Source organism: Alnus glutinosa, chromosome 1, assembly GCF_958979055.1.
Source record: "Alnus glutinosa chromosome 1, dhAlnGlut1.1, whole genome shotgun sequence".
Taxonomy (NCBI): domain Eukaryota; kingdom Viridiplantae; phylum Streptophyta; class Magnoliopsida; order Fagales; family Betulaceae; genus Alnus; species Alnus glutinosa.
In genome coordinates, this window is record NC_084886.1 from 38,345,670 (window position 1) to 38,489,848 (window position 144,179).

At 35.6% G+C, this 144,179-nt stretch overlaps 7 protein-coding genes across 15 annotated transcripts; 3 read left to right on the plus strand and 4 right to left on the minus strand.

Moving 5' to 3' along the window:
• Positions 1 to 20,534: 20,534 nt before the first annotated feature.
• On the plus strand, positions 20,535 to 31,122 carry LOC133880409 (probable histone-arginine methyltransferase 1.4). 2 transcript variants are annotated; one of them, XM_062319359.1, is made up of 15 exons: positions 20,535 to 20,868; positions 21,242 to 21,304; positions 21,592 to 21,694; positions 22,595 to 22,744; positions 22,942 to 23,045; positions 23,186 to 23,284; positions 23,403 to 23,472; positions 23,574 to 23,670; positions 24,233 to 24,287; positions 27,403 to 27,486; positions 28,087 to 28,164; positions 29,394 to 29,497; positions 29,633 to 29,805; positions 29,884 to 30,035; positions 30,815 to 31,122. In XM_062319359.1, the coding sequence occupies exons 1-15, from the start codon at positions 20,668 to 20,670 to the stop codon at positions 30,914 to 30,916; spliced, it is 1,635 nt and encodes a 544-aa protein (XP_062175343.1). In that variant the 5' UTR covers positions 20,535 to 20,667; the 3' UTR covers positions 30,917 to 31,122. The 2 variants fall into 2 exon arrangements, with proteins under 2 accessions (XP_062175343.1, XP_062175350.1); XM_062319366.1 differs by having other exon boundaries at positions 20,540 to 20,868; positions 21,595 to 21,694.
• Positions 31,123 to 32,471: 1,349 nt separating this feature from the next.
• LOC133880431 (isoleucine--tRNA ligase, chloroplastic/mitochondrial) lies at positions 32,472 to 59,432 on the minus strand. 2 transcript variants are annotated; one of them, XM_062319381.1, is made up of 22 exons: positions 59,189 to 59,432; positions 57,107 to 57,305; positions 56,787 to 56,941; positions 56,611 to 56,712; positions 50,453 to 50,522; positions 49,177 to 49,289; positions 48,887 to 48,955; positions 48,166 to 48,273; positions 46,092 to 46,242; positions 44,625 to 44,856; positions 44,142 to 44,428; positions 43,892 to 44,028; positions 42,179 to 42,326; positions 41,855 to 41,986; positions 40,655 to 40,783; positions 39,444 to 39,571; positions 39,163 to 39,327; positions 38,737 to 38,862; positions 36,148 to 36,221; positions 34,434 to 34,683; positions 33,668 to 33,847; positions 32,472 to 33,014 (listed from the first exon to the last, which is right to left on the minus strand). In XM_062319381.1, the coding sequence occupies exons 1-22, from the start codon at positions 59,279 to 59,281 to the stop codon at positions 32,772 to 32,774; spliced, it is 3,291 nt and encodes a 1,096-aa protein (XP_062175365.1). In that variant the 5' UTR covers positions 59,282 to 59,432; the 3' UTR covers positions 32,472 to 32,771. The 2 variants fall into 2 exon arrangements, with proteins under 2 accessions (XP_062175365.1, XP_062175371.1); XM_062319387.1 differs by lacking the exon at positions 59,189 to 59,432 and having other exon boundaries at positions 56,787 to 56,992; positions 57,107 to 57,245.
• Positions 59,433 to 60,494: 1,062 nt separating this feature from the next.
• LOC133880422 (translocase of chloroplast 159, chloroplastic) lies at positions 60,495 to 64,890 on the minus strand. The gene has a single exon (XM_062319374.1). The coding sequence runs from the start codon at positions 64,734 to 64,736 to the stop codon at positions 60,597 to 60,599; it is 4,140 nt and encodes a 1,379-aa protein (XP_062175358.1). The 5' UTR covers positions 64,737 to 64,890; the 3' UTR covers positions 60,495 to 60,596.
• Positions 64,891 to 93,824: 28,934 nt separating this feature from the next.
• On the plus strand, positions 93,825 to 97,348 carry LOC133880461 (uncharacterized). 2 transcript variants are annotated; one of them, XM_062319412.1, is made up of 4 exons: positions 93,825 to 95,018; positions 95,370 to 95,635; positions 96,656 to 96,865; positions 97,163 to 97,348. In XM_062319412.1, the coding sequence occupies exons 1-4, from the start codon at positions 93,890 to 93,892 to the stop codon at positions 97,292 to 97,294; spliced, it is 1,737 nt and encodes a 578-aa protein (XP_062175396.1). In that variant the 5' UTR covers positions 93,825 to 93,889; the 3' UTR covers positions 97,295 to 97,348. The 2 variants fall into 2 exon arrangements, with proteins under 2 accessions (XP_062175396.1, XP_062175402.1); XM_062319418.1 differs by having other exon boundaries at positions 93,826 to 94,997.
• A 523-nt stretch (positions 97,349 to 97,871) lies between these two features.
• Positions 97,872 to 100,259, minus strand: LOC133880476 (uncharacterized). The gene is made up of 5 exons (XM_062319427.1): positions 99,893 to 100,259; positions 99,614 to 99,720; positions 99,343 to 99,490; positions 98,576 to 98,770; positions 97,872 to 98,325 (listed from the first exon to the last, which is right to left on the minus strand). Exons 1-5 carry the CDS (start codon positions 100,100 to 100,102, stop codon positions 98,092 to 98,094), a joined length of 894 nt encoding a protein of 297 aa, XP_062175411.1. The 5' UTR covers positions 100,103 to 100,259; the 3' UTR covers positions 97,872 to 98,091.
• Positions 100,260 to 101,180: 921 nt separating this feature from the next.
• Positions 101,181 to 106,315, minus strand: LOC133880487 (pentatricopeptide repeat-containing protein At3g06920). Of its 4 annotated transcripts, XR_009902306.1 has the most exons (4): positions 106,255 to 106,315; positions 102,962 to 105,834; positions 102,075 to 102,355; positions 101,181 to 101,700 (listed from the first exon to the last, which is right to left on the minus strand). XR_009902306.1 is itself a non-coding variant. In XM_062319439.1 (2 exons), exons 1-2 carry the CDS (start codon positions 106,286 to 106,288, stop codon positions 103,157 to 103,159), a joined length of 2,712 nt encoding a protein of 903 aa, XP_062175423.1. In that variant the 5' UTR covers positions 106,289 to 106,315; the 3' UTR covers positions 101,738 to 103,156. The 4 variants fall into 4 exon arrangements, 1 of the variants encoding a protein (XP_062175423.1); XR_009902307.1 differs by lacking the exon at positions 102,075 to 102,355; XR_009902305.1 differs by having other exon boundaries at positions 101,184 to 101,700; positions 102,075 to 105,834.
• Positions 106,316 to 131,943: 25,628 nt separating this feature from the next.
• Positions 131,944 to 142,012, plus strand: LOC133880504 (uncharacterized). Of its 3 annotated transcripts, none has more exons than XM_062319461.1 (13): positions 131,946 to 132,348; positions 135,301 to 135,484; positions 135,587 to 135,655; positions 135,751 to 135,849; positions 136,329 to 136,408; positions 136,510 to 137,347; positions 137,783 to 138,474; positions 140,751 to 140,835; positions 140,948 to 140,999; positions 141,111 to 141,160; positions 141,368 to 141,415; positions 141,522 to 141,709; positions 141,805 to 142,012. In XM_062319461.1, exons 1-12 carry the CDS (start codon positions 132,092 to 132,094, stop codon positions 141,696 to 141,698), a joined length of 2,631 nt encoding a protein of 876 aa, XP_062175445.1. In that variant the 5' UTR covers positions 131,946 to 132,091; the 3' UTR covers positions 141,699 to 141,709; positions 141,805 to 142,012. The 3 variants fall into 3 exon arrangements, 2 of the variants coding, with proteins under 2 accessions (XP_062175445.1, XP_062175440.1); XM_062319456.1 differs by having other exon boundaries at positions 141,522 to 141,701; XR_009902317.1 differs by lacking the exons at positions 140,751 to 140,835; positions 141,805 to 142,012 and having other exon boundaries at positions 131,944 to 132,348; positions 141,522 to 141,562.
• Positions 142,013 to 144,179: the final 2,167 nt, after the last annotated feature.

Sequence of the window (144,179 nt, forward strand, 5' to 3'; positions counted from 1 at the left end):
AAAGAATGGTTTATACAAAATAATATGTGACACACACGTCACAAGCCATATACAAAAGTACTCAAAAATCAGGACGCCACAGTCCTATCCCACTACGATTGTCACTACGGGCTTCAATCGTAGTAACTCAAATAGTGTGCTACCGGATCATCATCCGCCTCAGGAGTACCTGCATCACAGGAATATCATCTACACAGTTGTGGTAGTATCCACATCTGCATAGGTGAAATTATGAGTTCACTGCCTTAGTATAAAACATACTAAGACCTCGATGGTATAAGACTAAATGAGTTTTCACAATGAACCAACCTTTATTTTATTTTTAGTCGTGTGAGCATTATATTAGCCACAATTTACCAATAGCTAATGTAGCAAACACCGACTATTCAGAAAACATTCAAAACATACTTTATAGCTGTGAAAATATGTAGAAGTTCCAGTCATCCCTCCTTGGAAGTTTCTACATATAGACCCCTCTATAATAATACTTTTCATCGGTCGCTCAGACATATGTGCACACGATCACTCCATCACAGATATCACATATACACATAAGTCTTAAGCAAGAAACATGGCATCGTACTCTTCCATACTAGGATAACATCCTTCAACAAAACACTCGCAACACCATCTCTAATTGTATTTCAGCTTCGTGCCTTGATCATCAATAGATCATGAGAGCACTAAAGTTAAACTCAATTATGCTAACACGTCTTTCTTGAAGAACAAAAACAGTCAACCTTCTTACTCATAGACATGCCATTACTTGCACCTAGGCAGTCATGTATCCATGTACTTTCAAGTTCAATGTATGATATCTTAATACATGCGACTATCCGATAGAAATATACATAAGCGCTTTCCATTTAAGACACTTGTGCATACTAACACGTCTAGTAAAAGCTACTCATAACATAAAAACATCACTCAAAAAACAATGATATACATGATATGCATGAACTGAGGCTATTAATGCTGTTGATACTGATATGTTGTTGATACTGTTATGCTGCTGATACTGTTATGCTGCTAACATTGTTATGCTACTGATACTGATACTGCTGATACTAATATACAGATATTGTTGTGGTATGTATGCTCTATACTACATGCTCTATGCTCTGTGCTTAACCAATATTTGTTTCACTACTGTATCATGCTAAAAATCATGCTATTACTAAATCATGTTTCCTTAAAACTAAACAAATCCAACCTTTTATCAAATACTTTGAAATCATTCAAAACAGAGTTTCTTTATAAAACCTAAACAGTTTCAACATAACATGTTCTCAAACTCAAAACATAGTTTCATAAAACATAAACAGTTTCAACATGACATGTTCTCAACAATTTGCATAATTTAAATCCCAACCGCAGAACATACTCAAATACTTTAAATCAATTCAACACATTTCACTCTTGCATCATTTCTTAAACATCATTGATATAGTTTAAACATAATCGAAACTAATCAAACTATCTCAATACATACATTTCATCATATGGTTGGTTCAAATTTATAAAACAATATACATTTTACAAATCCATAATATATATAAATATATTTTCCTCAATGAGTAGAATATCCACTTCAGGTCGCTTGTACTCCCAAATATCCAAACGACTCTAAGCTCAACCGTAAAGTGCTGCTAAAAATACAATACATTGCATTAGTTAGCATTCTAACTAATAATCACGTTAGGTAGCTTTTTGAATCGCTCAAAAAGCCACATTGCTAATTTACCCATATAACTCTAAAATTCCTAATTATTTTATTAAACTCAATATTGCTAACCCATAAGCATTACTTAGGGTTAATCACAATCATATAGCATTTTAACAAAATACCCAAAACTATCGTCCATGGAAAACTTACCAAAAATTCACCAAGCAATGACCTAATGCTCGGGAAGCTCCTAGCAACTCCAAACCACACCAAACCTAGAGAAAATACCAAGTTAAACTCATTTCTTTAAGATTTATTAAAAATCTCCAAAAAAAATGTGAGTTTAGCTATTTACCTCAAAACGTTCTGTCAAAACGTAGATCGGGCTTCAAGGATTACGTTATTGAAGTCGGATCTAAGATTGGACGGCTGGATTTCAAGATATTACGGTTTTTAAGTGAAAAATCGTAGAAAATAGGGAGGAAAAATCGAGCTGCCGAAAGGGAAAAAGGGCGTTCTGCCCTCTTTAATTCAGACCCCGTCCGGATGGGCATCACAAACCGTCCGGACGCGCGCCATTTAGGTAGACCGTCCGGACAGGCACTAACCACCGTCTGGACGAGCGCCGTTTAAGAAGGCGTGCGCCGTATAGCAGGCCATCCGGATGGACACCGACTACCGTCCGGACGCACGTCGTTTAAGTAGACGTGCGCCACTTGTTGCAAACCGTCCGGACGCTTTAAAGCAGGCGTCCGGACGGGCAACCATCAGAGGCCGCCCAGACGCACCAATTCACGTCCGGACGCGCCAAATTTAATTCATCATTTTCCACATTTATTTCTTCATTTTCCACATTTATTCGATTTCTAATTAATTTTCTCTTATTCCCTTTTACGTAGCTCATTTCTTTGGCCCAAAAAATATTCTCTGCGCGTCCCATTATATTTTCCAGTCGTCTAGTTAATTTTAGTTGTCAATTCTATTAAATTTTATTCCTAAAACAGCAAATAATATTTGGGACATCACAGGTAGAATAGGAGCTTTGGAACTTTCCTATGAACTCAAAGCAGAATTGTACAGTAATGGACTCTTATCGGCCAAGAAACATGAGCTTCAAGTTAAAATTGCAAAGCTTATTTCCTGCACTAGCACTCCAGGCCAAGTCTAGGCATTTCTGCAGCTTAATAGATGCAATAGTAATTAATGCAAACTTTTGTAACAGGAGCCAAAGACTAACTTCTAGTAAGCTCTCATTTTTGCACATATAGATTAAAGACTACCAATCTACCATGGTGTGTTTGAACTAACCCAGCTCAGATTACTCAGGCTTCAAGAACAATTAGAGGTCATAGTTTCTAAAGCCTGTTAGAATTGTGCAAGTTGGCTGCTAAAAAAACTGCCCAAGTGTTTCCTTAATTTCATGTTAATCTTAAGTAGCACTGAAATAAGTTGTACCTCTCATTTCACGAACCCCATTTGGTGGACTGATGAAATATGTTTAGCAAACTGAAAAATGCTGTAGATTTCTGTGCTAAACTTGTATTAATGTATTATTGCAGTTATTATGGTAAATAACCTGCAAAATTGGAAAGGTTTTCAAGTAAATTATCATTTGAAAAGTGGATATGAGCCCTCAACTTCCCTTTCTGTGACTGGCTATTTATATTGGATAGATGAAAAACCGTTTAAGTTGTTCATTTTGTTCTGCATATCAACAGTGAACTTATATTAACAATAGGCATAGCCATATGTGCAAATCGTCGTAACATATCAGAAAAATAACTCCAAAAATATAGATAAACTAAGCTTGAAAATCTGAAGTACCAAATTTCCTTCATAAACCCATGAGTATCAATAACTTCACCAAAATTTTATCCATAATCGACCAAACATTTTTAAGACAGAGACAAAGAAGTTCTTCCTACTACATTTTCATACAAAAGTAACATAACTCCAATACAAAAATGTTATACACAGAACACCAACTCGCCAAAACAACAAAAAATTACAATTCTTGTCCACTGTTTAACCTCGCGCCACCACACCAACCTGATTAATTTTTCCAAGTGTCGATAGAGAAATCAATATCATGTACATATTTCAAAATCAAAGTTAATTTTTAAAATTAACTCAATAAGAATATGCAAAAGAAAAAATTATCTCCAATCGTAAGTTTGTTACTTACCAAAAAAATTTATGAAGTTCCCATTTGCATTTGTGCTATTAGCAAGGGATGTTGGTGTAAGATTTAACTCATTAGTTCCCTTAAAAAAAATAAAATTATCATTTAATAAGGCTCCTATGAGATGCATTATTATTTTCAAAGCATGAATAAAATGTATATTTTTACCTGACTAATATAGGTAGCATTATTTGATACTTGAAAAGATAAGGACAATGAACTTTTATCAAATGGTCCCTACATAATTATCACAAAAATCACAAAAGAATAGTAAAAATTGTCTCTATATAATCACAACAATCATAGAAAAACATTTTAATTTGTTGGAAGAGTAAAAATGGTGAAGTGACCGGTAGAAATTCATTGAGGCTAATTTCGCATCTATGTTGAAACGATTCTTCAAATGTTGTCCTTAGTACTGAATAAGGCACTTGATCAATTCGCTATATTATAAAACAAAAATAAAATCTCATTAACAAAAGCCACAAATAGAGAGTGGATTTGGACATCTCATAATTTGTAAAATGATTTTAGGCTATTTCTTCTTCTTTATTTTTTTTTTTTTCTAAGTAGGCTATTTCACTATAAACTCAAATAATGCTTACTTGATGAGAATGACTTTCTACATGCAAGTAAGAGTTGCCATCCCAAATGTTAAGGGAGCAATTAAGTTCATGTGAATAAGAAGAAAATGTAATTAATCAAATAATGAAACTCAAATCTAATAGACGAATACAAATTTATAAAGCTATAATGTTACCTAAGATGAATCTTTTCCAATATTACTTTTTGCTGTAATTTTTTTTATTCTTCTTTGGTTGCTTCTCAACCCAACCTTTAAATCGTTTTTAACCCTTTTGACCTTCCTTCTTCTTGATCCCTAGCTTTGACCGTTTCAAGTAATTTCTCAATGGATAAGGTGTGATTTGCATTTTCATTTTCATTGCCATCTAAGTATCTAACAATGACAATTGAGCTCCATTATCAAGAGTGACACTCAAACCCTTCTTAATATCTTGAACTTGCTTTTGCATTTCTTTAACCAACTTCTCTACAAAATCATATGCATCTTCATTGTCAATTGCTTTGATGGCTAATTCCACTAGCATTGGACATAATCTTTTATATCGTTGTGCAACATTAAAATTCATATCATCTTCCATATTATTCGTCATAGTATTTAAGATGTATTCACTTTTCACTTCTCTTGTCCACCTCTTCAAAATGTATGTACTAGGAATTATCTTTATATAAAGCCAGTCAAAAATTTTCAAAGCATAGCAACACAAAATCCCAAATGTTTCGAACTTCCTACAACTACATGAAATTATCTGATTGGCAGGGTCGCAAACTACTTTATACTCTCTACTTTCATCAAAAATCCCAACAATATATTCATGAACTAACTGGCTGTCATTACAATGTTTTATGATTGCTGTTGATGCATAGTCATACTCATCATGAAATTTTTTAAATATCACATGAGTATATGTTTGTGCTACCTGCTTCAACAAAGGGGAATTATTCAATCCTAATGTAAGCAATTTTTCTCGAGCATTAAATTCAGCCTCCAATTCCTTATGTCGCTTTTGCTCTACAAACTGTTCAAAATGTTGAAAAAATTCAACCATACTCAAATATGATTTTAAGTAACCTTTCAAGTCAGCATTCAAGCTTTCATTGAGTTGAGTACTTCTCACTCCCAAAGTAAAGGTATTCTTCGTGTGGCACCTGACCCATTTTGTCTTTAATTTGTATATACCGTCCAACCAACTAACTGAGCCGACATTATAGTTCTGAATCATTTTCTCCTAAGCATTTTTAAATTCAACTGAATCATTATACTCAAACATATAAGATTTAAAGTCTCGTAGAAAATGAGAATCATCTTTCATCAAATTCCCCATATGCTTGATGCCATTTTGCATGATGTGCCAAGTACATAATCCATGCCAGATTTCTGGCATCACCTCACCTAATGCCTTTACCATTGCAACATCTTGATCTGTAAAGATCGATCGAGGCTTTTTACCTGCATGTGCATCTAAAAAACTTCCAAAAAGCCATTTAAATGACTCTACTGTTTCATCATATAGAAGTGCAGCCCCAAAAATCACAACCCCTCTATGGTGATTAAAATCAGTAAAGACAGCTAAGGGCCTCAATTCTTTATTAGTGCCGAATGTAGTATCAAAGGTCATCATGTCACCAAAATAGACATAGTCAGCAATCATTCTTGCATCTGCCCAAAAAATGTTGTTAATTTTTTCTTCATTATCTAATTGGACTGCGTAATGAAATACTGGATTTTTATTAATTTGTTCTTGAAGGTACTTCAATAAGCTTGCTGCTTCACCATACATCAAGTTCCTTTACAGTTTTGTTCGAAGATAGTTTTTTTGATCAAGCTCAGTATATCTAAGATTTTTCCTACCACCAGCCTCTCTAATCATCAGCGCATGGGTTGCCTTAGGAGAGATTCCAAAAGCATAAGCCAAATCAATTTCATATGCTTGAACTTCTGACATTATGCGACCTCATTATATAAATGGTTTCTTCAAGATGCAGAAAATGATTATGTTTGGCTACAAAATCATAAACCTTATACTTTCCAATCTCTCGTACTAATGAAACATGCAACCGTATAACACAATCAGTCCTTACTTCGTCTTGATGACAATTGTAAAGATGATTTCGCTTGTCTACTCTTCGAACACCTTCCTTAGAACAAGTAAATCCCCTTGATGTTATTTTTCCATCTGACTTACTTTTAATTAGAAAACCTTTCTTCACACCAAAACCCATTTGCTTTCCACAATTTTCCCAATGCTTCCATGCATCTTCTATGGTATTAAATTTCATACCAACGTGAGGTATCCAATCTGTTTGGGTATTCAAATTGGGAGAGGAATCATCCACGATGACATCCATCCTTTTTTTTTTTTTTGTTCTTTTTCTTTTTGGTGTAAAAGTAGATTTCTGTCATTTTTTTTAAAAAAAAAAATCAAAAAAAAAAATCAAAAAATGCTAAATAAAAATCAGCTCCTATTTATTCTTTCATTCTTTCTTCACGTATATATTTCTCGCATACTTCAAGTTTTTTTTTTTTTTTTGTAAGTACATTCTAGATATAGATTTTTTTTTTTTACCAGTTTGAGAAAAGAGAGGACTATGTTAAGACTGTAGAAGGAAGCCCGTGGATCATTGCGGACCATTATTTTGTTATACGGAAATGGTCCACAAATTTTAGACCATCAGTGGAGAAAATCTAAAAAAAAAAATGGTTTGGGTTCGTTTCCTTGAGCTACCAAAAATAAAAAGACGAAAAAGAGAAAAAGTCATTTCTGTGAAAATATATATATATAAGAGGAAAAGACATAAGATTTGGAGAGTACTTACAGAGAAATTTTTTTTGCTTGAGGTTTGCTTAAGGAAGAACTGAAGAATTGATTTTTTTTTTTTTGCTTGAGAAGCTGTAAAACTATGGCAAATGTTCATCATTTGGATCTAATGGAGGGTCAGGATTAGAACATTTGAGAATCTCAAATTCTTTTAAAGTTGAGGGGATCCCGGTCCTCTCTTGGGTGCTCCCTTATTAGTACAGTATTATTCTTCCATCCACAAAACATGGTAGACTAATAGGCCTAGTGGTATTTGTCTTGCTAGAGAAATGATAGACAGGGGACGGTCCGTCTGTTTATAATAAAAAAAAAAATATTTTGTTAAAAAAAAGTCTAATCCTTTATTCATTGTTTCTTTTTTTTTTAACAAATATATATTTTTATTATAAAAAGACTGACAGGGGACGGTCAAAGGTCCACTGTCTATCATTTCTCGTCTTGCTATACTCCAATTCGGACACATGCCAATCTCTATTACTAATCTCAAGGATAATCTTGCCTACTATGTCAACAATTTGCTTATGTGTTGTGAATATATTTTCACTTAAGTCCATGTATTGGGAATATATTTCAAAAATACAACGGAGAAACTCAAGAACAAACATCATAAAAGCATAACATAAAATAATAAAAAATTTGCAAGGTAAGAATACTACCTCAATCGGCTACTTGATGTTTTGGGTCTGATTTGTATCCTCTTTCTCCTTCTTTAATCCACACGTGTAGTCTAGGCTGGGTTTTGATACATCTAAACCTTCTTCTTAATTCTGATTATGAGACCAAGATTGTGATCTCTAATGCCTACACAAGATCCATTTAAATAGGATTATATCTCCAAGTGAAAGCATGATTAGGTTTCCTTGTCAAAGTAGGACTTGGAAAACCTAGTTGTCTACTACACTAATACACGACCAATGGGGGTTACTTGTGCAATTAGGTCAAGCCCAGTAAGGGATAATAATCACCTTGAGAAGTGACATAAATGAAAAATAAAACTAGATCCAATAGGCATAGGATACTTGTCATCTGATGACATGTCCTATGTTACTGTCAATCACCATTTATTCCACTAAAAATTGTAATTGTCCAATAGTATTTATTTTGATTAATCAAAACTCCTAGTGACATCTTATAATTGTAATTGATGCCTCCATGAAATATCCATAGGCAAATTAAAGACATAAATATACTGTCACTTTAACTCACTATCTCTTAATCCTTGAGCACCCGATTTAATATATTAATTACTCTTGTACTATTGAAATAATATTTCAATTAGTACATTTTATTTTAGTAACTCCTTACTTAAATACTTCGGCCAAAGATTCAGAAATCAATTCCCAATCTTTTTTTCTAAGCCATAAAGGGAAAAAGGGTCAGGCCAAACATCAATAAGAGTTGAGAATAGAATACATACTTGAAGAACAACGTATTAAACCGAAAGATTGTTGTGAGGCTGCCCATTTAGAAGCCTTCCAAGAAGGAAAAAGACCAAGTTGAATCTGGATGTCTCTAACAATAGGCTATATTTTCCATTGATTTAATGCTAGCTGGATTGTTGATTGCTTGAATAGTCAGTAGAGAGTCTCCTTCTAGGAAAAGAGACAAATTAAAGTTTGCCTTAGGATAACTCTTTGGAGGTGGAGACCAAACATCAAGGCTTAAAGTGGAATTTTTCCAAGCATGTACATGGTTATTGAAAGTGAGATAGCTTGACTTTTTTCAAAAAACTGGCAATATCAATTTTAGACCCTCAGTAAATTCTACATTTGAGGAAAAGGTGTTGACCAGTCTCAGTAAATTTGAGTCACAGACTCAGATTCTGAATTCTCACACTCAGTCTATAGCAAAGTTAGAAGTCCAACTTGGACAACTAGCTAAGTCCTTTAATGAGAGAGAGATATGGAAGTGTTCTAGTCCACCTGTTATTAATCCTAGGAATGGAGGGATAGTCATTAATCCAAAGGTGGGAGAGACGAAGATCGAACCAATAGGGCAATTAGAAAAGATAAAACTTGCCAAGGGTAAGGGAGTGTTTACTGAAGCACCACACTCCACAACAAAATTCCTTGAGGCACATTTTAAACTTGAAGTGCTTTATCCTCTAAGTCTCAAGGATCCGAATGGGCACGAAACGATAAATTTTGCCCAACCACTGCCAGACACAAATCCATTCATTAGCAATGAGTTTTGATGGGTCTGGCTGAAAACGTTAAACTTAGCGCTCTTGGGAGGCACCTCAAGTAACTCTGTTCCATTGTTTATATTTCATTCTGTTGTTATTTTTAATCTTTCACTTTCTTTTTTAGTTTTATTTTTCAGGTTAAGTGTTCCTACCTCTAAGTTTGGGGGGGTATGCTTTTAGCCATACCTCCCCATTCAGGTTTTCTTTATCCCTTAACCATGCTTTCGTTTTGTACACATTGGGGACAATGTGTTATTTTAAGTTTCGGGATATAGAAGTACATTTTTACACTTAGTCTGAATTTTGTACAAAAAATTTTCAATTTTTTTTTTAAATTTCTTTGTGAATATCTATGTTGTTTTGTAGAAATTAGTTGATTTATAATTGTGATTTGCTTTTCATTGACAATTTTATAATTTTGAACACATGATCACATAATTAGAAAGTCTAAGTTTGCTTAATTACTTTTGGCTATGAATTTCACTTGTAGAATTTTGAAAACCATGACATACATTGGCATATTGTTTGTGGGATATGTACTTAAGTTAATACCTTGCATACAGTTTTTAGTGTCTCGGAAAACCAAGATTACTTGTTAGATGGATGATGTGGGCATAAAAAATAATAAATAAATAAATAAATAAAAACTTCATTGAGTAACCGGACCTCTTGCCTCATTAAGCATTAAGTATTCGTGTCAAAAGATGCAAGTTAATAAAAAATGATTAGTTTGACTTCGTAGTTCTTTTTTACTTGAGTTATTAAGCCCTTAGGCATGCTTTACATCTAGTGCCCTAAATCCATCTGGTTTGGGAGTCACTGGCCTAACATAGGTCATTTAGAAGCTTAAAGGAGTTGAGCATTGCACAACCATAATAAGTAATGTAAATAATATTAAAGTATGCATACGCCTTAGTTATTCCATCTAGGGAGAGATATAAGGAATTTTGATACATTGGAGCATGTATGTAGGTTATATTCTTTGAAAGCCTCATAATTGTATGTTAATATCAAACTGTATCATTTCTAACATGTGAGATCTTAGCGGGCCTTTTGTAAATGAGTAGACTATGATTTTCTGAACTGTGTGAAGATGGAGTTTATTAGTTTAAAGTTGTTCATGAATTATGAACCATTGTTTTGATGATACTTATTTCTATTAGGTAACATGTATATTTTGTAAAGATAATATTTGTAGGTAGCATTTCTGCTAAACCTTCACGAGACTTCACTTGTCCACTAGGGTAGCCTAGGAGTTTAAAAGACTTGTTGCATGTGCTAAATGGAATCGTATTTCCCACGAAAGAGGATGTAGATTAGTTGTTTATATTTTAATTTATAGTTGTAATGCTAGAGACTAGCATTATGTAAGTTTTGGGGTGTAATAAGTCTTGAATTATTCGATTCAAGACCCCTTAATTTGCATTTGTTAGGCTTAGTTCTTGTTGTATATATAACGTGCTGTTGTAGTTTTTGTGTTTTGTCTTATTTTCAGGTCTTAATTGAAATCTAATTCAAAACACTTGAATTAGACTTGGAAATACATCAAGGGTATTTTAGTCATTTCTAGAGTTCGAGATTGTTCCTGCAAGTTGAAGAATTGGCTAAGGCATTTAGATCGATCGACTTTAAATGAGATCGATCGAAATTTAGATAGATCGAAATAAAATTCGATCGATCGAAGTTCATCAGTCGAAGAAAAATCGATCCTGCGAAATGCGATTGATCGAACCAGGACAAGCCTGACTGCGATCGAGCGAAATGCGATCGAATTTTCCGTCTTCCAGAAGATCAGATATTTCAAGATCTTTTGAATTCTTTATGCAATTCAAATCATAAGTTGGATTTTGTGGACAGAAATGGACGCCGACCAGCTCTGAATACTTGGCTAGAATTAATTCTTGATGGTCTTTTGTAAATCCAATTCTCTATATATATGAGATGAGGGATTTAGGTTTAGACATGCATCTTTTGGGGATTTCGGATTTGCTCAGGTGTATCAACTTAATTTCTTGTATTTCTAGTTTACTTTGATGCTACTCTCTGGACCGAAATCCAAAGAGCTTGTTTCCTTTGTTGTTTTTCCTTTAAATTTCATGTTCTAGCTTAGGTTTATTTTCTTTCCTTGTAATCCGAATTTCTTAAGTTTTAATCTACTGTTTTAGTTCATTTTTTTCTTGTTTCTTTACTGTTTTTTATAGATTTCATGCTTAGATTAGATTCCATTATGCATAGCTAAATTAGTTCTTAGGATTTGATCAAAATCCTCTCCAAAAACCATGAAGTGTTCTTGAGGTTCTTAGGATTTTCTTGAGATGTTTGATGATTGTTAAGGGCTAGAGGATCTCAAAACCCATGCTAAAAGGTTTTGTTTTCAAGATTCCAATCTAATTATTAATGAAAAAGAGTTAAACTTGTCTATGAATTTTCTTAGGTTTCTTGAGTAAAACCAACGTTCTTGGAAACAAGAACGATGTCTTTTGCAATGGTTCTATTTGACATGATGTGTGTTTACCTATTAGAGCACCTTATAGAGTATACTAGGGAATACCGGTCGTTTCACACCTTTGGTAGTTTAAACCGTTTTTCAATTATAGTGTAACTTTTACGTGATGCGATCGGTATGAAACTAGATACCTTATCCTTGTGGCCTAATTATGGTTTTCATATATCGTGTATGCTTATTAGGATGTGTTATAGAGTAGTAAGCTGGGGAGCATTAATCACTTCACACCTTTTGTAGTATAAACATTTTTTTTTTTAATTGTAGTTTAAATCTTTATGTGGAGTTGTTTAATGTAAAACTAGGTGCTTTATGATTACGCCTTAACTAAAGTATTTTCATGTCGAGGTCATCGTAATGGTTGACGCCCATTACGCGCTCATATCATGCATGTTAGGAAGATCCATATAAACCTTAAGCATTTTATCGGTTGAGGAGTGGATAAGATCAATACCCTAAGTTTTCTTTTAAGTTTGTTTTCATTTTTCGCTTTCCGTTACTTTACTCGTTGTAGCTTCAATTCTACAACCTTTGCTTTTATTTTTACTCTCAAGTTAAGTTAAAACACTCTTTAGATATCCTATTACGCAAAACAACCTTCAATCTCTGTGGTTCGATAACTCTTCATCTTTTCTATTTTCTTCTTCTTCTTCTTGCGCCGCCACCTACCCTTCTTCTTCTTCTTCTTCCTTTTCTTCTTCACGCCCTTCGTCTTCTTCGTTCCATTTCTAAGGAAGACTTGAAGATGCCTTTTCTTCATCTTTCCATAAAAAACCCTAAGTTCTTCATCTTCCATTTTCTTCACCTACGCCGCATAGCGCCACGGCCTCAATCAATCGTTCCTATCTTCGCTGGCTCCGTCGGCCCTGTGGCCTATGGCCTGTGGGGACGTCATGAACATGTGGTTTCAAGACCAGGAAGATCGGCTTCAAGACCTTCGGTTGTGGCTCCGCGATTGCATCCTCGTCCATAGGTTGGTGTTTCTCTAATTTTCTGGCCTTTGTTGCTATCATTTCTTTATAAATATGGCTTGAATCTAGGTAGGGGATGAATTAGGGTATTGAATCTTTGCTAGCATTCTAGGTATTGAATCTGGCTTTGTTTGATTTTTCTCATGTTTTGGCCTGCCCCGGGGATACCCCCAAACCCCGCATTTCCTGGCCCGCGTCACCCACCCCCGCTCCGCACGGATGTCATTGATTTTATGCGGTTTACGGGGGTGAATTTGTGAACCCACACCCATGCGGGGCGGGGTCGAAAAAGTGGCATCCCCGCCCCCCCCCCCCCCCCCATGCTCAGCCCTAGTTAATACTATAAGCTGTCGTGAGTTCAAGTCATTCATATTGACAGTAGTTGTGTAGAATAATAATTCACATGGTCTATTCAGTGCATTGTAACCGCACCAATATATCAATAAGAAGTCATCACTTTCATGATCAAGATATATCATCATGATTGATATGTTATAGTCTTTTAAAATGGAATGCTCAATTTCATTATTGACTACGAACAATAATTTATAAGTTACAAGGTTTATGATTTAGATCTTTTATGGAATAATCTCGTTAGCACACCTTAAACCATATTCAACATAACTTGAGGATTGCATGTATATATACAAAATAATATGCTCATCTACTAAATAATATGACAAATGTTATCATATAATTTAGATAATAAACAACTTTATTTAATAGATCAAAATGTCATACGAAAGGAATTGTTTTTTAGGTCATAAACTCTAACAATTTTCCACTTGCCCTTAAATCTAATTCGACATACATTTGACATCCATTCCCTTTAGGTGAGACTCCAAAATCTTATGGGGCAAGGTTTTAGTGAAAATGTTCGAGAGACGATCTCTCTAATGAGATTGTATTGCACTCAACAAGTTTTCCTCTCAATGATGGAGTATGCAATACAATATTGCTTGACACTCTTTCACCTAATAGTTTCATCACCCATGGTAAATACTTTACCTAAGGTGAATCTCCGAAAATCACAATGTGATTGGAAATCATAATTTGTATAGCCAATGGCTATCAAATCCTTACTATGGTAGATTAGTCACCCTTCATAATTCTCGAGTTCTTAGAGTTTGAAGTTACTTTGTGAGTTCACTCAATTGACTTAAACTTTGAATCTCGAAGGCATCTCCCGCTAGCACACTTAGCAAGCCTTCATGCTGACTCATTTTCATATCATATGTATCATAGGTGTTCTTCGACGTAGCCTCAACAAGGAAGATTTCAGTATTATCATAGATGAATGAAAGGATCGTCAGAGTAAGAACAATGAAGTTTATGTCATAAAAGTGTAAACTGTGATGAGGAGATGGGATATGTATAGATGGGTAAGTCTACAGATAGAGTGATTCGAGTGAAGGGATTTTGATTAGGCCGAATGAGAAATGATAAGAGCGAAATTGAATAATGGTCTGACCAATGTTAAAATGAGTGGTTTCTTGGAATGATGGAAGTAGCTATGCTAGTGATTGGGGTTAAAATTTTCAACAAAGATAATCATTTTCAAATTTTATGAGGAAGAGGTTCTTGATGACTACATAAGTTGTCTTTTTTTTTTTTTTCTTTTTTTTTCCTTCCCTCATTTCCAAGCATGATAAATTTCGTTTTTTTTTTAAAAAAAAGAAGGTACACAAAGAGTGAGGAGCCCAACAAACACCTATGTATAATCAATACAATGCCAAAAAAAATGGCCATAAACAATGGAAATAAGTCAAAAGATTTGCCTTATCCAATAGCTTTTTGACCCATAAGCCAAGCAAAAAAGGTTGCCAAAAGTGACGATTTTTAAGCGGTCCAAATGCTAAAAATAGGAAACTTTGCACTCAAATTGACTTGATTAAAGCCATTGGAGAAGGCGTCAATGATGAGGTTTGTAAGAGAATGTGGTGCTCGACTGTAGACATGCAAGGGACATTGGATCTTGTAGTCTCCATAGTGAAGAGACGGAGCAGGTAAAGACCTCAATTCTAAATTAGAGTAAATTGTAGGCTTGACCAGGTAGATGAGCTTAGAAATATGTATGCTCATTAGTGTGATTGGTTTATCTTAGTTAAATGGATCGATGCACCCTTAAAAGCATAACATAGATATTTATATTTTAAAGTCCAATATCAAAGACATGGTTAATTTAATGGTTAACTAGCAAATAGAGTATTAAGAGGGCATTAGTTCGAATCTCAACAAAACAATTTTTTTTTTTTTTTTTTTTTGCACAAATATGACATGTTTCCTTACAATGAGATTTCTTACAAAAATCATAGTTCTAAAAATCCTAGCCGTCCATGCATCTTAAAGACTCACAGTTTGAATTTTTAAATATTATTTTAAAGCAAGTTAGTAAATTGCATTAATTAACTTTATTTCCCTTGTCATGAATCTAGTCCAAATTACACCATTGTTCAAATGAAATAAAATTGAATAGAATTAATGCATAAAATGATAATATGGAAAATTGCATTGAATGATTTAAGAGAGAAATCATTTGTTCTTTATTAATTCTTACAAGATTTTCCATCATCAATATGCATCGACAAATTTTTTTCAAATTACATTAAGATCCTATGTAATCTTTGCTTAATAATTTTAGCCCATATGTGCATCCCATCACATTTAGAAATTGCATGGATTAAGGCTAGCTCAATATTTTGCACATTTTGTACGTATTAATGGATTGAAATACTTTTTTTTAAGGGAAAAATATATATTAGCCCCCCAAACTACCACCCATTCTCCGGATGGCCCCCCAAACTACCAATGCTTAGATTCTGGCCTCTCAAACTACCACTTTCTGATTTTTTGGCCACATCCGTCTATTTATGCCATTAATTCTAACAGAAATTGGCCAAAAACCCAAAAATACCACTCTCTTAACCGTGAGAATTTCAAAGTGTAGGAGGGGTATTTTCAGAATTATATTTAGAATTAACGGCATAAATGGACGGATAGGGCCAAAAAATCAGAAAGTGGTAGTTTGGGGGGCCAGAATGTAAGCATTGGTAGTTTGGGGGGCCATCCGGAGAATGGGTGGTAGTTTGGGGGGCTAATATATATTTTTCCCTTTTTTTAACCTTTCATTATCACATGCAAATATTTTCTAAATCACATGTGATACCATATTTGAAATTGAAAATTTCAAAATAGTCATAATTTTCTACTCATATACGGTTAAGTATGACAAGATCTTTTTTATATTCGTTCTTGCATTAAAATCGCATGGGATGTTGTCTTTTTTAGACAAAGTAATTAATATCTCTTATCATTGCATACAATCCTCCTCACCACTTTTTGGCATTTATCTAAAAAATAATAATTAATTTGTCAAAATTCCCTTAAATCACTTCATTCTTAAAAACCCTAAAAACAAAATTGAACCCAAAACACAAACCCTAGCCTACATTCTCTACCCTAACCGTATACATTAAACTCTCATCTATTTTCTCTATTCTCATTCTTCTAACAAAATATACATAGATGTCTCTCTCCCTTTATTCCTCTTATTCTACCAGCCATTTTTTTTTTCAAGAACACTAAAACCTTGCACTACCCATTAATCTTCATGAAAATCTCAATGTACTCTCTCTCTCTCTCTCTCTCTCTCTCTCTCTCTCTCTCTCTCTCTCTCTCTCTCTCTCTCTCTCTCTCTCTCAAAATTATATCAAACCACATGGTTGTAAAGGAAAATAAAGGTCATCACCAAGTCATTTCAACCTCTTTTTTGCACGCGGTAAGTTTCTTGACCTTTCGTTTTCTCTTCTCGAGCAAAATATTTTAATGGTTCAATAATCAATATATGTCTATTTGGATAACTTCAAATCTTATATTATCACTATTAATTTTACCAACTTTGTTTTATGCTACCATGTTTAAGATCTTATAAAATAAACTAAATACATGTGCTTACTGGTTTTAATCATTTAATATTCGGTGTACCTGAAATAGTATTACCTTTTGACAAACCATGAGTATACATGGGATTTATTTTATTTAATGAAGGATTTACATAGTAATATTATATTTAAGATGCATGATAGATTCAAATATTTCATATACCCAAATCCATTTATCAAAGTTACTAAAAAGTCATAAGTTATTCTACAAGTCTAAGAATTAACATTAAGATCTCTATATCATAGTTTTAAAACACATATGGATTGGCCAAGGAGTGAGAACACGTAGCTGAACCATGTAGTGTGTTCATATAATTATAGTTTTCAAAATAGTATGCATAAATTGTCATAAATGATTTAAGAAACATATTTTTTTGTAAAAATAATTTAAAGATTTGATTAGGAACATAAAAAATTGAGGTAGGTCAGGACCTTACAAGGCTCAATTTTTCATAAAAACAATTTTAATTAAAAATAGAAACTATATTTTATGTTAACTATGCTGATTTTCATTAAACTAGTTAATCAATTGTGTTGCTTTCACAAAACTGTTTTGAATGATTTATAGTTTGGATTAGTTCCAGAAGGAGTACAAAAAGAAAAACAAAAATAAAAAGTTAAAAGAAAAGGAAAATGTTTAAGAGATACATTTGATCTATTATACTAAAGTTTTGGACCCAAGTAGTTGTTTTAGTTATGTAGATCGGTTGGTCTATCCTAGTTAAGCTAGTAGTTAAATATTAATATAACCGTACATTTGGTTCAAGTAGTTGCTAGACAAGAGTACCTTTTAGTAGCAGTATCAAAGTAAGGGGATCTTTAACTCCTTTTAAATATAATTTCATTGCATGATATCATTATAAAATATCTTTATTTCTTTATGAAAATTTCCTATGCTATGTTATCCTTATATTTACATTAGTAATTGTGCTTATATAAAATAATGTTTATAAGAGAGTTTTAAATCCCTATAATTATTTTATATCACTCAACTTGGTATGAGTACAACCCTTAACTTTTATAAAAGTTTTAAATGTGTTAGTACAGTTTTCAGTACGGCGAAACACTACACGTTCCTTAGGCTTTTCCAAATCTCTGCAAAAGAACAAACACTAAGAGACCCTTTCGATGGTCTCGCATCGATGCTTAAGTTAGCTTCTGCTAGAAAGAGTTTGCTTAATCTCCCAAAATTTAGTCTTAGTTTATACCTGGAGCTTTGGCCTATTTATAGGCTTTCTAATGCGGTTGGAGAGTGCCAAGGATCCGGATTTCTTGGGATCCACGGTCTCTCTCCAAATATCTCGGGATTCCTTCCTTCTTATCCTCCAAACGAGATCTCTTCATGAATATCCAGGGACTTAATCTTCAATCTCGAATTTTTAGGGGTTAGGCACGATCTTTGAACCATAACGTCTACATTAGTTCGTGGGATTCACATCCGAAATTCCTAGGATGTAATTGATGCTTGATTTCCTGGGACTGGCATGTCTCGAGCCTTGGTTGGCTAACTCGAATCTCGGTCTCAGGATGTCTGTATTCTCGGGACCTAATATGATTGTACCTCTTGCCTTGTATTCTCAGGAATATTTGCTCGGTGTCTACCTCTCGGGATAGGACTACCCCGAGAGTCCTGCCATCTTTGTTGCTTTGTATCTGTCTCCAGAGATGGGACTTTCCCGGGAGTCCTGTTGTTTCTCCTTTTTTGAGCCAGTATTGACCCAAAGGTTAGTCTTAATGGAATTATTCCCAACAAAATGAAAGGGCATCTATTTTGCAAATTCTATTTTTGGAAAGTTCTCAATTATTCTATTAAAGGTAAGTTTCCAATTATGGAAAGTTATGAATAATGAAAATTATTATGTTATGAAAACCCTCCCACACATATTCTTAACAAGTTTCATGAGAAGTAAAGGAAAGAAAAATGATTTATTATGTCAAGGACATGTGTGTGGAGGAGGTTATTTTGGCCTTAGCGATATTTACAGAAATATGAGCTCGGTACCGTTGCTCGAGATGGAAGCGCAACTACTGAAAGTAATTGAGAAGGCAGTAATTCATCTCTATATCATGCTAATTGTACTTTGATTAATTAGCTGACGAGTAGGTCCGCAGCCACAGTCGTTGCCATCATCACAAGGATTGCGCAACTCTAGTACACAGGGCATAATAGTGTACATGAGCCCTAAAATTAAGAATTTTTTTATAAGCAAATATTTATATGATTTAAGTGAAATAATAGGTTTATATTTTATATCTTCCCGAGATTTAAAGAGCAAGAGTGTTACAAGTATAGTTTTAAAGAAAATGAATTTAACTATACCGTTTTATGATCGAAAATTTTTTTATTGAGCATTTCTCGCTCACCCTTACTTTGTTTTGTTTTCAGGTTATGGACAAGGTTTAGGACGCTGGAATGTGGGGTTATAAGATCCATAGAGGGGCAATCTTGTGGATTGGGAGTAAAGGTTCAATCCAATTTTTTTATTTTTGTGTTGACGTTGAATGAATGCCAACGTAATTCTCATGAGATTCTTTGTCTTTTCGAATCCTATCAAGCTGCAAATTTTCCTCCCGTAAGCTTTCCTTGAAATAATCTTTGGAGATTTCCTCCCACTTGCATGGTATGTTGGATGACTATTAGCCATGATTAATTTACAGGTCCCATATGAGGTATTAGATGATGCAAACATATATAATGAAATCCTTTGTCTTTTCGAATCCTGTGGTACTGCAAATTTTCAACCCGTATGACTATATATTGTGAACTAAAATCCTTGTCTTTTTCTTTCCTTAAAAGGCTCCACAAGTGACACTTGGTAAGGTTATCTCCGAAATTTTTTTAATATCTTCGGAATTCTCATTAGAGATAGTGCAAAACTTTTTTGAATTTCTGAACTGAAAATAATATCTTCAAAACTTTAACCCTTTTTATTTTATTTTATTATTATTTTTTTAAAAGTCAAACAAGGGCCTGTGAGTGTCTTCTAGACGAAGAGGGAGGAGAAATGATATAAGATATGAGATTGAAAAATTTGTCTCAATGTGACTTCATAGTTTGAAGTTAAAACTAGAGAGAAATATTACAAAAATAGTACAATTACAAACACCTATTTTGATTAATTTGGCCATCAAAACTTTTAAAACTACAATTAAATTATATAAAAATGAAAAAGAAAAGCAAGAAAAATGATTAGGAACCATTTTTCCTTTTTTTTTTTTTTTTTTTTTTAAAAAAAAAAAAAGAGTAATTATGACGTGTCGTCAATTTCTATTAATCAAGCTAACACAATTTACACAAAGATTTAATTTCAATAATTTTCCAATTTTTAAAAACCAAAATGGAAATATTACGAGGTGGGATTGCGGACATGGGGAACAAACCCTACACCTCCAAACCCACGTGTCAAGGAACAGTGAAAATATCCTAACTCCCACTTCAAGCAACGAACCCTCCACCTTTTGGGCCCACCATCCAGAAACCTTCACTCACAACCCTGACCCATCCCCAATCAAACACGTCATCAGACGCACCAAAACTCACGTGTGAGCGTGATACACCTCAATCCAAACAACTCATGGTCTCTTCACCGCTCTATGAACTGAACCTTTAAACCCACACGCAGTATAAAAGCCGAAAGCTGTTGTTACTTTGCTCTCTCTTTGGCGGCTCCCCAGAATTTCGAAGCTTTTGCTCTCGCAGAAACCCTAATTCTCTCACACAGCATAGACGCACGCGTATATTATATATATTATTTATTTATTTATTTTTAATTATTTAAAATTGAAATTTTTTTGGACTGAGCTTGTTGAGAACGATAATGGAGGGTCCGATAGGGCAAAAGGAGAAGCAGCTAGAGTTCGCTTTGGCCTCAGTCTCTGAGCTTTCTTCGGCTTCTTCAGCAGCTCAGTCTAAGCCACTGGTTGCTCGGTTCTCTGCGGATTTTGGAGTCGCGGAGCTTCGATTTCAGCAGGAATCTGAATCAATTGCTGCTATCAATGTTGATCTCCCAACCGCGAAGGTTAGCTTTAGCTTTTTTCTTTTTCTTTTTGAGGGTTTATTTTTTTGATTGTTCGTTTGGTTGCCGAGAAAGCGGAGGAAAAGAAAATAGATTAAATTTGTTGAGCATTATGATTATTATTATATTATTTTCTTTTTGTGGAGACCGACCTAAGTTCAAGCGTTGGGTTAGACAATGTGGTTTTTTATGCGATTTAAGATTCAAAATTCCGTCTTTTTTCCTATTCCTACACTTTCTCAGTGATCAAAATGGAGTCTGTCTGTACATTCTTATTTGTTGTTTTTTAAATCAATAAAGTTGACGTGAAATGTGTGAAACTTACAGCTTCAAAGAGTGTAATGGGGGTGAGTTTCTTTTCTCTTCATGTTTTCAGCTATTCAAATTGGGCCCTGTTCAATCAGTTTGCATATCTGAATGTTCTGATTCCAGTAAGGAGGTATGGAAGATCATTTTAAGGTTGTTATTGTTATATATATACACACACACACGCATGTATTCATTTATAATATATATTATTTGAGTTAGTATGTGGTGCACTAGAAATCCCTGTGTGAATAAGTATCTTAACTTTTTTGGGATTTTACTTGGAAAATTGCAATATAACCAGGACATTCCTGCTGCATGTTTCTATTTAAAATATGCAAATTGATGTTTATGTTCATGTTTGATATACTTGTAATGTAAGATTGTTGAAGCGCTGTGAATGTTAAATTACTTTTAAAGCAGACAGCATATTCAAGGGGAGTCAACGTTCAATTTAGAAACGAGGAGGAGAGCAGGGCCTTCCATTGTACATTTGAGCAAAAGAAAAAGGAAGCTCTTCAAGGTGCTGCTTCAATTTGCTCCCCCCCTCTTTTGGTTTGAAATAAATGAATAAATAATTGACTGGATAAACAATAAGTAAAGCTAAAGGAGTTTAAAAAAACTAAGTTTGGTGTTATAATTATAGTTATTTCTTGTAGTTTTGTTGAAGTTCGCATGCAGAATGCTTATTATATATATATATATATTTATGAAATACGAGAAAACAAAATGCACTATGTAAGAACATAATTTATATGCAATAACTTGATTCCAATATTTTATGTGTTACGATTTGCCTTCCGAGCCACATAAGGAACTCTCTTGTTCCATCTGTATGTTATTCTTTAATAAAAATGGGGGAGAATTCAACCTTCAACATTTAGTGACGGCTAACAACATTTGGAGAAGCATGTTTGAAAAAGGAATTTTTTTTTTTTTTGATAAGTAATCGAAATATCATTAAAAGCGTAAGATGTCCCTATGTACACAAGAAGTATATAAGAGAAGCCACCTAGGTAGAAGGGGCGAAAAGAATAAGAAATTCATGAAAACTAATCACTATAGGAGAAACATAAGCAGCTGTCCAAAGGTATAAGGTGTTTAAGAACCATAAATAGCTATTTGAAAAAGGAATTTAATCATGAAAATTCTTAAATTGCTAATGTCTAGGAGAAATGGGTGTAATCAGGTTGGATATACCGATGTGATTTACTAAATTCTGGTTGTGCATGTGATGCCTTGATCAAGGTAAAGTTGTGACCTTGATGGTTGTGTGAGAGACAGAATTGTGTTATTGATTGTCTGCAAAATTAATACCTATACTTATGCTTTTGTTTGCTATATGCCTATCTCCTAATTGCTTTTTCTTTTTCTTTTCTTTTCTTTTCTTTTTCTTTTTTAATTTTTTTTTTCCTTGTTTCAGGAAAACAATTACAATTACCAAATGGAACAGTTTCAGATACTAGAAGCAAGTTTGATGATAAAATAGAGCCATCTTCTTCTAAAATGTACTTCCATTATTATGGACAACTATTGCATCAGCAAAATATGTTACAGGATTATGTGAGAACAGGTTATATCACCTAGCTATGATCTGGTCTCTGGTTGATCTTATGTTATGTTCGCTTTTGATTTTCTAGCTGAGAAGTTCTTGATGGCTCAAACTCATTATACAGTGAGATAGTTGAGATAATAGGCCTGTACTTGAATGTGCCAGAAAAAGTTTGCGTGTTGGATGTTTCAATGATATATTATTGGTCTTTGTCTCAGGAACCTATTATGCTGCAGTTATTGAGAACCGTTCAGATTTTATTGGTCGTGTAGTAGTTGATGTTGGTGCTGGTAGTGGTATTTTATCATTATTTGCTGCTCAGGTAAACCTCGCTTTTTGGCCAATTAAGTTTATCCTACCATTTATGATCATGTGTGGATCCTTGTCTCTTGTGTGTGGATGCATGTTTGCGGTGTAATTTATTTTCTTTTGGTTGATCTTTCTCTCTTTCACCCCAACAAGGCTGGTGCAAAGCATGTTTATGCCGTGGAAGCATCTGAAATGGCAGAATATGCACAAAAGCTTATTGCTGGGAACCCATCACTGGCTCAACGGATTACAGTAAGATTTTTTATTTTTTATTTTTTATATATATATTGTCACTTCTAACTTTCTGCCAGTGCCATTATTGGTCTATTATCTCTCTGAATTCATGGCTCTGTGTTATTCTAAAATATAGGTGGTCAAAGGTAAAGTAGAGGAAGTTGAGCTGCCTGAGAAAGCTGATATTCTGATCTCGGAGCCAATGGGTAAGCTTATAATAGAACTTTATTTACGACAGAATCAGACTAAAACTTTATTGCTTAGAGTTAGTTTGCCTGATTTAGAATTTTCATTTGTATGCTTACAGGAACGTTATTGGTTAATGAAAGAATGTTGGAGTCCTATGTGATTGCAAGAGACCGGTTTCTTAACCCATATGGGAAAATGTTTCCTTCAGTTGGAAGGTAAATCTGACCCTTGAAATGCCTTCTCTCCGTCTGTTGTCTGGGTGTCTTAATTGCTGAAAGAGTTATCATGACTGCTAAAGTTATCTTTGTTCTCCTCAAGTTAGCAACATGACTTTTTAATTCAGAAATAATAGAGTGAATATGCAGTCTGTGCGTTAAGTTTTATCTTGTTGATATTAATCTGTACATATTTTTTTAATCGCTCTATATTTGTTCAATGATGAAATTGCACTGGCAGCTATTATTGATGGAGTCATTCTGCCATTCTATGATTCCTCTTGGAAGGTTTCTCAATTTAATCATTGATTCTGAAATGTGAACTTTGTAATTATATCAGTGCCATCTAGCGCAACTCTCTAAAACTGGGTCAGATCTCCTTTATATTTCTTGTTTTTGTTATTAAGTTCATCAAATGCCTAGGTTATTTGTAATTATGTTGTTGGTTTATGTGAAGCTAGGATCATGTCCTCGTAGTATTTCATGAATTGGAAGTTGATTTACAATTTGTTACATCTGTTACTTTTTGGATCTCATAATTTTAAGTTGATTACTCATGTAGGATACACATGGCACCTTTCAGTGATGAATATTTGTTTATTGAAATTGCAAATAAGGTGCGTATTTGAAAGTGATTTCTCTAGAGTATTTTTTATAATTATCATTACTATTTCTACTTCAAGCATGCTATATGGTTAAATACTCATAATTGGTAGCCAGAAAATATAAAGGAGATTTAGGTCCCATTTGGATAACTGATATTTGAGAAAAAATTTCAGCATTTGAAAAGCGAAAACAGTTTTCCAAAACTTAGCCAAACGGGTTCACATGTGATCCTCACCGCTAACACACTTTTCTAAATAAACAACAATTTTTTTCACAAAATAAAACACTTTTCAAAAAATAAAACACAAAACACTTCTTAAAAAATAACTAAACACATGGACATTTCTTTCAGTTATAGAGGCTGCCTTATTACACAAAAATATTACAAAAAAATTAGGTAGAGGCTGGTGTGGTGGCTACTTGACCAATATGATGGCAGCGGCCACCACGGTGGCCACCAAGACTGTCTGGCAGCCCCACAAGGGCCGCGGGGACATATTCACTACGGTGACTGGTGCCAGGTGGCCACCACCTTGGAGTCTAACTCCAACATATTTTTTTTTAATAATTTTTTTCTTTTATTTGTGGAAACAGTCAGTTTTTTTTGTTTCTCATTAACACAACTTTTACCAAATCAATTCTTTTGTGGACTACTTATCCGAAAAAAAAAAAATCTTTTGTGGACTCCATATACAACACTTTTTTCAAATGTAGACCCCATGAAATCAATCCTCAATTTTTACCTTTTTCAAAACCCAAATCTCAAAACATTTCTCAAAACTTTACCAAACCAACCGGCTTTCCCTACTAGGGGCTTTTTCTGAAATACAAGTACTTGCCAATTGTGTATTAGGCTTGCACTCCCTTTTTAACGCTTTTTCTAAGCATTGTTACTTATCACCATAATAAAAAAAGGGTTGGCATACTAGTCTAAGGGGATGAAGGTTCGCTTATTCAATGCACCTCAAATTATCCACATTTTGGTGAAACATGCAAAGCTAGCAAATTCTAACCCCTCACCCAAATTGTCAGAATAAAATAGTGATGAACCTGACTTCTTATTGCTGAGAGATATTCGATAGTAGCACCTTGTATGCATGGTATTGCTATTGTAGTCAAGTTTCCAAGCTTACCCCGCATCTCCAATTATTTGTCTTATTGCACCTTTCACTTTTAATGATATTTTAAGTACTTATAAAAGAGAGAGAGAGAGAGAGAGAGAGAGAGAGAGAGAGAGAGAGAGAGAGAGAATGGGTTACCTTTTTTCCTATGAAGTACCAGTCGTCAATATACCCCCATAAACTGACACTCTCACCATCCGACCGCATCAAACTACCATTTACTTACCAAAACCCCCTTTTATCATCAACTTCGTTAAAAAACTTGAAACGACATAAATACCTAATTCTATAAACAAAATTTACATATAATACCCTTAAAAGTAAACAAATAAAAGAAAAAAAAAGAAAACGAAAGGAAAAAGAAAGGGGATAGTTGTCCCCGTCTAAGGTGGCTCGCAGGCCAACCCAGATGGGGCCAGGAGGGCTGCGCGTGAGCCACTCCCCTCCCCCAAGGGGGTGGCTGGTGCTGACGTGACACAAATAAAATTCGTCAAGTTTTGATAGAATTTGACTGTGGGGACTAAATTGTTATTTTTGCCTACCTCGAGGACCTTTGAATTATTATTATTGTTATTTTTTATATTAAAGTAAGCGATTTGTAATTTAGGCCAAACACATAGATTGATTTTGCATTTATCCATCTCTTTTTTAGTTTTAAGTTAGTTTTTTATTTTATTTTATTTATTTATAAAAAAATTTGGTTTTTATTTAAATTTTTTTTTTTTATTTTTAATATTGATATTTTTTATTAAATTTTTTTTGAGGATATTTCTGTTTTTAAACAAAATTTAATGTCTAAAAAGAGAATGTTCCATCCGATTTAACAAAATTCTCTGACAGAATGAGAGTTTTGGTAAGTAAATGGTAGTTTAATGCAGTCAGGTGGGGAGAGTGTCAGTTTTTTTTTTTTTGATAAGTAAGAACTTTATTAAAGAAAGCGTAAGACGTCCTTAAGTACACAGGAAGCATACACAGGGAAAACCAAAGCTAACCCAAAAAAACCCACAACACCAAGGCCCCAGAACACAAATGAACCAAAACAAGCTACAAAAGAACCCAACTAAGAACAATACTACCCACTACCCGTCAAGGCACAACAAATCTACAACATGTGTGCCTTGCCTTTCCTACGCCTAGAAGGGTAGTTTGCGTCACCATAGTTGATGGAACTATGCAAATTTAGAAGCTCCCTTTTCCCTTTAGACTTCTGGCGCGTAAAAAACTGGAACTCCTCTTCCATGGCATCCCGAATAGCCAAAGCAGCCTCCCCAAAATCCCCATCCATCTCCCAACCTAAGGCAAACCATCCCAATAATCATCTTCATCCTCCTCCCACACCACAATCTCCCCATTATGATCAAAACCAACTGGCCAATTCTGAGATTGGGAAACACCATTAAAGCAACCTCTCGAAGGGTACGAAGGACCTACCACCCCGCTATTGTTGACCTCCTGAAGCGCCACGGGAGGGACTGAAATCGGGGGAAGGTTGAGAAACCCCTTCCTAAAAAGGCCCTGATGCACTGGCGTCACTGACTTCTTCATTGCAGGAGGCTTTGCTGCCTTCTCAGCTGGCGGCTCTGCACATGTAACCCTTTTATCAACGTAGCCAATTGACATCTTCACAGCTTCCAAAGAATCAGAAAGTAGCCCATCATTCCACTTCACAGAATGCCCTTCCCTCAATTTTTTCGCCCTCCTGTAGCAACACTGATAAGGCTTAGAAACCACCACAGGGAGGGGAGAACGCAGCTTCTCTCCTAAATTAGCTGCTCCGGCGAGAGACGGAGGGGCAGCAAGGGGTTTAGGAATCAGAAGCTTCCCCAAAGGAGTGAGTTTAAGGGGGTATATTGACAACGGCTGGTAGTTTTTGTGGAAAGAGGTAATTAACCCAAAAAGAATAAATTATCAAATTAGATTGTTGTTTATCTCTTCTGATTCTTACTATCATTCTTCACTTGAGAAAATCTTATGTATTATTCTTTTTTTATTTTTCCTGGCACAGGCCCTCTTCTGGCAGCAACAGAATTATTATGGTGTTGATTTGACATCCTTATATGGATCGGCATTCCAGGGATACTTTTCTCAGGTCCATCAATCTACAAGTTCCATTTCCCATTTTACTTGCCCGTAACAAACTTTGTTTCTTTAAACATGGAACTGCATTCTGATTGATCTTATGTACTATTATACAATATATATACCATCATAAGCATGTCTAGAAGTAGAATTTGGCACCTAAAGGTTTCTTGTATATGTACTTCACTTTTTGGCTCTTAAATCATAGTTTTTTCTTGGTGACTATTTCAGATATTTTTGTATTGAGACCTCATCTCTACTTTCCGAACTGTTCGTTAAACTGCTGGCTTGTTTCTTCATTCTATAATTTCCACGGGATCTTATAAAAATATTGGGGCTCCAAATGAAGTTTCTGTATATGTGCTAGAAAACTCGATAAGTTCAGTGCGATTGAGATTAAGTAGAGGACTGTCTGACCTCCTTATATGCTTTGTGAGTAATAACAATATGTACAAATGCTGGAGGTGTGTGTTTGGGTGTTTATATGCATGTTTCTGGTATTTCATTTTTTGCTGTGATGGTAATATTCCATTATGATGTTGTAATAACTATTTACTGCAATTTGGTGATGTTTTTGAATTTGATGACTTATGTTTTACTCTTCACACAGCCCGTGGTAGATGCTTTTGATCCCAGATTATTGGTGGCTCCTCCAATTTTTCATGTGATAGACTTTATGAAAAGCAAGGTATGAGTTAACTTGTTAGAGAGGATCTTGTGCTTTTTGTTAGCTATACATCTCTCATTTTGCATCTAGAATACCCCTTCAGAGCATCCCCAACATGCTCTCCAAACTTTAACCAAATTTTAGTCAAAAAATCTACTTTTGTTATTTTAACTACTACTTTTAAGAAACTTCCTACATCAAACTCTCTAAATATTTTTCTATTTTAACTAAATATTAATTTTTTATTGGTTTTAAACAAACCCTCCAAACAACTTTAATTGTGATGAAATAAACAACCAAATGGCTTTGCCTTAAAATGCTGCAGATAAAGTGTTGTTTTTGACAAGTGAACACCCAAAAAATATTTTTCGTCCTTCTGTGAGTAGGAGTAGGACTTATCTAGCTTACTACTAGATGATATCCCATGAATTTTGGGATTGAGATCTAGAGATGATATCCCATGATTTGTGGGATTGAGATATGGAAGTGAAGCAGGTGGAGGAAAGGAAAAGTGCGAGAAAAGGAAAAGGAAAAAGAAAAGGAAAGGAAAAGGGGCGCCAAGGAAGAGAGTGAAGAAGTGGGAGAAGGAAAAAAAATGATAAAAAAATAAATGGCGTAAGAGATTTTGGGGTCAAATTTGGAGAGGGTTTCTGACATACCTATTTTGAGGAAAGAAGAGCTTGCTGCATGGAGCAAATTTCAGTTTTTCTCTAAAATTTGGTGAAATTTTCAAAATAAAGAGCTTGATGGGGATGCTCTCATACTCTTTGGAATAAATTTGCACCAAATTTATTTTTGGTCAGACAAGTGTTAGTTGGTGTCCCTTGTTGAGTTTTGTATTTGAAAGAAAGAAGGGTATTTCAAAGAAAGAAGGGTTTGGAAGCGTTTATAAATGTTTCCTATTTTTGACAATGCAATGCATAACATAGAGAGATGATCTTACATTGTACAGTTAGGGCTGTAATTGAGCCGAGCTATGTCGATCTTGACCTGTTCGATCTCGACTCGTTGAAAATGTTTATGGGCTCGAACTTGAGCTCCATGTTCGAACTCGACATTAATTTGTAAAACACGTGAGCGGCTCTGTTCATTTTCAACCCTAATTGTACTACTCAATTTCTATTCATTGTAGTTGTATCTTCTTTGTTTGATTGAATTTCTCAATTCTTCAAAATAGTTGTTTGCTTTTGATGCATATTGTTAAATCGGCATCCAAGTCATTAGACCATTCTCTTAATTTCTTCCTACAGGAAGAGCAGTTATATGAAATTGATGTTCCGTTGAGATTTATCTCCTCAGTGGGTGCTAGAGTGCATGGCTTGGCTTGTTGGTTTGATGTACTGTTCAATGGGAGGTAATCCGTTGATTTTGATCAATAATATATGCATTTGGACTGGCCTGCATCCTTCCAAAATTTTCTTTACCATGCAAATATGTGGGTTCTGTCTGATTAATCTTTTTTTTTTGCTCATACTGCTTTGATCTACAGCACTGTACAAAGGTGGCTTACCACTGCCCCTGGTGCACCAACAACACACTGGTACCAATTACGTTGCGTTCTCTCTCAGCCAATTTATGTCATGGCAGGACAAGAAATTACTGGCCGACTCCACATGATTGCGCACAATGCTCAGAGTTATACGATATATCTAACATTGTCAAGTTGGTTTCTGTCTTCTCTCTTGTTTTTGTGTTGCTGGTTTGTTTCTTTGGTTTTTCTAACTAGTTCAACTTCACCAGCTAAAATGTGGGGGCCTGGTGCTGAACAAGAAGGAATACTTCAGACATCATCATGCAAACTTGATCTCAAGGAGCCCTACTACAGAATGTCTCAACCACAAGCCTATCCGTTAGCCCAAGATCAGCAGCAACATCAGCTAATAAGCACGCAGGTATTGGCTAACCCTGTCATCGCATTTCTATCCTTCAGATATATGATACTAGTCAGGAGTCTAAGCTGAAACTTTCTACCTGGGGCAGGGGTTATAAAAAAAATAAAAAATAAAAAAATCCTTGTCTCTACTTTTACCATCTTATTAGACCAATATGTCTACTCCAATATGAGAAATGAAGCAGTTGGAAAATTGGCAGTTTCCGTTTTTCCTTCTATTTTGTTGCGAGGAAAAGGGAGAGGTGGGCACAACCAGCAAATTCGCCCTCTTTCTGGGGCAAACTATCATGATGCGAAGACAATTTTTTCTTATAGTGGTAAGTTAGACGTGCATTGTGTGGGTCTTGAACCGACAACCTCAAATTCCATCCACCCTGTTCTTACAAATAAAGGAAGTGCCGTTTTAGCTGGAGCTCACTACATTGTTGGTGTCTATTCATTCTGACCCCAGGTCTATTTATAGAGTTTTCCCCATGGTTTCCCTGCACCCATATAGTCACACTACAGATTCTGAGGATATTCCAAGGTCTTTTGTACTGCAGTGTTTTGCATCAAGGAAAATGATACAGAGAAGAGAAGAAGTAAATAGAATTCCTGTTGAGCCCATTTTTGTGTAATAATGTTTCGTTTAAAGTTATCTTATATGTATTTTCATATTGGCATTTAAATTTTAGCAAATTTCTTAGTAAATTTAGCTTATGGAGCAAAATCTGTTAGCACACTTTTTTCTTGCGTTTGTTCAGTGTTAAAAAAGAAGTGACTTCGGTTTATTATTGACAGGATATACCAATTCAATCGCAAGATTTAGAAGAAGCTGAGTTAATGCAGCAACCATCACCAAATTCAGACGCTCAGCTCAATTCAATAATGGGAAATGTTTAAATTTAGAGGTGCCCAAGGAACATTTCTATCATGGGCATCCATCTGTTTGTAACATAAACCTGTTTCCCTAGCAGTGCAAGGGATAGGGGCACGGCCGAGTTTACTTATAAGCCCCTCCTCTCTCCTCTCCTGCATTTATTTAGGTCTGATCCTGTAAATTATGGTGACATGTTTCAACTATTTATTATTTGAGTGGTTGTGCAGCAGATCCTGTACAATTCATCATGATTTAACCTTACAGGTAATAAAAAAACTGCTTGGTTCAAAATCTGAGCTCTGTATATTATTATCATGAGGTCCTGATTTGGTGGGCCTAGTGAAGGTATTCCACTATCTCCTGCATCCTCAAGGACCTTAAATATTTTAGGAAATGTGAGTTAATCTTCAGGAGATTAACACTACTGCAATATTGCAAAATACATGAAGACGGTGGAACTATGTTTCTTTGGCGACATGTCTTAACCGCTTAAGTGTGTTTAAGAACATTAGCTATAGTCACCTAACTATTTTTTTTTAAAAAAAAGATTTAGTGAATAAAATTACGTTTTGTTTCTTTATATATATTTTCTTTAATTTCTTTTTTTTTTTTAAAAAAAATTTATATATCAATTAAATATTCTTTCTTTACTTGTATTTGATTCTTTTTTCTCACTTTCCCCTTTTTGTCATTTTACCGTTCAACCTTTACCAATTGTTACTTTTCAAACTGCTATACACGTTCATACTAGCCTTTGTCCTCTTTTATTTGATTTTTTTTTTCTTTTCTTTTTTTGTTTTTTACTAAAGTTTGAATAGCATTGAAATGGGAGCAAAACCCATTCAATGTCCATTAGAAAATCTGATTGTAATCAACGGCTGTATTCATGTTGCCTTGATTATCTACACTTTTATCAGAAAATTCATCAACGACCATTCAATGCCCATGAGGAAATCTGACAGTAATCAACATCTATTTTGAAGGAGTGAGGGTAGTTGGAGTCGCTTTCTCTTTCTGGCAACTGCAAATGAAAGTGAAATGCGGACGCCTGAAGGAGAGAGGAGAGAGACATCCATTTTTCATGATTATATAAATCACTGGATAGAATTGTAGCTACACAAGGGTTTAGAAAACATATTAGAAAACTGATGCGGGTAAATTTTTGTAGTTTTTTTTTTTTAGATATTTCCTATATATTTATGGAAGGAAATAGGCTATTCAGTATTTGTTGCTAGTGCTCTAACAGAACTTATATATATATATATATATATATATATATATATATATTTTTTTTTTTTTTTTGTGGGCGTCACGATAAGCAGTAAAAATGGCATTCATTTATCGTATTCATTTTACATTGAGGGACATAACGTGGTCGAAGTATCTTTCCTCAACATGAATCGATATGGTGTAATCTCCATCGAGTGTTGATCCAACTCGTCGACAAGGGCTACATGGTCGTGGTTGTAGCAATCTGGGTGCAATTATGCATGTACCAAATGCGCGCGCTTGTTGACAATATATCCGTAGACTACCCACTAAATTCCATGATAGACAAGGAGAAATTATAGAATATATATATATATATTATTCATCTATTGCTCAGTAATTTTATTATCATCAGCTACAAATGATTGTATATGCATGACGGATTTGTACGCATACGAGTCTAGTGTCCATATAGTATCAATTTTTTTAAATTCATTCCTGCCAAAACTGGATCTTTGCTTGCTGTATTGGAAGCCAGAAAAGACCATACTGGTCGAATCAAATAATCGAACGGTAAAGTGAAATTGAAATACTTGCAGCTCCAAGATTTGAATTGGCCAAGTCAAATCTAGTGTCGGCTAGATAAATTTTTTTGCAGCTCTCCAGATCTCAGCTTGTAACTGCTACAGCTGGAAGTGGTTGAACACCAACCACATTATAGCAGCGGCTGCAAAGGGTGGGGTGCGCCGGAAAAGAACCAACTCGGGGTGAAAAATTCCAGCATCTTTCACACTTAGAGCCCTCAGCACGAGACACGCCAATCCAAACCCTGCTGTGTCCTTGAATGAGGCACTCTCCACTGAATGGTATGCCCGAAATCAGTTCATTCTCTAAAGAGGGAAGAACCTCTGCCTGCATATTGCCAGGTAACAGTTGGTGTGTTTGGTAAACATTGTTGAGGTGAGTTTTGTTTTTGAATAGTAATAAGAAGTGATTGATGTGATAAAAAGTAAAAAGAATGTATGAAAAAATGAAAAAGTTTTGTTTTGTAGTGAGTTTTTTTATTTAAATAATAATAAAAAATTATTGATATGATATAAAAAGTGAAAAAAAGTTAGAATATTTTGAAGTTGATTGTTTTTGGAAGAAGTGAAAATAAGGGAAGGCAAGGGTGTGTTGGTTACCAAAGTAAGTTTTTTAAGCGGTAAAGGTACCTAAATACAATTCAATTCAATGGAAAGTCATAGCTTCTTGGTGGTGTCAGTTTCTTTTTTTACCATCAAGGTCCTAAACTACCAAAGTACTTGCTCTCCATAGAGTAAGGAATTTCCTAAACATAGCCAAGACAGATTTACTGAAGCCAATTTGCTCTCCATAGTGTTAACCGTGCTACTAGCTATGTTCTGATAATCTTTTAGTTTGTGGCATAAAAAAGGTGCTCGTTGCACTACATCAGTGTCTTCCCTGACTAAAAGGAGATAACGCCATGAACAGCCTTACCTCTAGATTACTAAATAAAATTGCTCAGGTATAAGTAGATGCAAGTACTACAAAGCTCAACATACCTGAGATGTTATAAATATGCGATGCAATGTGTCTGCATCATTGTTTGCCGCACACATCTCAAACAATCTAGATGCCAGGCTGGCATCGGATGTCTGGAGATAAACCTTTGCGTCTAAACTGGAACCAATCAGTTTCTCACTACGAGCAACCTCTAGGACTTTATTCACCTCATTTCGCAGCTGGTCAAGTAGATTGCAGAAAGATATCACTAGCAGTCTCCAAATCTTTTAGAAATTAACTACCAACATTGCATTTCAAAATAATTTAATAAAAGGAAATTGAGATTTACTCAGCATGACAATAGTGAAATCAGAGACCAAATAAAAATAAAAATTGTATACAGTTGTCAGAGTGCATTACAAGTATCTCTGGTATGTGAAAGTACCAAAACACTTCCCAACTTCGTTTTTCAAGAAAATATCACCAGAAATATTATCAGATGACTCTTTATGAGCAACAAAACTTCCAAATGTCTTTCAAAATGTGCAAGAAGAAAAATATCTTGCATTGCAAGTAATTCTTTCACCTTTTATTAGATTTCCAGTACAGAATTTGGGAGAGAAAAAAGGTATTTGAGAGGTTCATGAGAACAAAAGTTTATAACTCATTTAAGTTTGCTGTCAACAATGCAAGAACTTTAGTTTAAAATCTCATATGAGATTTGTTTTTGGCAAAACAATCCATTATTGAGATGAGAACATACATCCAGAATACACAAACCCTCAATTAAATCAGTTTGTTCTCATTAAATGAAAACAGTATTACCTCGAGAACTTTTTCCCAGAAGTCAATTTCTTTGGTAGGAAAAGCAAGCCATGTTTCATTCTGGGTTGGCCAGCTTGATTCAAAAACAAATTCAGCAATAGAACCATCTTCTGTGGTATAACGAAAGGGAAGGTTTTGCCATACATCCTCAGCCAAATGGGGCAAAAGTGGAGCAATTACTCTCACAATAGAAAGCAGATGTGCTGCGAGAACTGTTTGACAACTTCTCCTTGTAAAATTTGTTGTGCCCCTGAAATTTACCAACTTTGAGAGAGAGAGAGAGAGAGAGAGAGACTTTCACTGCACCTATTTGGGGGATTAACATAAAACATCAAAAGCTTATATTTTGAAACTTAGAACAACATTATGTATTGCACAGACACATTTTGACTAAAAATCTTGGAGATATGTGCCACAAACTGGTGAATGAAGGAGCAGGACTCCTATGCAGGGATGGAAAAAGAAGGTATTCGGTGTGCCTCTTACACTATTGAGGTGTAAGCATGAAGGTGAGCAATGTAAGGCTACATTTCAATCAGTCGTAATTGAAAACATTGAATTTAGATCCCAACACATTCAGTCAACAATTATGCAGCAACTAAAACAGTTATGCAGCAGAATTATAATCAGATGTCAAACCACTATGAAAGCATAAAACCAATCACATATCAACACAATAGATGAAACTTTCCGTTTCTCCATGTTGTCTGGACATGAGCAAACGAGCCAGCAGACGAAATTCTTTGTTACTCAAAGATGTCCGGACATGAGCGAACAGGTTAGCAAACACAACCTTCTGTTTGGGAACCGTCTGGTCATCAGTAGACGAAACTCACTGTCTGAGTATTTCGTCAGAACAGCGGACGAGTCTGCAAACGGAGCTTCTTGTACGTGATTTTCTTGAGCAATTTTAACCCAATTTCTTAAGTACAAATCTACCCAACCACAAATTACAAAGGCACTAGTTTTGAGCACCGAAATAGGCCAATAAAAAACCTAAAAATAATAGTCTAGACAGACTTGTCAGAGCATGTGCATCGGTGTGTGCATGTGCAATGCTTATCCACATAGGGCACATAGCTCCACCAGTGAGTCTGCATGGAACTGCTTGAAAGCAGCTTTCAAGGTTCTGGAGGTTCAATAAATTGTTAGAAGAAAAAGCATCTAACAGAACTCACTCCTACCAAGTTTGGCAAATACTTTGGGACAATCATATCTAGAGTTTAGACAGAGCAGACAAAATCGAAAAGTTTCACTTTATTTCCAATATCTGGATAACTGGTTTTAAGGCTTTTTTTTTTTTTTTTAATAAGAGTAATATCATTAAAAAACACAAAGCCTAGTCAAGTACACAGAGAGTATACAAGAGAAGCGGCTAATGGAAAAACTAGACAAATATAACATAAGCTATTATTCTTCCGGAATTGGAGTCGGAAACAATTTTCTGGGAAATAACACATCGGGTAAAACTATAGAGCAATGGCTCCAAGACTCGGAGAGCTTTCTGGAAATGTTTAATGCCCATATCAGGCAAATCAGCAATAATGGCATCATCTGAGAATAGAATTTCACATGTGCTGACTATCTAGAGTCAATATTTTGCAGAAAACACGAGTTTACATGAATGTGAATGCATGGAAAATCAACATTTTCTTTGTAAAAGCATGTATAACGCAGTGTCTTTCTAGATTATAAAGAGTACTGGAAGAATTACCCAACATAAAGTCGATCTTTCGCAACATCAAAATAGAAATTTGATAGGTCAACAATGACAAATCGTTGTATGATCTGAAAATGAAAACAGAATAACTCCATTCAAAATTCCACAGAATAAGCAAATCAAGGAGTAGATTGAGAAGTGTTTTCTTCTAAAATAAGGCAAGTACACATGAGGAATCAAACTTAAGTATCAACTATTAATGAGAAACCAACAATTTCAAGCCTTACTAGTGGGCCAACGTCTCACAAATTGGGCCAGCCTAGTACGGCTTCTTTTAAGAGGAGATGATCCCTGTAATACCTGTTATGCTCTATTCTTTAACATATTCTGTTATATTTGCTGCTTTTGCACTTGGTTGGGTCACTCCTTTTAAATGACAATGCAAGTTTCGTTTGTTTATTAGAAAAAAAAATGGTTAGATGCAGTTATCCATCCTAAGCTTTAGAGTAATTTGCAATGTTCCCTTTAAACTATGAAATTTTTTCAAATAGATTAATTTGTATTGTCTATTGCATTGTCCAAATTTATGACAAAATCAATAGATTGATGGGAAGAGGCTATATTTGCCATAGGGAGATAGGATGACTTCGATCAAAAGTACTTTGTCCAATTTGCACACATACTATTTGTATTTGTTTTCTATTCCACTGGGTGTGGCTAACAGGATTGAGAAATTTCAAAGAGATTTTTTATGGGGAGGTATCAATGAGGAGTTTAAATTCCATCTAGTTAAATGGTCAAAGATTTGTTCTCCTAAGCAATATGGAGGTTTTGGGGTAAGAAACTTGATGATTAATTTTAACCAAGAATTGTTGGGTAAGTGGTTATGGCGGTATGCTACGAAGAGGGAGGCTTTATGGTTATTAGTGGTGGAAGCAAAATATGATAGTATGAGCGGAGGTTGATGTTCTAAGGTGGTTGAAGGGCCCTTTGGAGTTGGAGTGTGAAAACATATTAGGAGGGGGTGGGGAGTTTTTTTTTTGAAATTTGTCAAATATGAAGTGGGAGATATATATATAATAATAATAATAATAATAATAATAATAATAATAATAATAATAATAATAAGGGGTAATTACCTTTTCCCCCCATGAACTACCAGTCTATGTCATTTTGCCCCCACGAACTACCACTTCGACTAAAAAAGAGCATCAAACTACCATCTTTACTGCTTTGCCCCCTTCCGTCAGGGAATCCCGTTAACTTGAATGAAATATGCCATTTTTTACCGTTAAGTTTGATTTAAAGACCAAAATGCCCCGACAGTAATTGATAAAAAATATTAAAATTAATATATTAAAAAAAAAAAATTGAAGGAAAAGGGGTGGCGGCAGCCACCCCTGAGGTGGCCGGGTGGCTGCCGCCACCCCCTTTTTCTTCAGTTTTTTTTTTTTTTTTTTTTTTTGTTTAAAATGAGGATATTTAGGTCATTTTTAAAATTGAGTTAGGGCATTTAAGTCTTTGCATGAATTAGACTGACGGAAGGGGGCAAAGTATGTAAAGATGGTAGTTTGATGCTTTTTTTTTGTCGAGGTGGTAGTTCGTGGGGGCAAAATGACATAGGCCGGTAGTTCATGGGGGAAAAAAGTAATTACCCCTAATAATAATAATAATTTATTGAAAAAGAAGAAAGGCTCGCATACACGAAAAGTATACATGAGAAGCAATCACCCTAAAGGGGTCGAAAATCTAAAAAGTCAACAAGATCTACAAGACAAGGGAACTCAAGAATGAGGATTTTAGTTGTAGCACGTTATACTCGCGATCTTCAAAAAGACGTTGATTTTCCTCTCTCTAAATGCTCCACATTAGTAAACTAGGGATGACTTTCCGTATAGCCTTTTTGGATTGTCTCCTCCCTTGCATCTTCCAACAATAAATGTAGGACTAGAATATTGTTAGGCATGACCCTCAAGACTCCAAACAAGATGAGAACTAGGTGCCATAGCTCGCTAGTAACCTCACAATGAATGAGAAGGTGGTTAACCGTCTCCTCGCTCTTCTTGCAAAGACAACACCAATTGACAAGGGTAACTGGTAAGACCCCGCCTCCAAAGGTTATCAATCGTAAGAATTTTACCCAAAGCTACCGTCCAAGTGAAGAAAGCAATACGAGGTGGAGCTTTCACCTTCCAAATGCTCTTCTATGGAAAAAGGGAAGACTCATCGGACCGTAAATTGAAGTAATAGCTCTTCACTCCAAACTTATGATTACGAGCTGGGGACCACAACATTTTGTCTACCTCTCTTGGGTGGGTTTTCGATGTGTATAATAGATTGAGGAATGCAACAAGGGACTCAAGCTCCCAATCCTGGAGTGCCCTAATAAAAGTCGGGTTGCAGTGGACATAAGAGCTGGAAGAGTCCATGTAATCCGACACTAAAGCCTCTTTGTCCCAAGCTACATATGTGTGTGTGTACACACATATATCAAATCTTGTACTCCTAAACTGTGACTTTGATAACTACCAACATTGATAAGATAACTCCACTTTTGAATGCTAACCACCTCATAGAGCATGAACTCCAAAATCTGAGCAGTAACTTAAACAAATAAATCAAACAAGATCAGAAAATATTTACCTGAAATATTTTAAAGAATTGATATTTCTCATAGCCCACTTTAATGTTCATTGTAAAATTTTCAAGCTGAAACAGCGCATGCTGATCAATCATTGGAAGATTGTGGTATGGAACAGCATAATCAGCCTGACAATAGACATGGCCCAATATTAAGTAAAAGAAGCAACAAGAGAGATGAAACGACATTAAAAAATAAAAATTAAAAATTAAAAAGAGAGAGAGAGAGAGAGAGAGAGAGAGAGAGAGAGAGAGAATATTGGAAGTTGAATTAAAATTTAAAAGCAAGACAAATTAACTGAAGTGTATATGCATCCACAAGCTTCTTTTAAGAGAGTGAGAGGTAACAAATGATAAATAGTGAAAAACTTTGGGAATGTGGAAACAACTAAAGTTATGCTGAAGCTCTAATTGTCAAGTTGGTCGTACCCTCCAGTCATGCAGATTCCCCAAGAGGTATCTCAATGTTCCACGGAGCTTCCTATAAATGTCAGACATTTGACGGAGGACTTGAGGGCCAATCGTCACATCACCTGTATAATCTACACTAGAAACCCAAAGTCGCAGGACATCAGCTCCATAGCCAGGTGCTTCCTGCAAATAGAAACCACGACATTAAGCATCTATATGCCCTCACACCTTGGCTCAAGTAGATAAGGGATGGTATAGAGTTGGCAAAGGTCTTTGATTCGAATATAGAGAAGATTGACCTTTGAATTTTTTCCTCCTTCGATCACAGCACGTGGATCTACAACATTACCCAAAGATTTGCTCATCTTCAAACCTTTCTCATCCAATACAAATCCATGTGTTATAACACTGTCATATGGAGCCTTTCCTGTGTCAAAGAAAAGTGTGACATCATATAGTGTCTTGTCGTTCAACAAGCAATTATTTCAGTTAAAATCAATGTCTTAAAATATGACAAGAGGAATGTACACTTCATGCAAACAGAAAAACTAGAATTCCAGCGGCCAAAATTACTAGTCCAGGGCATTGCAAGTCTCCCAATGCAAACTAGAATGCAACATATATTGTGTTCCAAAGATCCAAAATCACATCTTGGATAACCTACATTCAGAAGGGTCATTTGAATTCCCAATTTAATAATTGTAATTCAGTAACAGATCGGCAGTAATTTAATGTTTGTCATTGTCCAAAAAAAAATCACATTTATTAACCTTGTGGTTTTTTGAAAGCCTGATACAAGCATCTAACATTATTCTGAAGAGTAGTACTGCTTGGGCATAAGAACCAAAATTATAGAGATGACAAAGTTAAGATCTCACAATTTATCTCCTTTTAGGAAAAGCATATACCATTTTCATCTAAATTTTTTACAATCACATCAGGAAATTGTAACAGTACCAAAATTGATACTGAATTTCTAGGGTTTTGATTTAGGGAATTTGTAATAGAATTGGAATGAAATAGGAAGGAATGATGAATTATGGAAGAATTGGAAGAACAGTAAATTGATTGAGTAAATCTGTGACGAAATTACAAAGAAAATATACAGTTTAAGATGTTCGGTCTCCTAGAGCATTCGACATGCTCAGCCTCCAATTCGCAAATGACTGATCCGATTCAATAAACCCTACCATTAGACTATTGGCCTTTATATACACATAGCCCAGGCCCATTATCACTAAAGGTCTATTACATGATATGGTCTTTATTAAACTAAGCCCAGCCCAGCCCATTATTTACTAAGGGTACTATTACAGAAATGTTGTTCAGATAGGATTGCAATTTTTCAGAAATTGATGACCAAGGGCAAGACACCAATGTGCCTGAAATTTTAACTTTTGAGACTAAGAAGAAAAAGTTCTTATAAGTTGCGAGCTGAATAAAAGAATGCTCCATTCCAAAAAAAAAAAAATCCACTTAACAATATCAAAACTGTTCAGATGCTCATTACCTATTGTAGCGACACTTGTTAACAGAGAACTTTGGAACCACCCGCGATGCTGATCGGTGCCTTCAAGGTACAAGTCTGCAGGAAAACTATGGCCATTTCTTTTGCCCACGACTGCAGCCCAAGAAGAGCCTGAAAAATAAAGTAAGCTAATGAAAACCAGAGTTCTTGTAACAGAACATAGGAGATAAAATGATGGACCCTTTTCAAACAGCAGTTACAGAATTCAGAAGCTAAATGCAGGTATGCTCATACATGCAAAATAAAAATAAATAACATTTAACGTATGTAAGAAAGACGTGACTAATAGACTAATAGAAAGCCAGAAGCAATGCACTTATACAGCAAACCCATCAATAATATACAATATAATTTTTTTTTATAATAAAAGAATAAGATACAATATGGTTGGCATGCAGAAGATTTGACTTCCAGCTATACTAGTTAGAAATTCATGCCACAAGTGATTCACCAAAGAGACTTGCAGTGAAGTAGCGATAATTCAGTGCTTAAACACAGCTTTTCCAGAGTCACCCAAGCTTGCCCCTACTCCATTCCTCACGATTATTTCCAACAAATTATAGAAGTCGCATAAATACCAGTTTACGGCACACTAAAGAATTTACATTATGCAGGATTTCAGTCAACAATGAGATCTACAAAATACTAGGTTTAAACCTGAAGCGACCACGTCCAAACATAAGCATCTGTTTATAATTATATTTTCTGCTAATATGATTCCATAACATGTTACTAGTCAAAAAGTAATGGGCTCTAATTGAGCTATTTAAGAGAAAGTTGTGTGGTGCTTACAAGTTACTATTGTAACTAACGAAAACTCTGACTGGAATAGCACACAACCCAAACATTGACAAATTAAGAAGGAATAACTTCTCAATAATTGAACATTTTACAATACTCTTTCCACTAAACACAAAAACAGCAGAAACTAACCACAAGATAGATGAATGAACTTTGCCTATTCGGTACAATGCCAGATATTACGAACAATGACAACTGAGACATAATTGTGTTATTTGAAAAAAATATACACTTTATGATCGTCCTTATACAAGTGAGAACATAAACTGGCAGTCAAGAAATTACATGATATTGCAGTAGGTCCAAATATCTATTTTTTCCGAGGCCAAAAAGGAGAAAAGAAAAGGTTCGACTATTTTTGACATTTCAGTATTATAATACCTGAATCAAACCATACATCCATAGTATCAGTCCCCTTCTCATAATCTGATGCTTTTTCACGATATTTCTCAGGGAGAAGATCTTCTACCGTCATGTACCACCATGCATCACTACCCTTTTGGGCTATAATAGCTGCCAAACAAATGATAAAAACAGCCAAAAAATTCGTTAGTTGTACAGAAACCTTTAACAGGTCCATCATATGTGGATGCAGAAATTTTATTCCCTGCTGCTTCAACTCAGAAGAGAATATCAATTGCCCTGAGCATGAACATAATATAATAAATAAAGGAGAAAGCAATCAATATTGTAAAGAGCTCTCACTCTTGATATGATTGATTGTCTCTTCATTCATAAGAGGTTCCTTCGATTGCATATGATAAAAGACTGGAATGGGCACGCCCCATGTCCTTTGTCGCGATATACACCAATCAGAGCGGCTAGAAGTCATTGTAGAAATTCTGTTTTCTGACTGAACAATCGTCAATCATATGCAGAAAATACAACGAGTAAGGATGCATCATACCATTACAAAAGACAAATATTGCAAGCATGTCCAAACATATACAACTTCAACTTAAAAGTCTATATGAGCTTCTGTATTCATGAACGGTAGGCATCAATAGCCGCACTGCTTCAGTCAAGAAAAGGAGACAAAGTTGCTAAAACTTCAAAAGAATTGTTCCACTGAATTCTGAAAATGATCCTCATCAAAACAACATGCAACACACAAGGTCAACAAGTGATCCAAATGCCATGGGACAAACCAATACAATGTTTCAAGAGAATTATGTTCTCCATCTAAATCATCTACCCTAAGAAATTCCAGACAGAATTAAACTCTCCTAACCTGAGTTAGCCAGACAGGCCTAACTGACCTCAAATTTTGATTCTCTTATAAATGCTTCTCACTTCTATTTTGTTTTGCCTCCAAATTTTCAGAGTAAAAGACGAATCAGAAAAAGGTGATGATGCCATGCATCGGGGTAGTAACTGATTTTCTGCATTTAAGTCAATTCTGAGGTGGGTTATGTGCCTTCTTTGATACCTCATCATTATAAGTAGAGAAAACTTCACTTATAACTCATACTCTTACATCACTTTTGCAATTAAGTACTCAAACTTTAAAAAGTGTCAATTTAGGGTATCCATCTTTCAATTTTTTTCAATTTCAACCCTCCGTTAGAATTTTCCATAAAATCCTGTCAAAATTTCCAAAATATCCATTTTTTTTAGGAAAAAAAAAATCAAGAATTTATGTGTTGGTCAGAATTTAACGAAATTTGCAAAATACCCATGCCTGAATATTTGAAAAATTTTATAATTTAAAAACAGGAGTATTTCGGAAATTTTGATAGGATTTAACGAAAAAATCTAACGGAGGATTGAAATTGAAAAAAATTGAAAGATGGATACCCTAAATTAACACTTTTTAAAGTTTGAATAGTTAATTGCAAAAGTGATGAAAGATCAGGAGTTATAAGTGAAGTTTCACTTATAAGTAAGAAGGAATAAAGTATAGAACCCCCCCCCCCGGCGCGCGCGCACAATGTCTAGAAAAATAATATTGATTGGGGATAAATTATGGTATTTACTCCCAAAACTAAGCTAAATTTTATTTCTTTCTAGTAAGAAATGAGGAATACATAAAGGTATATGATGCTTTCATAATGCCCACATGATTCCAATGCAATCAATACTCAGAAGTACATTAAAACAAGAATTCAAATACAGTTCTGTGGCAAAGTAATTGCTAAAAGCTAAAACAAACTTACTATCATGCAATGAAATGAAAAGAGCAATATTAATTGGAACCACATAACTTTTTTTTTTTAATAAGTAATCAAAATATCATTAAAAACGTAAAGCGCAACCCAAGTACACGAAACAACATAACTTTATAAAAAATAAGGAAACAAGAATGAATTAGAAAAGAAAGGGCATAAATTAACACTGAAACTTATGAAACATATCCCATACAACCCCTAAAATAAGAGTTTAGAAAAATACATTTTCCTCCTAGTCTAACACCATTACCTGCGGAGGAATCCATTTTACATCACCAATTGCATTCATAGCAGCCTCACGAAACCCTTCCACTGATGCAAACCACTGCTCTGTTGCCCTAAATATTGTAGGCTTTTTGCTTCGCCAATCATATGGATACTTATGTTCTGCACACGAGAATCAATTGTGGTATTTTATTAAGGACAAGAACTATTACATTGTCAGGAGAAAACAGAAAGGGATTTCCTTGATAGTTGATTTGGGGGAAAAGACAACATACCATATGATTCTTCCATGACAATTGACAAATGTTCATCCAGGTATTTCACAACAGCAACATTACCATCCCCAAGTACATCAAGCCCACAAAATTGTCCAGCTTCTTCAGTAAACTTTCCATCATCATCTACAGGAGAAAGTACAGGCAGTCCATACTTAAGGCCAGTCACATAATCCTCCTGACCATGTCCAGGAGCAGTATGGACCAGTCCAGTTCCTGACTCTGTTGTAATATAATCTCCTCCAATGACAACAGGACATTCTCTGTTATCTATTGGATGGATATACCTGAAACCAACATTGACAACGATACCTTAGAGAATACATTTCTTTATATATATATATCAAACAGACAATGCATTTTACTAACACAAGAAGTTACATAAACACGTAAATATGTGCAATGAGCTCTTTCATTTCTAATAAATGTATAATAAGAGAATATAGGTATTCTTCAGTTTTATGTTCCTAATTTCATTCGGACCTGCAGTTTTCAAGATCTGAGCCCAATAGTAGTTTTTTAACGATAAGCTTCACTCCCCATTTTGCTTCTAATGTTGGCACAAGATCTGAAGCTACAATAAGGAAAGGCTTCTTTGATTCCTTAAGAATATTTCCAAGCCTTCGTTTTTTATTTCCAGCAGACAAAGAAACATCTCCTGAGAGTGACTGTACTTCAACGATGGCATATTGAAGCTTGGCACTCACTGCGACAGCTGATCATAAGATAACAGTTAAAAATAAAAAAGGGTTACTGCATACCCTGTTGCAGATGTTCATATAATGAGATGCAAAGATGCATGAGAGAGAGAGAGAGAGAGAGAGAGAGAGAGAGAGAGAGAGAGAGAGAGAGAGAGAGAGCCTCTAAATTTTAACAGTAGATAGATGGGTTTTTTTTTTTCCTATGATGATGTTACTACTTATATGATAGAAGATCCATCTACAGACAAACATTCAAAAGCATTTAAAAGTCAAAGATAGACGGTTTGTATGTGCAAGAGGAATGAGGAATTCATAGATCCTCGTCTTCTTCATTGTAAAGTGGCAAAAGAATTATGGGTGCACTCTTGCTTCTTTTTGATATAGAGTGGGTCATACTTGAAGGTTGATAGAGTTGTTAGCTAGCTGGAAAGGTTAGTTGGAAAGCCATAATATTTTAGAAGTTTGGAGTATGGTTCCTTTGTACTTAATGTGGTGTATTTGAACAGAGCGGAACGCAAGGAGCTTTGAAGATTGCAAGATTTTGGTGGTAGAACTAAAGCTTGTAATGTCCAAATCCCTTTATGCATAGATGGTGGCGTGCAATAGTCCTCACTTTTCTAGTTTTACTCAATTTTTGGACTTTTGTTCTTCGTTTCCTCCCTAATAGGGATCTCTTCTGAATGCTCCATGTGTACTTGGGTTATGCTCCTTTGCCTTTCTAATGAGATTGAATTACTTATTAAAAAAAAAACATGATAAGAAACTTTTTACACCAAGGCATGAGTATTTCTCTTGCTGTCAACTTTCTTAAAACCATGCCATGCATGATCAGAACTTTATGAGAGAAGGAACCATGAAAACATTATTATTTATTCTTGATTTTTAATCTGAAATTCAATAACACAGTCTTCATTCAGATTGCACATCAGTGCTTTCCTTTACTTGTAACTATTCCACAACCTAAGCTTCACAAGAAATATTTTGAGCTATATAGTGTATCGTTTACAGAGAAAAGGGGAAAGAATCCATTTAACCATCAGAAAGGTGAAGTTTCTCAAATCAAGTAAAACTACAAGGTTTGACTTAAAGGCATATGAAGAAAAATTATATATTACAACCAGAAGACACTTAAAATGTTTTTTCATTAAATATATCAGTGTAACTTTAAATAGATCATATCCTAATTTTCACCAGCATTAGTAAAATGTCTACTAGCAATATGCCAAATGCAACATAATGGAAAACTCACCAGCATTGCCTGGAAAAGTCCAGGGAGTTGTAGTCCATATTGCCAAGCATAAATCTGGGAAAAATTCTTCTAATAAGCTACTTGAAGTTGGAGGAGCATTTACTAATCTGAAAATGGCATATATGCTTCTAGAAACATGCCCCTCAGGATACTGCATATAAATTTCTCGTTAATTAACAACTAAGAATCATGTCAATATTGCAAGATAGTATAAGCACGCAACAAGATATCTAGGTTTGAGCATGGGCCTTATTCTAAGTTTCAAGCCATACATAACAAATGGTAACAAAATAGTGGACCAGTTAAGAGAGAAAAAAACTATTCTTTGAATTTACTGAATCATTATCTAGAATGTCAACTGAACAATATGAGAACACATTTGAATTATTACCAAATACTAATCATGCAATTCTGGAAAGGGTTATCAGGAGTACAGCATCACAGTAGGAAAATGACCATATTTGAACACAATCTAAGATTAACCAAATCTACTTAAAAGCTCCTCAATATAATGAGTTGGCGAATGGCGGAGAGGAGGTGAGATTGGCGGTGAATTGTTTTGAGTTTGAGTCTTGGTCCTCTGGGTCGGCGGCGGCAGCTTCCTGCGAAGCAGTGAAGAAGAAGCAGGAGACGATAGTGACGAAGGGCAGTTTTGTCAATTGTTGCTTGAAGAAGCTTCTAGGGCTTTCTCGATTTGGGTTAGACCGGATCAGATGTTAGCTGGGTTGTTTAGTTGGGTTGGGTTTTAAGCCCAAAGTATTATGGGCCAAGGCTGGCAGCAAGAAGCCCATTCTCCAGCTCAAACCAATTTGCAAGTTGTCGGATCAGGGGTTCAAGCTCATTTTAAGGTCTTCTCTTCAGCCCAAAGGTCCTGGGTGTGGTTCTTCAGGTCAGAAAGGAGCCCATGAAGCCACTGATGAGATTTCTTCGCCAAAGGTTTTGACGAAGTAGGGTTTTGGGTCTGACCCGGTGAGCAACGCTTTTTCATCAGGTTCGGAGGATACTTGCGTTTCTTCTCCAGTGGCAGACTTGGTGATGGGGTTGTTGGAGGTTGTGTCTGAGGTTTTTTCGAAGGTTCACTGAGATGGGCTTGACCCGGTGAGCATTGGTCCTATTTTTTGGCACCTCAGCCCAGTTCCGTCGTGTTGCTTACACAAGATTCAGTCAAGTCGGAGTGGTCTTCTCCGGCTACGATAAGTTCCGTGATTGGGTATGTCGCTTTTGGTGCTTTTCATTCGGGGGGGTTTCTTTGGGTGACAAGAAGGATCCTTAGATGGATGTGGTCCCTCCGTTGGATGTGGTGCATAGGCCACAGTCTGTGAAGAACCCCGAAGTTTTGCCGTTATTTAGTCCGCTGGATGAGATTCATAGGTCGCGGTCTGTTAAGAAGTCCCAGACCACAACGAGTGTTGATGTGAGTTTTCTCCGGCAGGGTTTTCTGAAGCCAAGGCCCTCTAGGTCTCGAGGATGTTCTTCTCCAACAGTCCCTCACCCCCAGCAGCTGTCAGAGTTTTCTTCAACGCAAGTCAGTGATCAGGCGGGTTTTGTGGATGGTCCTTACTTACCTATAGTAACGGTTGTTTCTCCCTCATATTTGGGTTGTACCTCCTCAGGCATTCCCGCCGATGACAAGGATGAGGTGTCGAATGGTGAGAAGGTCGAGGATCCCCCTTGGAGTTTCAGGATGCCATTGAAGAGGACCTTCTTCGAATTGTAAAGTTTGCGTATCCAAAGAACTAAGGTAGGAGGGAGGTGTTGAACCTAAATAGCTCTATTAACTACGGTGATGCAAGCGTGTCTTCTTGGCGAGGGAAAAGTAAGGCTCACGGGCTGTAGCGTGTAAGCTCTATGTGGGTTATGGGTTTGAGGGTCTTAGGGTTGAGGGTTTATTTGGGTTTCTTCTTGAGGACAGTTTTGATTGTTCTTGTGTATACTTCATGTGTACGTAGGGGCGTCTTACGCTTATTTTATAAAATTTATTACTTATAAAAAATTAAAAATTAATTAAAAAATTAAAAAAATAATAAATAAAAAAAAAAAAGTAAAGGAAAGAAAAGGAAAAAGCATACTATACCTCCAACTCGGCCTCTGCAAGAGCAGTTCGTGATGAAGGACTCCAGTGAACTGGTTTCCTGCCACGGTAGATATACCCTTGAATGGCCATCTGGCCAAACACTTCAATCTAGCAGATTATACAACATACATGGAACAAATTTTCAGTGACTTAACCACATTTATAGTCAACACACTTACCAAAAAAGGTGCAACAAACATGAAACAGATAGAGACTTTTTTCTTTCTGGGTAAAATTTGTTTTCCAAGTGCCATCAGCAACCCTTGATATCTATCTTGTTGACGTATGGTTAACTGTTGATGTAGGGATGCACCAGTTGCACTTACCTTCTATCTTACACAAATTTATGAACTTATGGCTGTATATCAAGCCATAAATTATCCTCTAAAACTAATATCAATCATGATCTGTATGCAGGGGCAGAATATGTTTAAGCGGCCTCAAAAGCAACACAAAGAACTGCACCAACTAATGAGGCAGCTTCATTTCTGGATCATGATGAGGATTACGTTGTTAACGTATAGATGCAACATCCATACTAGATGTCAACTTTTGCAAATTAGTCAATTTTGAGTCTCCATAAGCTGTCATAGTCTATCCTAAATGGTTTGACTTATTCATAACCTTTTTTTTAATATGAGAGAAAGAACATAAAGAGTGGAAGAGCTACATTCAGTTTAAAGCAATGCAAAATCAACATGAGCAAAGCTGAAGCAATTACCTGGGCAGCTTCATATTCTGGATCAAGAGTTAGATAGGGATTACTCCAGTCTGCCCATACTCCGTACCGCTGCAGACATTAAACAATAATACTTGAAGTTCAAGTGTTTCCCTTTTAATTGAAACTAAAATACTAAATATTAGCATTCCATAAAGACGGATAAAGGCAGCCTATTTTGTAATTAATTAATTCTTAAAGATTACAGACACCCACTAGAAAACAAAACTTTTACGTAACAATATGGACCAAAATACAAGAAATGAATTGAGACAATAAAAGGGGGATGTGACCTTAAATGATGCCATCTGATTTTGAACAGTTTGTTTGGCAAATTTAGCCGCCTTTGCTCTCAACTTTAATGGTGTGAGATCCTTTCTGGCATCTTGATCCAGTGACTGCAGAACTGAAATACTTGAAGGTGACAGTAAAATTCTCAAGCATGCGCCAAACTTCTACTTGAGGTTCCACAAAAACCAGTAGTAAAGTTGTCTTTTACCCAATATAAAAGTTCACCCATGGTGTTCTATTACTAGACATCCACAAACTAAGGCCAACTTTAGCAACCAAGATCATAGTTTACAACTCAAACAGGAATTTTTAAAACTTTTCAGAATTTCAGGGGCTATAACTTTATTATATGGTTTTCTAATAACCTCTAAGTTGCATAATCCAATACAATTTAATAAAATAAGGGAAATTGTGTCACAACCCCCTTGTGCTTTCACAATTTTTGACATTGAGACCCACTCTTTAATTTGATGAAATGAAGACCCGTGCTTTGAATATTCGTAAATCGAGTATTTTCTGTAGAATAGATCACAGAAACAATATGAAAACATAATTATACTCCTCAATTAAAAAATTAAAAAAAAAATGCTAAAAACAAAGAAGAAAAAAAGGTTCTGGGTCGTCACCCAACCACTCGATCGTGGCTAGGAACCCAACCAAGCGGTCGTGGTTGGGTTATGATCCAATCATTACCCAGCCACGGCCATGTGGCTAGGTGATGACCCAGCCACGGACATGGCTGGGTGCTGTCGCCCAACCACACCCGTGGCTGGGACAGGCCCACACATGCCTGGGCTGGGTGACAGAATCTAGCCTCAACCACCTTTTTTTCTTTTTCTTTTTCTTTTTTTTTTGTAAAAAAAAATAAAAATAAAAAATAAATTGAGGGGCAGAATTATATTTTCATATTGTTTCTGTCATCTATTTGACAGAAAATACTAATGGAGCCTCCATTTATAAATTTGTAAAGAACAGGCTTTGATTTCATCAAATTGAAAACTGAGATCCCAATATCAAAAAGTGCGAAAGCACGAGAGGGTTGTAACATAATTTCCCTGAAAATAATGCAACTTAAAAGTGTTTACAAGATGAGAATTCTCAACTGAAACAGCACTCTTAACAGGAAAGGAAAAAAAGTATATATACTAATAAGATTCAAAGAGAGGGATGACATGCTGAAGCCTTATGTCAAACTGAAAAACCAACCATACTAAACTGAAAAAGTCCCAAGCAGATGCCATCAGACCAAAACAAAATAAAAAATCATAACACGCTTACCTTTCAACTCAATAGGTAGCCCATGACAATCCCACCCAGGCACATAATGAACTTTGTAGTTTTGAAGAAGCTGCTCAAAGACGAAGGAACAAAATGACAAGAATGAATTTAATTTGATTTTGCTTAGTTTTGAAGGTTCATCAAAAATAAAATAAACATAGGGGCTAATTTGTCAGATGAAAGTTGTTTTGTTCTATTTCTATTAGTTCATTATAAGAATACACGCTTTAACACTAGCATGAATAAAAAATAAATAAATAAATAAAAGCATCTTATAATCTATGGTTTCTAACACAGAATGAGCACATCTTTTTTTTTTATGAGTAAGAAAAATATCATTAAAAAGCGCAAAGCGCAATCAAGTACACATGAAGTATACAAGAAAGGCATCTAAGAGGAAGAAGAAAACAATACAAGGAAATCATTAAAACTAAACGATAAAGGTGCGAGGAACGCAGCCGACCAAGAGTACAAAGAATGAAAGAAAAAGGAAATGAGTTCCTCAATGGTTCTTTCTTTGTCCTCAAACTGCCTATCATTGTGTTTCCTCCACAAGCAACACAAAATGAGCACATCTAGAACTAAATTGATATATTATAGAACAAAAGTGTTGAACCAACTTCATAAACTACTATTTTCTCAAGCTGGAACAAGGATGCTATGATGGTAAAGAACATTCTTCTATAGATCTTTAATTCGTCTTATAAAACTAAAGATACAGAAGATGAATAACATCACGAAGTAGCACGAAACAACAAAGCCATACTACATTCTACTGGTGCAAAAATATTTTGTATAATTACACACTTAGAAACTGTTGAATTATCAAGAAAAGTGAATACATTGGAAACTATTGACTTTACCCATCCCATTTCCCCTTTTTACCCTTCTTGATTGGGGGTGGGGGGTTTGGAATAGTTTAATTCTCTCTAAACCATTTCAATTAACACCAAAAGTGACCAGAGACAAAAAATGGGGCATCAATGTTAAGGTATTATTTTTTTAATAAGTAATTACAAATTCATTAAAAAGTGCAAAGGCGCAACCCAGGGGTATTATTTTACATGATTAAAAGATTCCATTGATTCTGTTCAATACTTAGATGGCTTTTGGCTACTCAAACAGCCAGGTCGGAGAAATTCAAAATTCAGGCAAATGTGTTAAAGTTGTTAACAGTGTGGCAAAAGGACTCTAAACTCAGATTTTTGAACTCTTTCGTTGCAAGTGACCCAACTATTCTCACTAATAACAGGCCAACACTGTTTAAGATCTTGCATTATACTCAAATCTCCTTTACTAAAAGCTCAGTGGTGGCACTGGATGTTCCAACCTATTTATGGGGCAGCTATACTAAGAGCAGCTTAGCACATAAGCAGTTTCTTTCTTCTTCTTTTTGATAAGTAATCGCAAATTCATTAAAAAGATAACTATACAATTTGTCCTGTTCAAGTTGGCGGAAAATTGATTTCTTCTTTTACTTTTTTACTTTTTTTTTTGGTTTTGGAGGGGGGGGGGGGTTGTCCATAAGATTGTCAGCAGTTTATCCATGTGCATAAATGCACTAACATAGGAAAGTGTAGGCTTTCAAGTTTCTATGCGTTTGTATGTGTCTCAAATTTTTTTTTGATAGGTAAGAAAAGATTTATTAAAAAAGCGTAAAAGCGCCCCTTGGTACACAGGAAGTATACACAAGAAACACCAAAAGCTAACCCACAACAACTGACAGAAAACGGAAAAAGAACCCCAGAACCCAAGAAAGAATGCCCAAAACAACCCACAAAAGAGCCCAACCAAACACGAGAAAAAACCCAAAGACCCGAGAGATAACCCACAACCCACCAAAGCACACAACCCTACAACATGCAGGCCTTTCCTTTACTACGCCAAGAGGAAACTAAAATGTCGCCATAATTTATGGAGCTTTGCAGATTCAGTAGCTCCCTCTTACCTTTTGACTTCTGGCGTGCTATCATCTTCTCTCGCAAAAAATCTTCCTCCATGGGGTCCCGAATAGCCAAGGCCTCCTCCTCAAAAGAACCATGCAAAGCCCAATCCAAGGGTAAACCATCCCAATAATCTTCGTTCTCCTCCCAAACCACAATCTCCCAATTATGATCAAAACCAACAGGCCAATTTCGAGATTGGGAAAATCAATTTCCTTCAACCGAATAAGGAGAAAAAGGAGATAGGCAACCTCTCGAATTAATGCTATGAAATTGAGTATAAAGTCAGCTCCCACCCTTGTTTATGGATCTCATTGCCGGTCATGATAAGAAGGAAGAGGGTTTGGGTTCAAAATCAGGCACCAAAGGCACGAGGGAGCTAAACAGACTTCTCTATTTTGTTAATTATGATGCTCATAGCGGTAAGTCTTCCAGTGGTAGGCGTAAAGGGAGGGTGCATGGTAGTTTGATATGAAGCCTAAAATCCTTTCTTGGAATGTTAGAAGGTTAAACGAGGGTGAGAAATGATTAAGAGTTAGAAATTTATTGAGGCAATGGAAGGCAGATATTATTTGTTTGCAAGAAACTAAACTGGAGTTTATTTCTGACACCTTAGTGAGAAATCTATGGAGCTGTCCCTTTGAGGACTGGTGTTACCTAGCCTCTTGTGGTGCCTCTGGTGGTATTTTGATTATATGGGACAAAAGGATTGTAGAGAAGATTGATGTGTTCGTGGGTGAGTTTGTTCTTGCCTGCTCTTTTAAGAGTGTTGAAGATGACTTTTCTTGGGCTTTTGCTAGGGTCTACGGTCCTAACATGGATACTCTAAGAAGTTCTCTATGGGATGAGTTGGCTGGCCTCCCTACTTGGTGGGTGCTACCTTGGTGTATTGGGGGAGACTTTAACGTCATTCGTTTTCCTACCGAAAGATAGAGTGATGTTCGCCTAAACACCACCATGATGGAGTTTTTCAGACTTTATTTTTGAGCAGGGTCTTATGGATCTCCCTCTTGCTGGAGGGTCGTTTACGTGGTCTAATACTCAGGAGAATCCCACTTGGCCTCGCCTTGATAAATTTCTTGTATCCCCTGATTGGGAAGTCAAGTTTCCAAGTTCTTTACAGAAAAGGCTTCCTAGATTGTGTTCTAATCATTTCCCGATTCTTCTTGATTGTGGAGGCATTCATTGGGGTCCCAGACCGTTCAAGTTTGAGAATATGTGGTTGAAGGCCGAAGGGTTTGTGGATAGGGTGCAACTTTGGTGGATGTCTTACCATTTCCAAGGTTCTCCTAGCTTCATCTTCTCTCAAAAGCTTAAGGCCTTAAAGAATGATCTTAAGAGATGGAACAAACAAGAGTTTGGCAAGTGGAGTTTCGCAAAAAAAAAAAGGCTTTTGGAAGAATTGTGTGCTCTTGATAGGTTGGAGGAACAATGAGGTTTAGCTCCCGAAGAAAAGTTCAAGAAAAGTGAGGTCATCAGAGATATGGAGAATGCTACTCTGCAGGAGGAGATTAGTTGGAGACAGAAGTCTAGGGTTCTTTGGCTTAAAGAGAGTGATAAATGCACTAAATATTTTCATCGGATAGCTAACTTGAACAGGAGATCCAATGCCATAGGGTCTTTCTCAGTTAATGGCTCTATTTCTTCCGATCAACAGGCTATTAGGGATCATGTTGCTCATTTTTGAGTCCCTCTTTAAAGAGCCTTATCCTTGGAGGCCTGGGTTGGATAACCTTGCTTTTGACTCTTTGGATGCGGTTGAGGCTTCTTCCTTGGAATTTCCTTTTGAGGAAAAGGAGGTCTTAGAGGTGGTTAAGGGCATGAACCGTGATAAGGCTCCAAGTCCTGATGGGTTCTCTATAGCGTTCTTCCAAAATTGTTGGAAAGTGATTAAGACAGATCTCATGGGGGTTTTTAAGGACTTTTACACTCATAACAAGTTTGTCAAAAGCATTAATGCCACCTTTCTTGCTCTAATTCCGAAGATGTCTAGGGCTATGGATCTTAAAGATTTTCGGCCTATTAGTCTTGTATGTGGGGTTTACAATATCATTGCAAAAGTTCTTGATAATAGACTTAGAAAGGTTGTGGATAAGATAATCTCGAAGCCCCAAAATGCTTTTGTGAAAGGTAGGCAAATTCTTGATTTAGTTATTATTGCTAATGAGTGCTTGGATAGTCGAATTAAATCAGGTGAATTGGGGTTGATCTGCAAGTTGGATATTGAGAAGGCATACGATCATGTCAATTGGAACTTTTTACTGTATTTGTTGAGAAGATGTGGTTTTGGCGAGAGATGGTGTTCGTGGATAGCGCATTGTATTTCCTTGGTTCGATTCTCTGTCTTGGTGAATGGTACCCCTTTAGGTTTTTTTAGCAGCTCTCGTGGTCTACAACAAGGTGATCCCCTGTCGCCTCTTTTGTTTGTCATTGTGATGGAGGCCCTAAGTAAGTTGTTCATTGTTGTTGTTCACAGGGGTTTTTTATCAAGTTTCTCAGTGGGTTCTAGTAGCAACGGGGTGCTTAATATTTCTCATTTATTGTTTGTAGATGATACTTTAGTCTTTTGCAGGACTAATCTGGATCACCTCCGTTTTCTTCGAGTTGTTTTTTTGTTTTTTGAACCTGTTTCAAAAATTTAAAGATCAATTTGGCCAGGTCAGTATTGGTTCCTGTGGGTGATGTTGTTAATATGGATGATTTGGCTAGCATTTTGGGGTCCGGAGTTTCCTCTCTTCCTTTAAAATATCTCGGTCTTCCGTTGGGGGCCCATTTCAAGGCTAAGTCCATTTGGGATGATGTAGTGGGCAAAATTGAAAGACGGATGGCTAGTTGGCAGAGGATGTATTTGTCAAAGGGTGGTAGAGTTACCTTTATAAAGAGTACTTTATCTAATCTCCCCGCGTATTTCCTTTCTCTCTTCCCCATTCCTTCCAGTGTTGCTAGTTGTATAAAAAAGCTTCGCCGAGATTTTTTGTGGGGAGGTCTAAGTGAAGATTTCAAATATCATCTGGTTAGCTGGTCCACGGTTTGTTCCCCTATTTCAGCAGGTGGTTTGGGTATCCGGAATTTGAGGACCTTTAATAAGGCTTTATTAGGGAAGTGGTTGTGCCGTTATGAGCATGAGAGAAAGGCTTTGTGGAGATCAATTGTGGATGCTAAGAACGGTTCTACTTGGGCTGGTTGGTGTTCCTTAAACCCTCCTGGGTCTCATGGAGTAAGGCTTTGGAAAAACATCAAGAAGGGGTGGAGTTTATTTAGTAGCCATACCTGACTTGTTTTGGGAGATGGATCCAGGATCAGATTCTGGGATAATGTGTGGTGTGGAGAGATGCCCCTTAAGGAAGCTTTCCCAGGTTTGTATGACATTGCTTGCGACAAGAACTCGCTCGTGGCAGCCCATTTGATTCTGGAGAACGGATCTTTTCAATGGGATGTCAAGTTCATTCGAGCGGCCCACGATTGGGAGGTGGACATCTATCGTGATGGGAAAGACAAGCTTTGGTGGTCTCCTTCTCACAAAGGGAAGTTTGATGTTAAATCTTTCTATAAGATTCTTGCTTACAAGGAGACAGCTCATTTCCCCTGAAAAAGTATTTGGCGGATCAAGGTTCCTTTAAAAGTGGCCTTTTTCGTTTGGGTGGTAGCTCTAGGGAAGATCCTTACTTTGGACAATCTCAGAAAGAGGCAAGTCATTGTGATTGATAGGTGTTGTATATGTAAAAAGAATGGGGAGTCTGTGGATCATCTACTCCTTCATTGTGAGGTCGCTTGAGTTTTTTGGAATGTAATTTTTAGTCGCTTCAGTCTGTCTTGGGTTATGCCTCGTCGGGTGGTAGATCTATTCTCTTGTTGGTGGATGGGCGGTCGCTCTCGGAGTGCGGTTGTGTGAAAGATGGTCCCTTGCTGCCTCTTATGGTGCTTGTGGAGGGAACGCAATGATAGACAGTGCGAAGACAAAGAAATAACCATTGAGGAGCTCATTTCTTTTTTCTTTTATTCTTTGTATTCTTGGATGGCTGCATTCCTTGCCCCTATAGTAATTAGTTATTATGATTTTCTTGTATTGTTTTCCTCTTCTTCTTAGTTGTCGTTCTTGTATACTCCATGTGTACTTGATCGCACTTTGCGCTTTTAATGAAATTTCTCTTACTCATCAAAAAAAAAATTGCAAGGGTAACAGATTAGATGCTCAATTAAGAGAGAGAGAAGTACCTTATAACGATTGATTATATCCTTCAAAATCTTATTTAGTGCATGCCCCATGTGAAGATCACCATTGGCATATGGAGGACCATCATGAAGAACAAAACTTCCCTAAAAGAGTAACCAAACGTCAGCTAATACATCCAAAGAACTATACAAGACCCAAAGAAGACTACAAAACTCACCCCATTATTTCTATCCACAACTCTCTTGTACACCTGATTGTCATCCCATATTTTCTGAATTTCAGGCTCCCTGACCAAAGAGTTTGCTCTCATGCTAAATGTCGTCTTTGGCAGATCAACTGTGTGCTTGTACTTTCCATCTTCTTGCTTTGCCCCTAAACTCTCAACCACAGGAAACAATCAGAAACTGGAGTTGCATGTTTGCCCTTCAAAAGAAAACGAAAAAATAGTATATCAAGAAATTCCTTCTCGAAGATTGCATGACACATAGTATATCTTTAAAACCATATTCAGAGTAACAATATCAATGCATTATACACCTTCAGATGCTTTCTTTGCTGCCATGACAGGTCCTCGAGATCTTCGCTTTGAGGAAGAACAGAATTCATCACTGGAATAAGTAGAGTACTGTGTCATGTTTAAGAGAGAGAGGACTTTGACTGAAGGGCTTCTTCTGAAATAACATGAGCTGACAGAAGTGGTTTTCCTAAAAGATGAGCAAGTTCTTTGTGATAAAACCTGAACATATACAACAGAGTTTATCAGTTGCAACTTAGAAATGCTATCATCATATGAGATGGACTCAACCGTAACACAAACCTAATGTTTAGGCATTGAGCAATTAAATCACTTAAACTAATTGATAAATCTTTCTAGCTATTTTATTGCATGCATTTCATTTTATACAAATATAGGTGTTGAAAGCAAAATGCAAAAAATGAACATTGTCAAAGGCCGGTGAGGATTTTGTGCACATTTTTCCATGCAGAGTTGAAAATCCCAAAGTCTAAAGCATATTTCCTAAGCCAAGTTAAGCCAGAAACTTCTAGTTGAAAGGAATATATGCTTAGTTTGTAACTATGTTGCTACAGAGAGCTCACTGAAGGGTCATACCAGATGGTGGGCATATATAAAATTTTGGATAACAAAAAATGAAAGATTGAGATGGCACATTGAAGCAAATAGTTGCTTAATAGCCTGAATATCCTTCCGATTAAGATTAAGTTTTTCAATGCAATATAAATGGTTCATTTTCAACCCCTAGTATTGCATCCAACATCCAGTGAGTGCAAATTGCTGAAACAGCACCCCAGAGAAACTTTAATTTCAATCTGAACTAACCCAAATATGACCAATTGAATTTACAATAACATGTCAAAGGAATGGCTTTGAGTCACACTTGCCATCTACATTCCATCACCTAAAACCTATTTCCTCTGCCAGTATTTTGGAAAGAAGAGTGAAAAAGGAAGGAAGAAAAAAAAAATCCCTAGTATTTAAAACAATTTAATGATATTATTCCTTTCCTTTCTCTCGGAGTTCCAGGATTTAGACAGATCCTTGAGCCACATTTGATATACAATGTAAAAATAAATGATATGCAAACTCTGAACATACCTTAAACAGGTTGTAGTAGGAGTAGTAGCTTTTGCAAGATCGGGGGCAGAACTACATGGTGGCTTGGGGGGCTTCACCATGTCTTCCCCAAATTTTTAAAAAAATACCCCAATAACTCTTTTAGAATCAAATTTTACCCCCCCCCCCCCCCATATTTTTATTTTTATTTTTTAGTTTTACTCCTCCAAACCTAAAATTATAGTTTCACCCGTCTATGACCACTTAGAGTAAAAGATATAGCAACATAGTTCAAAGTTGGTCCTATCTCCATCATGATTTAACTAGATTGTTTGTTTCATTGCCAAAAATTAGGACTTGTTTACTATATCAATTTGAATGACTCTCTTACATTTGCAAGAACAAAAGAATTTGAAAAAAAAAAAAAGGGACAATGACATTGAATATAGTACCAACCACGACCGAAGGTTCTTTCAATGAAATAACTAAGTTGAACTCTGATTATTTGATACACAAAATTGAAATACAAAATAAAAGATAAAGCAATAAAACTCTAACAAAAGCAAATACTATTCAAGTCTCTCTATTACATTTTACATATCAATTGCTGAGCCACAAGGTAGATACTGTTTTAGCCTCCAAAGATCCAGAACAAAAAAGAAAGAAAAAAATTGAATGCCATTTAACTTTCATATAACACTGTAGAAATACCAACTCTGTGGCCCGAACTCACTGCATTGTCAAAAATCCCCGCCCATTTCACAACAAGCACAGCACTCTCACAACACAAAGCAATCAAAAACCTAAAAATTCATCTGAGTGTGTGAAACTCGCAATCATCACTTGCACTTAAAATTAGTTCAAACTCCAAATGCTCCGTTTATTTGCCGAGAAAGGGGTACAGACAACTAAACAGAAAGCACACAGGCACACAGCAACCACTCCAACCTTAACCTTTTACAAGCCTTCTAATTTTTCCTAATGAACTGTTCAAAAGCCTAAGAAAAGCTAAGAACAAAGAGGTGAAAGTGTGAGATTACATATACCATCATATATGGGGAGGTTTGCATCAAAGCCATCTTGGCGTCCCTGTGTTTGAGTGCGGAAGAGTTTGCAGCGAAGGATTTGAACAAAGACATGTTGTCTTCGTTCACTCGAGCAAGAGCTTCTCCTTCTCCTTCTCCATTGGGGTCTTCAAAACATGGATAAAATGATTATCATCGCAGTCACAGCCTTTGGTTTTAGCTTTTGTTCAGAGCGGCAATTCTCGACCCGGCCCGTTCTGCTCCAGCCCGCACGCCACGGTTGTTTTTGGAGGGATGTGAAAATTGGGAAGGATTATATCGCAGCAAAATATTCTGGATAAGACATTAATAATGTTTGGGTAGTATTTTTTTAGTTTTGTTTGAAAAAAAACGATATAAAATTATAAACGATTTTGAGGAGTTGTGTTAATATTTTTATTTTGATAATAAAAAATATAAATTTTAATGAATATAGATGCAGAGCGGAATAAAAGAACATAACAGAGTAGTGGGTTGTTAGTTTTGAAATTAGTAAAAAGTGATGATGTGATATAAAATAAAAATAATTTATATAAAAAAGTGAAAAAAGTTTTGTATTGTAGTGAATTTTTTTTATTTGAATAATAAAAAAAAAATTATTGATGTGATATAAAAAGTGAAAAAGTAAGAATGTTTTGATGTTGATTGGTAGTAGAAAATATAAAAAAGTGATAAAAAAAAAATTACATGAACAGTAACAGCATTATGTTGTTCTGTTCTGTAACCTATCAAACAAGCCCAATATCTTAACCATCAAGTTTGCATGTAATGGACTTTATTATTTTCTGTTGTAATTTTCAGTGTTTTGACTTGTACTGGAAAGAAATTGATGAATTGTAACGGAAAGTATGAAAGAAAGTAGAGTAATGTTATACGCACGGCTCTAGTCTTTGTATCTTTCAAAATGTCATGTGACTTTTAAAATTACTGTTGAATTTGAGATGATCATTATTGAATTTTGATCTAATTGTAATTTTAAAAGCCACGTGACATTTGGAAGGATACAAAAATGACTCTAGTCCTCCTTATAGAATTACAAATTTAAATATTATTTTGAATAAATGTTAGGGGAGAGGAAAATAAAAGACAGCTTTTTTTTAATAAAATAATGGAGAGGGAATCAAAATGGCTATGGTATATTTATTGTAACACTTCGATTTCTTTTTTTTGGGTTTTCTTTATTTTAAATAGCACTAAGAAAGCTTGTAGCATAATTTTTTTCAAAATATTTCCTATACTTAAATAAGATAATAAAATTTATATAGTTCATAAGAGCAACCAAATAAGCTAAAAGAACTGCAGACTGAATGTAATTATAAAAAGAAGTTGGCAACTTGCTTATACTAAGGATTTAGCCTAACGAAAGGAAAACAAACACCTAGTAATACGGTTAGTTTTTCACACTAAAACCGGGACAGATGCTTCTAAAGATGGAGACTGCAATTGGAAGGATGCCAAAGAGTGCAATGTGGAGCTGCTCCGAGCTGGTTGTCCTGACAGTAATCTGCCCACTTCGCTTGTCGTTCATTCCAACACGGATAGCCATTTTAGAACTCTGTCCGATGGAGAACTGAGAATGTAGATTGGCCAAGAGAGACATGTCACCTCTTGCTTTAACCAGAGAAATACCGAACGTGGACTGGTCCTGCCCTAAAGGGAAATCCTCATCCTTGAGGCGTACTTCCAAGTTTGCACCCAATGCTGTTTCATCTTGAGATCCGACAACTCCAGTACTTCCCACCAAAACCAACCGCTTTCCAACAGCAATCTGATTCTCGAATTTGAGTCCAGTGGCCACATTCCCATCTAAAAAAGTGACAGCCACCCCAGCAGTTGTTTTGTTAATATTGAAATATTTTACCTTGGTTTCTCCTCTTAGGATGTAGGCAAGCTGCTCTCCAATGGTCTGAATGCTGAACCTCGCCATAGTTGATTCATTTTCCCCATGCTTTGCTGCAACTGAGGAATCCAAGTACATGCTGAACTCTTTTTTATCCTTCATGATCTGAAACCCAAAACCAGCAGGAAATTTACCGGCAATCACAAGTTTTGTTTCAAGCATAATAGCATCATACCCAAGATCATGGTCCCATCCCTCGGTGCTTGGAATTGGTCTCACAAGAAGCTGATCAGATGCAGGCTCCAAAAGACGATACCTGAATGTAGGATGATCTGCATCAAAGGAAGGCGGGAGAACCGTGTCAGGTAAGGGAGCTGGCACATCCACTGGATTTCCATCCTCCTGGTCCTCGTCTTCCTCCATGGAAACATAATTGTTGCCACCATTTTTGCCTTTCTTCTTTATCTCCCTCAACCTTTTCAGCTGTTTTAACTGCTTCTTTTGAAGGAGCTTCACCCGATAATCATACTCCTCAAAATATGCTTTTCTTTGCTCCTTGCTGAGCTCAGCGATGTGAGATTTCCTCAGAGGCATGAATGGTGGAAGCTGGTCATACTCGTCCTCATCTTCTTCCTCAGAAACCGATAAATTCAACAACTCAGTATCTGAGTCTACATCATCACCTCCCTGATCACCAGAGAGTTTTGGATGCGCATGCGGCTGCAGGAGAGAAGCCAAGAAATAAGTTGGAGGTGGGAAGAGCCCAAATCGAAAAAGCTTTTGGTAATCAACTGTGTTTTGAGGTAGTAATATAGCAGTTGCTTCAGATAAGAACTTGATTGAGTAAAACATAAGTAATAAATGGGGTCTCCAAATAAGTCCATTGGGAAGCACTCTTTCCCCGGAACTGTTCTTTTGACACAATGGATGGTTCTCAACTAGGTACACTGGACACATGCAACTTCGATTCATCAATTGCTGATCACCAACTGCCTCATTGATGGACTTCTGAATAACATTGGATTGTTCACAAACAAATTTGTCGTAGCCAAGGGGTGACCTAGATTGTCCATCTGGGAGATCAGAAGCAGCATGAGTCAGAGTTACAACAGCATTTAACCATATCGATGAACCAAGAGAACTAGTAATTGACTTTAACAATGGAAAATCAATAAGCTCTCTATTCTGAGTGGTATCAAAACGATCTACGTAGAGGACAATGTCTGGAGGGAACTTCCTCAAAAACTTCTTGATCGATGCTAATATTTTCCAATTGATAGATTGTTCCATCGCAGAAGACCTAAAACCTGGTGTGTCAAGGAATCTTATCTTGATACCATGAATTGTTCCAACAATCTCTTTCACAGTTGTTGTGGTAGGTTCGAATGCACCAACCATCGCTTTTTCCTCACCAAAAATGGAATTAATAGTTGCACTCTTTCCCACACCAGTTTTGCCAAGCACCAGAACATTTAATGAGAAGTCTAAATCATCTTTACCCTCTGCTTCAAGTTGCATAGCCAGCCTCTTTGCGGTTGACTCAAGGCTAAATGTCTGACTAGAGTACCTCGTTGCATCCAGGACAAACCTATATAAAACTTTTGAAACTCTGAAATCTTCAGTCGAAATGTGTAGCCTCTGTACAAGCCTCAAGAATTTCACTCTTAGGAGTTGTATCTTCTCAATTTTCTTCTTTTCTTCTTCACTTAGGTTGTCCTCAAATTCACCCCCAGCTATTGGGCTGGGGCAATTTAGTCTAGGAGCAGGTCTCGGAGAATGGAATAAGGAATCTAAGCAAGTGGAATGCTCCTCTGAGTTAGCACCAGTTACTGCTTTCAGGGACGCCTCCAATGGAACAGAATTAAATAATTGCTTTCTTTCACCATCCCTATCTTCATCCACTTCCTCATCTGAGTCAATGACAATCTGTTCACCAACTCTTGAACGATCCTGAAGACCCTGCACTTCCTTATCAGAGGAAATTAGTCTCTGCTCAAATTCGTGCATCAATGTTTTGGCTGTTTCAGAGCTTCCCAAAATCAAACCTTGAGCATCTTCATCAGGCAGTGAACCTCTATTCCCTTCTAATACTCCTTTTATTGTGTCTGGATCAATATTTGCTTCATCTTTTTTCACTTGTTTCAGTTCATATGCCACATTGGAGCTCAGTATCACAGATTCAGAAGAATTAGAATGAGTAAGTTCATTTCCCTCAGGCCCATCGCTAAGGGATTCAACTTGGGTGGAAGCTGTGGCATCATGGAATCCAACTCCCAAGTCAATTCCGGGCTGCAATTTGCTTTCTATTTTCTCACTATGACTCCCGTTGTCAAGATCAAAACTTCCACTAACATCAAGTCTGCTGCTTCCACTGTTTTGGCTAAACATAGGTTCTTTTGCCACATATTTGAAACTTTCCTCCACTTCAGGACTCGATTCCAGGAGGTTAGGTTCCATGGTCGCAGCAAAACCATTTCTTACACTCTGCTTCTCTAGCTGAGTGACAACTCTATTTCCTTTACACAAATTGGAATGAATACAATCTTCAGTATCTGAGCTTAGTACATCACTTTCATTGATTGTAATAGAAGTTTCTTCCATCACTTCATTGGCCTCTTCAGCATCTGCCACTGTTTCCCTCTGGTTTGAGGATTTCATGGTTACCCCACCATCCTCGTTCAGTCCAACAATCTCTCGCTGCCCTCCATCCGCAGCATTCAATTCAATCTCCTCCTTGTCTACTCCTTTTTCTTCACCAGAATGCTTAGCATCCTCATCCAACTTCCCATTTTTCTCCATAACATACTCCCCATTTGCAATCAAAGACTCGACATTAGCCACCTCTGCAGCACCAAGACCCATGTCTTGACTCACTTCAGCCGATGCAGTATCCTCACCAGGCCTCTCCACAATCAATGCCTTCTCCATTCCAACACCCAAAACCCCATTTTGTGCTTCAACAACTTTATCAACCTCCACAACTTTGACCTCCAACGGAGGCTCAGATTGTTTGACAGTTATAGAATCCCTCCAGTCCACCAACTCATTCTTGTCAACGCCCAGTGCCGTAATTCTAGGAGAACCATCAATCTTCTCTAATACCTCAAAACCCGGAACTCTCACTGTGCCCAAAAACCCACTATCTTCATCAACTTCACCCACGATTTCCTCCTCCTCCTCCTCATCATCATCATCCATAGATAACTGAGCTTTGGGCATAATCCGGTTCAAGTTGGGACTATCCACCAAAACAGGCTCAACAACAGGGCCATATTCACCGCTCTCTTCCTCGTCTTCTATAGAACTTTCTAAGCTTCTCCTATCTGGGTATGCCACAAAAGGCCTCAAAGGTTCAAAATTTTCACTCACTTCCAAGGTTTCCTCATCCGGCTCTGCAACCAATGGCCTCTCCGACGCCGACTCAAACTCCTCCCCAGTCAGAAAGCGTTCGTCAGACTCATACCCATTGTAACCACCACCACCACTACTACTACTACTACTGGTACTAAACGTTTTGTGACCAACGGATTCAGAATCAGAATCAGAATCAAGGGTAGGAGGAGCTCGGATAGGAAGAGAACCTGTTGGCGCTGAGGATGAACTGGAAAGCGCGCGCTTATATGGGTAGGCCTGGACTACTAATGGGGTCGGTTGCGAGGCGTAAGAAGGGACATAAACCTTTGACTCCATGCCTCTCTGAGCTTTGATTTTTCCTGTTTCCAAACCCAACGAAAAACACAAGCAGAAGCCAAGGCAATATGTTGAACGGTCGGTAATACTTTTCTTGTCTTATTGGGGTTTTTCTTTTTCGTTTTGTGAGCTTTTTTATGCGCCGTTTTAGAGTTAGCACTGTTGGGAGTGGGGTTGAGTTTGGACCGTTCGTTCGGCTGGGGCTGGGTTTTGGCGTGGAGGTTGTGAGAGAGCCACACACGAGCCTCGTGGACCGTTGTGATTTGTGGGTTAGACTCGGATAATCCCTCTTGGTAGGATTCGGCGGATTTCGCTAAATTTATTATTGGACTACAACCTTACATGTCTCCTTCTCACCTTCTCTCTGCTGAAAACAAAACTCCTATCGAGTATTTCAAGCGAGACAAACCAATTATGACCACAGAAAACATAAAGTTATATTTTGGACAAAAATACATATTTTCACTCAAACTATTATTTAATTAGTCAATATTTTTCCTCCCAGCCCCAAATTATTAATTTGTGTCATTATCCCCCAATACTAACAAAAAGATAAAAATGATCTTAAATTTTTTCATAAGACAAACATGTCCTTATAAATTTTAAAATATATATATATATATATATATATATATATATATGAAAAGCCAGTTTTTTATTTATCTTTTTAACTTTTTTTAATTTTTAATTTTTTGTTTATTTTAGAATTTTTAGTTTTTTTAGTTTTTTTTTTTTTTTTTACATATAATTTTAAGAATTTTTCTAGTTTTATGAAGGGTATTTTTATCATTTTGAGTACATTGACATTTTTTGATAGTGCAAAAAGTGCATTGACAATTGAATGGCAGCTTAAATGGGATATATGTACTTTTTTTTTTATATTTTATATATACTCCCGGACAAATGTTATATTTATATATAAAACCGAAGTTGAGGCCGTATAGAAAGAACAAAGGTGATTTTCAACTAAGAGCATTTTCAATAAATTAGTCAAAACTTTACCTGAATTTTAGTTAGAGAATATTTTTTTTTTCTATTTTAGCTAGTCCCGTCGCAAAAGCACCACATATAAGACTCTTTCGATCTTTCTCTACTCTATTTAAATATTTTTTTTTCTTACTTGGCCTTTAAAACAAAGTATTCCATGAACCCTTTTATGTTTTGTAATGTCTTTCGAATATCAAAACCCTCTTTTACACTAGATCTCTCTTTTTTCTGTCCTAAATTCAACGAGTAACGTTTCTTGCACAGTTAGTTTTTCTTTTATTTTTATTTTTATTTAGGGATAATTGCACCGTTGGTCCCTGTAGTATACCATAATTATTTTTCACTCTCTATGGTTTAAAAAGTTCATGGGAGGTCCTTCTGATATGCAATAATTACAAATCGATCCCTGGCGTCAAATTCTGTTAAAATTTTTAATAGATTCCGTCAAATGTCACGTCAGTGCCACGTGTCGTCATCTTATTGGTGACACGTGGCGCTGACATGTCTAATTTTAATAAAATAATATAAATTTATTAAAAAATAAATAAAAAATACTTATTTTTTTTTAAAAACAAAAAAAAAAAAAAAAAACAAAAATGGGGAAAGGGGGTGGCCAAAGGGGTGGCCGCGCGCCACCCCCTGCAGCCACTGGGGGTGGCGCGCGGCCACCCCCAGTGGCTGGGGGCGGCCAGGCCACCCCTTCAGCTTTTTTTTTTTTTTTTTTTGAATTTTTTGAATTTTTTTTTTTATAAAAAAATAAGTATTTTTATTTATTTTTTAATAAATTTATATTTTTTTATTACGGTAGACACGTGTCGCCATCTTATTGGCGACACGTGGCGCTGACGTGGCATTTGACGGAATCTGTTAAAAATTTTAACAGAATTTGACGCCAGGGATCAATTTGTAATTATTGCATTTCACGAGGACCTCCCATGAACTTTTTAAACCATAGGGAGTGAAAAATAATTATGGTATACCACAGGGACCAACGGTGCAATTATCCCTTTTATTTATAAAAAAAAGTTTGTTGGGCATGCTTTGTGTACGAAGTGTGTACACAAAGTGTGCAAGAACATTACTCAAATTTAATATATTCTTTCTTTGCCTTTGAGCAATTGGTATGTCTATAGTACATTACAAGTCTTTGTTTTCCATTCTTCTGGTCAATAGACTCTATATTGCATAAAAATCTGGGAAGAAATGTGCTTGGTGTCGTTTATAATTTATATCTCTTGTAGTTTTGCTCTAAGTAATTCTACGAGTCATTTTTATGTCCCTTTAATAATAATGTGACTTTTAAAATTACTATTTAATCAAAATTCAATAGTGATCAATCAAGTAATTCTAGAAATCATACACATGTCCATCTAATAATGATGTAACTTTTTTTTTTTAAGAGAAAAACTCATATATTGCTCATCAAAAGAAGCCAGATTCGACTGTTACAATATGTTGGATATAAGAGGGAGGTTCCCCCATCCAAACATTATTAAGACTGAACTGAATGGAAGACTTGGCAAGCACATGAGCAGCTTGGTTTGCATTCCTGTTCGTATAACACACCTCTACATGATGGAAAGACTGCAATTGATCTCTTATAGAACCAATTATATGGCCAAATCTGCTCAAGCACTAGGTCACCTCATTAATCCCCAACACCACTATCTTTGAATCACCTTCCAACACAAAGTTAGAAAATCCCAAATCCCAGCAAAACACCGTTGCTCGCCACGCTCCTAGTGCCTCAGCTGTCGTTGGGTCTATAACATGGGGTATCACCATCGTCATAGCAGCAACACATTGCCCCATTTCATTCTGAATCACCACCATAATCCCCATCTGTTGACACTCTCGAGCTATAGCTATATCCCAATTCACCTTGACCATACCCGGCGAAGGTTTCTGCCAAGGCGTGTCAGTATTGTTCCTCAAGGTAGGCCTTGATGATGGGTTGCGATTAGCCTTACTGTACTCCTCAACATTCTAGGTAGCCTTAACAACCAGAGTTTTTGGAGTAGAGAAACTATCTTGGAAAACCAATTCATTTCGACGAAGACATATAAGTCGGGCTATTGTTAGAGCCTCAATGAACTCCTCATTCTCAAGAGTCAAACTTAGAAGCTTTAGAAGATCCAGCCTGTTAATTGGGGAGATCGCTAATTTCTGGATTCGCCAGCTACATTATTGCCAAACTGCAGTGGAGGAGGGGCACTCCCAAATGATGTGGCTTATAGTCTCAATAGCAGACTTGCATATAGGGCAACATGGATCATCACCAATGCATCTACTGACTAGGTTTGCCTTCGTTGGAAGCAGATTTGCTCCCACTTTCCAAGCAAAATTCTTCAACATTGCAAGCACCTTGAGATTCCAAATGATCTTCCAGATACCCTATTGTTCCCCAGCCCGTGAGCATTCTCCTCCTTCTTGCTCCCTCCTAGCCATCTCCATCTAGTAGGCACTCCTCACACTGAAGCAGCCGTGAGTAGTTCCTTTCCAAAAAAGTCTGTCTGGTTGGCTCATGGAGCTGCTCGGGAGGCCAAAAAATCTGTGCAGCAACAGCCTTAGTGAAAAGTGATTGGATCATATTAGTACCCCACCACCCGGTATTCCTGCTGATTAGTGACTGTACCAAAGCTTCTCTTGGCAATCCACTTTCTTCGGAAAAAACGGGATGAAAGGGTGGTTTTGGCAATCAGTGGTCTTCCCAAATCTCTGCCTTCTCTCCATTACCCACCCTCCATAGCAACCCCCTTTCCAAGACATCCCTTGCCTTAAAGATATTGCACCATGCATAAGAAGGGTTTCTCCCTAATGAAGCCTGCATAAACTCGCAGAAGGAAAAATATTTTTCCTTAAGAACTCTGGCCACCAAGGAGTCTGGTTGCTGGATAAGGCGCCATCCATGTTTCACCAGTAAAGCCAAATTGAATACCTCCACATCTTTGAACCCCATACCTCCTTTAGTTTTCGGATGTCCCATCTTTTTCCAACTTATCCAGTGATACTTCTTCTCCTTTTGCATATGCCCCCACCAGAAATTGCTCATGAGAGTATTAAGTTGTTTACATAAGGAAGTTGGGAGGAGGAACACCCTCATGCAGTAAGTGGGGATAGCCTGAATCACTGCCTTTAACAGAACTTCCTTACCCCCTTGAGATAGGAACTTTTCCTTCCACCCATCCACTTTCTTCTTCACTTTACATAGAATACTAGCCAAAGCCTCGTTCTTTGATCTGCCAATCAAATAGGGTAATCCCAGGTATGTGTCATAGCTATCCGAAGAAGAAATCCCCACTTAGGAGTATATAAAATCTCTGAAAGTTCTCCCTGTATTTCTACTAAAAAAAATGGCAGTTTTAGAACAATTAATTTGCTGACCAGAGGCACGTTCATACCTTTTAATCAATTCCATACTCGAGCACCATTCGTTGAAGTTAGCCCTGCAGAAAATAAGGCTATCATCTGCGAAGAAAATGTGAGTTAATCCTGGTGCCCCCCAACAGCTATTGGAATACCACTAATAGTCCCAATGGTCTCGGCTTTCTGCAAGAGAGAACTGAGACCTTATGCACAAAGGAGAAAGATGTAAGGGGAGAGGGGATCCCCCTGCCTAATCCCCCTAGTCGACCGAAAATTTTCTTGTGGAATCCCATTCACCAACACTGAGTATGACACTGATGACACACACTTCATTATCAAATCTATCCATACTTTCGCAAACCCCAACCTCCTCATTGTTGCTTCCAGATGACCCCACTCCACTCAATCGTATGCCTTGCTCATGTCCAATTTGATTGCCATGAACCCCTTTTTACCCCTCATTCTCGTAGGCATGGTGTGGAGTGCTTCATAAGCCACGATGACATTATCTGAGATCAACCGACCTGGAACGAAAGCACTTTGCTAAGGAGAGATGATTCCTAGCAACACCTTTTTAAGCCTATTTGCTAGCACCTTTGCAATGATCTTGTAAAGAACATTACAAAGGCTAATAGGACGATAATGAGTAACATCACCAGCTTGGGACAGTTTTGGGATTAAAGTAATAAATGTGGAATTCAGAGAGGGATCAAACAAACCTAAGTTCAGGAAATCTAGAACCACTTTCCTTACTGAATCACCTACTATTGCCCAATGTTGTTGGTAAAAGCAAACCCCAAACCCGTCCGGTCCTGGTGCTTTCAGAGGTTGCATCTGTGAGAGAGCATTGTACACTTCCTCAAGGAGAAAACGGCTTGTCAGGACATTGTTCATCTCTTGTGTGACCCGGGGTTACACCACTTCTAAGAGCTCCTGGAGACCCTCTGAACCAGTAGAAGAGAACAGGTTCTGAAAGTAGGATGAGAAGGCTCTTCCTATTTCTTCTTAGGATGTCCAGCAGTTGCCTTCAGTATCCTTAATTTTCTTAATGGTGTTGGACTTTCTTCTTTGATTGGCCCAAGCGTGGAAAAACTTTGTGCTTCGATCTCCATCCTTGTACTAATGTCATTTAGCACGCAGTCTCCACCTTATGTCCTCCATTTCCATGAGCTGGTTGAGCTCCTCCTGAAGCATTTTAATATTCTCCAAGTTCCCTTGGTGCTTATTCCTCTGTAATTGCTCCAAATTCCTAGTTAATCGGCTTATAGAAACATCCAGAGCGCCATACTTTGCCGAGCTCCAGCTGGTAAGGGCCTTACTGCATGAGTTCAGTTTTGACAAAACTCCTCCCATGGTAACCCTATCATCCCCGCCCCTGTCCCAAGCTTCTTTGATGACCTGGGCGCATTCCTCATCTACATTCCAATATGCTTCAAATTTGAACGATTTCGGTCTTCATTGCTTGGGAGGAGTGGAAGAGAACCGCAACCAAAGAGGTTTATGACCTGACGTGCGAGTGGCCAAGACCTCCACTTCAAAGAAAGGAAAATGGTTGGACCATCCAGGGGTTGCCAGAGCTCTGTTAAGACGTTCCTTAATAAACTCCAAAGAGTTCTTTTTATTGCTCCAGGTGTACTTAGAGCCAGAGAATCCCATGTCCCCTAGATTGCACTCCGACAAAGAATTCCTGAAACCTTCCAATTGCTGTTCCGGCCACCATAATCCCCCCACCTTCTCTGGTTGGACCATCCAGGGGTTGCCAGAGCTCTGTTAAGACGTTCCTTAATAAACTCCAAAGAGTTCCTTTTATTGCTCCAGGTGTACTTAGAGCTAGAGAATCCCATGTCCCCCAGATTGCACTCCGACAAAGAATTCCTGAAACCTTCCAATTGCTGTTCCGACCGCCATAATTCCCCCACCTTCTCCGAATTGTCCACAATCTCATTGAAATCACCGATGCAAAGCCATTCCTGGGGAGATAACGAACTCAAGTGTCTCAAGAGGTTCCAAGAATCTGGCCACTTATTTCGATTTGGATCGCCATAGAATCCAGTGAACTTCCAGGAATTATCCGATCCTTCCAAACTGATCTGAGCACAAATATGTCGGGTAGAATAATTCAGGACCTCAACTTCCCTTGAATTCATCCAAAAGAAAGCCAAACCCCCTCCTATACCTACAGGCTCCACCGTAAACAACCCTTCAAACCCAAGAGATACTCGTAAAGTTTGCATCTTCAAATTCCTCAAACGTGTTTCCATAAGAAATAGAAATGTGGGCTTCTTCTCCTTCACCAGTCGGCGAAGATCACGAACTGATCGAGGTCGCCCAAGACCTCGACAGTTCCAGCTCAGAAGACTCATGATGAAAAGGGGGGTTGCTCCGCAGCCACCGCCAAACCAAGATATGGCCCATTTCCATCAGAATCAGACTTTCTCTCTTTACGAGGAAGGGAAACCAACCTGTGATCCCCGCTGAATCTGAGTGCCTGCATTTCTCCTGTAGCACCTTGGTAACTTCCTTTCTTGTGGACTCCGGCTGAGAGCTTCGAGCAACTCTCTTCCAGTGGGTAAGACGGACCCCATCTGAACTCTTATTTGGGCTTCCTCGATTTGCAATAGGCTCAGGGTCCCCTGCCTCTTCACTTTGAGCGTTTGATCCCCCACCCTGCATTTTCCCCTTCTAAAAAGTATTTTGATCACCTTTGGGAGAGCTTCTAGGACCAATGATTTTTTACGTGGAACATACTTTTTGCATGGGGCAGGTTTTTTGGCACGTGGATTGGGCCTGGTGTCCTTCCCTAAAAAAGAAGATCCACCTGAGATGGGCTTTTCCTTTTCGTTGTGGACTTTTTCCACATAGCTTGGGCCCCCCACAAAAGTGGTTGGCCTAGACTTGTTTGAAAAAATATTCGTTTGATCCTCTAGTGGCAACGCACTCCTGCTACTTATGTCGCTCTTTGTCTTTGACGCATCTTCCCAAGATTGTTTTCCTTCTGAAAATCTCCTTTCCTTTCCTGAGGCCGACCAGCTGGACCGTTGAAAATTGGCCTGGATCCTCCTTCCAGATTTTTCGGCTGCGTTGGTGTACCATAATGATCATTTCCTTTTGCATTTTTGCTTTCCTTTCTGGGAACCTCATCCGCCTGAAACTCCCTCTTCTGCGTTTCGTCAGTTGATTACTTCGGTCTCTCTGGACGGATTCCTTCTAAACCCCGCCCAAAATCATCTGCACGCAGCCATGCTCCCCATGCCGGCGATCCTTCATTATATAACTTTTAAAATCACCATTGGACTTGTAATCGATCAATATTGAATTTTTTGATCAAATGATGATATTAAAAATCACATCATTATTAGAAGGACATATGTATGACGTCTAGAATTACTCTGATCAATCACAAGTCCAATAGTAATTTTAAAACTACATCATTATTGAAGAGACACAAAAAAAACTTTTAACATTATTTGTCTCGTCTTGCTATCAGTCCAAGATATATATATATATATATATACAGTGGCAGACCCAAGTAATTGACATTGCAGGGGCCAATAAATATAATTTAAAATAGAAATTGAATAATTCGTAACACAATGTGTATCACAAAAGTAAATTATAAAAATTCATTATAAAAATTCATTATAAATATGTGCCAAAATTAATATATTGGCAACAAAAACATGTTGGCACTAGTACAAAAAGACAGAAATATAAAGTGTTCAAAAACCTAGTTTACGTCCTTTTAGAGAAACAAAATCATCAAGTATCGAATCTAAATTGAAGCTCTCAGCAATTTCCCTTTCAATATACACAACTAAACTATTTGCAAGAAATTCATCTTCCATTTTGTTGCGAAGTCTTGTTTTAACAATTTTCATAGCTGAGAAGGCTCGTTCGATAGTCGCTGTAGACACTGGAAGAGTCAAAACAAGACGAATCAATCTATCAATAAGATAGTATGTCTTTGATTTTCCTGTCTATACCAATCCTTGACATAATTCTGTAACGGAAGACAAATTTTGCAACTTCAAATCATTATGCACATCAAGTTCAAAATACTTCAACTGGAATCCCAAATTAATTTTCTTCTGCTCAGAAAAATCAAAAAGATAATACACCTCTGTAAACTACATATATCATCAATTTTAAATGATTTATAACCATCCTTTGGATCCAAAGCTAAGCTAAGTGTCAAAAGTTTGATTGCCCTTTCACTAAACCTACAATTAAGCTCTTGTAGTTGAAAGTCTATAGCAGCATTGAATATGTCAAAATGATAATGATGCTCCACTGTAATGTGATTTCGTTGATTATGACATCGACCTTCAATATAACGAGTACTTAAGTCTGGGATGTCAATTTCAAATTTCCTGGAGAAAGAGACAACACTCTCAAGCAATTTCTCCCAATCATCATCTCTCAGCTTTTGGATAATTTTGTTTTGCAGTAGAAACTGAATTAATAGCATTCAAAATGTCTTGAGATTTTTGCTGCAAAGCTTGACAAAGAACATCAGTGATACCCATGATTTCCTTCATCAAATGTAAAATAAAAATGAATTCGAAGGATGTAACAATTTTATAAGCAGCATTAGCATCTCCCCGTTGAGAGTAATTAGCTCATTCTCTTCTAATTATTTCAAGCACCGAACAAGTAGCATCAAACATACTTATTAGGCTGCAAATAGAATTATAATGAGAACCCCAACGAGTATCACCAGCTCGTTTCAAAGTGCCAATTTGGTTAGCTCATTTTCCAGTTTCAAGATCACCAATAGCTCGCATATGTGCAATTTTTTCTGCTTGAGCAGCTTGTAGTTGATCGTGACGTTTACATGAAGCACCAACCATATTGATAATGAAATTCAAATTTGTGAAGAACTCATGAACATAAACCACTTCTCTAGATGCAGCAACTAATGCTAATTGCAATCGGTGAGTAAAACAATGAACATAGTATGCATAAGGACAATCATTAAGAAATAATGCCTGCAATCCTTTTCATTCACCACGCATATTGCTAGCACCGTCATATCCTTGTCCACGAATATTTTGAATGTCAAGTTCATGATGAGAAAGAACATCAGATATTTTATTCTTGAGAGTCAATGCCGATGTCTCAAAGAACAGCGTCTTTGATTCTGCAAGGAGAAGCGTCTTCGTCTTCTACCCCAAAAGATAAAACAAGCCCGTAGGCTAAAAGAAAGATAAAACTCCGCAGAGTATTTGAGAGAGAATTCTCTGATTTTATAACAATTCAATTGATTCTGAGTTTTACATAATAAGCAAGCTTATTTATAGAAGATAAATACTTGTAGAAAAAGTAAACCTATCCCTAGTAGTAAAAGTAAACCTTTCCTAATACCAATAGTAAACCTTATTCTAGTAGTAAAAGTAAAACTTATTCTAAAAGGAAAAGAAATACATAAAGCAAATCTAGTCCTAATGAGTAAAGGAAATAAAATCTTAATTCTAATAAGGAAATAAAATAAAATAAACTATTGGTTTGACGATCAAGTCTTTCCTTTTGTATTTCCATTGTCTGCAAACAGGTAAACTTCTAATCAAACGGCTCTGTTTCAATATTATTTTTGGCAACTCTTCTATTTTCGTTTAAACCGAAAATATTATTAAATTCCGTCCTACATCAAAAGGGAACATTTTTAATAGTGCATTTGGAGAAAGCAGTACTATTCCCTTCCCCTTCCTTGAATCTTGTATCTTGCCTCGCATCAAGGCAGCTTTGTATCATCTCTTCTTCGAATCAATATAATCAAGTATGTTTATTACTTCGTCTTTCTCTTCACTATATGATTCTCCTTTATATTATGTTTTTGAATTATTTTGTTAAATTATTTTAAATCATTATCTTTCATCATCTTCTTTCATTATCTTCATAATACTCATTATCTTCATTATTATACTGTCTTCCTCTTAGTGCTATCACCTGGGTGAGTTTATGGTATCAGAGCCAAGGGTGAGTAGAGAGAGGGTTCAGAGTTTGCGATAATATTCCGAGTCGTAGGTGGTCGGTCCGAACTGCTAGCGTTGGTTTAGCGTGAGTCCGTTGGTCAGCCCGGTTAGCCAGGAGAGCGTTTAGGGTGGTCCCGGCAGTGGTCCCGATAGAGTTCGAATTGATTATTGAAAACTTAGAGTATTAAAACAAATGATGGATTCGTTCTTTTTGAATTGGAAATTCTTTGCTTGAGTATACCTCCATATCCTATTTCTGAGGCATCAGTTTCAACAATTTTGAAAGTATTAGGAGAAGGAAGACCTAGACAAGGAAGGACTTTGACATGTTTTTTAACCTGTTTAACAACTTCTGTGTGTTGATTAGATCAAGGAGGAGGATCTTTTTGTAGTCGTTGATAAAGGGGTTTACAAATGATTCTAAGATTTTCATAATAATCAGAAATATAATTTAAGCTTCCTAGAAATCTTTGTAACTGATTTTTGTCTTTTATTTCATCAGGAAATTTATCCGCAAATTGTAATGACCTATTTATGGGGGTAATGGTATTTTGAACAATATTATGACCAAGAAAACGAATATTATTCTGAAATAAACTAATTTTAGTAGGTGAAACTACTAATCCATTATTCTTTATGATTTGGACAAAAGTATGTAAATGTTTCCAATGTTGTTCTATTGATTTGGAGAAAATTAAGACATCATCAATGTATACAATAGAGAAATTGGAAAAAGGAGTGAAAATATCATTCATAATATTTTGAAATTCACTAGGAGCATTTTTTAATCCAAAAGGCATGACATTCCATTCATAATGTCCAAAAGGAACTGTAAAAGCAGTTTTATATCTATCATTTTCATCTATTTGAATTTGCCAAAATCCACTCTTCATATCAAATTTTGAAAATACAGTAGCATCATATAATCTTGAAAGTAAATCTTTTTTATTGGATATCTTATCCATTTTAAGGCTTCATTCAAAGGTTTATAATTTATAACTAATCTAGGGACTCCTCCTTCCACCATTCATCAAACCATAAACGTAATTTTTTGATTTCATGAATTTTATCAAAGGTAAAAAACCAAGAATGTTGATAACGATTATTCTGAAAGAAAAAGGTATTATACCAAGCTTTTTGATAATCAAAATAATTATAAGTTTGAGGAACAAAGGGTTGAGTAAATCTTTTTCCCTGCCAAGGGTTATGACTCCACTGAGCAGGAGAAAGAACATTTTTAATAGTGCATTTGGAGAAAGCAATCCTTTTATGATCAGGATCATATTTGCAAGGGGTGTGTGATAGAAGGACTGATCCAGAGTCAACAAGTATGAATTCATAAAATTTTTTATTCTTATTTTGGTCTTCTGGCAGAAAATCCCATCCTGGTGGGAAGACTTTTGTGACTAATTCCCTAACATTTGGATGATTTAGAAGGTAAAGGAGGAAAATTTCCTAAGACAGTAAACTTATTCTGAGTTGGGACAACATTTGATGGGGAAGTGAAAGAAGGGGTGCACCGATTGAGGCGGTGGCCGGCTGGCCTGGTAGGTACCATTTCTAGGTGACATAACCGCGCTTGGCGTGGCCTTATGATCCAGTAGTTTATGGTATCAGAGCCAGTTGTCCTGTGCTGTTAATACAGGCATATCATCCATGGGAACTCTCGCTTGTGACTGCGATCACCGAAGCAAGACTCTCCGACCATGGGTGACGGTGCACCGATTGAGGCGGTGGCCGGCTGGCCTGGTAGGTACCATTTCTAGGTGACATAACCGCGCTTGGTGTGGCCTTATGATCCAGTAGTTTATGAAAAACAGGTTTAAAGTAACAAGTCTTAATGATGATAAAAATATGAATAATACTACACAACAAGATAATAATCCTTTAACTAATGAAATTAGTCCTTTACCTAATGAAATTATTCATAAAAAATATACTCCTGATAAAGAATATACTCCTAATGAATCATTAAGCCTAATACATAAAGAATCACAATTAGTTACTTCTCCTCTTAAATTAATTACTTCTTCTTTTAAAGCTAGTCCTAGTAATAATAATAATAATATTATATTACAAACTAATTTTCCAAATACTTGTATAAAAGATTTTAATGACAAATCAAGCAGAATTGAAAATCATATAAATCCATTAACAATTAAAAATCAAGAAAAAAAAACTGAAAGACTTTTATTATATGAAACTCCTCCGAATTTACGATTTTCTTTTAAAATAAATAATACAGAATTATTAGAAGAAATTCCTAAAATTCCAGATCAAGAAAATAAAAATCATGTGTCTACATCAAATCATAATAAAATTTCACAAGAAGAATTAGAAACAGAATTAGATACAGAATTAGTCATTGATAAGTTACGATCTAAAGATCTAGATCTAAATAGAATAATTTTAGAAAAAAGAAATGACAGTGGATTAATACCTAGGAATAAATATAAGAAAAAATATGTAATACATACTTTTATAATTCATGATTATTATTCTATAATTCATAATTGGTATCTTAAACCTCCTGATATACAATTTGAAGAATTAGGAATAAAAGCTAAATTAAATGCAAGAATTGCTTATATAGCTAATGCTCTATATAATTGGAATATAAATGATTTATCAGATTATGAAATTTCAGATATCTTACATGATATAATGATAATAACGAATATTGTTTATAAATGTCCTAATAAATCAGATTATCAAATATCTAATATTGTTTCAAATCAATCTATAAAAGATGTTTTAAGATATAAGAAAAATATTTATAAAAATTTGAAACATTTAAAAAACCTTTCTTCAAATTTTAAGTGGTATAAGGATGTATTTCTCCCAGAATTATTAATCAGAATAAATAAAAGAAACTCTTATTGGAAAGAAAGATTTATAGATTATTTTACCCTTAAGGTTAAAGAAAAATTTAATAATTGTTACAATGATTATATGAGTTTTACATATAGAAGAATTATTAATGCAATAAAACATATAGAATTAAATTTATGTATAATCTATGATTTAAGATTAACAAATCATTTTAAGGATAAGAAATATGACAAAAAAGAATTAGGATCTTTTTATCAAAATGGTTTTCTAAATTGTTTTATTTCTTTAATAGTATCATCCATTAAGTATAAGTTTCATAAAAAGAAGAGATAATATTCCGAGTCGTAGGTGGTCGGTCCGAACTGCTAGCGTTGGTTTAGCGTGAGTCCGTTGGTCAGCCTGGTTAGCCAGGAGAGCGTTTAGGGTGGTCCCGGCAGTGGTCCCGATAGAGTTCGAATTGATTATTGAAAACTTAGAGTATTAAAACAAATGATGGATTCGTTCTTTAGGAGCTCTTCCTCTAGGTCTCATAGGCCTTCTTTAGTTGATAGTAATAATGGGAATGTCATAAATAATGAAGAGAATTGGGTTATGAAAGATTTTGAAATTATGATGAAAATTAGAGATGAGTTAAATAGAAAGTATGAAATAAACAAAGATAAATTAAGAAAAGATTTCATGTCTCCTGAATATGATGATAAGAGAAAATGGTTTTTTAATAAATTTTCACAAATAGAACAGAATGATATAAGAACCAAATGGTATAATCATATGAATGAATTAAGAACAGATATATATTTCTTCCCCTAGTTTGAGCATAATTATGAAAAGATTAACATTAAAGAAGATAATATTAGTAAAATTGAAAAAACTCAAGAAGTATACTCTTCTAACCTTCCTTCTGAATCTATAACTTCTATACATTTAGAATCACAAATAATTGTTTTTCCTCTTAAAGTAACAAGTCTTAATGATGATAAAAATATGAATAATACTACACAACAAGATAATAATCCTTTAACTAATGAAATTAGTCCTTTACCTAATGAAATTATTCATAAAAAAGATACTCATGATAAAGAATATACTCCTAATGAATCATTAAGCCTAATACATAAAGAATCACAATTAGTTACTTCTCCTCTTAAATTAATTACTTCTTCTTTTAAAGCTAGTCCTAGTAATAATAATAATATTATATTACAAAATAATTTTCCAAATACTTGTATAAAAGATTTTAATGACAAATCAAGCAGAATTGAAAATCATATAAATCCATTAACAATTAAAAATCAAGAAAAAGAAACTGAAAGACTTTTATTATATGAAACTCCTCCGAATTTACGATTTTCTTTTAAAATAAATAATACAGAATTATTAGAAGAAATTCCTAAAATTCCAGATCAAGAGAATAAAAATCATGTGTCTACATCAAATCATAATAAAATTTCACAAGAAGAATTAGTCATTGATAAGTTACGATCTAAAGATCTAGATCTAAATAGAATAATTTTAGAAAATAGAAATGATAGTGGATTAATACCTAGGAATAAATATAAGAAAAAATATGTAACACATACTTTTATAATTCATGATTATTATTCTATAATTCATAATTGGTATCTTAAACCTCCTGATATACAATTTGAAGAATTAGGAATAAAAGCTAAATTAAATGCAAGAATTGCTTATATAGCTAATGCTCTATATAATTGGAATATAAATGATTTATCAGATTATGAAATTTCAGATATCTTACATGATATAATGATAATAACGAATATTGTTTATAAATGTCCTAATAAATCAGATTATCAAATATCTAATATTGTTTCAAATCAATCTATAAAAGATGTTTTAAGATATAAGAAAAATATTTATAAAAATTTGAAACATTTAAAAAACATTTCTTCAAAATTTAAGTGGTATAAGGATGTATTTCTCCCAGAATTATTAATCAGAATAAATAAAAGAAACTCTTATTGGAAATAAAGATTTATAGATTATTTTACCCTTAAGGTTAAAGAAAAATTTAATAATTGTTGCAATGATTATATGAGTTTTACATATAGAAGAATTATTAATGCAATAAAACATATAGAATTAAATTTATGTATAATCTATGATTTAAGATTAACAAATCATTTTAAGGATAAGAAATATGACAAAAAAGAATTAGGATCTTTTTATCAAAATGGTTTTCTAAATTGTTTTATTTCTTTAATAGTATCATCCATTAAGTATAAGTTTCATAAAAAGAAGATAAGATCATACAAACCTTATAAGATAAAAAGCTTAAAGAGTTTTCAGTATAATGATAGACAACCTATACATTATAAATATAATCAAAATAGTCATAATTGCAAAATAAAAAATAAAATTAAAAAACTTATATCCCAACTCTTAGATGTATTATCTAAACCTGAAAAATTATTACAAATTGATAATAACAATATTATATTTCAAAATGATGAATATTCTAATAATAAAATAAGATTATGTTTCTATAATAATAAGAATATGTGTAGAAAAGATATAAATACTTTAACAAGAAAAGAAAGAATAATATTGGAATTAATAAACCAAATTGAAGATCCAGAAACAAAAATAAAATACTTATATCAAATTATTCAAAAAGAAAAAATTATTGCTAATAACATAAATTATAATCTTATTAATGTTTCTAATAGATCTAAACAAGAAAAATATTTTACTACAAGTCAAGATTTAAAATTTGAAATAAATAATATAATACAAGATGATAAAATCAAAAATCATATACAAGATAATAAAATCAAAGATCATGATAATATCAAACAAAATTCAGTAATTAAAGAATTATTTATTAATCTTATAGATAGAATAATCTTTCAAAAATGTTATGTTACTTTAATAATTAATGCTGAATTTCAAACTACAACCATAGCATTATTAGATTCAAGTGCAGATATGAATTATATTCAAAAAGGAATTATACCCAATATCCATATATGTAATAATGGAATATGTGTTAAAATATATTTTAAGATTACCATTATTTTAGTAAAAGATATTACTTCTAGAATAATAATAAGGAATCTTTCTTTTATAAAAACAGAAAAAAGAATTAGTACTGAAATTATGAGAAAGAAAATCTTATTCAGATTTATTTTACTAATAATAAAAGAAGATATTAATGATATTTCCAAACAAATAATGTTCTTAAAACAAAAACATAAAAGAATAAAAGAACAATTAAATGATCATTTATTACAACAAAGAATTAAAAGTTTTCAAAGAAAAATAGAATCAGAAATTTGTGCTAATATTTCAAAAGCTTTTGGGTATAATAAGAATCATGTTATTCAATTACTTTATGAATCAAATTTTGATAAGAAAAAGATACTAACAAAAATTAGGCCTATTCAAGTGAATCAAGAATTATTAAATTATTGTAATAAAGAAATTAAAAATTTACTACAAAAATGTCTAAAACGAAAAAGTAAATTATCTTGGAATTATTCAGCTTTTTATGTTCAGAAAAATGTTGATTTAAAAAATTTAAAATGGATAAGGTATCCAATTCTTAATAAAAGAAATTTAATTTCCAGATTAAATGATGCTACTATATTTTCAAAATTTAATAGGAAAAGTAGATTTTGGCAAATCCAAATAAGTGAAAATGATAAAATTGCTTTTATAATATCCTTCAAACATTATGAACGAAATGATATGTCATTTGAATTTGAATTAAAAAATGCTCTCAGAAAATTTAGAAATGATATGAATAATATTTTCACATCTTTTACCAACTTTTCCATAAATGATGTTTTAATCCTCTTCAAACAAAATTGGAAACATTTACATGCTTTTGTCCAAATCATAAATAATAATGGATTGATAATTTCACCAACTAAAATTAACTTATCTTTGAATAATAATCATTTCCTTGGTCATAATATTGTTAAGAATATTTTCATAAATAAATCATTGCAAATTCTTGATGAAATAAAAGACGAGAATCAGTTACAAAGATTTCTGGAAAGCTTAAATAATATTTCTGATTATTATAAGAATTTTAGAATCAATTGCAAATCTCATTATCAGAGATTAAAAAAGAATTATCCTCTTTGGTCAAATCAACATTCAGAAATCATTAGACATGTCAAAATCCTCACATGCCTAGGTTTCTTTTCCTCTAATACTTTTAGAATTATTGAAACCAATGTTCCAAAAATAGGTAGAGAATATTATGTCTATGTAGTTTGTTATCATTTTGGTATATGGTATACTCCACAAAATTATAGTATTATCAAAAAAGAAATTTTAGTAATTTTATTTCAAAATGATCTTTTAAATCAAGAATTTATTATCTGTGTTGAGTATGAAGAATTTCCAGCGGAAATTCCACAAAATCCTAAGCGCCTAACTCCAGCGAAGAAAGGAAAGGCTAAGGTGAATAAGTATGAAGAATTTCCAGCGGAAATTCTGCAGAAAATTCCTCAACAATATGTTAATAATATAGCTTCTAAGCAAATATTTACAAAATTTAAAGCCATTTTAACCTCTTTAAATTATTTTGATTTTAAAATTGAATATATAAAAAGAGAATCAAATAGTATCCCTGATTTCTTAACCCATGATCTTTTTTAAGGGAAAATGAATAAGCCAGATAGATCAAAAATTCAAAATCCTGGTGATTATGCTATTAATAAGCGATCATCTCAGGATAATCAGAATAATCCTTCTTTCACTTCCCCATCAAATGTTGTCCCAACTCATAATAAGTTTACTGTCTTAGGAAATTTTCCTCCTTTACCTTCTAAATCATCCACTTTTGCCCAGACAACATCATCTTCCTCAAAGGATCATTCCTCTTCAAAATCAGATAGTATAAGTTCTCCTTGTCCCGCACCAATAATACCCACCTTTGCCCAACCATCCCAAATATTGCATAAATACAAAACAGTCCAGCCAAAATTATTTCCTATTGAATTGGAGTATCAGCATATGAAGAATGCCAAAGAATTAGTAACAAAAGTGTTCCCACCAGGATAGGATTTTATGCCAGAAGAGAAAAATAAATCTGAAAAATTTTATGAATTCATTCTAGTAGATTCTGGATCAGTCATCTTATCTCATACTCCTTGTAAATTTGACCCAGATCTTAAAAGAATTGTCTTTTCTAAATGTACTATAAAAAATGTGCCTTCACCAGCCCAGTGGAATTATAACCCTTGGCAGGGCAGAAAATTTTCACAACCCTTTCATCCCCAAACTTATAATTATTTTGATTATCAAAAAGCTTGGTATAATACCTTCTATCTTCAGAATGATCGTTACCAACACTCTTGGTTTTTTATCTTTGACAAAATTCATCCAGTCCAATCATTACCATTATGGTTTGAATATTGGTGGAAGCTCTTTGGAGCAGAAACTGGTATTTTACCACCTCCTCTTCACAACAAATTTTTAGATTATTCTAAGACTCATCCTTCTCCATCTCCTTTCAATAATTTTCCCCCAGAACTTTATTTCTTTCTTCATTTTAATATTCCTTGGATAATGTCTTGGGATTATAATTTCTTTTCCCCAAAAAATAATCCTCAGTCTCCCAATAATAAAATCAGATACATTGTCCGCACTACTGCAGTAAAATGGTGGGATAGATATACTTATGATGATATTATTACAAGAATTAATAAATTATGCACGGAACAATTCCTAGCCTCAAATCAGTTTCTTTTGAAGAAGAACATCAATCAGGTCAAATTAGCCTCCTCCAGTTCAAAGCATGAGTTTAAAAAGCATTTGCTCGAAACTCTATCTCAATTATCAGATGATGAAGATGAAAATGAAGATGAACCAGTATTAGCAGGATATGCTCAAGACCCTTATGCAGATTATGCAGACTTAGCATTATGAAGACTTAATGAATCAGAAGACTTTTTGAAGAATCATTTATAGATTATGCAGACTTAGCATTATGAAGACTTAATGAATCAAGAGACTTTTTGAAGAATCATTTATGAAGATGCATTATGACAGATGTATTATGGCAACCTAATTATATGAAGACTTTTGAAGACTCATTAATGGAATGAAGACTTATAAATCAGACTTTATGAATTATCAGCTACCAGCCGCCACAAAAGACAAGCAACTTTATTATGGCATCAAGACTTTTGGGATCATTGTCGGAATTCATGTATCAGCCGCCACAAAAGACAAAACAATCAATTATTCCTCAGGAATCAGTTCATGGAATCAGTTCATGTATCAGCCAGTACAGAAGACTCAAGAATTATTGATCACAAGACCAAAGAATTATTGGTGCTTTACTATTCGGAAGGCACGCAGAACGTTGAATTATTGCCGTTCAGAATTATTACTTTTACTGTTTAAAAGATATGCCGAATAATTTCTACTGTTTATATCTGTAGTTTTTCCTATAAAAATGCATGTAAGTTATGTTTAGAAGGCATAGCATTTTTGAGAGGTTCACAAGCTTTCAGAAAGAAGCCATCAGCCTTTCTAAGCCTTTAGCCTTTCTATCCTTTTGTATCAGTACTATCAGTACTATTCCCTTCCCCTTCCTTGAATCTTGTATCTTGCCTCGCATCAAGGCAGCTTTGTATCATCTCTTCTTCGAATCAATATAATCAAGTATGTTTATTACTTCGTCTTTCTCTTCACTATATGATTCTCCTTTATATTATGTTTTTGAATTATTTTGTTAAATTATTTTAAATCATTATCTTTCATCATCTTCTTTCATTATCTTCATAATACTCATTATCTTCATTATTATACTGTCTTCCTCTTAGTGCTATCACCTGGGTGAGTTTATGGTATCAGAGCCAGTTGTCTTGTGCTGTTAATACAGGCATATCATCCATGGGAACTCTCGCTTGTGACTGCGATCACCGAAGCAAGACTCTCCGACCATGGGTGACGGTGCACCGATTGAGGCGGTGGAGGAATAATTGATTGTTTTGTCTTTTGTGGCGGCTGATACATGAATTCCATAAGTATTTTATTTTTGTTTATGGATCTTCAATTTGGTTTATTAATTCCAATATTATTCTTTCTTCTCTTGTTAAAGTATTTATATCTTTTCTACACATATTCTTATTATTATAGAAACATAATCTTATTTTATTATTAGAATATTCATCATTTTGAAATATAATATTGTTATTATCAATTTGTAATAATTTTTCAGGTTTAGATAATACATCTAAGAGTTGGGATATAAGTTTTTTAATTTTATTTTTTATTTTGCAATTATGACTATTTTGATTATATTTATAATGTATAGGTTGTCTATCATTATACTGAAAACTCTTTAAGCTTTTTATCTTATAAGGTTTGTATGATCTTATCTTCTTTTTATGAAACTTATACTTAATGGATGATACTATTAAAGAAATAAAACAATTTAGAAAACCATTTTGATAAAAAGATCCTAATTCTTTTTTGTCATATTTCTTATCCTTAAAATGATTTGTTAATCTTAAATCATAGATTATACATAAATTTAATTCTATATGTTTTATTGCATTAATAATTCTTCTATATGTAAAACTCATATAATCATTGTAACAATTATTAAATTTTTCTTTAACCTTAAGGGTAAAATAATCTATAAATCTTTCTTTCCAATAAGAGTTTCTTTTATTTATTCTGATTAATAATTCTGGGAGAAATACATCCTTATACCACTTAAAATTTGAAGAAAGGTTTTTTAAATGTTTCAAATTTTTATAAATATTTTTCTTATATCTTAAAACATCTTTTATAGATTGATTTGAAACAATATTAGATATTTGACTCTAAACATAACTTACAAGCCTTTTATAGGCGAAAAGAAAAGGAAAATAAACAGTAGAAAATATTCTACATATCTTTTGAACAGTAGGTTAGGTAATAATTTGACATAATTCCGGACTGACATAATTCTGGACAGCAGCAATAATTCAATGTATCACGTGCCTTCTGAACAGTGAAGCACCAATAATTCTTGAGTAGATAATGCTTCGCGTACCTTCCGAAAAGTAAAGCACCAATAATTCTTTGGTCTTGTGATCAATAATTCTTGAGTCTTCTGACTGATTCAAAGTAGCAATAATTCTTGAACTAGTAGCAATAATTCTTGAACTGTTTCCTGAGCAAAATTAATTATTTTGTCTTTTGTGACGGCTGATACATGAATTCCGACAATGATCCAAAATGTCTTGATGCCATAATAAAGTTGTCATAATGCATCTAAATGATTCACTTCAAAAGTCAAATGATTCACTTCAAAAGTCTTCTGATTCATAAAGTCTTCATAATTCTAATACGGCTCATAATGCATCTTCATAAATGATTCTTCAAAAGTCTTTTGGTTCATAAAGTCTTCATAATGCTAAATCTGCATAATCTACATAAGGATCTTGAAAATCTGCATAAGGGTCTTGAGCATATCCTGCTAATACTGGTTCATCTTCATCTTCATCATCTGATAATTGAGATAATGTTTAGAATCAGCCAAAAGAACATTCTTTAGAAAGCATAAATTCTAGTCCAATTTCCCAACCTTCACAAATTTTGCATAAGTATAAATCATACCAGCCAAAATTATTTCATGTTGAACCTGAATACCAACATATGAAAAATGCTAGGGAATTAGTCACAAAAGTCTTCCCATCCTAAATTTGTGAAGGTTGGGAAATTGGACTAGAATTCATGCTTTCTGAAGAATGTTCTTTTGGCTGATTCTAAACATTATCTCAATTATCAGATGATGAAGATGAAGATGAACCAGTATTAGCAGGATATGCTCAAGACCCTTATGCAGATTTTCAAGATCCTTATGCAGATTATGCAGATTTAGCATTATGAAGACTTTATGAACCAAAAGACTTTTGAAGAATCATTTATGAAGATGCATTATGAGCCGTATTAGAATTATGAAGACTTTATGAATCAAAAGACTTTTGAAGTGAATCATTTGACTTTTGAAGTGAATCATTTAGATGCATTATGACAACTTTATTATGGCATCAAGACTTTTTGGATCATTGTCGGAATTCATGTATCAGCCGTCACAAAAGACAAAATAATTAATTTTGCTCAGGAAACAGTTCAAGAATTATTGCTACTAGTTCAAGAATTATTGCTACTTTGAATCAGTCAGAAGACTCAAGAATTATTGATCACAAGACCAAAGAATTATTGGTGCTTTACTTTTCGGAAGGTACGCGGAGCATTATCTACTCAAGAATTATTGGTGCTTCACTGTTCAGAAGGCACGTGATACATTGAATTATTGCTGCTATCCAGAATTATGTCAGTCCGGAATTATGTCAAATTATTACCTAACCTACTGTTCAAAAGATATGTAGAATATTTTCTACTGTTTATTTTCCTTTGTAATTATTCCTGGTCTCTCTTCCTGGATCATTAATATATCCTGAAGTCATTTTGTTTATATCTAAATTTTTGAATTGAGATTGTAATTTATCTATGTATGATTCAGTATCAGTATTATTTGTTTCTTTATGATTATTTTTTATGGTCAGAATTTCTTTATGATTTGAGGTAGAAGCATGATTTTTTATTTTTAAAGTATCTAATCTTTTAGAAATTTCTTCTAATAATTATGTATTATCTTTTTTAAAAGAAATTTGCAAATTATGAGGAGTTTCATATGGTATGAATAAAGGTCTTTCAAGAGCTCTTCCTCTAGGTCTCATAGGCCTTCTTTAGTTGATAGTAATAATGGGAATGTCATAAATAATGAAGAGAAAGATTATGAACTAAATAAAAATTATAATATAAATAAGGAAAAATTAAGAAAAGACTTTATGTCTCCCGAATATGATGATAAGAGAGAATGGTTTTTTAATACATTTTCAAAATATTTACAAAATCAAATAAGAAATAAATGGTATAATCATATGAATGAATTAGGAACTGATATATATTTCTTTCCTTGGTTTGAACAAAATTATGCAATGAAGCCTTAAAATGGATAAGATATCCAATTCCCAATAAAAAAGATTTACTTTCAAGATTATATGATGCTACTGTATTTTCAAAATTTGATATGAAGAGTGGATTTTGGCAAATTCAAATAGATGAAAATGATAGATATAAAACTGCTTTTACAGTTCCTTTTGGACATTATGAATGGAATGTCATGCCTTTTGGATTAAAAAATGCTTCTAGTGAATTTCAAAATATTATGAATGATATTTTCACTCATTTTTCCAATTTCTCTATTGTATACATTGATGATGTCTTAATTTTCTCCAAATCAATAGAACAACATTGGAAACATTTACATACTTTTGTCCAAATCATAAAGAATAATGGATTAGTAGTTTCACCTACTAAAATTAGTTTATTTCAGAATAATATTCGTTTTCTTGGTCATAATATTGTTCAAAATACCATTACCCCCATAAATAGGTCATTACAATTTGCGGATAAATTTCCTGATGAAATAAAAGACAAAAATCAGTTACAAAGATTTCTAGGAAGCTTAAATTATATTTCTGATTATTATGAAAATCTTAGAATCATTTGTAAACCCCTTTATCAACGACTACAAAAGGATCCTCCTCCTTGGTCTAATCAACACACAGAAGTTGTTAAACAGGTTAAAAAACATGTCAAAGTCCTTCCTCAATCGGTGCACCGTCACCCATGGTCGGAGAGTCTTGTTTCGGTGATCGCAGTCACAAGCGAGAGTTCCCATGGATGATATGCCTGTATTAACAGCATAGGACAACTGGCTTTGATACCATAAACTCACCCAGGTGATAGCACTAAGAGGAAGACAGTATAATAATGAAGATAATGAGTATTATGAAGATAATGAAAGAAGATGATGAAAGATAATGATTTAAAATAATTTAACAAAATAATTCAAAAACATAAGATAAAGGAGAATCATATAGTGAAGAGAAAGACGAAGTAATAAACATACTTGGTATTTTACCACCTCCTCTTCACAACAAATTTTTAGATTATTCTAAGACTCATCCTTCTCCATCTCCTTTCAATAATTTTCCCCCAGAACTTTATTTCTTTCTTCATTTTAATATTCCTTGGATAATGTCTTGGGATTATAATTTCTTTTCCCAAAAAAATAATCCTCAGTCTCCCAATAATAAAATCAGATACATTGTCTGCACTACTGCAGTAAAATGGTGGGATAGATATACTTATGATGATATTATTACAAGAATTAATAAATTATGCACGGAACAATTCCTAGCCTCAAATCAGTTTCTTTTGAAGAAGAACATCAATCAGGCCAAATTAGCCTCCTCCAGTTCACAAATTATAAAACTGATGTTGCTGGGAATTTTATAATGAATGAGCATAATCAACCAATAAAAGATGCTGTTAATACTTTAATATTTGCAATTACAAAACATTTTGTAGGAGATCCTTCAGTATATCGAGAAAATATTTATGATAGTTTAGAACATTTAAAATGCCCTACTTTAACAGATTTTAGATGGTATAAAGATGTTTTCCTTTCAAGAGTATTAATCAGAACAGATAATAGAGCCCCATATTGGAAAAAAAAATTCATAGGAGGATTACCCAAATATTTTGCTCATAAGGTTAGGGAAAAACTGAATAATGATGGACACAATGATTATACGAGTCTTACGTATGGAGAAATAATTAATGCAATCAAACATATAGGATTGAATTTATGTAATGATTTAAGACTAACAAATCGGTTAAAAAAGGATATGAAATATGCCAAAAAAGAATTAGGATCTTTTTGTGAACAATATGGTTTTCACCCTTTACTAGCACCATCTACTAGACATAAGCATAAAAAATATAATCATAAGAAAATCAAATCTTATAAACCTCATAAGAAATATTATGAATCAAAAAACTCTAATAATTTTAGGCCAAATAAATTCAAGCATAAAAAACAACCTGTTTGAATCATGTTTAGTGTTATCATCATTTTTGATTTTATCATCCTGTATAATCTTTTTTGTATGCTGTTCTTCTGATTGTAATGTTATAATTTCTTGTATTAATTGTTCATTAGAGATCTTGAAATTATATTTTAATTCTTTAATCTCTTGTTTTATGTTATTTATTTCAAATTTTAAATCTGGACCTGTAGTAGGATGTTTCTCTTGTTTAAATCTTTTAGGGACATCAATAAGATTATAATTTATGTCATTAGCAATAATTTTCTCTTTTTGAATGATTTCAGATAAGTATTTTATTTTTGTTTCTGGGTCTTCAATTTGATTTATTAATTCTAATATTATTCTCTCTTCTTTTGTTATAGTATTTATATCTTTTCTACACACATTCTTATTATTATAGAAACATAATCTTATTTCATCATTTTGAGATATAATATTGTTATTATTAATTTGTAATAATTCTTCAGATTCAAATAAGAGAAATGATCCCTACACTCATTTCTCACAACAGCCCCACAACAAGCTGACGTGGCTGGTAGTATTTTATTATTTTTTTACAAAAAGAAAACAAAACAAAACAAAAAAAGTAATAAAATATTACCAGCCACGTCAGCTTGTTGTGGGGCTGTTGTGAGAAATGAGTGTAGGGATCATTTCTCTTCAAATAATATATCTAGGAGTTGGGATTTAGCTTTAAGTTTTTTAATTTTATTTTTTATTTTGCAATTATGACTATTTTGATTATATTTATAATGTATAGGTTGTCTATCATTATACTGAAAACTTTTTAAGCTTTTTATCTTATAAGGTTTGTATGATCTTATCTTCTTTTTATAAAACTTATACTTAATGGATGATACTATTAAAGAAATAAAACAATTTAGAAAACCAATTTGATAAAAAGATCCTAATTCTTTTTTGTCATATTTCTTATCCTTAAAATGATTTGTTAATCTTAAATCATAGATTATACATAAATTTAATTCTATATGTTTTATTGCATTAATAATTCTTCTATATGTAAAACTCATATAATCATTGTAACGTTTTTCCCTAACCTTATGAGCAAAATATTTGGGTAATCCTCCTATGAATTTTTCTTTCCAATATGGGGCTCTATTATCTGTTATATATATATATATATATATATAAGTGTGCTCTTAAGCATCGCTAGGTCTTCTTATAGTCAACAATTGCTTGGATGGAATACATTAGTGGATCCCGCTTCTAAGCCTCTCTCTCCTATTTAGTTCTGACACATGTCGTTTCTCCAAATTTCCCCACTGCCAAAGTGTTGTGTAGAAAAACAAATCATGGGACTTAATCCCACATCGGCTAATGAGTGAGAGCATAGTGTGCTCTTAAAGCATTGTCGAGTTCTCTTCCAATCAACAATCGATGCCAAATCCTTTTCTAATTAGCAATTGTTTGAATAGAGTATTTTAGTAGATTTTGCTTCTAAGTCTCTCTCCTATTTAGTAATGGATTAATAACCTCTTAGCGCCAAACGGCCATCATGTCCTTAAGTCAACTACAAAATTATCCACTTAAGTTGGACCTATGATTCTTGATTTTCTCCTTAATATGCTCATCATAATGAAAAAAAAAAAAAAAAAAAAGGGAAATAAGAAATTGGTCCCTATTTAAAAAACCATCCATCGGTTTATAAAATAAAATCATGCATTTTCACCCTTTAAAAAATCAGTCAATCCCTTTAGTTTTTTTCGTCCAAATTGCCAATAAAATATCTGTCATGTTAGTGCTTAATAAAGTGTGTATGTCATATCTATTTATAAAATTTCAATTATATCTAATAACAATAGAAAAAATAAAAAAGAGTTAAATGTGGAGCCATCTTTAAGCCCTAGTATAAAGATGGATGTTGCAACCTCTACCCACCACCTAAAAAGAGGAGGGGTGGAGAACCCTCCACCCCATGCAAAGGTTGTGACACGACTTCCACTCCCTTACAAAGGAGGTAGGTAAAGATTCCCTCTACCCCCTCTAGCAGAGGACCACTTCTGCTAGAGGAGGAGGTGGCTCTACTCCCTTCACACTTTTTTTTTATTATTTTTATTTTTTATTTTTTATTTTTTTTATGTTACCGGATATAATTAAAATATGATACACAAACTTTTTGTACATCTTATGTATATCTCTTTTTTAAATTAAGCATTTGATCTGTATCGCCCCCATATAAATCTTACAAATTCAATGGTTGATTTAAAAAAGAAATCCGAAAAGATAATTTCTCTAATTGAAATTTTATACAAATTATAGGTATGATATGTCCTATTTATTGCATGGCAATTGGTGACTAAATGGTTTGCTAACGTGGCAAATATTTCGTCAATAATATGGATATAAAAAGTTGACAGATATACTAAAGGCACGTTTGACATGCATAATGGACATTTGTAATGGAATAATTATTCTCATTCATTTTGTTTGATTGCATGCTATGCATGCATTGTAATGACTATTCCCCTAAATTAACATATAACTATTCATCTTAAAATAAATAAATAAATGAGAGGAATAGTTATTGATTGAGAAATATAATGAGTTTTCCAAAAAAACCCATCATTTTTTTGTTATGCAAACCTAATATATATTTTAAACAAAAAATGAAGGAATTTTTTTTTAAAACATTCTATGGGTGGCCGACCAATCCAATAGAACATTGAGGATGGTCAGACCGTCGTCGATGCCATTCAGAGTAGCCGCAACCACCCCCTATATCAGGGGTAGTCGTGACCACTCCCCAATTGTCATTAAGGGTGGCCACGACCACCCTTGGTGTGCTGCCAAGGTGGCCAGCCATCCCTTGGGATGGTTGGCAACCAAAAAATTATTTAATTTTTTTAATATATATTCTTTTATAAATTTTGGGCATTTTAATAATTTTGATTTAATTTCAGTAAGAGAATCATGTGTTGCCACCAAATTAAAAAATATAAATAATTATTCCATATACTAATGTGCCATCATTATTTAAAGGATAAAAATGAAAGGACTAATTATTCTGTATTTTGAAACCCATAAACCATTTTTTCTTATAAGAAAACAGGACAAAGTTTTCCTCCAAAGTGAGTTGGAAGAAGATCTTACAATCTAATTTATAAAAATGACATGTGTCATTTAAGCATGTGAAAAACACATGCTTTTTGAATAATATGGACAAAGTTGGAATAAATTTTATTAAAATAATATGTGCATCTCAATTTTTCTTTTTTCTTTTTTTTAAAAAAGAAAATTAAGTCATTTTTATAAATTGGGTTTGAAGAAGTTTCTCTAACCCAATTTTGAGGAAATATCCATCCGACAAAATAAGTGTAAGAAATTATTTTGTATTTAAAAGTAATGTTCTTTACTCTGACATAAAACTAAATCTAATATAAGTTATGGATAATAATTACCTATCTTTCATATACAATGAGAAGATTATTTATAGATTGAAACTGTTTAAATAAATCTATAACTAATAATATTGGAAAATGCTTGTTGTACACACTTATTCTATTTTATTTTTTTTGAAGCATACACACACTTATTAGAACCACACTATATCATTAGAGGGGCTTATTTTTTATCGACTAAAGTATTTAAATTATTATTAATTTTTGCTTTGTTATATCATAACATATTTAAGTTTTAATAAGTTTCATTAATAGATCATCACAGATAATGTGGCTCTTAAAATTACCATAAATTGTCTCTTTTATTGAGTAATGCTACACATTATTCTTTTTGTCCTTCTAAAATTGATGTGGCTCTTAAAATCACCATTAAATCAAATTTTAAGAGTAATATATTAAAAATTAATAATAATTTTAAAATTCACATCAATTTTAAAAGATAAAAAATAAGACAATGAAACAATTCATAGCATTACTCCCCACTATCATAGCTTCTCCCATAAAAAATTCTTAAAAACTATTGATTTTCTCTGTTTACACTTTACATGTTATTCATCGTACGCTTGGCAATTTAGCAGAAGTGAGGCTTACTTAACACTCAGTTAGCGTGGAGCAGCGGTGTTGATCCTCCATAAGCAATGGCGGGTGCGCGTATTGCCGCCCTCTCGTCCCTCACACCTTCCATTAACCCCACCGCCACAACGCCCACGAAACCGCTTGTGTTAGCTTGTCTTCCAAAACCCACCAAGAGAAAAAACTATCTCCGCCCCAAAATCCTCAAAACCCTTCCTAAACTCCCCCCAAACCCCATAATTCCTATCCTATCCCCCGAAACCGAAACCCCTCTCGAACCCCACCTCGATTCCGAGTCTCCAGCCGACGAAACCTTCGGTGATAACTGCGCCGCTGATAAGGTCGAGGAATTCCGAGTATCCGAGACATCGGCAGAACATGATGGCGTCGTCGGTAAATTTTCGTCCAAGTCTGTCCTAAAATACGGTGCATATTTGGTTGGGATATTTGTGTTTCAAACATTCTGTGCTGTTTGGGTACTGGGAAATGCCAATTCTGAGAGAAAAGAAAGGAATTTGGATAATTCGGATTTGGGTATTGGTGAAAACAATAAAGGGAAATTTTTGTTGAGCGAAAATGGAATTGGGTATGTGCAAGACGATGAGTTGGAGAGAAAAATTGAAGAGATTAGAGCAATGGCTAGGGAGGCGCGGAGGAGTGAGGCGAAGGCGGTGAAGGAAGATGTTGAGGGTGATGATGACGTTGGCGAAGAAAGCGCGGTTTCTAGGCATAGAGATGGCATTGAGAAGGAGATTGGTGCAAGATTGATCAAGTTGCAGAAGAAGTTGAATTCCACTCCGGAGGGGTTACCGGGGTTGTTTGTTAATTATTTGGGGATGTCTGGGAAGGGGGAAGATAGGGTGAGTAGGGATAGTTCGGATTCGAATGAGGCGAATGGGATGTTGATGTTTAAGAAAAAGTCTAAGTTTAGAAGCCCTTCAACGAAGCGGGTTGATCGTCCTAAGGGTTTTGGAGGCACCAGAGATCGTAACACAAAAAAGAGTGGTTCGGGTAGGGTTGGTACAATGAGTCGAAATGGAAGTGTTGGTGATGATGGTGTGGAATTGTTGGACCTTGAAATGCAGGTGGGCCAACAGCATAGTGACTATCAGGAAAGGGGGAGGGCGGATTTGGAAAAGGAAATGGGATTTGGAAATGCCGAACAGAGAAATGGTAATGTTACTAAATTGCCAGGTGATTGCGTGCCTTGTATAGTTTTGCTTAGTTGTTGCTTGTCTGCTTAAATTTTTGTTTACATAGTGGTTTAGCAAATAGCAGTCTTCTACTTTTGTTTTTGAATTTTATTATTGATTGGATATCACAACGAAGTTACTTGGTAGTATAAGTGAAAAAAATTCAATATATCAAAGCTGTGATCATAACTAATTTCGTTAGTTTGTTAAAATTGTCAACTGCAAAACCAAAAGTAATTATTAAGATTCACGGTGACCATCTTTTACTTCCTGGATTATCTTTAATCAATCAAATCCAAAGTAAACATGTATTATATTTAATATATTCTTGAATTAATGGTTAAGTTTTTAGGTGTCTTCCAGGAGACTGGTCTAGAGAGGCCTTCAGTTGAATTAGTAAATTCACAACAATCGGTAAAGTTGGGGACTCATCATTCTCAGAGATTCGCTAATGGAAAACCTGAAACTACCACCACTTCTGATAAGCATGCTGTTTTGAGTATAAATCGCAGTTCAAAACAAAGAGAAGTTGGAGATGAAACGCTGGCCAACAAATTCAGAGAAAAGCAACCAAAAAATGAGACTGATTTCTGGTGGTCAAGTCTTCCTTATGTTCTAGTATGTAACCAAAACGTTTTGTGTTTACTATTCTCCCAATAACTTAATATCTACATGATTGTGTTGTTGTTGCAGATGTGAGATCCATATTGTTTAGTGTTTTCTTGTCTGGACTGTATCAACTTGACTAAACAATCTTGACCAATGTCTTCTCAAGACTACCTGAATTAATTCCACTCATTCAAAGCCATCATTTTAGTTGAGCTCATTTTATAGACAATATTTTATTGGATTGCCTAACTTCTTTTTTTTCACATATAAAACTTGATAATTGTTTGTTTATCACACAACACTCTAGAAAATATCATCCTCTTCAATCATTTTCTTGTTATGGATGAGAACAAGATGGGTGTATTGCTCTCTTGGGGTATTTCTTGACTTTGCAATTTAACTTTCCTATCATTTGCCTACATTTTGACAACACTTCAAATTTCACATATTCTGTAAGATTGTTTTTTGTATAAGTTTGGACCATATGCATCTTTTGATACTCCCCATAGAATTGGAGTGTTGTTAAGTAAAATGATACCATTAGCAGACAGCATAAACAACATGAACAACATACACTCTAGGACCTTCTCTTGGAATATGGCCAATCAGTTAACTTACCAGGAATGCATATATAGGCTTAATGCTGACTCTTGATGTATACCTATTATGACATGAGAATGACGTGTTTTCATCTTTATTTGCTTAGATCTTTCTTAATGCTATGTTACATATATCCTATATGATTTTAGAGTAATACTACTCTTTACGCTAGATTTTCAAACCGGTTGATGTGTCGTATTTTAAGTGTCTAACATTTTTGTTTTTTCTATTGGCTAACATATGAAGCTATACTTAAAACACGTCACATCAGCTGGTGTGAAATTGGTGTAAAAATCTAGCGTGAAGAGTAGCCTTACTCATGATTTTAATATGTCCTACCGTCAACTTTCATTTGGAGTGTCTTAATTAATAATAAGCATTTTTGTTCATCTCCAACTAACCATCAAGTTGGTATTTATCCAATTCCAGGTTATTGTGATCCGTAGGGGTTCTGAGCATGAAGGACAAGGAGGACTGTACACCTTAAAGACTGCTTCTCAGGCCCAGGAACAGAGTAGCTCTTCCTATACTGTTGCTTTCGAGGATCAAGTTGATGCCAAAAACTTCTGTTTTCTACTGGAATCATTTTTTGAAGAACTGGGCAATTTTAGTGCTGACATTGTTCCTTTATCAATAAAGGTAAACATCCTTTTCTTGATTACATGAGTATTTGACCTGACCTTTGCATATTGCATGTACACCCACATATGCGAGAAAATATTTGTGTGGCCGAACCAAGCATATGGGTTCAAAGGGTTCCACCCATGTCACACTTTATTTTTAAAGTGAAAATGTCCAAAACACAATTTGTGGGGGTGTGTAGCACCTTACAAGTGTCCCTATCATGTTTTAGAGTAGGTTATGATAATCCCTAGATGCCATTACTTTAAGCTGTTGAGACATCAGTTTTAACATGAGAAAGAACAATTACTGCAGGAACTTCATGAAGCAGCAGAAGCAAATGCCATGAAGGTAATTGTTGTGAAGAAGAGGCAGCTTCAGCTCTATGCTGGCCAACCATTTGCTGATGTTGAGATGGCTTTGCACTCTTTGGTTGAAGAAGATTAGAGTGCCTGTACGCCAAATTCAAGATAGAATGTGGACACTGTTTCTCATCATTGCGCGCACCATTACAAACAACCATTAGGGTCCAGGTCTCTTCAATCTCTAAATTTAACCAGAAGGTCCTGGTTGGTGCATACAGCCATTATCCTCTATCAATGCATTATTTCGTGGTGGTTGTGGAATATGCGAAGGATTTTGTATACCTTGGGTGGTAAAGTTTTGATAGTGGCAATTCTGCAAAAGGAATTAAGTGGGAAAAGATAGCCCTGCAGTTATTATACTACTGGGAACACTATTTGTTCGTATAGCACATTATTCAACTTTTCACTTTAGTTATAGTGGCTTTTTGTTGTAGACAACTTAGAATTTGATAACTTATGTAGGTGGCTGACGGAAGAAAGAAGTGCAACTCAGGAATCAGTTTTGAAAATTACATGAATCACTAGCAGAGTAACTTTCGGCATCAAGTTGCCTGTTGTATTCACTCACCCAACAGAGAGAATCTTTGGTTGAAATTAAAGTTGGGCTGAGAAACTAGTTTTTAGTATTAGTCCAAATTTACCTATTGCAATTCTTCGAATTCATATAAGATCCAAGATTTTATTTTCTTACTTTCTGCATCTTCCCAAGAACTACGTGGATGCAACAAGAACTACATAATAAATATCCGTCTCAACATTTTCCTCATGTAGGAACCATGTAAAGCCAGCATTTACATCAAATAAATGTTCCCATCTTCACCTTCATTATGAGGGAAAGAAGAAACTACATCTACTGCCGTCGGCCCGCCACACTAAGCCCTATTGAGAAGGGACAATTTTGACCATGGACTGAGCCTGAACGGGCGGTAAATTAGACTGGCAGAAGCTTTGCCATGCCTCCTGCTTCTGCTCTTCATTTTTAGTAAAAGCCTCATATACTGAAATCACAACACTTCTCGCAGCTTCTCTCGCCTCCGGCAGTCTATCATTCAACAAATCTGCAGCCATTTGAACCAATGCAACCAACCCAAACTCTTTCATTCCCTCCAGCCCCTGCCATTAACACCACACCAATTATCATCTGTGCCCAAAAATTCTTACCAGTTAAAAAAGAAAGAGTAATGCTATTCTTCACACCTATTTATCACACAAATTACATGTCGGCTAACGTGACATGTTTTAAGTGGCTTTCCATTTTAAAGGAAAATCACCTAAAACATATCACTTTAGTAAATGTAAAATAGATGTGAAGAGTAGCATTGCTCAAAAAAGAATCCTAGCTTAATGTTAGTGGCAAAATTACCATCTTTGAGACACAGTTTGAGATAGAAACAACAGCCTTGGCTCTGATTCTAGGGTTGGCATGGCTGGCATATGCCCGGAGCTTATTGAGTAGATGCAGAGGATTCATTGACCCTACCATTGCGCTTAGTGCCTTGTCTGCTTCTTCACACACAAACCGTTTGTCTTGAGACGCTTTCAGAAGCAATTGCAGCAGCTGTGGACCCACCACACAATCCAAACAGTTAATCATAACACCATCATATGATAACGAAATGAGTCCCATCACATGATTAGGAATGTACAAGCGGTTGTGGTAAGAGGTTAGCAATAATTGTCTCTAATCGCCAACCGTAAGCACCTAAAGTGGTTATCAAATTTTTCATAAGCACAATTTAAAATAATTGCCGACGGTTAATGAAACTCATAGCCGTACCGCATAACCATCTTTTAGAAATGAGTCTTTTATGCCTATTATAGTGTTTTTGACCTGAACCTCTTTTTATAGTATATTTTAGGTGATTTTAGGCATATTTTTAATAATTATTATGCTTCCAAAAGTAACAGAGCTCAATATTATTATTATTATTATTTTATGAACAAAATTAAACGTACCAAAACGAGATCGATTTAAATATATATATATATATATATATATATATAAGGGTAGATAGTTAGCGGTTATTAACCGCCCAGCTTGTACATCCTTACACATGATTTTCTTAGTTATCAAAGGCACAAACAATTTTTTTTTTTTTAATATTAAAAAAAAAAAGAGAGAGTCCGTACCAAGGGGTCAAATGCATCGGAGGGGAAGGAGTCGAGCAACTTGTCACCAAAGGCCTTAAAAATATCAGATGAAGCCATAATAGAGGTCTTGCACAAAGCACTTCTTGGATTCTTCATGGCCTTCACCAGCACCAACATTACTTTTTCTCTGTTCACATCATACATGTAAGCAGATCTCAATACTTCCACCAAAGAAAATGTATTGCAATACATTCTTTTTCCCACAGACTATGGATAAAAAAAAAAACAAAAACAAGGAGAGATCTCTTACAAAAGCGGAAGCAAGAGAGTGGAATGATAAAGTGCAAACCGCCTGGCGTTATTCAGTGACTCACAGACTTTCATCCAATCCTTTGAATCTAACCCTTCAATCAAGCTCTGCATTTCAGACAAATTAAAGCTAATTTAGCACATGAAAAAAAAAAATCGAGTAAAACAGTAAATGGGTTTCCTCAAAATGACAACTTTGAAAGAATTTATTTATGAAAAAAAAAAAAAACATTTCTACGAGTAGGATGCCCAAATGACCCTTCTGAAACAGAGGACTCACTTGGATCTTGGATTCAGGATCTTGTATGGCCTTCAGATTCTCAGACAAAACATAATCAACGGTGGCATCTGCAGATGGTGGCAATGGTGCCTTGTTTTCGTCCGTCACAGAAGAATCAGAATGTTTTTGGATTGGAACCACGACTTTTGCTTGCTTTTTGGGTCTTTCTGGTGTTGTTGGGAGAGCATTATCAATGGGTCTCAGCGCCATTATGAAAGAGAGCGAATGAGCGATAGAAAGAATACAGGGGATTGATAGGAAGGACGAGTTTGATTTAAAGGGCTCCCCAGGGTGGGGCTCTGATTCAAACAGGGAAAGTATATATCAAACTACCTCTAGCGTAAAATATCTTACTTTCTTGTTTTAAAATTCAAATTTTGTAAAAGTTTTGAAAAAGAGACGTTGGAGACTTTCGGTAACGGTCACTTTATAAATCGGAGTGGATACTCTGCACTCTGTATTAGGACGCGTGGCATAATGATTTTGACTATGGTGTTGTGCTTGAAAAATCAAGGGCCCTCGACACTAATCTTTTTTTTTTTTTTTTTTTCCTCTCTTTGGACAGCCTTGATCTTTACCTTCTTCTCAATCTCGTCCATTATATTGGTCACTTAACCAAAAAATTACGGAGGAAGGTGAGGACTGAGGAGCATGATCATTTGTTTGTGTCGAGAGTAATTCTAAAATATTCTGTTCTTATTTCACTTTTACTTTTCTGGATTGATGTATCATTACTTATAAAACAATGCCCATTAGCAATTTTACATCAGCCTAATAAAATGATTGTAGAATATGAAATTAAATATGTAGTATTACTCTCGTGCTAACAAGGATTAATCCAAGGGTTCATTAAGAGTGTCGTATCAACATTATTAAACAATTGTAGGATAAAAATATAGTATCTAGCATTACTCTAAAAACCTACAACATTGTACAAAGTTGGCTTTTTCACTTGTATTGGACATGGTTTTTTTAAAAAAAAAAAAAAAATTTGAAGGTTTTTTTTTAAAAAAAATTGATTCCCAAGTAATGTTTCATCATCCCATGACATCACTTGAGAACCAACTTTTAGGAAAAAAATTTGGGAAGTGTAGCATTTCTCATAATCAAATACATGATAAGTTCTGACAAAAATAAAAAAAGAAAAATGATAAGTTAAACACACTCCTTAGTTCTTTCCTATTTTCAACACAAGAATATATAGAAGAATTTAAACCATTTCTCGAGTTGTTTAAGCATTCTATTTTTATCACAAGATTATACAGAAGAATTTAGACACTTTCTTCATTTGTCTATGCCAATATGCCATACTTTCATTTTTGTTTTTTCAAATTTGGCTAGGATGTAGCACATTGTTGATTTCAGTAGAATACTATAAAACAGAGCATTATATTCTCACTTATTTTGAACCTTTCCCTTCGGCATAGGAAAAAGGGGGGGATTTCAAATGTTCCTTACATAGTCCCACATAATGGAAAATCGACCTTTTACTACTTTCCAAATTCAAATCCATGAATAAGAACGATGAAAAGATAAAGCATATTTCTGTCATGAACTCGTTTCCCAATGGTATCTTTACAGCATCCAATTACAAAACCTCACTAGAGCACAGAAAAAAGTACCCCATAAAAAGGGGGGGGGGGGGGGGGGGGGAAGATGCTTAACATCGTATCACCCCAGTTACTAACCCTTGTCCATGTGAAAGAAAAATAACATGATTGCACTTGACATGGTTTCAAATACTATGGCTGAAAAATAGCAGTCCCAGTCTCATTTTTTTACGCTCTCCTTCAGCATTCAGAACCCACCTAAAGGAATATAAGATAACAATGTCATACAAAGTCGATCCAGTTCCATTACAATTAAGCAAGCAAAATCTTATCCGTGTTGTTCCCCTATAAATAATTTTTTAATCATATAAATGACATGGTTGAAAGAGAATCGTGCATGTGCTGCTATGAGAGCTGAAATTTAATCGTCAGTTTGAAGGGCAGCCTAAAAAAATAGCCAGGTCTGCCATGTTTATGAGAAATCACTGTATTGCATACTAATAATCACGTACAAGTATAACTCACTAATAATTTCCTATAGCTTTTACCTTCCGACAGTATTTGTATGAAAAAATAGACCAGAAGATGGTCAAAACATCAATAATACTAGGCCAAAAATAGCATGAGATTACCTCAAGACAATTAGGGGGATTCAATGAATAGACTATATGTGTAAGCATCCCTCAAACGAGGCTCCATGTTATCCAAGGATATTCAAAGATGTGCTTCTATGCAATCCATACATGAATTGCATCCTGCTTAATAACCAGAGCACTGAAAAGTGAAGCATTATCCAATCTCACAACAAGCCCATGCCCATGGGTCCACATAAATTTTGAAGCAGTATAAATGAACTGAAGGTCCTGATGTCATTCTTGGCATATTCACCATGTTTGACATGCAATTCTCATGCCTGAAGCCATAAATCATCAATCAAAAGGTTACTAGGGAAATCTAAGAAATGCTGACAAAGGTTTCAGACCATGCATGATTCAATCATATGTTCCCTCGTAAAATATTGATACAAAAATTCGAAGCAGGCCTGGAGAAACCATTAAAATGTGCACTTGCGTCAGTGAGTAGAATCATGGGTGTAAGACTCAACAATCAGGCAACTCAACTTTTGCTACTAAGGCTTATTAGTGTATGTTTCTGCACTATCCCCCTCCACTCCTCACTGAAGGTACTTCCCTTTCTAACAAATGATATTTGTTTTATACACCTATACAGGGTTTGAGTGGTTTTGGGGGGATCTGGGTTGATGGAGAATTGAACAACCAAAAATCAAGCCATGATAGAAGTTAGGAACTTGACTTATGCATGCTGCTTCCTGTTTCATCTTAGCATCCTATGTTTTGAACTTGTGAAAACTTTACCCAATTAAGGCATTGCCTCTGAATCAAAAATGAATTAGGACTTATGGGAAGGATGCCATGATGTTGCCTGTGTAAGGCTTATTGCAAGCAGAGATTCATTTGTGCGTCTAACTTCACTAGCTACTAATCAGAGAAGAGATTACCTCTGACAGGAGCATCTTCAGCCCTATGAAGGAATTTATGCAATGAAGAATCTTCATGAACAGAACTCTCTCTCTTCCACAAATTGCTCCATTGGCAAGATGAGAAAGAAACCTTATGGCATCACCACTTACTGAGTAAACCACAGACTCTGAATCTTCCAGTAACTTGCAAAATCTAACCCCCCACCCCAGACATTACCAGGATCTTGCAGCATGTTGAGACTTTGCCGTTTCCCTCAACACCGCACCCACAACTGCTGCTTGCTCAAGGCATTCAGCCTTATGCAATGCATCTAGAAGAACAACACACGTTTTGGTATGAATTTTACAACCTTTGGATCGAGTCTCCTCAAAAAGTGCATATGCATCGATTGCTCTATTACAATTGCTTAGTCCTTCTATCATAGCATTATAACTAGCAGAATCTGGTATACCCCCACTTGCCTTAAACCTCTCAAAAAGCCTATTAGCGTCTGCTATATTTCCAGCCTTTGCAAGTCCTGAGATCATGGTGGTATAGGTGATTGTGTTGGGCTTCAAACCATGCTTCTGCAACTCTTGCCAGAACACAAAGGCCTTATTAAATTTTCTAACCCTACAAAGTCCGTTTATGAGAATGCTGTAAGTTATGTGGTTGGGAGTACATTTCAAGTCTTTCAATGACTGAAAGCAGACAAGGGCTTCATCAATCTCCTCCGCTTTCACTAGTGCATCAAGCAAGCAATTCCAGGTGTATACATTGGGAGTCAAACCTTTCTGCATCAACTCTTCCAAGATTAGATATGCTTCATCAATTCTACCCACCTTTCCGAACCCATCAATAAGACTACTATATATCACCACATTTAACTCTATTCCTTTAGACTTTGCTTCTTCAAAGAGCATGTATGCTTCATCAAGCCTGTCAATCTTCGCAAGCCCATCAATGACGGAGCCATATGTAACCACAGTTGGTTGGTGTCCCTTCGTCGTCATTTCCTCCAACAGTTGATATGCTTTGTTAACCTTACCAGACTTGCAGAATCCATCAATTACAATGTTGTAAGCACGGGTGTCCAAAACACAGCCTTGCTCCTTCATTGCATAGAACAACTCGTAGGTTTCCTTTGCAAAACCTGCTTTCACAAGGCCACGAATTAGGATTGAATAGCTCCAAACATCCGGAACAAGTCCTCGAGCCTTTATCTCCTCAAACAAAGCCCTGCCTTTCTCGATTTCTCCAGCTTTGAAAACACAATCCATGTAGGTATTAAGCAGCATCAGGTCAGGAGAACAGCCCCCATGTACCATTTCTTTGTATATCTTGTGACCATCCTCCTTCCTGCCACACTTGAAGAAGTTCCTAATAAGTGATGTATATACAATAGCATTTGGAATCTGATTAGAATCTAACATCTTTTCGTATAGCCTGTAGGCATCATCCACTCTGCCACGTCTGCCCAAGCCATCAATAAGAGAACAAAATGTCACAGCATCCGGGGTGCAAACTTTATGATCCATTCCTTCAAATATAGAACAAGCTTCATCCAGTTTTTGAGCTTTGCAAAGTCGATCTATCATTATATTGACAGTCACAACATTAGGAAACAAGCCAGCTCCTTCCATGGCATCCTGAATGCCCAGAGCAGCTTCAAGATTTCCTGCCTTGCAAAGCATTTCTATTAGAATATTATAGGTTGAAAGGTTGGGCGACGCATCTTTCTTCATCTCCTCGAAGATCTGTAATGCCTCCTCTACTCTCCCCTTCTTCCCAAGGCAAGTAAGAATGCAATTATATGCAATCACACTCGGAATGCATCCCTTTTGTTTTTGCCTCTCAAGTAAACTATACGCTTCATCAAACTTTCCAACTGAACCATAACCCATGATCATGGTGTTATAAGCATATGCACAAGGGACTTTCCTGCCGCTATCCATCTGTTCAAATAGCTCCACAGCTTCCTCCAGCCTATCAGCTTTGCAGAGAACCCCTATCAGGGTAGTATATGTCACATCGTCGGGCATTAAGCCATGTGCTTTCATCTCATGGAAGAATTTCCAGGCCATATCCACCTTCCCAACCTTACCAAAACAATCTATGCAGACATTATAAAGAACAATGTCAGCATCAAAAGCGTTGCTCTTCATCTCATCCAACAGAGAGAGAGCAGCATCAACCCGGCCCCCCCTGGCGAATACACGAATAAGAGTTGTAAATAAATGCACACTTACTTCATAACCTAGCTCCTGCATTTGGTGAAAAAGAGTGAGCATGAGGTCAGATTCATGAACTGCAGCCAGAGCACCAATCAGATTTGTGTAAGCCGAAAATGCAGGGCGGAATTTAAACTTCCTCATGGTTTGTATTAGATCAAAAGCTTCTCTAAGATTTTGTGACTTGATGCAGCTTACCACTAGCTCGACATATGTAAAATTAGATGGACCAAATCCTGCAATACTCATTTCTTCCAGAATCTCTTCCAAGCAATCAAACTTTCTAGTCCTAGCCATAACCATGAGAAGCGAATTGTATGCATCAGGACAATGTGCCTGGTCAGTTTTTCTCTCGGCCCACCGAAAATAATTTACTGCTAGATTAACATTCTTTAGCCTTCTCAAGACTCCAATAACTAGCTCTGGTTGAGGTTTTTCATCTAACACAGATAGAGCATTCTCCAGGGTGGGTCCCCATGGACCACTATCCAAGATATGGCACACATCATCCACTACTTGTCTAACACCCTCAACTTTTCTTGAATTTTCTCGATTAGCCCCATCCATAAAGGGAACAACTTTCCCATCCAGCTCAGAAGAAGGCCCATCAAACAAGGACGAGAACTTCTTAGAAAAGGTGTAAATGTGACAGCACTTCAAATCAATTTGATAGATTAATGCTGCAGCACCACAAAATAAGCAGCTGAATGTCAAATTATATGAAGATGAGACAAGCTAATGATAATCTAAAAACTGCAGCCCAAGGTCTCCCTTTGGGGACAAACAACCATTAGGAAGCACCCTATGGTTGGCTGACAGCTCCCAAATTTGACCCGTTAGATGGTCATGACAACTAATTCCCCTTCCTAGTATAATCAACAAAGCCTACAAAATGTCCAAATATCAATAAACTCCACCTTGTTTAGCTACTAGAGTAGGTCATATGGATCATTTCTAACCATTTAGCCCAACAATTGATTGATAAACACGTAACGGAAAGTTAAAATAAACATCACAGAAAACATCTAACAATGAAGACTTACATAAAGAGAATCCCCAAAACTACCCAACTATAGAGAACCTAGCAGAGTCAGCCTTACCTTGGTTCCTTAAGAGCGTCTCCGATATCTGCATGTCAGGGCTTCTCCGATACCCTTTGAAGTCTGGATCCACAATAAGAAATCAACAACATAAGCTATGTCATAGAAAAGCCACCAAAAGGAGAACACAGAGTAACTGATACTCTAAAACATTGCATACAGATTTCAACATTGAAGCATATAAACACATACATTTTACATTCACACAAAGCAAAAATCCGCAGAACAATAGCGAGTATCACTACTGACAAGAACATAACATATCATAAAGAATTAACGATGAAGCAACATTTCCACAACTTTAACTGACAAATACTTTGAAAAAAACAAAAATCACACAAGGGTTAACAGAATCTTATGTAGTTGTGTGAATTAAACTACCAAGAAATCCCAACAATGACCAGAAAAGAGAAAACTTTTATGAATAGAAAACCACTAACATTTTTTTTTTATTATTATTATTGGTAAGTTACAGACACACCCTTGGTGACTTGAACCCACAACCTCACCCTCCACCTTGCTAGAAAGGGAGGAAAGCTCATTGTTAATAGAAAGCCACTAACACTATGCGACACTAAGCAAAGGATATATAACCTAATAGTGATAAACATAATGAAGAACTCAACCTTGAAAACCCGACTTGCAATGGGATCTTGTTTCCATATTGAACTTGTTTTGCCCTTATAAATAAGATGTAGATGCCTTATGTCAAACCCATCAAAGAGTAAATTCAGTAAATTGCTAGAAGCAATTTGTGGAGCCCGACGAAGCGGTCAATTTATCCCTTTAGTTTTTATATTTTCTTATATTCAATCGGGTTCCTATCATCTGGTACCAGAGCAGTTCATTTTGGGGTGTTTTACTAAACGGTGCAGTGAGCCATCGTTTCGAGTGGGTTACCTGGGCAGAGGCCGTGCAAAAGATGCGTTTCTCTCCGCGGTACGTCGTGTTGTCGATTGCTGTCAGGTTGGTGAGGGTGCTGCTCCGTGGTCCAGTGCGGTGGCGGACGGTGGAGTTGAGTGCTGACGGCTGCGTGCACTGGGCTATTGCGTGTGGTGTTCCAGGTGAAGTGGGTTGCAATCTGAACGTGGTTTATTTGAGGAAGAAAGGTGGGGTTTGGCTGCACCACCAGGTTTGTTCTTATTCCAGTGCAAGAATGTGTTTATTTGAGTACAAGAACTCTAATTATTCTAGTTTTGATATTAGAACTGTACTTGTTTGGTTGCCAGATTATGATAACCCTTGCGCAGTTAATGGTATTCTGAAAATAGCTTATTCCGTGTATTGGTAAATAAAAAAACCTTTGTTTGCCTAAACACGCAACCAGAAGCAACTGCTAGGAATTTTCGATTTAATAGTTTACATCATGGCCTCCACTAGCAATCCACCACACAAGGATGAGACACCACTTGAGACACAGTTTGACTCGAGGTTTGTGAATCAATTGAAGGAGCTTATTAATGAATTCATCACGCAAGCCCTTCGAGATTAGGAGTGCAATGCGGGATCATCTGCACCCCAAATCGCACTTGTAACATGTTTTCATGGAGATCATGGTCATGGCTTTCTACACATGAAAATGGATATTTCTTGGTGGGATGAAGGTAATCCATCCAGCTGGGTGTCAATAGTGGAGCAGTTTTTTCCTTTCCATGGGACGCTAGAAGTAGGGCTGTAAACGAGCCGGCTGGGCTCGAGGTTCCGCTTGATACCCGTCCGGTTAAGTCCGATCCGAACTCGAGCTCGACACTATTCAAACCCCGCTCGTTACTGTTGAAACCCGCTCGATTAGTTAATAATATATACTCGACTCGCTCAATATAACTCGATAGGGGCTCATGAGCTCGACCCGTCAAGAGCTCAACCTACCCAGCTCGTTTAAGGCTCGACCAAGCCGACATACAACTATAACTATAGAAACATATGATCTACATATTATCATTGGATATGTTACATAACCTACATACGTAACAATGTGATTCATGTAATCATAAATTTATTAAATTACGTTGTTAGCATAATAGTATTATAATCAACAATGTGTTTATTTAAAATCACAATTCACAAATTTAATATTATCATAACTCATAGTTACATTATAAATTTATAATGTAACTAACTTAGTATTACATAATCACTCAGTTCATATATTATAATATAAAATTTAATAAGTGAATAACTTACTAAATATATACTAGACTAGAAAACATAATAATATAAGTAATAAGAGAGTTTGATAATATGTAACTATGTTACTAGTTAGTGTATGAGTGTAAGTCGTGTGACATTATATACAAACTATATAGTTTAACATTAACTATTAGTTAATATATTATATATACATTAATGACTAATCTATAACTTATTAATGCTTTATAAATTTTTTAGTAACTCTTGCAGTTTTGGAATATTTTCCTCAAGTTTTGGAATCCGGTCTGTGGAGTTTTCGCACTCCTTTTCTAACTCATTGATCTTTGATAAATCCTTCAATGGAAAGCGTAAAGTTGAAAAAGAAATGTGTGTTTGGTTCAATTAGACAAATATCTTCATCACCTTTTCAAGTTTATTATCAAGTTTCTTGATATTTTGCTTTATGTGCTTAAAATCTTTCCGGTATTTGACATCCTGGCTTTCAATCTCATTAAACTCTTCCTTACAACTTCTGAGTTAATTATCTTTAATTTCCTTTAAGACTTTCTCCTCATCCAGCAAGAACTTTTGTAGTTTTGGAATATTTTCCTCAAGTTTTGGAATCAGGTTTGTGGAGTTCTCGCACTCCTTTTATAACTCAATGAACTTTGATGAAAGACTTAAATGGAAAGTGAGAAGTTGAAAAAGAAATGTGTGTTCGGTTCAATTAGACAAATATCTTCCTCACCTTTTCAAGTTTATCATCAAGTTTCTTGGTCTTTTGCTTCATGTGCTTCAAATCTTTCCGATATTTGACATCATGCCTTTCAATCTCCTTAAACTCTTCCTTACAACTTCCAAGTTGATTATCCTTAATACTAGAACTTCGGATAAGAGAGATGATCAAATCATATATTCATATGAATTATAGATCATATCAATATGACAGTATATCATTATCAATGTATCATATACTATAATACTAATATAATTATATACACATTACTAGATACATAACAATGTGATATATGTAATTCCAATTTCAGTTAATAGTATAAATGTATAATAGGCTTAATAGTATTATAATTAACGATGTGTAATGTGTTTGTTTATAATTACAAATTAAATAATATCATAAATACATAATTAAATTAACTTATATACTAATACATTAATACTAATATACTAAGTTACTAACATTAGGTGATAGGTAATAACTACATCTACATTAAAACCGTAATCCTTTAAACTTTAGTCTTTAACTAATAAGTAATAACTATATCATGTCCTTTAAAAAAAAAAAACCACTTCATAGATTTATTAGATTCATATGTACGAATATACAATTATATAAATGTATAATGTAGATAATATGTATATTGGTATTTTAAAAAAAATATATTAACAAAAAAAAAAACACATATAACTCATAAGTTATAACTTATCTTATGAAATGATTTTTTTTTTTTTTAAAAAAATATTATTAATTCATTAGACTAGCCTTTGTTAAATTGTTTGTTTTTTTTGTTTTTTATTTTATTAATTCTAATAATAAATAATTTATTAGACATTTAGACAATTTTTTTTAAGTAACATTTAGACAAATTAGACTAGACTCTTTTTTTTTCTTTTTTTTTCATATATAAAATAATTAAAAAAAAAAAAAAAAAAGAGTTAGGAAGAGTCTAGAATCCAAAAAAACGAAGAGGGAAATTTTTTTCCCCCAAAATTTGAAGCGGCCAGCACGATTCCTGAAATTTCAAACTGCAACGCCCGTAGTCGTCCGATTAAAAGTGGAATAAATTGGGATCGTTGGATTTGAATGTGGATGACAGCTATAACGCATGACTGAGGTGGTCTTAATCCGGTGTTGCGCATGACCGCATGTCCACATGAGCTCACCACTTCAATGACCAGATTTGAGTTTAAAAAAATAGTAATCCTAATCAACGGTCATGATCATTTCTACTGCAGAGATGACACCGATTTCAGCCAAAGACACACCGTCATGCACGCAGAGGATCATTTTTTTTTTTAACCTACGCATTTTCTCGAAACAGTCACACACTGACAACCCATAATTTTTACTGTTCATTCACCATCACCAATGCTTGATCTAGGCCGTTGATTTTATCAAATAAGCAATCGAATGGTGAGAAATGGGAAAATGTTGTTAAATGCGTATCAAAAAACCCTATCGTCACTCGATTCAGCCAGTGATCATTAATGGCAGATCAGACGAAAATTGAATGCTCTCATTTAATTTTCTCAACGACCCGTTCCACAAGTTTCTCCATCCGCTATTGATGAACGATCAAGGAGAAAATCCAATGGCAAATATGCCGTTCTAGTTTTCCATTTCGTTCCATTTCATTTTTGTTTTTCAATCTCATCGAGTTCAAACCAAAAAATGGTACAAGGCGATGATCCACCTGCCATCCCATCCCATCCTGTCAATCCCGATCACTCCAAAGGCTACCAAGCCTCACCTCTCGCAGCCAGAATCCCTAATTGTTCTGATGGATGTGCTACCACTACTAGACTCTCTGCCTTTGTGAGTGTTTTACATTATTTTTTGTTGTTTTTTCTTTCTCTAATCCACCCATATGATATATCATACTCGCTCTTGCTTACTGCTTTTTGTGTTTTCATTTAGTTGTTCATTCTTGCACTCTGGGTTTGTGATTTGAGTTTTGAGTACTTGAAGGTTGAAGCTGGCTACATCTACGTCTACAAGTATAGATCTTGGCCCTCTTGCGTATGTAATCTTGGTCTCATTGGAGTTTCTTATTTACATTTTACTTTTTAGTTTTATTTACTTATCAAAACATTAGTTAATGTTTGGATTTGTTTCACATTTCAGGTGACAGAATCACAGATTAGTTTTCAAATCTGCAAGATACAAACCCTATTAGAAATTAGAACAATATCTAGCCAGAGGTTTGTTAGAAGGCTGTAATTTGTTATGATGGGCTTTGTTTGAGTAATTGTGTTGTTTAAAATTATATGTTTTGCTTTATTAGAAAGGGATTTGTTTGAGTAACTGTGTTGTTTAAAAATATATGCTTTGCTTTGTTAGAAATCTGTAATATGTATGATGTCATTTGTTTGAATAACTAAGTTGTTTAAAAATATAGGCTTTACTTAGTTAGAAATCTGTAATCTGTTATGCTGGCCTCTGTTTGATTAACTGAGTTGTTTAAAAAATTATGCTCTGCTTAGTTAGAAATCTGTAATCTATTATGCTGGGATTTGTTTGAGTAAATGAGTTCTTTAAGAAGTTATGCTCTGCTTTTTTAGAAATCTGTAATCTGTTATACTGGCCTTTGTTTGAGTAATTAAGTTGTTTAAAATTAAAATTATGCTCTGCTTTGTTAGAAATCTGTAATCTATTATGCTGGGATTTGTTTAACTGAGTTGTTTAAAACAATATGCTTTGCTTTGTTAGAAATCTGTTATCTATGTTAGGAAGGTATAATATATTGTGCTTTGCTTTGTTTAAGTATATAATTTGCCATATTGTTTGAGTAACTGAGTTCATTTAAAAATTATGTTTTGCTTTGTTAGAAATCTGTAATCTATGTTAGGAAGGTATAATATATTATGCTTTGCTTTGTTTGAGTATATAATCTGTCATGTTTGTTCGAGTAACTGAGTTCCTTTAAAAAATTATGCTTTACTTTGTTAGAAATCTGTAATCTATATTAGAAATCTATAATATATTATACTTTGCTTAGTTTGAGTATATAATCTACCATGTTGTTTGAGTATATATCCTGCCATTCTGCCATGTTGTTGGACAGTTTGAGGTTTGACTGGTTAGGCCTTAACCCCAATGGATTCCCGTGTTCTTCTTATGCTTGTAAACCTTGGCCTTGCCAAGCAAAGTCAGCCTAAACCCTAATAGTCCTATAACAGCCCTGAAATTTGACATAATCTTTAGTTAACAGCCCTAGTTTTGTTATAAAAATAAAATTTTAATAGTTGTTTACAACTTATAACAACACATGGAGGACAAAAGTCAGCCTAGGGAAGTCAATGAAGTTGTATTAGTCAATGAAGTAGACTTAGGTGATGATACAACTGCTCATTCCATTACCACCGGAGTTGATGGCAGTGGAAATGCACCAGACCATCCAGTAATTGTTGATACTCCTCATTTGGATCCCCAAACTATATGTACTCCTAGTCCTACTGATTCTCACACTTTGGGTAGTGCTCCTACTCCTGGTGATGTTAGTACTAGTACTAGTGCATATGAGAAGAAACAGAGGCAAATGACTTATAAAGTTTGAGATGACTTCTCTCAAATTGAAGTATTAGGTGTAAAAAAATCTCAGTGTAATTGGTGTAAAAGGCTATTTGCTGTTTCCAAATTCAGTTTTACCTCAACACTTGGTAGCATATAGTATCTTGTGTGAAGTATGTGAAGTCTAACAGTAAGAAGCAAAAGGTTCTAACATATGATCATGGTCAGCTAGGTGGGGGGGCTGTGTTAACAAATTTTTCTTATAATGAGAAGAGGGTTAGGGGACTTGCTGCTCACATGGTGCTCTTCCAAGAGTACCCTTTTAACATGATGGAACATGAACTTTTTAACAAGTTTATGAAAGCATGCACGTCCCATTGGAAAAAGATTAGTCGTGCAACTTTGAAAAGTGATTGCATGGCTACATACCTTAGTGAGAAGAAGAAGATTAAAGCAATGCTTGGTGGGGTTGAGAAGGTAAACATAACAACTGATATATGGACATCTTCACAGAGGGTGTCATATATGGTTGTTACTTGCCATTTTGTGGATTCGGATTGGTTCCTCCAAAAGATAATTTTGAACTTTTTTAATGTACCTCATTCTCATAGTGGTGTTGTTATTGCAGATGCCTTTAGGAAGTGTTTCATAGAATGGGGCATTGAGGATAAAGTATTAACAATAACAGTTGATAATGCAAGAGCAAATGATTCTGCCATTAGAATCATTAAAGATGATTTTGAGTTGAGGAATAAGTTGGCTGTTAGGAGTCGGTTATTCCATGTGGGATGTTGTGCGCATTGATGTGTGTTTTAATGAGTACTTGCAAGCGCACGAATCGTTTGCAATATAGTGTGTGCAAGTGCGAGGTCGAATCCACATGGAAATGGTCAAATGTTGGTATCTTGTTTAATCAACTTCATTTTAACATAGTTCCAAAGGTTTGAGGATTGATTCAAGAGTAAAAGACTAAACAAAAGAGATGAAATGAAATGCGCAAATTAAAAGGAACTAAGGCTAAGGAATCTACCAAACCAAATCCAACAACTCACACTTCTTGGTTTCTACTTGAACACCCAAAGAACATTAAGCTTAGGATGTCATTCAAGTTTATCAACCACATATTCTAGAACCATTAAATGAATCCAACTCAAAGATAAATCACAAAGAGTACCCATTTGAAATCAAATCATCCAATGTATCCATTCAATGAACAAATCACAATGGACATTATCATTCAAGCTGATAAAACAATGTATCCATCGGTTGAAACACATTAAATGTCATATATCTACCAACAACCACATTCATTGCAAAAGATAAAGCATTTAAATGAATGGAACTTGAATAACAAATATGATATATCATCAAATGTGCAAGTATTATAACAAGAGTGTGAGTGTCATCAATGGAAATGTTTCATCCTCAACCTTAGTTGAGGTTACTAGCATTCCATGACTAAGAACACCACAAGAAAATGAAAAACAACCATGGAAATAAAAGGAAAGCTTTACAAAAAGAAAGTGTCTAAGAACAAAAGCTACTGGAATACACTACAAAATGCACGAAATTAAACCTAGCTACTGTTCTCTGAACTCTCCCAACAAGGAGGTATGTCTATGGCTTTTATAGAAGGAAATTAGGGCTAGAAACCCATGTAAAATGACTCCTCTAACCCCCTTTAGGGTTCCTCTCTTGCTAGAGACAACCAAGGTCATGCAACCAGCGTGTTCTGCTGCGAAAATGGAGAAGCTCCTGATTGGGTGTTCTGGCGCGCTTCTGCAAAAGTAAGTTCTGGGAAATTTCGATCGATCGATTTCGGGCAAAATTCGATCGATCGACTTTTAAGTTCGATCGATCGAGTTCTTCAGAACTTCCGAATTTTCCAAAAAATTCCACATGAATTTTGCCATTCCTCACTTATTAACCTACAAAACATAAAAACACAAAAACTAACCAAAGCATCAGAAAATAACAAGGCTAAAGGTCTAACTTATGTAACTCAAGGGGTCCAAATACAGAATATTTGGCATTCATCACGCATCTGACAAATTTGTTGGTGCAATTAGGGCTTGCTGAAATCGGAAACATTGATGATTATGTTAGGCAGGGAATAAAGTATGTGGTTGCTTCAGAGGGAAGGTTGAAATAGTTTAGTGAAATAGCTAAACGTTTGCATTTGCCATCTAAGAAACTGGTTCTAGATGTCCCCACACGTTGGAACAACATCTACTTGATGCTGGTCACTGCAGTAGGGTTCAAAGAAGTGTTTTCAAGATATCATCAAGTTGATTAAGCATTTTAGTGGGTTGTGAGTTCGGAACAGTGGGAGAAAGTTGAGAATGAAAATTAGGTTTTGTCGATTTTTAATGAAGTTACAAACATGGTATCAGGAAGTGATTATCCTAACTCAAATATGTTTCTACTTGAGGTATGGAGAACGAAGGAAATTCTGAATTTGAAGTGTGTTGATAGGCATGACTACATTAGATCAATGACAGGTAAAATGCCTCAGAAATTTGATAAGTATTAGGGGGAATGCAATTTGTTGATGTCCATAGTTGTTGTCTTGGATCCGAGGTACAAGATGAAGTTGATCAATTTTTGTTTTCTTCTTATTTACCCTGAATTTGAGTCTTCACAACACATAGAGAATGCGCTAGCCATTCTGCATGAGTTGTTTGAAGTGTATGTCACTGCCCATGATTCTTTTGTTTTGAAACAAAGTGCTAGTGAGCAGGTTGCAGTTTTTTCAAAAAGTGTTTCTACCCCACATGTTCCTAGAGTTTCCATAGGTCGATCAAGGTATCGAGATCATGTTAGAACTACTGATGTCATTCGGTCTCTTAAATCAAATTTGGATATCTGTCTTGAAGAGGATGTGTACATAGGCGAGAATGATGACAATGGTGAAGATATGGATACAGAATTTGAGGCTTTGGCATGGTGGAAGTTCAATGCCTTAAAATACCACATCTTGTCTAAGATGGCAAAGGACATTCTAACTGTACCCATCACCACAGTTGCTTTTGAATCTTCATTCAGTGCAGGTGGTAAGGTCATTGAACCACACCGAGCATCCTTATCAACTGAAACCGTTCAAATGCTATTGTGTGGCTCCGATTGGGTGAGAGGAATCCATGGTCTCAAGAAAAAAACCTCAAAAATTGTAAGTGGCATTTTAAGCACATAATTTGCATGAAATTACATGTGTTTATCACTGATTATTGTTTAGGTATAAACTAACTTTATTAACTATCTTTATGCTTCTTTTTGTAGAAACTGGTTAAAGTTGAATTGCCATCATCTCCTTGAATTTGATTAAGATATTCAGACATTATTAACTTTATATGTTTATTTTTTGTTAAGTATGTAATATGAACTGTTGGACAATCTGTTTAAACTTGAATTGCTGCCTGCTGGACAATCTGTTTAACCTAAGCTAATATACCTTTTGTCCCTTTTTGTTGGAGAAGTTGGTATGACTTATGTCATGAGTCATAGGGTATGTCTTAACTCTTAATTGATATCTATAGTCTGTCTAGACAAATCTCCCTTGACATGTTATCAAGGTTAAAAGAACTTCGAGTAAATATGCAAGAAAGTAAAAATTGTTAACAATTCTTCTTATCTTAGTGCAGTGTGGTTTTGTGGCATTTGGCAAGTGGCAGCTCGGATTGTTTTTAACTTTTTGTTTTCAAATTGTTAATATGTCTTAATTTAAGTTGTCTTTTAGTCCTTTACTCCTTCATGTAAACCTGATCTCTTTGTAAATTTGATCTCTTTCTATTTTATACCCTTTCTGTTGGAGAAGTTGCAGTTGGTATGTATAGTTTGTCTAGACAATCTTAAATGATAAATCTCCCTTGGCATGTTTATCAAGGTAAACAAAGCTTTGACTAAATATGTAAGGGAGTAAAAATAGTTTAACAATTTTTTTTTGTCTTAGTTCAGTGTGGTCCTTTGACTTCTGTGGGTTGTGGCATTTGGCAAGTGGCAACTCATATTATTTTTAACATTTTACATGCTGCAATTGTGTTGTAATTTCAATTGTTTTGTAGACTTGTAGTCCTTTTTTTAATTTTGATCTCTTTGTATTTAGGTAAAATTTAATCGCTTTCAGACTCTATGTAAATCTGATCTCTTTGTAATTTATATGTTGTAATTTAAGTTGTAGGTAGATGCTACTTGTTTTATTTTTTGATTCATAGCTTTAGATGAATCATGTATGTAGTTTGTAAATTGTAAATATCAAATATGTAATGTATACTAATCTTAGTAGTCTGTTTTATAGTTCTGTTTTTTTTTTTTTTTTTTTTTTCAATTGTTTTTGAACTAAACAAGCCCTAATTGGGCTGAGCTGCCCAATTAGGGCTTTACAGGCCGAGCCTTGAATCCGAAGCTCAGGCTCGGATCAAACCTGAAACAAAGTTCTGGGTTTGATCCGAGCTCAAGTCAACTCGAGCGAGTCGAGTACTGTAACGCCCCGCCTTTTACAAAAAGGCGTAAGTGAATTTTTTTTTCGATTTCCACATGACATTACTACAACATCAGAGTTATAATATAGCGGCGGAATATCTATATTGTTGTCTAATAGACTTAACATAATTAACACATTAGAGCTTCTAATAAAAATACTTCGAAATGGATTAAAGAGAGTAATTAAATAATTACACAGAAAATAGTACTTGTGTCACATACGACACAGATAATTTACAACTAACATATTTCTAGTACCATTATTACAAACCAATAGAAATATAATTTTTTTTTTTTTTTTATGAATATTAACATAAAGAACCATAACATAGTAGTCCACAAAATGGGAGACAACCTAGCCCCAAGCACCGCCATCAGGATCCACCTAAGAGTCTAGTTAATCCTGATACTCCTCATTCTCATACCTGTATTAATAAATAATATAGAAAGAAACAGTAACCCAAAAATACCTAAGTGAATTCGTTATTTCCAATAATATAATGAATGCTAATTTATTTATAAATGCAACACAATGTAATATAGCTCTATGATTATATGTATATGCAATTTATGGCTTATGGTCATGAGTCATAGTCATAGATTGAATATACATACATTTATAAAGCAATGTTATGACATTTTTATATGCAATGACTTAATTATACACTTCTGCACTCCTCTCATAATGGAACCAACGGTTCGGATTAGCGTGTTGTGTGTGCCAACGATCCCGGGAGCCAAAGGTCCCCCTCACTTAAAGCTTATTTGTTTGTTGGTGGAAGCTAAAGGTCCCAGCAGACCAAGAGCCAAAGGTCTCACTGGCAGCCACCATCCTCTGGTTGCATACTAGCTTTGTTATTAATCAGATTAGTTAAAATAAAAAATATGTAAAATCACATGCGCAAACAAATAAATAAATAATTGTTCATAATATTAAAGAAAAGTCTACCAGCATCACTCTCAGTAAGTATAAAGATACTTACAACCCTTTTATGCAGTCTCTTAGCTTGTTATCTGCAGTAATGATATTTATATACACAAGGTGTTAATATTATTACTCATAGATCCTAATTTCTATTTAAATAGGTAATATTATCTTTTTTTCCTTTGAAAACTATTTCTCCTAAGTTTACTATAATTTTCAATTAAAGGAATCCAACATATAAACACTAAAAACCCTATCAACATTATTCAAAGATTTTTCTCTAAAAAAGAATTATTAGAAACACCAATAAAATCCCTTAATCCATAGTTAAAAATCATTTTCAACGTAATATTAAAATCTAATCGGCTAATACACGGCTACACCACCGAAAACCATCACCCACTGCCAACATCAAAAACCACAAAATCATCCTATCGATTTTTTTTTTACCCAAAATAGGAAATATCATGTCCCAAAACTACATGGATATTGGCTAAGACAACAACAAACACCAATTATCTCCAGAAGTAATCACAACTCAAAACCAATATCCATTTGGTCACAGCATCAATCCCACATATACAACCCAAAACGTAGCCCAGTCCACACAACCAAAACAACAAGAAAATACTTAATTTCATAACATAACACCAGCCGGCCGATCACCAAACAAGCAAAGAATACAGACTGACAAGGGAAAACAACACCACCACAACTTTCGGTCAAAATAGGGGACACACACACATGCCCACACACAGCCAGAACCGAGAAGAACATCACAGAAATATCCAATCAATAATCAACCAAAAATCATCAATCTAAATATTAAGCTAATCACAATAAATTATCCTTTAGAACCACAGGAAAAACACAACACAACCGCCGAAAAATCATCACACCATTGACCCTCATGCCCTCTAACCACCGGAGATGGGTTTTGGCCAACGACCCATGGCCGTGGGTCTTTGGGTCTCACTATCGGAGCCTCTTCGCTTCACCGAAAGTCACCCACAAAAAGACCTATGGAGGATCCCACCGAAAAATCGTCGGAATGGAGCTCTTTGGCCGTCCCTTAGGCCTCGGGTCTCTCTCAATGTTTCACGAGTTAATGGGTTCTCACAGGTTCATATCTCTGAATCTCTCCCTCAAAATCTCTCTCAATCTTAGCCTCTCAAGTCTCGTTCTTGGTCTCTCTGTGTGGGTCACAGAGAAGAGAGGGAAGAAGAATAGAAAGAAGAAGAAGAAGGGAAAAGAAAAGGTGTGGTTCTCTCTCTCCTTGTTTCACTCAGGCAGAATCGAGAAAAAGAAGAACAAAGAAAAGAAGAGAAAAAGAAGAACAAAGAAGAAGCTCAGTGAATTACACTGAGAGGTGCAATTTATAAAGGAGATGGAAGTGTTTGTTATATAGAAGGAGGAACATGCAGCTCAAGTTTGATTACGTTTGCTTGCTGACGTTTCAAAACTTACGAATCAAGTTTTGTCTATAGATGTTTTTCACATTGGGTCTTTCTCATTTAATATTTCACTAGGGTATAATTTTAAACTCATTTTGAGTCTAGTTAGTTTCATAATTAATTTTTTTTTAAAAAACATTATTACACTGCTAATATTATTATACCAAATAATATCATAACAAATAATATTTATGCACAATAATAAATATTACACATCAATTAATATTATAATAACACCAATCGAACTAGTAATATTATTATACTAATAATATTATTATGATTTAACTACTGAATATTCAAGTCTGTCTATTTAATTATTCTGTGATATTATTAGAGTCTAATAATAGTCCATTTTTATCAAGTTAGAGTTTATAAAACTAATGAATATTTATTTTCATAAATATCGGAGTCATTTAAATTCTAATTCAAGACGCTCAATTCTAGGGTTTAAAATTTGGGGCGCTACATCTCGGATCGACTCGGAAAGCCCGGCTTAGTAGTCCCGAGCTTGATCCTGAGTTGGAGTATTACTCCAACGAGTCTAGTTCGGACAAAGGATTCTAAGCCCGGCTCAAGCTCGGGATCAGCTCGTTTTGAAGCCCCTTAAAACGAGCCAGTCTAGGATTGCCAAAACTCGACTCGGACCGGCTCGTTTACAGCCCTAGATAGAAGTATCTATAGTAAACATTGCAGCAATCCATCTTGAATGCAAAGACTTCCAATGGTATGACCGGTTTGAGGTATACCATGAGATGTCCATTTGGGTGGAGTTTGTGGAAGGGCTTTTTGTACGGTTCGACCCCTATGTGTTTGAGAACGTCAATGGTGAATTAGCTAAGATTTGACAAGCCTCCTCAAACAGCGAATGCTAAGGCCGATTTGAGTCATTGGCCAATCGTACCCATGATTGGTCTAAGAGACAAATGATCGTAGGGTGTACACCACCCTAGATGGGCGGTTTTGGGCTCCTAGTTGCCTCCATCTCCACCCTAGACAAAGGGCAATTTTTAAACACCATTCTGCCCATCCAGGGCGGGCAGATATTGCCCCTCCTTGCCCACAAGCGGGCAATTATTACTCCCTAACCGCTCATACACATCCATCTGGAGCGAATATGAGCAGCATGGGTTATTACTATACAATGCAAAATAAATCATTACTGCCAATATATATATTTTTTTTCACTACAATAGGTACAATAAAAAAACATAATGTTGAACAGAACATAGGAAATGCGACTTCATTTCTTCTTTCAATTTCATGCTAAAATAGCATTATAAAAAAGCACAGACCTAATAGTTGATTCAGTGAAAAGTTGAAAACCATAAAAATAAAGATAAGAAAATAAAGGAAGTTTAAGGAAACAAAGAGAAAGAAGAAAAAAAACGAGCATGCAAAAAGAAAGATACGTTGGAAAGACAAATGCTCATTGGAAAGACAAAATGGTTGGAAGAAACGTGAAATGTCAAAAAAGTAATAAATGAAATGTAGGAAAGCGTGGTAGATGAGCTAGGATTTAGAAGGTGAGCTAGACAAGTAATTTTATACGTACATTAAGTGTTTATCAAGTATCTGTAAAAAAATGAGGTGACATTTAAAATTACAATTTGATCAAAATTATCATTTGATTAATCACACACTCAATGGTGATTTTGAAAGTCACCTCATTTTTTTATGGACACTTAATGTACATGTAGAATTACTCGAGCTGGACAGCGTGAAGAGAGGGCTACGTGTCAGTATGTGTATGGTTGAGCTGAAGTTTACATGTAAAAACTTGTGATTGATGATTCGCGTGTGAATTGCTTGATTAAATGTACAGGGATCGCATTGGACTTAATTGGGTGAAGTATCACGTGGGCTTTAGCCTAACAGAATGGGTCAAAGTAGTTGGAGTGGTTATGGGTTAATTTAGTGTATAAATAGCTAGTCTTTCAATTGTATACCATTGTGAATTCTTGAGTCCAATTTTAGTTTGTATGGAAGTTGGCTCATCCTCAAAATAGCCAATTTCATTTTAGTTAGAACCTTTCCCATATTTCTTTCAAATTCAAATTGTCAATTTCATCAATTCATCAACCAAATACATTATGAAAATAGATATAAAAAATATAACTATGTTATAAAAGTGGTACTTGAGCAACAATCTTAGATGAAACAAGATTCAATCAACTTGCAAAAAATGTTTTTGCATTGAGGAAACAATAGGAGCAGCAAAAAAAGCAATAAAGCAACATCAACAAAATTTGATGCTATCATACAATAGATAAATGGGTTATCAGTGAGTGGCAATAATTAATCAAAAACTTAGTTAACCGATTCCAATTTACAGGGGGGGGATAACCTAGAATGTTGGAAAACAGGTGCTTATTGGTGCACGTATAACATAATATAACATAATTCATGGGGGAAAGGAATACAAGAACAGAACAGATGGAGGAAGAGCATAACAACATACACACAAAGTCAGTAGTTATTGAATTTTCTAAGTTTAAAAGGTATGACCCCTCGAGTTGGTTGTATAAAGTCAAACAGTTCTTTAATTCATAGAACCCAACTCCAACATAGGATTATGCTTGCTTCTTTTCATATGGAAGGCAAAGTATTAATATGGCTTCAAGACTTGGAGGAATTTGGGTCTTTTACAAGTTGGGAGGCTTTTACTCAAGCCATATTGGTTAGATTTGACTCTTGTTCTTATGATGACCCAATGGAATCATTGACTAAATTAAGACAATAGTATAGTGTGGAGGAATATAAATGTAAATTTGAAGCATTATCAAATAGGTTTAGAGGTCTTTCGGAGGCCTATAAACTTAGTTGTTTCCTAAGTGGCCTAATGGAATAAACTAGGCGGGCGAGCCATCCCGTGTGGGGCCGAGGGTGGAGGAGAGCCACCCCTCTTCCCCTTTATTTTCTTAAGAATGACATGTGTTATCATTCTATTGGTGCTGATGTGGCACATTAACGAAATCTGTCAAGTGTTTTTTTACAGAATTTGATTGTAAAGACTAAATTGTTATTTTAGCTTGCCCCGAGGACCTCTAAATTATTTTTTATACAACATAGAGCAATTTGTAATTTATGCCGACTAAATGGTCTGGTTTTGCATTTATATATAAAAAAAATGTATTAATCCACCCCCTTGGTTTTTTTTTTTTTTTTTTTTTTTTTTTTTTTTTTTTAAAAAAAATTGTTTAGTTTAGTTTTTTTTATTTTAGTTTTAAAGAGAATAAGGGTATTGATGTGTTTTAAAATAAGTACTCGCAAGTGCACGAATCGTTATGCAATATAGCGTATTGCAAGTGCGAGGTCGATTCCACAGGGAATTGTGTTGCGGAAATTAATCTCTATTCAAATTAATCCTATTTTAACCTAGTTCCAAATTTAGGGTTTTTGTTAAAAGATAATATAAACAAAAATAATTAAAATAAAGGGGTCTAGGGTTTTGGAATCCACACTCACCAAATCATATCAACCTAATCTCATGCTCATCACACTTATTCGAGGTTGTCACGTATAAATCTTAGGTATGCTCTACATTGCTTCAAAAATCATTTAGATCATTCAATGATTTCGTTCATAGCACAAATCACAAAGAGTACCAATTGAAATCCAAACATCCAATGTATCATTCAATCACAATGGATATCTTCATTCGAACCGATAAAACAATGTATTAGTCAAACGAGGCACAATGAATGTCCAATGTTTTGATAGATGAAAAACCAAGCAACCGATTTAATGAAACTTATTCCACATCATCACTTGTATCCGGAAACCACAAGAGATATCAAAATATCATTTCAAGAAAATCGAAGTAGAACAATGAGAAATCAAACCCATAAACTCAAATAGCATGAACAAGCAAGAAACTCGGTTTCTCTTCAATGGTGAGGTTTCATCCTCAACCCCAAACGAAAATATTAGCTACACATGATAAAATAACTACAACTTAAAACATTATAAGCATAAAAATCAAAGAGTTGCAAAAGGAAAGAAATAAGCTACAAGAAGAAGAGAAGCAAGAAGTTATGTACAAAGAGGCTCATGCCTCCTCTTCCTTTCCTTGATTTTCAGCCTTGGTCTCCTTTTATAGCCAAGTGGTTTGAGTGGAATGGGTGAGTGGGTGTATGAGTGGAGAGATGAGTGGTGAGTGTTTTATGGAATGAGTGGTGAATGTTTTATGGAATGAGTGGTGAGTGTTTTATGGAATGAGTGGTGAGTGTTTTATGGAATGATGTTGAGTGGAAAAAAAAGGTGATTAAGTGGCTGAGAATGTGGAGAAAAACGAGTATTGGCTCTAGCTTTGGGGAGACAAGGGATGAAGCAAAAGAAAAATAATAAGAGAGATGGTTCCGGATTTTCGGGATGATCCGACGACTGAAATTCAAACAGCCATATCTTTTTCCACGCATCTCCGAATTGGCTGAAAATTGTTGCATTGGAAAGCTGACATCTTGAACTTCAATTTAGACCTAAGAAACTCCCAAAACGGATATCTTTTGGTCCTGTTATGATCAGTCTAAATGTACTGGTCTGCTGCATCCGAATTTCCTTGTATTTTGCTTGAATTGTATCATTTCTCTCTTATTGTCCTACAAAATATAAAAACACTAAAACTAACCAAAGCATTAGAAAATAACAAAGCTAAAGGTTTAACTAATGTAAATTAAGGGGTCCAAATACACAATATTTGGTACTCATCAGGTATTATGGAAATATAATAAAAAAGTGACATTTTTGACACACTTTGGTAGTTTGATGGGTCACTTTAGCATACTTGTCACTTCATGGGGCTATTTTAAAAATGGCTTTCAGGATTTTTATTTTGTTTTTATTTTTCCCTTATTTATTGATAAGTTATAGACACACTCGATGGGACTTCAGCCCATGACCTCCACCCTCCACATTGATACAATTGGAGGAAAGCTCATTGGTAATAGAAAACCACTAACATTGCGTGACATTCAGAGACTGTTTGGAATTGCGTTTGAAAATAAGCTTTTATCTACTGAGATTTTGTCTGTGAACTTTTGTCAAAAGTTCTACCATTGAAAAGCTATTTACCTGTTTGGTAACTGCATATCTTAAATATTTTTTGGATGTTATTCATGTTTGGTAACTAAACTAAAAAGTGCTTTTAGTTGCAAAAATAGTAATAAAGGACATGTAATGTTTTTCTTTTTCTTTTTTCCCCCATTTTATATGAATCTTTTTACATAAAAATAGTTCATGTGAACTTTTTTAATTGTTTAATAGCGCTTAATTTCATACTTTTAGCTTACATGTCCAACATTTTATCTTTTTGTACCTTAAAATATGAGAGATGATACACATCCATCTCTTGCTCATATTTTACACACTTTTTTTTTTTTGTAAATCTATTATTAAATCTGTGGGACTACATATTGGTCCCATATATTCAATGGTGAATTTGCCAATTTTTTATATAGAAATGGACAAGAAATGGGCCCAAGATGAAAACCAAACATTTCTTTTAAAATATTGTCCATAATAAAAAGTGTTGATTCAAAACATCAAAACCTATGTAAGAAAAAAAGTCAACATTTTTTTTTTTTTTTTGTACATGTGTGTAATAAAAAGTAAGAGTAATGCTATAAGAAGTACAGAAGGCCCTTGAGGGTGGCTCGACCACCCCATAGCCAAAATGAGGTTTTTTGTTCTTGAAATTATTATTATTATTTTATTTAAAAAAAAAAAAGTTTAGGTAAATTTATTATTTTATGCATCATACGTGGCATTAAAAGAATATGTATCAAATGTGATATACGACCACGTACGATGATATTTTGACTTGGCTAAAATATGTAGCAATTGAGATAGGTGTCACCATTTTAAGGGGGTGATATGGATGGACATAAAAGAAAAATTGGACCAAACCTGAACGAAAGTATCAAATGGGTATTTCGATTAACGCCAGGTACCATCTGTGATACTTTTTGAAACGAGACAGTTGTTTGATTATGACCCTTACCGCATGTACTAATAAGGTATTTAACCCTAATATTAAAGTAGTTTGACAATAGAAGATATGATATGAAATTCGTGTAGTAAAGGTTGAACCCAAAACATATTCACTAGAAATTCGGTGGGACTAGATTGAGCGATGCCAACCCAAGGAAGACGGAAGCGAGAGAGAATGAGAGCGCGCGAAGATGAATATAAAATGGGAAGACTTTCTTGCTCCTCAAAAAGAGAGGAGTTGACGCAGCAGGAATTCAAAACAAACAAAAAATTAAAATAAATCTACGTTAATTTATAGTCTCACCAAATTAACGAAGATGAAAGAACAAACCAGCGTCTCATCAGCTTTGGCAGCGTCTCACCACCAGAGAATAGATGAGTCACACCTCAAAGAAACAAACATAATTTTCATTCACAATCAATTGTCTTATTACAAGAGAATATTATGCTTAAATAGACACTCTAACTCTAACCCTAAGCCTAATGTGATTGACTTTGGGCCAAGGGTCAAGCCCACTTTTAAAATGACAAATAACTTAGACTAACATGACTGACTTTGGGCCAAGCCCATTATTAAATAACTTAAACTTTGGGTCAAGCCCCTAATTGAATACAATTAAACAAATAATTTAAAACTTACTAAATAATCTACTTATTATTGTCTCGTCCTGCATCATTCTCCCCTTCTTCGAAAAGAACTTGTCCTCGAGATTAGATGACAATGCTTTGGACCAAGCCCAATTCCTCAAGTCTTGAAAAGAATGTGAATGGGTTGCTACTGACGTGGGCTTCAACGTGGACCTGATGAATTGTTGCTGTATGGACCTTCAAAATTGCAAAACTAAAAAGTTTAGGATAAGCCCAATAGCTTTCAATTGACACATTTTTTTCCTTTTTTTTTTCTTTATTTTTATTGACCAAGACCTCGGACTCAGAGTCTTGCTCTTCCTCTTTCTGCTTTGATCGGATGATGCAGGACAAGACAAGAATAAATAGATTATTTAGTCAGTTTTAAATTATTTATTTAATTGTATTCAATTAGGGGATTGACCCAAAGTTTAATTTATTTAATAATGGACTTGGCCCAAAGTCAGTCATGTTAGTCTAAGTTATTTGTCATTTTAAAAGTGGGCTTGACCCTTGGCCCAAAGTCAATCACATTAGGGTTAGGGTTAGAGTTAGAGTGTCTATTTAAGCCTAATATTCTCTTGTAATAAGACAGTTGATGATGAATGAAAATTATGTTTGTTTCTTTGAGGTGTGACTCCTCTTAGTTCTTGGTGGTGAGACGCTACCAAGGCCAGTGAAACGCTAGTTTGTTCTTTCATCTTTGTTAATTTGGTGAGACTCTGAATTAACGTAGATTTATTTTATTTTATGTTATTTTGTTATTCATGGTATCAGAGCATTTGTGATTGTTTTCTATCAACAATTGCGAGATCCAATTCTTGTATCTGTCATGAGTCAATGGCTCCATCGTTGCACTTCATACAGGTATAATCAGTACCCCCAACCCCCATCTAGTTACGATTACAAAACTATCCTTCTGAGGAACATAGCTAATCCCTCCACCACCACCAACCACCACCATGAAACAGAAAATCACACAAAGCCCCAAAGCCTAAACCTTGCACCCAATCTGGTACCATCACAGGCCATCTCTCTACAAACCACACCAGATTCCACCACCACAGAGCAGACAAAGGAAGCCAAAAATCAAACAAAGCCACAAAGCCTAAACCATGTGTTGAACCAGGTACGCCTTTGCACTGTACGACTCGATGATGGTATCACAAACATGGAGCGGTACATCTGTTCTAGGAAACCGACAATCACTGCCGTTCATAAACCACACAAACCATCCAAGCCACTACCGACGAACAACCAAGCGTTCGGTCTGTCACTCGCTCCGCCACCCCTCATCCCCACAAATCACACAAATACCAAACCCCCAAACAAAACCCCATCAGACATGCCATCACAGACCATCTCCCTACAAACTACACAAGACTCCACTACCATAAAGCCGAACCCAACCAAAGCGACAAATCCCCAATCTTTTAGCACACCCGATACTGGCAATACCCAAATCCTACTAGCCCTTGATCTCCACACAACTAAACACCCCAAATCCAACCTTTTTCGAAGATCTAGTAGCAACACCAATCACCCACACCCATTCAGCATCCTCTGTTGTTCAAGAACAAGACGAAACCAAAGCCCAAATTCAAAAAGAAATCCCATCCGAAAATTCTGAACCATCACCGTTGATACCTACACCGCAAAACCCGCAACCACCGCTAATACCCAAATCCATACCCATCGTTGAGCAAACCAAACATTCAGGAACTCTCACCCCCGGCTGCAGATCTAAACCTTTACTGCCGTGTTGTACAAAATCCGAATGGAGCTTCTAGAAGCCTCTATCTCGTTTGGCTTACAGGGAAGGGAAAGGACCGAGTTTTATTATGCTTGATTCATGAGGCGATGAACAGGGACTTTGGTTATTATGATTGGTTCAAAAAGAGGAAGAAGAAGAGAATAAAAGTGGTCCAAGAGGAAGAGGAGCCGGTCAAAGCAAAAAAGAGGAGCCGGTCAAAGTAGAAAGAAAAAGAGCAAGACTCTGAGTCCGAGGTCTTGGTCAATAAAAAAAAGGAAAAAAAAGGTGTCAATTGAAAGCTATTGGGCTTATCCTAAGCTTTTTAGTTTTGCAATTTTGAAGGTCCATACAACAACAGTTCATTAGGTCCACGTTGAAGACCACGTCAGCAGCAATCCATTCACATTCTTTTCAAGACTTGAGGAATTGGGCTTGGTCCAAATTGACGCAGCAGGAATTCAAAACAAACAAAAAATTAAAATAAATCTACGTTAATTTAAAGTCTCACCAAATTAACGAAGATGAAAGAACAAACCAGCGTTTCACTGGCTTTGGCAGCGTCTCACCACCATATAATAGAGGAGTCACACCTCAAAGAAACAAACATTATTTTTCATTCATCATCAAATGTCTTATTACAAGAGAATATTATGCTTAAATAGACACTTTAACTCTAACCATAACCCTAATGTGATTGACTTTGGGCCAATGATCAAGCCCACTTTTAAAATGACAGATAACTTAGACTAACATGATTGACTTTGGGCCAAACCCATTATTAAATAACTTAAACTTTGGGTCAAGCCCCTAATTGATCTACAATTAAACAAATAATTTAAAACTGACTAAATAATCTATTTATTCTTGTCTCGTCCTGCATCAGGAGTGGGTTTGACAAAAGCTAGAATTGAGAGCGTGATGCAAGCTCGTTGCAATTTGCAAATAGGGTTTTATCAGATTTAGCTAAACTATGGCGAAAAGGAAAATTTGAGGAGCTCGTTAAGAATGTTCTAAGGTATAGTAATGCTTTTATCCTACAATTATTTTATAGATGTGGCAGTCTGATAGTCTCAACCAATCGAATTAGTCTTTATTTAAAAAATAAAAATAAAAAATTAAGGGTTGATTAGCTGTATCACATCAATATTATGAGATGAAAATGTACTTTTTAGCATTAAGAGACTTACTCTTAGATTAATACTATAAAGTAAATTTTTATCCCACAATATTAGTCATTGTTAGGATTTTGATATAAAAAATATTGAATTGATAAATACTAAATCAATAAAAAAAATATATATAACAAAAGATTAACCTTTTAATTTTTAAAGCCACGTTTTAAAAATAAGGGAAAACTACAATTTACCCCCCTGAAGTTTACACCAATTTGCAATTTTGGTACTAATGTTTAGATTGCTTCAATTGCACCCAAGAAAGTTGCAAAAATTTGCAATCCACCCCCTTCCGTCCAATTGCTCCGTCTGATGAGACGGAAATGCACCCATGTGCACGACACATGACATTTTTAGACATAAGTTGACAAAAATGACCTCATTTATTACAAAAATGCATCGTTTTGGTAAAAAAAAAAAAAAAAAAACTAAACTCCACGTACGTCCTCGTCTTCTTCGTCCAACTGCAACATCCATGCAAACTCACCACCGTCAAGTCTGCACAGAGTTGGCAGTTACACTTAACCGGTTGGTGGTTAGACTTACAATCATGATGGGCAGTGGGTAAATTGAAAACGTGTTGAATGGTATCATGGTATGGTTCAATAGAAGCTGTATTATATATTCAAGGGAAGGTCTTTAGAATCCTTCATTCTTCGGTAGAAGAAGCTCGTTCCTTCTATTCTTCTGCATCAGATCTTCTCTCTCTTTCTACTTCAAAAAAAGAAGAAAAATATCTTCTCTTTCTTTCTCTCTACTCATTATGAGTGGGACTGGTGGGGAAGAGAAAGGGTGGTTGAGGCATCTATATAGACCCTCCTACAAGTTCAAGTTGAATGTTCCACGGCATTTATATAGACCTTCCTTCCTTTTCTGCACTCACGAGTAATCCTATCTTCTCTTCGCCTTTTCTTTCGAGTCTATTTTGGTTAATTATATGCTTTGTTAGTGTTTTCTTGGGAAAATGAAGGAAAGCGTAGGAAACCCTTTGTTGCTCATTACCATCCTTTCTTCAAACCCATTTCTGTTCAAACTCAACTAAGAGAAACATCTTATCCCCTCCTGTGATATACAGAAAGTTACTCATATTCTTGCCACCTCACCCATCCTCAATTCTATACCCACGTTGCTCAGCTTCCCGGCCCATTAAAATTCCTCTGTTCACCCCTGTTTTACCCAACCAAAACAGAGGCCACTTACTGCAGCATTCAAGCCTTCAATCTGGTCCTGGTCTAAGTTCTATTGTTTTTATCTCTTTGTTTTTTGTGAGACTGGAAATAGTTTGTGAAGAAAACTATCGACATGTGCCACTGAAACAAGGCACAACCCATTATTGGGGACCTACAAGTGTTGAGCGATGGTGATGGTGAGCAAAAGCACATAGGCTCTACTTTTGTTTTGTATAAAATATATAGATATACTTACTGTTTCACCGACAGCAATACCAACTCTTTTTTCAACAACAATGATAAAGAAAGATAACTCAGAGCCATGTTGATGGAAATATTATGATCTCTACTCCTTTGTTGTGCATGAACGGCAGCTGTTGAAACATCTGCATTGCCACTGCTCTACGCAGAATTACCTCACTACCTGATGCTTGCCGTGTGGGCTAGCAAATGTTTCAACAGTTGCCAGCCTGCCATTCATGCACAACACTAGAGGTAATTCCACATATAGCCGTGACCAAAGCTAATGTCCCTAAGCATTACCCAAATCTTCGGTCGTAGATTCCTAGTATATGAAACGTACGCACATAAAAAGAGTTGGGGACTTCTTCGTGTCAATGTCTCAAAGTCCACTTTTTCCCCTTCTAAATAATTAAGTTGATGTTTCTTGATATCTGTCCCTCATATTTGGCCTTTTCCATAGCATTCATAGCTAGTTTTCTTCAACTATGTTATCTTGGCTTTCTGGGTCTTCATTGTTTCATTGGTTTTAAGTAGCCATGAAAGCTTTGGCAGAAACGTGAGGGCATTTTCTTGCCCCGTAATGATTATACGTGAAAATGCTGCACCTTCCATTTTCATGACTTTGTTTATTAAATTAAAAAACAATTTGGACGTTGAAAAGGCTGCAAAACCAGCCTCAGACACCATGCCAAGCTAGCCACACGAAACATATCAGTGCAGACAAGCCTACAGGCTACAAGTCTTCCATCTTCTCTCATTTTCAGATTTCTTGGTCTTGTATTTTTTCTTTCTGTAACTTGTACTACTTTCTGTACCTTGTACTTGTTCCTCTTATTTTATTTCCTTGTAACTAATACACACCTCAACATATATGGAATGGAGGACCCGATCCTTGCATGTTTTTTCAGCAAACATACTTTCAGTTCCTTTATTCATATTACTATTCACCTATGTTTTCATGTTCTTAAACAAAGCTTTATTCCAAGCTTCCAAAAAGATAATGAGAAAGCCTTCTGCATAAGACTCACCAACTATATAAACAGTTATACATTGTTTATAAATTAATCCACAACCCATTATTAGAACGGTTATGGAGGGTACCAAAACATCACGCAAGGACGCCGCCTTCTCGTCCAAGCCAATGCCCGCAAGCTGCTTTCGTGTAAGCTGGTTCAGCTGGAGGCACCAGGAGAAGATCGAGATATTTGCGTGAAAAGAAAAAGGAAGAAGATGACGAGTTCAAGGGTTAAAAAAACGTTGTGTTTTAAATAGAAAGGAGGGCATCTTGGTCAAGTTTCGTCCAAAAAATGCACGTGCCACGCACGTGGTTGGAGTTCCGTCACTTCAAACGGCAGTTTCGGACGGAAGGGGGTGGATTGCAAATTTTTGCAACTTTGTTAGGTGTAATTGAAGCAATCTAAACATTGGTGCCAGAATTGCAAAATGGTGTATACTTTAGGGGGTAAATTGTAGTTTTCCCTAAAAATAATAAATAGTAGAGGACACTTAGCATGCAAGAGATTCAAGCCTGAAGACACGCAGTATCCACCTTCATTCTAGGACCTTCTTCCTCAAATGGCTCTGATCCGCACCTGACCTCCATTTCCAATACCAATCAGAAGTCCCCAAACGGCAAGTCGTGTTGACGATGGAGCCCCAGTACTCGAAGCCGGCCCGCGCGTACGGGCCCCAGCTGAAAATGACTATCCCGCCGTCGCAATCACAGTCCGACAACGACCGGACCAGCGGTGAGCTGCGCGCGCTGGACTGCAACCTCGCTTCGCTCTGCGACCACATCCAGGTCGAGGGCTTCAACTCGGGTTCCTTCTCCGACGTCGTCGTCCACTCCATGGGCTCCACCTACCACCTCCATCGCCTCATTCTCTCTCGCAGCTCCTACTTCAGGTTCGTTTGAACCCCATTTTCACTTGGTTTTATCGTAATTTGGGCAATTAGGTTGGCCTTGGTTGTGATTTTGGAAAAATGTGGATTTTTGTGCTTGTTTTGTTGTCATTGGTTGTGCAATTTGTTGTAGATGTTGGAGAAAATGTGAGCTTTTAGGGTTTTCGTTGATGTTACGTGGAAAATGTGAATAATTTGGTGAAAAATCTCTGCCCCTTTTTGTTAGTAAAATATAAATAGCTCTAGGTGGTACTGTAGGGTTCTTGAAGTATTGACTATATTTTGGATTTATACAAATGCTCCCTCGTGGTAATTGTTCTATTGTAATTCTTATGAAATTTGGTTGGACTTGCTTGTAAATGTTGGAGAAAAAAAAAGTGAAATTTTAGGTTTTTAGCTACTTTTGAGGAGAGATATGTGAATAATTTGGAGAAATATCTCTGCCCTTTAAAACTTAGTGAAATATATAGCTTTAGGTGGTACTCTAGGATACTAGAAGTATGATTATGTTTTGGAGGTAATACTCATGAAATGGTGGAAAAAGGGAATTAGACAAAGGGAAAGCATGGAGGATAAAAAATATAAAACCTAAAAAAAATTCACGAAAAAAGAAGAAGAAAGAATGGAGGATAAATAGGTTGTAGAAAAGAAATGGATTTTAGCTGGACGATTCCATGTATTGGCACTTAAGAGTCATAACAGGAATTAGCATTCAGTAGAAAGTTGAAGCAATCACTTCTTCATACAAGTTTTTGTTTGCTTCATGGCTTTGAATTAGGATCCTTTATATTTTATAAGGTAATTCTACATTGAAGTTTCAAAAATCATAACACTTGTATTTAATTAAATGGTTCAGATTTTTGTCGATCTGATCTTAGCATTTAAGATGTGATTAGATAGAGCATCGACTGGCTAGTTGGAAAAGGTTATACCTCTCCAAGGGTGGTAGAGTCACCCTTATTAAGAGTACCCTCGCCAATTTGCCTAATTATTTTTTGTCTCTGTTTCCTATCTCGAGGAGTGTTGTTACTCGCATTGAAAAGTTACAACGGAATTTTCTATGGGGTGGGATGAGTGAAGAGTTCAAATATCACTTGGTGAGTTGGTTGAAGGTTTATACCCCAATTTCTAAAGGGGGGCTAGGTTTTAGGAACTTGTTGATGTTCAACCGCGCTTTGTTAGGAAAATGGTTATGGCGGTTTGGAATTGAGAGAGATGCTTGATGTAGAGTTGCGGTGGACTCCAAGTTTGGAAGTTTGTGGGGTGGGTGGTGCTCCCATGAGCCTGTAGGTGCCTTTGGAGTGGGGTTGTGGAAGAACATCAGGAAAGGGTGGGAGACTTTATCTGGTTTTGCTAGATTTGAGGTGGGGGATGGGGTTATGACAAAATTTTGGCACGATTTGTGGTGCGGGGATACGGTTCTGAAGGAAGTTTTTCCTGATCTCTTTGGTATTGCTCGAGTGAAGGGTGCCTCAGTTACGGATAATATGGAAGTTTTGGGCGGTTCTACTCAGTGGAACATGAGCTTTGTTAGAGAGGCGCATGATTGGGAAGTGAGTGTCTTTGCTTCCTTCTTCCAGATGTTGCATTTAGCCATGGTGAGTAGAGATCGTGCACATAGGCTCTGGTGGGTCTCTTCCAAGAAATGTTTGTTCAAGGCCAAGTCATTCTTCAGCTCCTTGGCTTGCTCTAAAGGTAGACGCTTTCCTTGGAAGAGTGTGGCAGACTCAAGCTCCTTCGAGAGTGGTTTTTTTTCCATGGTCGGCAGCCCTAGGCAAGATCCTTACTGTGGACAATTTTAAGAAGAGGCATATCATCATCGTGGACAGGTGTTGCTTGTGCAAGAGAGATGTGGAATTTGTGGACCACCGTCTTCTTCACTGTGATGTGGTTTCCACTCTATGGAATAACATTTTTACTCAGTTTGGTATGTCTTGGGTTATGCCTAGAAGAGTTATCGACTTATTTGCCTATTGGTGGGAGTTTGGAAGGCCAATGAGTGCTGCGATTTGGAAGATGGTGCCAATTTGCATTTTTTGGTGTGTTTAGAAGGAAAGAAATCTGAAGTGTTTTGAGGATTTGGAGAGTTCTATGGATGATATTTTATCTTCGTTTTTTCATATGCTGTATATTTGGACGGTGGCTTTTTTGTCACCACCATCGATTAGCTTTGCTGGTTTCCTTGTTCGTTTTTCTGTTCCTAATTAAGTGTTTCCTTTTGTATACTTCTAGGGTACTTATGGGCGCCTTACACTTTTGATAAAACTAAATTTACTTATAAAAAAAAAATTAGTTGAGAAAAAAATTAAAGATCCTCTAGAGTTGTAAATGCTTAGATGGTAAAATTTGAGCCTTTTAATTACAAAAAAATAGTTAAAAATTTTAAAAACTCTACCGTGGAGTTACTGTAGATAATCTAAAGGACTCTAATATGATATTTTTTATTTAGAAATTTGTTTCATGTAGCTAAACCTATGTTGATATATGTTATTTTTAAGGGATAACTTTACAAAAGAGTATTGAACTATACAAGTTTCCAAACATCTCACTTAAAGGGTACTCCGCTAGGATTTGCTATTAAATCTTGCCAAAATTTTCAAAATACCCTTATGTTTATTTTTTAAAAAATTTTCAAAGATGCAAGCATGGTTATTTTTGCAAATTCCATTAAATTCTGACCAATATCTAAATCCTAACATTTTTTTTTTCGTAAAAAAATAGGGGTATTTTGAAAATTTTGGCAGGATTTAACAACAAATCCTAATGGAGTACCCTTAAGTGAGACGTTGGGAAACTTGGATACACTAGTTTGAGATGTTTGATAGTTCAGTATTCTTTACTCAAAATGACTTATAATTCGATACCCTTTTGTAAAGTTATTCCTATTTTTAATGCTATATTTATTACAAGAATCATTCTTTGGCTTCATTTTTTGACATATAATGTGAATGGCAGGAACATGCTTCATGGTCCTTGGAAAGAAGCCAATGCTCCAATTGTCACCTTACAAGTAGATGATAAGAATGTTAATGGCGAGGCTATTGCAATGGCATTGGCTTATCTATATGGGCACCATCCGAAGCTTAATGATAACAATGCATTTCGAGTTCTAGCGGCTGCTTCCTTTCTTGACCTTCAGGTACTATGTTATTTACAATGTGAACTGCATCTTTTGTACTCATTATAGAGTGGCAAGCATTCTATGTGCATTTTAATTACATGTTGATGTTTTTCCGTGCAGGATTTGTGTGCAATTTGCACAGACTTTATTATATCCGAATTATGGACTTCAAACTTCTTAGCATATCAGGTTCAAGATGCTTGTGGGGACCGCTATGTGCTACCTAATACTACTATATGCTATCAGTCTCTTTGAGTTATTGACATCATTTACTTGTGATTCAGGTTTTTGCAGAAAGCCAAGATTATGGCATACACGGAGAGCGGGTGAGAAATGCTTGCTGGGGTTACCTTTGTCAAAGTGGCTCCATGGAGTTGAAAGAGGTACAGATGAAGATAAATATGTTGTTCCAGCTTGTGGGTTTGGGTAGTTATAACTTATACCTTATCTTAACCGTTTTGACTTGGGCTAATATATTACGATATTAACAAATATGAAACAGGGGATGAGGAAAGGTAAGACAAGGAAGTATACTCTGTCTTTGTGAAGAATTTTTTTGGGAAAACGTTGAGCATCATTAATCATGAGCTTGAAATTTGACAAAAAAAATGCCTCTCTTGTTTTCGTGCACATCTTGTGATAGACTATCTCTCAATTTTAATGATTTTTTTGAGGAATCAAGGACATTCCTCTGCCTTAAACGTTACATAATTGAACTTTATTCTCATATGTAATTTATGTTTCGGTTGTTTGAACGGCTGTTTTCTAGCTTTTCATTTGAATTGCAACTTCATTGTTCAGTAAAAGTTTCTGATTTTTGTTGAGTTAAATTTATTATCTGCATTGTTCCTGTCATGCATAGGTGCTTCCAAAACTTTCCTCACAAACCTTGGATGCGCTGTTAACCTCAGATGAATTGTGGGTACCTAGTGAAGAGAAACGGTAAGGGGCATTGACAGCTCTGAGTTTTGTGGTCTACTCATGAGTTCCTGTAAAGATGGATGACACCATGTTTTTTTTTTTTTTTTTTTTTTTTTCAAAAGGTTTGAACTGGCATTGTACACGTTCCTTGCAAAAGGCGCCCATTGCAAGGCAGAACATTCTGAGCAAGAAAGTTGCAGTTCTGAGACGGGAACGGATAGTCACTCTGATTCTCCTCAAGCAAAGGGAAAAATTTTGATCGATAGCTGCACTAATAAGATGTTGGAATCTGAACTAGGATGCTTAAGTTTAAAAGATGACCTTGAAGGCCATAATACTGCTCATAATCTGCTGGTTGAGCTTGCTGACTCTGTGGTTGACTCTCAAACAGGAATTTCCCATTCTAACCAACCGGTGCAGGAAACTGCATACTCTCAGTTGAATATGGAGCCAAGATTCCCCTGCAACACGGAAGGACCTTCATCATCAAGTCCCTCATTCGCAGATGTAGATGGAATCAGAACCTCATGTTCCTATGTTGAAATGCCAATTGGTGTTAGAGCAAGTGGACTGGGGACCACTGGAATGGCTATGGAAGGGCCATCTGAAGAAGGCCCATGCTACCATCTGAATAACAATAGCTGGCTTGCCAGGGACCAATCAAGGCAGTGCTCTTCAATGAGCTCTTCCTGTAATGGGCTCATGATGAATGATTGGGAAAGATGTGGCATGCCTCCTCTTTCATGGGGTGGCAGGGTTGTGGGCAAGAGACAGCTAAAGGGTTATGCTAGAGGGAATTGCGGGGTTCGTGGGGAAGAATATGATGCATTTGTTAATATATTTGAAGGGGGTTCTCTCTTGTATTGCAACATGTCATTTGAGGCACTTTTAAGCGTGAGAAAGCACCTTGAAGAATTGGGGTTCCCTTGCAAAGCTGTAAATGACGGTCTTTGGCTACAGGTATGATGCTGGATCTCATTACTCTTTAATGTTTCTATGTTCATTGCCATATAAAGAATGCTTATGACATGGGGGAATTAGAAGAGTCCATGCTTTCCGTTACAATGTTGCCGCTCTGATTTGACACATAAACAGGGTGTGACCATGTTTTTTAGTTTGATCCATGGTGGTTCTAATGGCCATCTGTTTTCTCTCAGTATATGGTATTTTCAGAAGAATTTTATGGATGCTATAACCTATAGGTTGACTGATTCAGTCTAGGAGTACTACTATGTGAGCTAGCAGAGTGACTGCAAGAACTCTCTGCATGTTTCCCACCACGGGAAGTTTGGACATCTTTTCCTGATACAAGCATTTATAATCATGCACATTCCAACCTATGCTTTTGTTTCTTTATGAAATTTATATTTTCTTTTCTGTATGGTTATCATGTAGATGCTTTTAAGCCAGAGAGTGCAAGAAATTGGTGCTGATACATGCAAAAGTTGCTGCCTCTCAAGCATGGTATGCAATTGTAGGCATCCATTTAGATTTTCGCATGGACTCCCAACCACTGGATATTACATGCAAGAGCATGATCATACTTCTCCTGGAAACATGGGGAATGTATATGTTGCTGAATCTGCTCAAGGTGAAGGAAATGGTCTATTTAGACATGTACGTGTGCATGTTAGGGGGCCTATTGATGGGCTTGCTGGTATTGGACGTGGAACTACATTTGTGCCTGCAGCTGCTTCGCCTCCAACACGTTTTGTCTTTTCACGTGTCCCTTTTGGCATGAGCAACAGAAATGGTCAGCAGTCTCTTGCTAATGATGATTCAGAGACAAGAGCTGACCATGGTGGGGACCTTTCTGGAGATGGGTTGACAGCTTTGGTTGGCCTAAGCCACGGAGGGTGCAATGTAGCTAATGTTCATGGAGAGCAAATGGAGACAGAGTATGAAATGGATCTGCAGAGCAGAATGTCTGGAACTTCAATTGCAGCACCGAGTAGTAGCAGCATCCCTATGCAGATGCTTGAGTCACCAGGGCATGCTGTTGGGATTGAGTGGGAGAATGCAAACAGTTCATCTATCTCATTGGACTTGAAAACACCTTTAAGTCACTTCCCTCCTTTTCGCTTTGGGTAAGTTATAGTTTTGCTTTCAGTTGCTATTGACATTTTGTTTTGATGGGAATATTATATTTAAAAGATCTCAAAGGGAACGGCTTCTGCATGCTGCAGATGTTGTGATCTTGGATACACTAACTGGTCTAACTTATTTTAACCTCCTATTGTGAATACATGATTCACATTCTTTTGAGGATGATATGGTATTGCTCTTTGTTAGAAGAGTTATTAGGGTTTGTGAGAGTTATTAGGGTTGTGGTATTTTGGTCATTGTTATATTTATCAAAACATATATAATAAGATGTGTGAGGTAGGCTACATAACAGAAATGAGCCTCCACCTTTTCTCTAAAGCTTACATGCAAACTACAACATGGTATCAAAGCAAGTTTAGGATCTTGGCCTAAACACCTCGTTTGTAGTCTTGGTTTTTCTTCCTTATGGTTGATGTTTGATAACTTGGTGTTGGTGTTTATAGTCCTAGTGGTAGCACCGCAGCCCACATGGGCAGTGCCTTGATGAAGCTCTAAAAGAGTTGTTCTTGGTCATCTGAAAAATTTTCTGGTGGAAAAAAAAAGGGAAAAAAAAAAGATTTTGTTTGTTTTTGGTGTAGTTTGGTGTTCTGTGGTGTGTCTCAGTGGTTTCTGTGGTCCGAGACATTCTCTATGGTGCTCAGTGGCTCTTGTGTAGGTTCACAACGGTTTTCGATGAGAATTATGGTGTGTTTGAGTGTTTTCGTTCGTCGGTGACCTGTGAACGTGCTGCCAAGGTCGTCTTCGGAAGTTTCTGAGGCTCGCCGGAGAGTTCTGATTGTTTTTTGGCAAGGTCTAATCATGGCTGGCGAGTATCCGATGTGTTGTTGGAGATGAAGGTCCCTGTTTGGTTGCTGGTAGTTTCTATTAGGGATAAGGATATCCTCATCGCATTTTAGAAGTATTCAACAAGTTTTTGTTTGGATTTGTTTCCTTCCGATTTTTGGTGTTTTGAGGTCGGTTCAAATTAGTCTTTAGTGTTTTCAACCGGTTCAGACCATTTCTCCTTGCTTATTGGCCAGTTCGTTCCAGTTAAATGTCTTCTTTGGCCGGTTCAGTGAGTTTCATGTCTGGTTCAATGGTGTTTTATTTGGTTCACTTTGTTTCTAGGTCAATTCAATGGAGTTTTGTTCAGTTCAATGCATTTTCCTACTGGTTCAGAGCATTTTCAGACCAGTTTAGTGTCTTTATTTTCTGTTTAAAGCATATTCAGACTGGTTCAGTGGTTTTCCTTTAGTTCAGTACATCCTTTGGCAGTTCTTGTTATTTTATGACTGGTTCAGATAGTTTTTCAGCCGATTCAGTTGTTTTTCGGCACGTTCATGTGGTTTCTTAATCAGTTCAAGTGGTTTATCGCTCGATTGGGCTACATGGAGCAACCATCGGGTTTATTGCTCAGGGAGAGTATGAGAGTAGTGTTTATGAACTGTCGTTGTTGTTGATTGATCGTTGTTAGTTTTCCGTCGTTGGTTGTATTGATGATCAATCCAACGTTGTTGGTTGTGGTTGACTGTTGGTGGTTATATTGGTCATCAATCAATCGTCGTAGTTGGTTGTCGAGACCCGACCGGCCTTGGTGTTTTGCGGTGGGTTCTGACTGGTTTTTGGTGTTTTCCAGTGAGATCCGACTAATCTTGGTGTTTTGAAGCAAGATCCGACCGGCCTTGGTGTTTTGCGGTGAGATCCAATCGCTTGTTGCAGTTTTCCGGCAAGTTTTCAACCAGCGTTAAAGTTTTTGGCTAATTTCGTTCAGTGTTGGTTTTCTGTGGAATTTCAGCTTGTTTATGTTAGGTGTAGCACATTTTCTTGTTTTTCTTTTTATAAGTCTTTGTATTGTGTGCTCCAAGTTGTTCCTGCTTGAAGGAGATATTAGAGTATGTTACTCTAGCTTGAGGGGGAGTGTTATTCTGAGTTATTAGGATTGTAGGTATTTTGGTCATTGTCATATTTCTCAAAACCTGTATAATAAGATGTGTGAGGTAGGCTGCGTAACAGAAATGAGCCTCCACCTTTTTTCTAAACCTTTCATGCAAACTACAACACTCTTGAATCTATTTCTGATCAAATTTGTTCAAAACTAAAATTATTACTTAATTCCATAAAAAGCAGTGCCATATTATTTCTTGTAGGGTGCTGTTCTAGGATTGTCCTTCTGATGTGTCCATTTCAAGGTGGTAAGACGGAATACTTAGTTAAGTTAGTTCAGTCGATGATGGCCAAGTCAAGTATGTGTTGTGTTAATTCTCTACTGGATTTACAGGGTGCAATTTGAGGATGTGCACAGGCTCAGTGATGGTCAAGTCAAGCACTCTCCTGAAGTTTTTTATGCTGGTTCTTTATGGAAGGTGTTTGAATAACAGCTGGTTCTTATGTTTATATAAGCTTGAAATTTAGCATGAGGCTTTATCTATTTGCAATGGTCTGAAACAGATTCAATTTCTCTCTTTGGATTTTTAGGTCAGCGTTCAGGCTTTTAATGATGAAGACCCTCAGGGACGGCGAACACTAGGTAGTGTTCAAAGCTGTATAAGGATCTACCATGGAAACATGTTACTCTGTTTATCAGTGTTAAAAGAAATCATGCTGTCTAACTTGAGTACATTTCATTATATCTGTTTAGGTTTATTTCTTCACCGTCGGAAGGCAGAGATAACCGATTACCTTAAAAAGGTCAGCCCTTAGTCCTGATTATCAGAGCATGAGATGGTTTATCATACTAACAATGAAAAAAAAAATATTCTTTTCTTCTTGTTTCGATGACAATCACAACTCTGTTGTCGTGTCCTGGTAATGTGAATTTCAACTGCCTCCTGACAAATTGTTGTTAATTGGTGATATGTCCTACTCCAGGCTAAATCTTTAATTATCTGCTTTTAGGTTCATATGTATGTGGACTCTCGAGAAAAGGTTACTGCCCGTTATCAGGTATCCAAGTGAACAAACTGCTGTCTATTTAATCGCTGCTTGTCTTATGCATTTTTGCCCAACTTTCCTGTTTTAATTCTTGGTTCTTATGCCTTCCATTGTTTAGTTGATTTGTCCATCAAAACGGGAAGTCATGCTGTTTGGAAGCTTCAAACAAGCAGGCACTCTTTTGCCAAAAGCTCCAAAGGGATGGGGTTGGCGAACAGCTCTTTTATTTGATGAGCTTGCTGATCTACTCCAAAAGGGGACCTTACGGGTGGCTGCTGTTGTCCAGCTCGTCTGAAATGTAACAAAGTAGTTGATCTGGGTCAATTCAATCTGAAGTGGATAATTTTGATGCTTCATGCAAAGTCAAATCCCTATTTTTTTTTTTCCCCCTGTTGTTTCAGATGTAAATCACACCAAGAAGAGCCAGTTCCTCGAGCGAAGACGACAACTTGTAATTATGACTGTGCATATGTGTATTAAAATTTTGGGTAACAAGGGCATGACCTGGTTATAAACTTAATAATTTTCTGCTTTAGAATTGTATTGCTGATTGATATCAATTCAATGCTGTGTATACAGTTTATAAAATCAAACTTTTTTGATGGGATACTTAAATACTACTACACCAATTTACCACCGTGGCCAATGTTGAGGTTAAGCACATAATTTGACTGGAATCTATTGGCGGTTGGCCTTCAAGTTGATCACTGGAAGGGATTAAGGAACATTGTGGATGACCAAATTTAAATCATCACTATTGCAGCTGAAGTGGTTGATAATTTTTCAGATAGGGAATGTTGCTATATCGATCCCATGTATAATTTTCTGTAAGATGAATGTCTGCCTTTCTTCTTCCAAAATCTGTCTGATCTGACAAATTCGGGGGAGAGGAGATAAATGATTTTTGCATATCTTTTGTACATCTTTTATACATCACTTTTTTAAATCAATTATTGAATTTGTAAGACTTATAATGAGTCACATGTGGGTCTTACAAATCTAATGGTTGATTTAAAAAAGTAATGTACAAAAGATGTACATGTAACATGTCTCTCTGGAGAAAAGAACTTGCTTCAAGGTCATTTAACAACAAGAGCATCAATATTTGGGAAGATCCCTGGGATTCGGATCATGCCCAATCTTGAGTCAAGAATTCTTCATATTTTTGAATATCTCCCCAAATCCTAGAATGGTGGGATAAGGAAAGGAAATAATTTCATTTTTTTTTCACTTCATCTTTCCCAAGAAGAAGCGGAAAGCTCTATATTCTAGACCCCAAAAAGGAGAGGACGATTCTTGGTAAAAGTCAGCATATAATCTCATCGACCAAAACCTTTCTGATCAGAATGGCCCTCAACTCAAAAGTTTGGGAAAAGTTGTGGAGGCTAGAATCTATGAAAGACTGAAGATGTTGATTTGAAAATTGCTTGGGGAATGCTCCCTATCTAGGAAACATTGAGCAACTATATTCAGCTTTAGGATGATGATGATCTTGTTCCCTTCAAAAAAATAAAATAAAAAGGATGTTGATCTTGTTTGCCCCTATTCCACTCGGATGTGGAATCAAATGAGCATCTATTTCAACTCTTTGCCGAGAATTGTATTGCTCTTTGGATCAGGACTATTCTCAGCACTATGTCTACTTGAAATGTCCCTCCTAATGGACTTGTTATGGCTCCACAGAAACAGTCATCCAAGGTCAACCTCCCCTCTTCGGGCGAGAAAGATCCACATAGAGCATTTGAATGCTTGGGACACAATCTCCTCTCCAAAGCAAGATTCAGAACCTTGTGTTCCTCCACCCGAGGGTGTCCTTAAAATAAATTTCAATGTGACAATTAGAAATCATTTCTTTATGTGTGCTTCTATTTGTAGAAACTCCTCGGGCAATATTCTACATGTTTAAATAGGCCATATATGGACCACATTTGACAAGGATACACTTGGACTTAGGCTAAAGAGATCTTGATATATAAAGTTTAATTAAATGGGTCTTAATGGAAGTTTTAATTGAAATTGTATCATTGAAAGGGTATCAATGAAAGGATGTCTTTGATGGGAACTGACCTTTCATGAAAAGTTATAATGGTTGGTCTCTAGAGAAAAGAGTTAATATATATGCCTGAGAGACCCCATCTCTTATTCATGCTTACATAATTCTCTTTCTCTCTAGAAGGATCATATGTTCCTTTTGTTTAAGTTTTTTCGTTGCAAATTTTTTCATCAAGAGTTATGGATTCCATGAATCAAGGTAACTACATGATCTTCAATTCATTTGTAATTGTTAATTCTAACAATGGTATCAGAGCCATGGAATTTGATTCTTGTTTGAAGATGCATGTTATATTTTATTCTCTAGTTCTTGCATTAAGAGGAAGAATTATAGAAGTTAAATTATTTTTCTTCATGTTTGTCTTCTTCCCATTCAACGGTTTAAAGATAGAATAAAACGCTAGTTGAACATTTTGGCGATGGTTGAAGAATTCCATCCATACGCCAGTTTCACGTTTTTTCTTTGTTATTGATTCTATTAAGTGTGCCGTTCCAGTTGCTTCATAATGACCGAAAACACGTTGATGTTTTATTATTCAAATATTGTTTGAAGAAAGTCTCTATTTGATGCCTTGCTTTGACATGTTTTTGTCTTTTTTGTATGAGTAAGTGCCGTAACTTTCCATTGTTTTGAAAACATGATCAACTGTTGGCATTTTTCTTTCAAACGGTTATGTGTCAATCAGTGTTTTTTCAAGCAATGCAAATGTTGCTCTTTTACTTA

Excerpts from the sequence above, each read along its gene's own strand:
- LOC133880409 (XM_062319359.1), top strand. The coding sequence starts at position 20,668 with ATGGAGGGTCCGATAGGGCAAAAGGAGAAGCAGCTAGAGTTCGCTTTG. Across the intron at positions 21,695-22,594 it reads GAAAAAGGAAGCTCTTCAAG|GAAAACAATTACAATTACCA; the intron begins GTGCTGCTTCAA and ends TCCTTGTTTCAG. Across the intron at positions 23,671-24,232 it reads ATGTTTCCTTCAGTTGGAAG|GATACACATGGCACCTTTCA; the intron begins GTAAATCTGACC and ends TTACTCATGTAG.
- LOC133880431 (XM_062319381.1), bottom strand. The coding sequence starts at position 59,281 with ATGTCTTTGTTCAAATCCTTCGCTGCAAACTCTTCCGCACTCAAACAC. Across the intron at positions 56,713-56,786 it reads TTGTGGATAGAAATAATGGG|GGAAGTTTTGTTCTTCATGA; the intron begins GTGAGTTTTGTA and ends TTACTCTTTTAG. Across the intron at positions 44,857-46,091 it reads GACTTTTCCAGGCAATGCTG|CTGTCGCAGTGAGTGCCAAG; the intron begins GTGAGTTTTCCA and ends TCTTATGATCAG.
- LOC133880422 (XM_062319374.1), bottom strand. The coding sequence starts at position 64,736 with ATGGAGTCAAAGGTTTATGTCCCTTCTTACGCCTCGCAACCGACCCCA.
- LOC133880461 (XM_062319412.1), top strand. The coding sequence starts at position 93,890 with ATGGCGGGTGCGCGTATTGCCGCCCTCTCGTCCCTCACACCTTCCATT. Across the intron at positions 95,019-95,369 it reads TAATGTTACTAAATTGCCAG|GTGTCTTCCAGGAGACTGGT; the intron begins GTGATTGCGTGC and ends TTAAGTTTTTAG. Across the intron at positions 96,866-97,162 it reads TTGTTCCTTTATCAATAAAG|GAACTTCATGAAGCAGCAGA; the intron begins GTAAACATCCTT and ends CAATTACTGCAG.
- LOC133880476 (XM_062319427.1), bottom strand. The coding sequence starts at position 100,102 with ATGGCGCTGAGACCCATTGATAATGCTCTCCCAACAACACCAGAAAGA. Across the intron at positions 99,491-99,613 it reads ACTCTCTTGCTTCCGCTTTT|AGAAAAAGTAATGTTGGTGC; the intron begins GTAAGAGATCTC and ends TGATGTGAACAG. Across the intron at positions 98,771-99,342 it reads CCGATGCATTTGACCCCTTG|CTGCTGCAATTGCTTCTGAA; the intron begins GTACGGACTCTC and ends GTGGGTCCACAG.
- LOC133880487 (XM_062319439.1), bottom strand. The coding sequence starts at position 106,288 with ATGCAGATATCGGAGACGCTCTTAAGGAACCAAG. Across the intron at positions 105,835-106,254 it reads GACGCTCTTAAGGAACCAAG|CATTAATCTATCAAATTGAT; the intron begins GTAAGGCTGACT and ends GTGGTGCTGCAG.
- LOC133880504 (XM_062319461.1), top strand. The coding sequence starts at position 132,092 with ATGGAGCCCCAGTACTCGAAGCCGGCCCGCGCGTACGGGCCCCAGCTG. Across the intron at positions 137,348-137,782 it reads ATGACGGTCTTTGGCTACAG|ATGCTTTTAAGCCAGAGAGT; the intron begins GTATGATGCTGG and ends GTTATCATGTAG. Across the intron at positions 140,836-140,947 it reads ATGCTGGTTCTTTATGGAAG|GTCAGCGTTCAGGCTTTTAA; the intron begins GTGTTTGAATAA and ends TTGGATTTTTAG.